This window comes from Lithobates pipiens, unplaced genomic scaffold, assembly GCF_037356315.1.
Source record: "Lithobates pipiens isolate NorthernLeopardFrog02 unplaced genomic scaffold, aLitPip1_a1.2 Scaffold_1, whole genome shotgun sequence".
In the NCBI taxonomy this organism is placed as follows: domain Eukaryota; kingdom Metazoa; phylum Chordata; class Amphibia; order Anura; family Ranidae; genus Lithobates; species Lithobates pipiens.
In genome coordinates this window covers 211,592,862-211,700,785 of record NW_027507685.1, presented here as the reverse complement: position 1 = coordinate 211,700,785, position 107,924 = coordinate 211,592,862, and the positions used below count along the sequence as shown (strand labels likewise).

The window sequence follows — 107,924 nt, the reverse complement described above, 5'->3', positions numbered from 1 at the left end:
TACATCAGCTTGTCCGGAAACATTAAGGAAAGTAGATAGATACTACTTACCAACTATGTTGGACTCACACAGTCGTATGACAGTTGAGTCAGTAAGGCTTGGGGTCTCAATCTGGGACCGAGGAGTGGATCAGGAAGGTCCGTCAACTTGGTGGGGAAACTCCAAAAGACTGTATGCCCAATGATGAATCTCACCGATGGAACTTCAGAATGGTTTGGAAATCCAGCTCAGATGCGGCCCATTAAACACCGATACTCCAAATACCCCAAGATGAAGGGGAAGGTATTTTGGGGGTTTTTAGACCAAAAAAGAAAAAAGGAAGAAAGAGCTCCACATGGTGTGGGTCAGGCGGTAAAAATGGTAATTTATTAAAAGTCAAAAGAATTAATAATGACTTAGTGATCACAAAGCGAATAGAATAAAAATGAAAATAAAAGCAATGTGGGGCCCCTGTCGAAGACATATGTGTCGAAACGCGTCGGGCTAGCTGTTGGCACCCCACATTGCTTTTATTTTCATTTTTATTCTATTCGCTTTGTGATCACTAAGTCATTATTAATTCTTTTGACTTTTAATAAATTACCATTTTTACCGCCTGACCCGCACCATGTGGAGCTCTTTCTTCCTTTTTTCTTTTTTGGTCTAAAAACCCCCAAAATACCTTCCCCTTCATCTTGGGGTATTTGGAGTATCGGTGTGTAATGGGCCTCATCTGAGCTGGATTTCCAAACCATTCTGAAGTTCCATCGGTGAGATTCATCATTGGGCATACAGTCTTTTGGAGTTTCCCCACCAAGTTGACGGACCTTCCTGATCCACTCCTCGGTCCCAGATTGAGACCCCAAGCCTTACTGACTCAACTGTCATACGACTGTGTGAGTCCAACATAGTTGGTAAGAAGTATCTATCTACTTTCCTTAATGTTTCCAGACAAGCTGATGTACATGGACATATTCGTTTAGTAGGATTTGCCTCTTACTTTGATACGGTCTGACCATCTTCGTGCCAGCTTTATCACGGAAGCTTATACCCATTTCTTGGACTTTATTTTGTTCATATATATTATTTATACGATCTTTGTTATATGATCATTCTCTTAACACATGTTGATTACATTTATCACTTAAGAAGCGCTACACTATTTTTTACCTTTTGCTTGTTCAACTTTGTTTGTTTAGGTGTTGGCTGCTTTTTGTGTATATTTGATTCTAGCGCAGTGTTTTTCCCCCTATTTAAACTAAACAGTAAGACTTTAGGCTGGGTTCACACCAGAGTACAGAGCGGCTCACAGCAGGGGTCCAGTGTGTCCCCATTCACTGTTTCAGGACTGATTTCAGCCCAATTTTTTGTCTGAATTCAGACCTGAAATAGGTCAGAAGACACACAGGACTCTGGAGATGTGCGAACTAGAGAGCCAGTCCCAATCTCCTGACATGTGAATTGGATGTGGGGAAACCCACATCCAATTTGCAATAGTGTGAACCCAGCTTTAATGAAAGATTTATCATACTTTATGTAAAGTCCTAAATTATTGCAAGTTCTCTCAGCTGAAGACATTTCAAGTAACACTGTACTTCTCAATGTAGTTCTCAAACAAGAGAAATATGCATGTCTGTCACTAGGGGGCACTGCAGGGGAAAGGTTTCAGTTTATTTTGCTCATGGACTCCATCTTGTACCTCCTATAGTTGGATGATTGTTGGGATACAATAGATAATAGTTTCTGTCCTCTCAGACCATAATTGACAAGAGGGTGCATTTGTGTGACAAATTAGTTCATCTTTTTAACTTTTAAATGATTTCTATTTATGTTCTCCACCATCACAGCACAATGGTTACCTATAGTCTAGTCAGTAAATTGTTTTTTTCTTTTCCTTCTCTTAGTAAAAAAGTGAGACCAACATTTAGAGTTTGGAAACATTTCCACAGTGCAATTTCTGCTGAGAGCAAAACTGTAATTTAAAGATATTTTGAGAAGAAACATTCTTTTCCAAATGCTACAAGGATGACAAAACACATCCTGGCATACCAAAGGTGCCCTAAAGACACTAAAGAATACTTTATGAAATTAAATGATGAGAACCATTATAAAAGTGCAAGTAGCTTTTCCCTCCAGAGTTCTCATTCCAGAAACACTGTTTTGCTGCTTCTGGATCATAACAAAGTGTTTATTCAGCAGAAGCATCTTCAGGTAAGGAAGTGTTAGATAAAATGATACCTGAAAATCAGGAGAAAATTGATTACTTTTCTTGCTTCTGGATCAGCATTGTCAATAACTGAAAATGCACAATGGCAGGAAGCCTATAAATTATTGTGAGTGCCCAAATTCATCGCTCATACTGAATTTGAACAGCTGTGCTCCCACCATGAATTGCCCAGACATTTACTGTTTACCCTCTACCAACTAATTCATGCATTAACACACAATGATTTGCCATGGTATACCAGGGTGTGGTCAGTGGAACTGGGAAAAGAGTTCTTGAGGGCAGATTGGCAGACCTCCTTCCACTTTACACACAAGTCTTCCATCTCATGCTACTCTCAGGAAAAAAATTCAACATCCTCTCCCGATGGTACAGAGACCCATCAACACTACATAAGATATTTCCTTCAATTTCTTGTTCACTTGCTGGCGATGTGGTTCGGCTGTAGGTATGTACTTACACATCTGGTGGGAATGTGAGGAGATACACCCACTCTTGGCCCAGGTTTTTCAAGTTTATAACAAAATCTATTATGAATCTTTGACACCTACACCAGAGATTGCTATCCTATCCATGCTCCCAGGCTCTATAACCTCTCAAAACCTGAGCCTATTACGTTTTTTCCTGTCCACAGCACGACAGATCATCCCATTATTTTGGAAATCAAAAGTCACTCCGCTATCTTTGTGGGGTTTCCACTGTGAATGATATTATGCGGATGGAGGAAATGCTAGCGCTTGATAATGACTCGTTTGACAAATTCAAGGTCTTGTGGTAGATTTGGATCCATTTCTCTTCCTCTATTACTGTCGCAGAAATGCTCTCAAACTCTGGGAGTACATCCCCCATCTCTCCCTAATGCAGGTCCACCGTGACATAGTCGTGGCCGGGGCATAATCTCCACACTCTTCCTCCTCCTTGCTTACTCTCTTACTGTATTTATAGCTGCTAATGTGATACCTCTCTCCTTCCCATGTGAAACTTCAGACCCTACATCCCCTTTTTCCCCTCTCTCTCTTTCTTTTTCCTTTCTATTCTTTCTTTCCTTTCTTTTTTCTGTCTCTTTCCCTACATACTCCTTTCCTGAACGCATTGTATACCAGATTATGTTTGGTTCACCCACCATTGTGGATCAGACAATGGATACTTATCATTTCCGATACGGATGTATATGTTTTTCTATTTATATTTTACCTGTACATTTTGTGCGGATGCAACGTCTATACATATCCTGTTTTTTTTGTTTTTGTTAGTTTTTTTATATAGGACACAGCCTTCAGTTTGGACTGTTTAGTATTGACTTTTATATGTCATGCTTTGGACGATAGCCATTGTTGCTGACTTGTAATTATATTGCTGTGTCCTATCTAAATTATTACAAGGGAAAAGGGGCGGGGGAAATGACCTGTTCTCATGAATACTTCAAATGCTATTAACATATACAATCCTCGTTATTCCATTTGTAATAAAAAATCTAATTTTAATCAGCAAGCTTAGTTTATATACTGGATAAGCTGCACTTTTATTTCAAACATATTACGTTTTTTAAACACTGCATTTCACCTTCCCAGTGTAACAAAACAATTTGAGTTTGTAAAACTACTCCACACTAATTTTTTATTTTTTTTCCCAAAATTTCCATTTTCCCATGGTTTCAACATTTCCAGAAATTGTACATCTCTAGACAGGACACTTGCCGAATGACGGGTAAACATGGGGCGAGGTCAACTGGTGATGTCACCCTGCTTTCATGTTTACCTGTCATTTAGCGACAGGACACTCACTGAATGACAGGTAAACAAGCCAAGGTCACCCAGTGACATCAGAGGCAAAATAATAAAAAAAAAATGTAAAAACAAAAATATAAATAAATTTACAAAAAAAATGGGCAGACTCGATGGACCACTTGGTCTTTTTTTTTGTTGTCACTTTTCTATGCTTCTAAACCAAACAAATTGGACTTTATATGGTGCTCAAGGATCTACTACACAACTTTATATTAAAACATATCATTTTCTTTATTTAAAAACATCAAAAAAAGAATGAGAATATAAAAAAGGCTTTTCTGTCTAGCTTGACCTATTTCACTTATTCTGTCTAAAGCTCAAACTCCTTGGAGCCAAAAGGTCAAAGTAGAAAACATGAAGGTAAGTATATACTGTAAACACTTTACACAACAAAAATTAGGGTATCTAAAGGGAAGAGCTTACGTCTCTCAATACATTTTGCGGGTATTAAACCACTGCATCAGGAGAGAGAGAGTGGCAAAATATATCTATACATTAAATATAGATTTGGAATCATACACAATTAAAACAAACAAAACAATATCCAATATTTAATTGAAATATTGTACTATACAGGCTGATCAGGAACGTTCTGTTCAAGGATGGAACTCCGCAACCATGTGAAAAACCATGTCCTATGATCCCCTGAAGGCAAGCATGAGGGAACATGGAAGGACAGGCTAGGAAGAAAACGCAAACACAAATCAGTGTAATCATTAAACTGGAACATTATGTCAAACTGAATGGTATTGCAAACCAACCTGGCAGCGTAAGGGTCCTCTTTGGTTACTGTTCTGACTATTTGCCATCTAAGGCCAAAAGTGGTAATGAGTAAAAAACATGACCTGTGCCAGAGGTAAGTCCATTAAAACATTTAGACCTATGTATCCACAAACTCTATATAAGCAAAATCTATGGCAATTCCTAGTAAAAAAAATGTATACCTAACTGTGAACAATTGAGTATGTACTGTATTTGATGAATCCAATGGCTCTTGTGATGAGCAAAGGGATATCAACCAATAAACATTGCCCCTGTTAGGTTTGCTTTTTACTAGGAATTGTTAAAATATAGACAGTGACCTCTGTCCTGTTCTGTACCAATTTTGGAGGCTGCATGAGCAGAGAGTACATTGTTGTGAAAAGAACCCTAAAGCAGATAATTGATGAACACTGGTATTGACCGGCCGGGTGGTATAGGCTCATTACCCCTGTGCAATAGAGATTAAAGTGATTGCAAAGCTTTGTTTTTTTGTTTTTTTTAAAACAAACATGTTATACTTACCTCCTTTTTGCAAGTGTTTTGCACAGAGTGGCCCCGATTCTCCTTTTCTGGGGTCCTCCGCCGGCACTCCAGGCTCCACCTCTTCTCAAGTGCCCCCATGGAGAGACACTTATCATGGGGGCACCTGTTGACACAGACAGCAGGACACCCCCTGGGTAACTGGATTTAATTGACAGCAGCGGGAGCCAATTGCTCCTGCTGCTATCAATATATCCAATGAGGACCCAAGACAGCGGCTGGAGCTGCTGTGCTCGTCCCCATCGCTGGAACAATTGGGTTCAGATAAAAAGTGCTTGTTTGTGAAAAAATGAGGCTAATAAATATGCCCCTCTATGTCATCTATGTCCGTGCTGGTTATTAAGATAGGATAATAATCCCAGAGAGGGGAAACAGATAAATAAAAACAAAAAAGAGAAAAGGAGCAGAACACACCTATATCTGTATGTATCGTACTTTCCTGAAAAATGGGCAAGAAAGATCCCTCGTACCCTGTTCCACTATGTTATATGTACAGGGAGGTTCCTGGCCTCCAAACGTAGTGTGTACAATCACACTCTTCCTGTCTCTGTGTTCTACTCAAAATAACAGGAATGATCCTATTCGCCTAACATCGCTTTGTTAAAAAGGAGTACCACCATCTGGGAGAAAAAAAGAATACCATCAAAGCACCAAGCTTACAGCTGGGAGGTGGAACCATCAGAGGCAAGGTGCACAGTGGTGGAGAGTTTATATGCCCATAACCCCTTAGGGGGGACACGGATCTGGTGAGTGGGGATCCAAAGGGGCACAGAAGTCACTGGATATATGCAATCACGAAAGTCACTTTTCTTTCTTTGTTTTACTCTGGGACTCTGAGTACCGTTGAATTTTACAAGACTTTTGAACCTTATAATATTGTACTGAGCACTTTTTTTGCAACAATGGTTTTTATTTTTTTTTATTTTTCTCACAATGTTTTTAACACCAATGGGAGAGGACTATTGAGCATATATATAACCTAATGTTTTAGTTTATAGTCTTTATGTACTGTATGGTTCTTGTATGGCACACTTTATCTTTTTATGTATGAGGATCTAGACTGACGATTGTGGAGTCTACTTGTACAATATTTCACAGTACCACTTTGCACTTTATAGTATCTATTGTAGCACCTATGCATTTTATGAGTTTACCATTCATAGATTTTCAATGCACTTATGCACTTTATTAGTTAATTTTTTCACATATATGGTAGAAGTAATATTAGTAGCACTACGTTTGGAGGCCAGAAACCTCCCTGTACATATAACATAGTGGAACAGGGTACGAGGGATCTTTCTTGCCCATTTTTCAGGAAAGTACGATACATACAGATATAGGTGTGTTCTGCTCCTTTTCTCTTTTTTGTTTTTATTTATCTGTTTCCCTTCTCTGGGATTATTATCCTACCTTAATAACCAGCACGGAAATAGATGACATAGAGGGGCATATTTATTAGCCTAATTTTTTTTCACAAACAAGCACTTGTCAAATAGGGTTGGGTCACCTGATAGAGTGAATAAGTAACGTAGTAGAGGTAGCGCCACTAGCCCAGTCTAAGATTACACACACACACACACACATATATATATATATATATATATATATATATATATATATATATATATATATATATATATATATATATTACACTAACTGCATTATATACTTTGAACCGTTTTATATATAAATATATATATATATATATATATATATATTACACTGACTGCACACTACACTACCTGATCTCCACGAACATGAAAAATCAAAAGTGCTTATTTTAAAGACTTATATACAAGTTATTGCCATAAAAAGTGTATGGAGACCCGGGTACTGCCCTAGGGAACATGTATCAATGCAAAAAAAAAAGTTTTAAATTACTGTTTTTTCAGGAGCAGTGATTTTAATAATGTTTAAAGTGAAACAATAAAAATGAAATATTCCTTTAAATATCATGATTGGGGGTCCCCTTAGTCTGCCTGTAGCACAGTGGCACATCTGTGCGATGTGTAGAACAGTGCCGCAGTAATCATGAGATTTCTATAGGAAAATATGTAATTTAAACTTGCTCTCGGCTGTAATGTATTGCCAGATCCCGGCAATATAGATAAAAAAATCAAGGAAAAAAACAGCATAGCCCCCCCCCCCCCCCCCAGTCCACACCAGGCCCTTCGAGTCTGGTATGGATATTAAGGGAAACTCCACGCCAAAATGTTAAAAAAAATTGTGTGGGTCCCCCCAAAATCCACACCCTATCCGAACAGGCAGCCTGGAGGTCAGGATGGGGGGGATGAGCGAGTGCCCCCCCTCTTGAACCATACCAGGCCACATGCCCTCAACATGGGGGGTTTGTGCTTTCAGGCGGGGGGGGGGGGGGTGCTCTGCGCCCCCTTCTGACGTCACCTGACGTCAGAAGGGGGTGGGGTCACTTGGTTACATCACCGGGTGGCCCTGCCCTTGCCTATATAACAGCTGTCAAAGTAAAAAGACAGCAGTCGTTGGGAGGCCTCTCATCGAGTCAAGGCTTTTTAAATTTTTTCTATTTTTCGGGTCTGTCGGGCAGTGTGATTGAAGATGGATTGGCATTGCGGGACACTTTTTTTTTCTTTTTTAATAAAGGAATTGACAAAAACTGTCTGTTGTGGTTTTCACTTTTTGACACTTTTTTGGTGAATGGGTACAATGAACCTGATATCCATTTACATGGGGGGGGGGCGGTTTATGGGGGGCCCCCTTGTTAAAGAGGGCTTCCAGATTCCGATAAGCCCCTGTCCACAAACCCCAACAACCATTGGTCAGTGTTGTCGGGAAGAGGCTTTTGTCCTCATCAACATGGGGACAAAGTGCTTTGGGGTGCCACCCCAAAACACCCTCCCCATGTTGAGGGAAAGTGGCCTGGTATGGTTCAGGAGGCAGGGGGAGCTCGCTTACCACCACCTCCTTTCCTGGTAAGGGGGGGTGAGCGAGTGCCCCCCCCTTGAACCATACCAGGCCACATGCCCTCAACATGGGGGGTGGGTGCTTTCGGGCGGGGGGGCTCTGTGCTCCCCTTCTGATGTCACATGAAGGGGGTGGGGTCACTTGGTTACATCACCGGGTGGCCCTGCCTGTGCCTATATAACAGAAGTCAAAGTAAAAAGACAGCAGTCATCGGGACGCACAATTATTGCTGTTCCCATTTGGTTATGTAACATTTTGTAATTCATATATTTATTTTATTGCATTTTCCTGTGAACGTGTGCCAAATCTCTCCCACCTCACTCAAAGTCCCAGGGCTTTTGTTCTCTCCTCTTTTTTTTTGTATTCATTAATAGAATACATCGCTCGCCATGATTGGCTCAGTGCAGTATACTGTAGGTATACTGGGAGACAGTATGTTATCTGTTACTGAAGCTACTGAACAAATGGCATTACCGCACATCCAGCAGGCTGACAGACTGGTCGGGAGGGGGTCATCTTATACGGCGAGTATAGCACAAAACCAATGTTTTAAATGGAAGATTAGGGGGTCGTCTTATACGCCCAGCCGCCTTATACGCTGGCAAATATGGTATGTACTCAACTCCACCAGCTTGTCTCAAATCTTTACTCTACACCTTTTTAATATGTTCCACCCTTGGGCACACAGGGAAGCAAACTATATTATATAATAACAAACTCTATTTTTCACCCCCATAATAAATCACATATAGTAGGTGCAAGAATGGGAATACTGTCCTCCAAGGCAAGTGCCATAGTGCACATTCCTTCTCTCTAGTCACAAGGCTTATATAATATGCTCCTACCCCATGGTTGCAGTTTATTAGTGGGCAGGAGCACTGTATCATTTCCGTCACTAGGGGCTTCCTGAAAATACTTGTACTTGCCTTGGAGGAGTAAAAGATTTTAGAGCAACTTAACTGCCTACCCTTGTGCAATGTAAAGTGTATTTGTAGGATGGTAGCATAATGGGGTACATGACATTTAGGAAATAGGGTAGCTTTCAAGACAGACAAAATATCTTCTTGTGTTGGGTTCCAGTGTGTAGACTGAGTAAGAATCAGTAATGTGTATCTGGAACTGAGGCAGAGTGATTCTCCAGAAAAATAAGCACAGACCCCATGGGCAAAGGGTTTAACACCTGGCAGAACAATGCATAAGGTGTAGTTTTTGGTGGACACGTGAGGAACCTGGCTGTAGCGACAAGCATAATCTACCTGTGAATAGGTATTTTGCAAGAAAAAGGTGCATTCAGGGCTCCCTGGAGGTTAGGAAGTTTAGGGATGTGGTCACTGAAGTTACAAGCATGAAGAGTCTCTGACACTTAGACCCCTTTCACACTGGGGTGTTTTTCAGGCGTTTTTCATGCGCTTTAGCGTTAAAAAAAGCGCCTGAAAGAAGCCGCAACTGCAATCCCAATGTAAAAGCCCGAGTGCTTTCACACCGAGATCCCTTTCACACTGTGGCGTTTTTCAGGCGCTTTAGCGTTAAAAAAAGCGCCTGAAAGAAGCTGCAACTGCAATCCCAATGTAAAAGCCCCGAGTGCTTTCACACTGAGGCGATGCGCTGGCAGGGTGTCAAAAAAAGTCCTGCAAGCAGCTTCTTTGCAGCGCTTTTGGAGCGGCGAATACAACGCTCCTAAAGCGCCCCTTCCCATTGAAATCAATGGGAAGCGCCTGTAAAACGCCTGAAAAACGCTATTGGCAGCAGCGTTTTGTGGGCACTTTTAACCCTTTATTTGGCCACTAGCAGGGGTTAAAAGCGCCCCAATAACGCTCGAAAAACGCTGGTAAAGCGCTGCTAGTTTAAGCTGCGCTTTACGAGTGGTTTTTGGGCGCTGACATTGTGAAAGGGCTCTTAAAGCACTTGGGCTTTCACATTGGGACTGCAGATGAGGCTTCTTTCAAGCGCTTTACAGGCGCTTTTTTTAATGCTAAAGCGCTTGAAAAACACCTGAAAAACGCCCCAGTGTGAAAGGGGTCTAACTGTATGTTATACTGTACTGTGTGCCCCATACTGCATGATTCTGCTCAAAGGTCAATGTGACGGTCTGCTGGGTCAGGACTACTGTGGACATTTGCTTTGTTGTAGTTGGGTATTGTACCATATAAAATAAACTTAAAGCCTTGTTCAAATCCACACCTTGTAAATGCTGGGTCAGTATTGAAAAATTCAATCTACTAAATAGAGACCTACCCTCCTTTTTAATTGCAGCTGCAACACATCAAAAAATATACATACCTAAGGCAGCAACAATCCAGGCATCCCTAGAGGCCTGGACCTCTATACTATCGTAGAGACCTCACAACGATTCCCCTATGGCTATTGCTATACCCTTAAAGGCATATGACTATTAAATACCTTCGCTTTCAATCAGTTCAGGGTCCCAATCAGGACTTCTAACTCTAGAAGAGATGCTAACATCAGAAGACACGAACACCTTACATAGAGCAGTGCAGATAAAACGAGACCATCCTTCCTCATCATACAAAAATGTAAATTACACCATTTGGTCATTCTATAATAATATAAAGCCTTCTATAAAAGGCATTACTTGGTTTTACAAATATTTAAACTATCAACACTCCGAAATAAAACCTCCACAGCTTATTAAATAGGAAAAAGAACTACAGATAGAATACTCACTGACAGACTGGAACAGGGCACTTTCCACAACCCTAAGCTCTGCCCACTGTACAATAGACTGGGAAAACACTATAAAGATGGTTTATAGATAGTACATGACACATACCAAACTTTAAAGCATGTCCCCGGATACCCCTTATGTTGGCACTAGTGTGGGCAAGTTTACGATATCTACCACTGTACAATAGACTGGGAAAACACTATAAAGATGGTTTATAGATAGTACATGACACATACCAAACTTTAAAGCATGTCCCCGGATACCCCTTATGTTGGCACTAGTGTGGGCAAGTTTACGATATCTACCACTGTACAATAGACTGGGAAAACACTATAAAGATGGTTTATAGATAGTACATGACACATACCAAACTTTAAAGCATGTCCCCGGATACCCCTTATGTTGGCACTAGTGTGGGCAAGTTTACGATATCTACCACACCCTATGGGCAGGCAAAGGCTTGAAGAGCTTTTGCAACTGGGTGTTCAACTTAATTTCACAAATAACCGGAAAATTCACTACTCCATGCCACTCCCTATCCCTTCTTAGAATCCATCTAGACCACTTCCTCAAACAATATTCACTGATAGTCTCATACTAATAGCAGCTAGATTGACAATAACAAGCAATTGGAAACAGACATACTCCTGGCTGAATGTCTCTGAAGTTATACATAGAGTTAATAGCCAATGTATATGCGAAAAACACATAGCGGGTCTCAATCATTCCATGGAAGCATTTGAGCAAAAATTGGTGGCATTGGTCACGTTCTACAATCTAGACCATATCTGATATTTTTACAAAAGGGAAACCTACCGTCCTCCAAGAGTCCAACTAATAAATCTGCTGATGGATCTCCTTCACCCCTAGAGGAAGTATTGCTCTGGAATATGTGGCACTAGTAATGATATTAGGTTAAAACTACCAGATACTGTATACCTGTTACCTAAACTTTCTGTTATATAACTTAATAATGAAATGTTAATCACCCTGCAGTAATTTGCAGTTACCTTCTACAGAAGAAAAGGATAAACAGAATATTACAGAGTGGAATCTTGCAGTTACATTCAACAGTCTAGCATGTTCTAAGTACCTTAAAACATGCTAGACCAGGGTAGGCAACCCCCCGGCCTGGGTGCCGCAAGCAGCACGCAAAGCCTCTTTTGCCAGCACTCGACTCTCTCCCCAACAGCAGAGCAGTGGAGGGAAGTGTCAGTGAGACACTAATGCATTCCAATTTCAGAATTCCCCACACCGCACCGCACTGAGGGGGAGGCACTGCGCCACCACACATTGTAAAAGATGGGAAACATTGTTTGGTTCTCTAACTTTTCTGTAGCTGCGATCGTCAGCTTTTGTGATGGGGTAGATATTGGGTGCAGTTCTGCTGGGGGGGGGGGGGGGCGGTCCCTGTTTCCAGGAGGAGGAGGACTGTCATTGGCCACTGCTAAAGCCAATCACAGTCCTGCTAGCCCCGTCCACTATCTGGAGAAAGATGACTCATTTGGTTGACACTACCAATCTCAGAAAGAAGGGATTTCACTGATTGAGAAAACCAATCAGGTGACAGTTTGTGGAATTACTGTTGAGCTTCTGCAAACTTTGTTGACAATATTCCTGAACCTTTGCCTCGCTTACTACTGAACCCCGGCACTCTGTGTCCCTTTAAGCCACAGCCAGTATTCAGCGCAATGAAAATCACACCCAACTTTTGCTGCGGCGCAAAGGGATGCACATTTTCTGAGCTGCGGGAGCCCAACTTATGATCCTACACACAGGCCCGCTGCTTTCAGAAAATACCTCTGACCTGAGTTCATTATTGCACATCCATTCCAGATGCTTGCATGTGACATCACATACATCACATACATCACATACAAGCATGTGGGCTGGATGCGAGAGGTGGATCAGCAGGATGAGTGTGCCAGGACAGGTAGATGTGTCTCATCTCTGCTTCCTTTCACCACTCTGCATCCTAGCTGAGAAGAGGGTACATCGGTGGAGCAGATGAGCAGGAGGGTACAGCAGTGGGGAAAATGAGCAGGAGGGGTTCAGAGGTGGGACAGAAGAGCAGGAGGGTACAGCGGTTGGGGCAGATGTGCAGGGAGGTAACGTGGTGGACAAGATAAGGGGTTTGGCAGTGGGAAAGAAGAGCAGAGGGGTACAGTGATGGGGCAGATGATAAGGGGGTTTAGTGTTGGGCCAGATGAGAAGGGGGTTTAGTGGTGGGACAGAAAAGCAGGTGGTAGAGCAGTGGGGCAGATGGGAAAGGAGATGTATTGGTGGGACAGAAGAGCAGAGGGTTACAGTGGTGGGTCAGGAGAGCAGGGTGAACAGAGGTGGGGCAGAAGAGCAGGGGAGTACAGAGGAGAGACAGATGTGCAGGAGGTACATTGGTGGGGCAGAAGAGCAGGGGGGTACAGAGGTGAGACTGATGTGCAGGAGGTACATTGATGGGGCAGATGAGAAAGTGGGTTACAAAGGTGGGGCAGATGATCAGATGGGTTCAGTGTTAGGAGAGATGAGAAGGTGATTCAGTAGTGAGACAGAAGAGCATTGGGATAGGGCTGTGGAATAAATGTGCAGTTAGGTACACTGGTGGGGCTGATGAGAAAAGGGGTACATTGATGGAGCAGATGAGCAGGGGGGTTACGGTGGTGGGACAGAAGAGCAAGGGGATACAGTGGTAGGGCCGATGTGCAGGAGGTACATTGGTGGGAGGGAGGAGAAGGAGGTTCAGCTGTGGGACAGAAAAGCAGGGGGGTACAGTGATGGGGCAGATGAGCACCGGGTTACAGTGGTGGGACAGATGACTGGGGGGGGGGTTCAGTGTTGGGCCAGATGAGAAGGGGGTTACAGTGGTGGGAATGATGAGCAGGGGAGGTTCAGTGTTTGGGCAGATGAGAAAGGGGTTCAGCAGGGGGACAGAAGAGCAGGGGGGGGGGGGGTAAAGCAATTGGGCAGATCTGAAAGGAGGTGCATTGGTAGGACAGATGATCAGGGGGTTACAGTGGTTAGGCAAAAGAGCAAGGGGTACAGAGGTGGGGCAGATGTACAGGGGGTACAGTAGCGGGGCAGAGGAGAAAGGGGGTACATTGGTGGGGCAGAGGAGCAGGGGGTACATAGGTGGGGCAGATGTGCAAAGGGGTGCAGAGGAGAAGGGAGGTACATCGGTGGAACACATGAGCAGGGGGTTACAGTGGTGGGGCAGAAGAGCAGGGGGAACAGAGGTGGGGCAGATGTGCAGGAGGTACAGTGGTGGGGCAGATGAGAAAGGAGGTTACAGTGGTGGGACATATGAGTAGATGGTTCAGTGGTGAGACTGAAGAGCATGGGGGTATGGTGGTGGAGTAGATGTGCAGAAAGGCACAGTGGTTGGGCAGATGAGAAAAGGGGAACATTGGTGGGGCAGATGAGCGGAGGGGGTTACAGTGGTGGGACAGAAGAGCAGGGGGTTACAGTCATGGGGCAGATGTACAGGGGGTTACAGTGGTGGGACAGATGAGCGGGGGTTACAGTGGTGGGACAGATGAGCAGGGGGTACAGAGGTGAGGCAGATGTGCAAGGGGGGCAGTAGTGGGGCAGATGAACAGGGGGGACAGTGATCTGAGGTGTGGAGTTGCAGGAATTAGGGCTCATTTGAGGCATGAGAGTGCAGGATGTTAATTTCTTTTGCTCTGAACCCCCTCCAACAACAGTACAAACAAATGGCAATCACTCCAACCCTGAACTGGCCTTTGTAGCAAGGAGTACATGGAAGGGGCGATGCAGGTCAAGAAACAATAAATTCCCAGACAGCCTGCAACAAGTGTGAAATGTACTAGCAGATTTAGATATACTAACAAACTCAAGCCAAACTCCACCTAATATGTTATAAGCAATTAAAGCAGCAGTTGTGTTTCCCTTTTGGGATAAAGGTTCTAAATAAATAAATAGGAGCTGACTATTGTGAGCACCTGTTAGTGGTATATAGATGATCTCATCCCTGTGACTGCCACATCTGCAAGAGAGGCTTGTTCTTTTGAAAAAACAATGGACTTACTGTCTGGATCACTGGATGAAAATAGAAGAAAGAAAACCTAAAAAAGAAAACAAATGCAGTCATCACATCTAAGAATCGGTAAGCTGCAATATAATACATTTTACTTTTGAGTTTAATACTGCTTGAAACCAATAAAACATCTTATCTGAGCTACACGCAGAAAATCGATTCACAGGACTGAGCTGACATTTGTACTGTATATATGTCATAGAAGTCAATCACAGGCAAACATTCTGAGCGCACATACCTTGTATCTTCCTCTCTCTCCTCACCTTGGCTGCTCGCTTTACCCAAAATAATCTTTCTGTGTCATTACATGACCGGACCTCCCCCGTTGCGTAAATGTCTTCACTCTTCAGCAAAGCATGCAGTATAAAAGGCTTCCTTTTATAATAGAGAAGTGCCATTGTGTGCCTGCAGCTCGCTCACTGGCATTAGGAGGGTTAACATGATACTAAACACGGATTTATAAAATATATATTTAATCAGGGGTCAAGTGCTGGGGAAAAAAGTGTGGGAACTCTCACCCAAGATCCACTCCCCCACCAAAAAAATAAATAAATAAATAAAGGTACGCTCATATGCATATATATTTCACAGAAAATACAGTACATATATAGTAAAGTGCCAGTTTACAAATACAAAATAAGTTAACTTGTCAAACAGAATAATCAACACAATGGGTGATGATCTTTCCCTCGCAGGGAATTTCTAACACAAATACACCCTGTTCCAAATTCAAATACAGCAAATTAGAAAATATCACACAAACTGGAATAACGTTGCCCTTGCCGTGCAAGATTATTGGCAACGGATCAAAAAACTCACGGATCGGATCATTCCTTGGATCTGAGTCACAGATCGGATCTTTTTTCGGATCAGCAAATAATAAATTTGCAAAAACCTGTGAAAAATGTCACCACCATATAGTCCCCACTGCAATATACATCTCCCCTACTGTAATATCCACGTCATCTCCCCCAATAATATTTTGGCTGAGCATGGATGGGTATGGCTGGGTATTAGCAGAATATGTATTGGCAGGGTAAGTATTGGCAGGGTATTGCAGAATATTGGCAGGATAAGTATTGGCAAGGTATTGCAGAGTATTGGCAGGGTATGGCAGATTATTGCTGGGTATTGCAGATTATTGGCAGGGCATTGCAGGGTAAGTATTGCAGAGTCTTGGCAGGGTAAGTATTGCAGAGTAAGTATCGGCAGGGTATGTATTGCAGAGTATTGGCAGGGTATAGCAGAGTATTGGTGGAGTAATGCAGAGTATTGGTGGAGTAATGCAGAGTATTGGTGGAGTAATGCAGAGTATTGGCGGAGTAATGCAGAGTATTGGCGGAGTATTGGTGGAGTAATGCAGAGTATTGTTGGAGTAATGCAGAGTATTGGCAGAGTAATGCAAAGTATTGGCGGGGTATTGCAGAGTATTGGGTAATGCAGAGTATTGGCGGGGTAATGCAGAGTATTGGCGGAGTATTGGTGGAGTAATGCAGAGTATTGGTGGAGTAATGCAGAGTATTGGCGGAGTATTGGTGGAGTAATGCAGAGTATTGGTAGAGTAATGCAGAGTATTGGTAGAGTAATGCAGAGTATTGGTGGAGTAATACAGAGTATTGGTGGAGTAATACAGAGTATTGGCGGAGTATTGGTGGAGTAATGCAGAGTATTGGTGGAGTAATGCAGAGTATTGGTAGAGTAATGCAGAGTATTGGTGGAGTAATGCAGAGTATTGGCGGAGTAATGCAGAGTATTGGCGGAGTAATGCAGAGTATTGGTGGAGTAATGCAGAGTATTGGCGGAGTAATGCAGAGTATTGGCGGAGTAATGCAGAGTATTGGCGGAGTAATGCAGAGTATTGGCGGAGTAATGCAGAGTATTGGTGGAGTAATGCAGAGTATTGGCGGAGTAATGCAGAGTATTGGCGGAGTAATGCAGAGTATTGGTGGAGTAATGCAGAGTATTGGCGGGGTAATGCAGAGTATTGGCGGAGTATTGGTGGAGTAATGCAGAGTATTGGTGGAGTAATGCAGAGTATTGGCGGAGTAATGCAGAGTATTGGCGGAGTATTGGTGGAGTAATGCAGAGTATTGGTAGAGTAATGCAGAGTATTGGTGGAGTAATGCAGAGTATTGGTAGAGTAATGCAGAGTATTGGCGGAGTAATGCAGAGTAATGCAGAGTATTGGCAGAGTAATTTAGAGTATTGGCGGAGGGGTAATGCAGAGTATTTGCAGGGTAATGCAGAGTATTGCAGAGTATTGAGTGACTAACCTGGTTTACTAGTCTTCGGGGAGAGAACTGGGTGGAGGGGAGGGAGGAGACAGTCCGTATGCCAGCGGCGTGTGTCTGCCGCTGGCTGCGCTGGAGGGCGCATGCGCACTGACTCCAGTGCGTGCCCACGTGTACGGCCGATGTCATGTGACCGGTTGCTAGACGCGGAGCGGCCCTAGCCTAGCAACCAGTCACTGACTCGGGCGGCAGAAGAGCGGCGGGCTACGCACGAGCAGCAGGCTACTCCGGCTGCTAATGGGAACGGCGTTCCCGTTGTGGAAATAGTACGGGAACGCCGTTCCCATGCGTTCCCGCAGGACTCGAGCCCTGTATTTAATTCAAGAAAGTATTCGTAACTCAGAAAAGTCCCTTCTATTGCTCTCTCACCATCGTCAAATTTCAAAATCTCCAAATTCGTTTTTTTTTTTTTTTGTTTTGTTTTTTTGCTACTGCTGTGATCTGACTTTGTAGACACATGCACTGCCGAAAAATGTGTTTTGTTTATCAGATCATTCGTTATGATCAACGTTCGTTATATTGATAATTCATAACTTCGGATGCATTCGAATTTGTTTCGTTCACTAATGCCGCGTAAACACGACCGGACTTTGCCACGGACTAGGTCCAACGGTCTTCCCGACGGACTTTCGGCGGAGGTCCGACGGACTTTCTGAACGAAGCGGACTAGGCCACACACAACTGGACTAAGTTCATTCGAAAGTCCGTTCGTTTTGAATGAGATGACGTAAGATGGGACGAAACAAGGAAGTTCAATAGCCAGTAGCCAATAGCTGCCCTTGCGTCGTATTTGGTCCGTCAGACTAGCACACAGATGAACGGTTTTCCCGATTTTTAGTCCGTCGGACTTGAGTCTGTCGGATAGATTTGAAACATGTTTTATTTCTAGGTCTGTCGGACTTTTGGGGAAAAAAAAGTCCGCTGGAGCCCACACATGATCGAATTGTCAGACGGATTCCAATCCCCTGGACTAAGTCTGCTGGAAAGTCCGATTGCGTGTTTATGCGACATTACAGCCAAATTTTAAAGGAAATTCCAATACCTATAATTTAATAGTTTATAACTATTATTATACATTTTATTATTATTGTTTATAAATAATAATAATGAAAATAATAATCATAAAAAAAAACTATAATAATGGTTAATAATTGAACTACCCGTATTTATCGGCATATAACACGCACAGGTGTATAACACGCACATTCATTTTAAGAGGGAAGTTTCAGGAAAAAAATTACATTTTAAATAAAAATTGAAGTATTGGCGTATAACACGCACACGCTATTTGCACCCGATTTTCATGGTGAAAAAGTGAGTGTTATACGCCAATAAATACAGTATTACAGTAAAATATAAAAATATGAAAAACAAAATTATCAAAATGTTTTTCGAATGTTCAGATTTTCGTTCTTATTTTCAGATTTTCGTTTATATTTTCAGATTTTTGTTCTTTCAGATTTTGGGATTTTTGTTCTTGTTTTTCAGATTTTCGTTCTTTCTGATTTATATTTTTTTTCGAAAATTTGTTTTTGAAAAAATTTGACAAAATTGCCAAATTTCCACGAAAAACGAATTTGGAACGAAACGGATTGCACATGTCTATGGTTTTCTGTTAGAGGGGGGGCTACCTTTGTTCTCCATGGTCAAACTATATGTAGGAACATAGCCACCTTCTTTTGCTCACTCCTGAGATGGACCGTGGCATATGTAGTGTGCATAGGGCACCGCCCTGATCATTTTAAACAAACAGAAGGGAGGGGAGGAAAGGAGAGGTTCAGGAACTCACCGAGGATGTTACAAGGAGGCAAAAAAAACACAGCAAGAAATGATTTGACGAAAAGAAAAAATAGATTACAGGACCATTAAGCATTGGATGTGTATGGATTCGTTTTAGAGATTAAGGCTATATTTTAGTGTCACTTTAACCCTTTTTTTTTGCCATTATCATAATTAATATGGCATTGGCTATGGGGGCTTTACACACTCCTGGTGGTTGTCAGATGGAAGTGGCTGTGTTGGAATCTCTGGAGAAGAAGAGGACAGAGGTGGTGATGAGGATCAACCTAAAGGAGCCACCCTGCACCCGAGCGAGCAATGGAGGAGGTCAGGATAGTGACAGCTTCAACCTCCAGCCAGGCCTCACAAATTCTGTGGGGGGGGCGGGGGTCACTAATATAAGGGGGTGTCAATACACTATAGTAAGGGGGGACACTGATATAAAGGTGCCACCTTATATCAGTACCCCCCCACCTTATTGTATATACTTTGTAGAAGGTGGTCTGTGGTCGCCCAACGCCCTCCCCCCATTCGTTTTTCCAATGTACCCTCTTAAGTCAGTGTCCCCAGAGCTCCCCTTTACATCACAGTCTGCAGGATTCCCCCCTGCAATGCAAGGGTAAACTCTGCAGACCTTCATTTGAAGGGGAACTCTGATAAAGGGGAGTTCTGCTGACTCTGATGTAAGGGGGGCTCTGGTGACCAGAGTTCTAATTTACACCAGAGTCTGCAGCATCCCCCCCACATCATGGTTTAAAGCATTGACAATTGCCGTACAACCAGAAATGAAAATGTAACAGGTTGCAGCTCACTTTTCTTTTTTTCCATGCTTGATAGGTCATATCCACAGATCTTTACAATTATAATTTTTTTTTTTTTATTTTACAATTATTATAATAATTATTATTATTAGTGGTAGTAGCAGTAATACAAATTACAATAAGAGTTGTTTTTCTGTATTGTATTTTTATTAATATTATTATTATTGGGCAAAGAACAGTTGGAACACTTCAGTAGCTTTTATCAATCAAATAGATTTCACTATTCACTATTCAAATAATTCAAGATTGTTGATTGGTTGATACTACATCACACACTTACGTCCCAGTTGCTACACAAAATCCAGTCAAATTTTACTTAACGTAAATCATTACATTGAGGCTACTTTTGGATGTTGTGGTGTGTTAATGTGCATTGCATTGCACATTAACAATGACCTGCATTGAGGTAACCCGTTCATTTTGTATGGGCTACCAACACACCCCAATACTTGCAAAAGGGCAAATGACCCTTTTTTACATTGTAGTGCACCACAATGTAGGCCGTCTGCATTGTAGTGTGCTTTTCTGCTGCATTACAGGTGTCATAAGTGTGCCCAGGGGGTGTGCCAGGTGTGCCTGGGCACACCCTAATCACTACGTGCAAATTCATTCCATGTTGCATCTTTTCCGCCTAGCAGTGTTGCTGGCTTTTCTCCTCCCCTCTCCTTCTGTGGGAAATGTTTCAGAATGGATAGAGGGGCTAATAAATATGTAGATTACTAGCCCCTTCCTTTTCTAAATGAACACACTGGACACACTCATTGTATTCATTCATAACTGAAGCAAAGTAAATTGGGTTGCTTTAATTTGCAAGCATAATAAACTGTGTTTCTTATGCTTCAGCTTATGAATAAGAAGCATCTCAGCACAGAGCACTTCACATTCATTCACTGTCCATTACAGCTGAGTCTGCAGAGAAAATCATGTGTGTTTGAGTTTTGGGGTGCATACCCTAATGCAATAGGCTGAGCACACCTATGGCAGGTGCATTTACCATTACCCTAAAAGTGTATTTGGGTGTTTTCAAAAATGTATGTAAAATACAACTTAATTTATAGAGGTCTGTGGTCAGGAGTATGTATTTTACAGCCTAGCACATACAGTGCAGGAGTGTCAGGAACCATGAAACAGACAGAAGCACAATCAAATCACACTTGTTTATTAATAAAAATAAAAGTTAAATAGAAAAAAAGCGTAGTCAAGCATAGCCAGAGTCCAGTAGCCAGATCGGGTAGTCAGTCAGTTGAAAGTTCATTAACCAGATCGGGTAATCAGCCAGGCCAGAAGTCAGGGATCCAAGGAGAGCAACTGCAAGCAGGATAAGAAGCCAGGAGGGATATCAGCAAGCCAGTCTTGAAACAAACAGCAGGAGATGGTTCCTTGTGATGTGACCAACGCAAAGGCAAATGATATAGTGAGCAGGAAGGCTTTAAATAGGCAGGTCAGACAAGCATCATCGGGAACAGCTGGTAACTGTGGAAAGAGAAGAGAGCTGGCAACTAGCCGACAGCTGAGTGGCCAGCCCAGAGGAGGAAGAGCTAAGCCAGCCCTGACAAGGAGTCAGAATAAGTAACATACTGTACATACTGTACAACATAGTGACCAGAATGCAATAGAGGAGTAAATTACATACTACTACTTAAAGTGCTGGTGCCTGGAGAAACAAATGCCATGGGGGGTTATTTACTAAAGGAAAATCCACTTTGCACTGAAAGTGCACTTGGAAGTGCAGTTGCTGTAGATCCAAGGGGGACATGCAAGGAAAATAAAAAACAGCATTTTAGTTTGCACATGATTGGATGATAAAATCAGAAGAGCTTCGACTCATTTCAGATCCGTGTACACACGACTTTCCGACGGTCTTCCCAACGGACTTTCAACTGACTTCCGAACGAAGGGACTTGCACACACACGAACGGACTAAAGTCTGTCCGAAAGTCCATCAGTTTTGAATGTGATGACGTAAGATGGGAATAGAAAAGGAAGTTCAATAGCCAGTAGCCAAAAGCTTCCCTTGCGTTGTATTTGGGCCATCGGAAAAGCATACAGACGAACGGTTTTCCCAATAGGAATTGAGTCCGTCGGACAGATTTGAAACATTCTATTTCTAGGTCCGTCTGAATTTTTCTAAGAAAAAAGATCGGATTATCCCTCACACGAACGGACCTGTTCTGCCGGAAAGTCTGGTCATGTGTACGCGGCATTAAATTTTGAGCGACTGCACTTCCAAGTGTACTTGCAGTGCAAAGTGGATTTGCCTTTTGTAAATAACCCCCATAGTGTTGGTGATCAGTAGGATGATATAATGCCCCAGCATCTGCGATTAGTGGGAGGAAAGAATGCCCCAAAATTGTTGGTTAGTGGGTGGGAAAAAAGCACCATTGATCAATAGGAAGAAAAAAAATACCCAAATATCCATGGTCGGTCAAAGAATTATTGCCCCAGCATTAGATTTCATTGGGAGGAAAAAATGCCTCAGTATTGGTGCTAAGAGGAAGCAATGCACCACAATGGTGGTGGTCAAAGGGAGTAATGCCCCGTACACACGATCGGACTTTCAGCCAACAAAACCGTGGATTTTTGTTCGAAGGTTGTTGGCTCCAACTTGTCTTGCATACACACGGTCACACAAATGTTGGCCAAAAATTTCAAACGTGAGAACACGGGGATGTACAACACGTACGATCAGTCGAGAAAGAGGAAGTTCAATAGTCAGTAGGTCTCCATCTGCTTGATTCCGAGCATGCGTGAACTTTTGTGCGACGGACTTGTGTACACACGATCAGACTTTCCGACAACAACGTTTTGTTGGCTGAAAATTTGAGAACATGCTATCAAACATTTGTTGGCAGAAAGTCCGCCAGCAAATGTTCGATGGAGCATACACACCACACACACCAACACACCACACAGTTCAGGGATAAAGTTGTGGAGAAGTTTAAATCAAGGTTAGGTTCTAAAAGAATATGCCAAGCTTTGAACATCTCATGGAGCACTGTTCAATCCATCATCCAAAAACGGAAAGATTATGGTACAAGTGCAAACCTACCAAGACATGGCCGTCCACCTAAACTGATGGGCCGGGCAAGGAGAGCATTCATCAGAGAAGCAACGAAGAGGCCCATGGTAATGCTGGAGGAGCTGCAGAGATCCACAGCTCAGGTAGGAGAATCTGTCCACAGGACAACTATTAGCCCCTGTACACACGGTTGGACATTCTGACGGAAAATGTCCGATCGGATCGTGTTGTCGGATAATCCAACCGTGTGTGGGCTCGATCTGACTTTTTCAGTGGGAATGTCCTAAAAAAGTTTGAGAGCTGGATATAAAATTTTCCGACAACATGATCCGATCGGACTTTGATCGTTTGTAGAGAATTTCGATCGGACAAAGTGCCACGCATGCTCAGATCAAAGTACAAGAGCAAAGCTATTGGCTACTAGCCTCTGCGTAATCCCGTCGTAATGAACGAATGTCATCACGTTCCGAACGATCAGATTTTCTGACAACTTTGTCCGACCGTGTGTATGCAACACCAGTTTCGGACAAAATCCGTTGGAAAAAATCCTTTGGATTTTGTGGTCGGAATGTCCGACCGTGTGTACAAGGGATCAGTCGTGCATTCCACAAATCTGGGCTTTATGGAAGAGTGGCAAGAAGATGAAGGAAAGCCATAAGAAGTCCTATTTGAAGTTTGTGGGAAGCCGTGTGGGGGACACAACAAACATATGGAAGAAGGTGTTCTGGTCAGATGAGACCAAAATTTAAATTTTTTGCCTAAAAGAAAAATCCTATGTGTGGCGGAAAACTAACACTGCACATCACCCTGAACACACCATCCCCTCCTTGAACCATGGAGTCAGCATCATGTTGTGGGGATGCTTTTCTTCAGCAGGGACAGGGAAGCTGATCAGAGTCGATGGGAAGATGGATGGAACCAAATACAGGGCAATACTAGAAGAAAACCTGTTATGTCGCGTACACACGACCGGACTTTCAGACGGACTAGATCCGACGGAAAGAATCTGCCAGAAAATTCGACCGTGTGTGGGCTTCATCTGACCTTTTCTGTCTAAAAATCAGACGGACTTTAGATTTAAAACATGTTTCAAATCTTTCCGACGGACTCAAGTCCAGTCAAAAAATCCATTCGTCTGTATGCTACCGACGATAGGGCAGATATTGGCTACTGGCTATGAACTTCCTTTTTCTAGTCCGGTCATACGTCATCACATTCAAATCCATCGGGCTTTGGTGTGCTTGTGTGTGGCCAAGTCCGTTCATTCGGAAAGTCCATCGGAACTCCGCCGAAAGTCCATCGGGAAGCCTGTCGGAGGTAGTCCGTTGAAACGTCCGGTCGTGTGTACACGGCATTAGTCTGCAAAAGACTTGAGACTGGGTCGGAGGTTCACCTTTCAGCAGGACAACGACCCTAAACATACAGCCAGAGCTACAATCGAATGGTTTAGATCAAAGCATATTCATGTGTTAGAATGGACCAGTCGAAGCCCAGACCTAAATCCAATTGAGAATCTGTGGCAAGACTTGAAAATTGCTTTTCACAGACGCTCTCCATCCAATCTGATAGAGCTTGAGTTATTTTGCAAAGAAGAATGGGCAAAAATGTCCCTCTCTAGATGTGCAAAGCCGGAAAAGACATACCCAGAAAGACTTGCAGCTGTAATTGTAATATTTTTTCAAGGCACTGTACGCGTTTAGGCACATTTACAGGAGTCAAGCAGTTATTCTGCTGCTCATAGATGCACTGTCAGCTGTTTTTTTTTTCCGCTTCTAAACTCCTCTAAAAGGCTATGTGTGCATTGAAACATAGTAACATGCAGGGGCATTTAGAAATGCCAGACACCCCTAGGAGCAGCTGAAATCTCCAGTGTGCATTCAAGTGACACTAAAGGTTTTTTTTTTTTTTTTGTTTTGTTTTTAAATAACAAACATATCATACTTACCTCCACTGTGTAGCTCGTTTTGCACAGAGTGGCCCCGTCCGTACCTGTTCTTCTGGGATCCCTCGGCGGCTCTCGCAGTTCCTGCCCACATCAGATAACCCCCTAGGAGAAGCGCTCTCCCGGGGGGGGGGGTTGGGGGGGGGGGGGGGGGGTTACCTTGCAGGCGCACTCCTGAGTCCAGCATTCGGCATCCATAGAGGCTGAATGCAGGACTCGGCCCTGCCCCGCTGCGCCCGCATCATTGGATTTGATTGACAGCAGCAGGAGCCAATGGCTGCGCTGCTATCAATCTATCCCATCAAGAGCCAAGAACCCCCGGGCAAGTTCGAGGGTTCAGGTAAGTAAAACAGGGGGCCGGTCACTGACGGGTGTTTTTTCACTTTAATGCATAGGATGTATTAAGATGAAAAAACATGAACCTTTACAACCCCTTTAAGCCTAATTGTCTGAAATTCCGATGGAAAAAGTCTGATCGGATCTTGTTGTCGGAAAATCCGATCGTGTGTGGGCTCTATCTGACTTTTTCTGTCGGATTTTCCGACGCACAGTGTTTGAGAGCAGGATCTAAAATTTCCGTCAACAAAATCCGATCGCATAAATTCCGATCATGTGTAGACAATTCCGATGGACAAAGTGCCACACATGCTCAGAATAAAGATGAAAGCTATTGGCTACTGGCCCGTTTATAGTCCCGACATACGTGTTTGACGTCACCTCGTTCTGAACGATAGGATTTTCCGCCAACTTTGCCCGACCGTGTGTATGCAACACAAGTTTCGGCAAAAATCCGTCTGAAAAAAGCAGATTTTGTGGTCGGAATGACGGACCGCGTGTACAAGGCATTAGGGTTGTCCTGCCTGCTCTCCCTTGTCTGTAACCTATGCCATAGAATAGGAGATGACAGCTAGTTGTATATTGTGGGTGAAGGATTTGATTTGGCTTCCAGGCACCTGTCTCTGTGTGTAATCTATGTGGATACTGTTGGGTTGATTTACTAAAGGCAAATAAACTTCTACATCCAATCATATGCAAGCAAAAATTCTTTTTTTTTTTCCTTGCACATCATTGGGTATTCTTTGCAAAGTGAATTCATTTACTCAAGTCCTGGAGCAATTTCCCTTGCAGAGTGACAATTTTTTTTGCCTTTAGTAATTCAACCCCTTCATTTCAATAAAATGTTACCGATTATACTTCTGAGCAGAGCGTTAAGTGGTTCCCTATCGCTCCCTAGTGGCCATGGATTGCTGAAGCATGCTGTGCCAATCTATCAAGGCTCTTGCTCTACTACATCATCAACTGGTGTATGGTATTTGTCAAATGTTCACGGGCACCCAGAGGGTCTATCCAGAGTGTTCAGCTACTTTTTTAGCGATTTATTCAAGAATTTGAAGAATGTGAAGTTTGCGCTTTTGTTTTTAGCATTTTTTTATATAGTTTACTTTAATCACTTGCTTACTGGGCACTTAAACCCCCCTCAGTCCCAGACCAATTTTCAGCTTTCAGCGCTGATGCACTTTGAATGACAATTGCGCGGCCATATAACACTGTACCCAAATTACATTTTTATCATTTTTTCCCACAAATATAGCTTTCTTTTAGTGGTATTTAATTACAGCTGGGAGTTTTATTTTTTGCTAAACAAACAAAAAAAATGCAAAAAAAAAAAAATCATGTTTAATAGTTAGTTATAATTATATTTTTCTCCTTCATTGAAATGCGCTGATGAGGGGGCACTGGTGGGCACTGATAGGCTGCACTGGTGGGCACTGATAGGCACAGTTAAGGTGGCACTGATAGGCACAGATAAGGCAGTACTGATGGGCACAGATAAGGCAGCACTGATGGGCAAAGATAAGATGGCACTGATGGGTGGCACTAATGGGCACTGATAGGTACCACTGATAGATGGGACTGATGGGCATTGATAGGTGGAACTGATAGGTGGCTCTGATAGGTGGCACTGCTGGGCACTGATGGACGGCACTGATGGGCATTGGTAGATGACACTGATGGGCACTGATATGTGGCACTGAGTTGCAGCACTGTTGTTGAGGCAGATTGTGGGCACTGATAGGTGGCACTGATAGGTGGCACTGTTGGCACTGATGGGTGGTACTGTGGGCACTGATGGGTGGCACTATGGGCACTAATGGGTGGCACTGATAGGTGGCACTGTTGCCTATTCTTAGGTGGCACTGGCAGGGGGCAGGTGGGCACTGATGAGCTGGCGCCAGCTCGCCGTGATCGGGACTGAGGTCCCTCTCACCGCCGCCGGTAATCGGCTGACAGCGCAAGGAGGAAAAATAGCCAATTACCGGCTCTGTTGTCATCACATGATCAGCTGTCATTGGCTGACAGCTGATCATGTGGTAAGGGGGTCGGGATTGACCCCTTACTCCGATCTGTGATCCAGCGAGCCTATGAGATCACAGAGCACGCCTGCTTTGTCGTAGTCCGGCAAAGCAGGTCCACGCTGTAGCCGTCATTCGGCTATAGCGCGGATCTCTACTGGTTAAGTAAACCAATACTGCTCCTATAGGGCACAGCATAGTCGTGAGTATACAAAGTTATAGACACTTTTTAATACAGTTTTAACTATGCAAGTACCATAATTGCTTTAATTATTTTTAGAAATTATCTTTCTTACCTTTTTTATCTGGTTATTTGAAAAAGATGAGAAAAGCCAAATGTGTAGATTAGTTATAATCCATGTCTATGAGTAGCAGAGAGTTCAAACACTGATATCCAGGCCCGGACTGGGACACAAAATAGGCTCGGGCATTTTAGACTGAGTAGCCCTTTTTTTTTCTTCTTTTTTAATCACTTACCGACCGGCCGCAGTACACATACTGCACTGTTGGTTGGTAAAGTATTAACCCCTTTCCATCATTATACTGCGGCCAGGTGGCTGAATCCCACGAATTGCAGTAGGTGTACTTCAGTACAGGATTTCACTTTTGTGGGGGCGTGCGCGCGCTCCCATTGGCCAGCAGGGGAGCCAATCAGTGGGTCTGGCGGACTCGATGTCCGCCAGCCAGCCGCGGTCGCTCCCTGCAGTGACAGAATGGGGATCTGCCTGTGTAAAGGGGGGGGGGGGGAATCACACAGATCCTGTCTTTTTGCTGTTTCTCCAGGCAGCCCATCCCCCATACAGTTAGGGAACACATTTAACCCCTTGATTGCCCCTGGTGTTAACTCCTTCCCTGCCAGTGTCATTAGCATAATAACAGAGCATATTTTTAGCACTGATTACTGTAATAATGTCACTGGATTCCAAAAAAGTGTCAAAAATGTCAGTTAGGTGTCCCATCGGTCCACATTTCTTTTCTTTTTTTAAGAATTGTTTTATAGCAGAAAGTAAAAATTTTTTTTCTTTTTTTCGAATTTGTCGCTCTTTTTGTTTACAACGCAAAAAACAAAACAACAAAAAAAAGCAGAGGTGATTAAATACCACCAAAAGAAAGCTCTATTTGTGGGGGAAAAAAATTTATCAATTTTGTTTGGGTACAGCATCGCATGATCGCAATTGTCAGTTAAAGTGACACAGTGCTGTAATGCAAAAAATGGCTTGGTCAGGAAGTGGGTAAATCCTTCTGAGGCGGAAGTCGTTAAAGAAGTCACAGTTAGAAATTTTTCTTCTAAATACAGAGAACAGGGTTACACCATTTGCCTTCCTAAAATGGCATACTCCTCCAAATATCTAGCAATTTTTTCTTGGGAGGACGTTGTCCTCTGATCAGAAAACAGACCCTCTGGTACCATTGTGCTGTTACACTAGTTGTGTGAAATGTAATGCTATTGATATTGGCAGTAATGCTATTGATATTGATGGCAGTATAATGATATTATACTGCCATCTTGTGGTTATTTTGCTTATAGCACCATCCTTTTATGTTTATTATCTGTGTCCCCTCCCACATTATGATGTACTCCCTTTTCCTGTTTCTTCACTCTGTCTTGTGAGAACAGTGATGGCCACATGCAATCTGCTCGCATCCTGGAACACATTACATAATTACACAGTAGGTGAGGTTGAAAAAAGACACAAGACCAACTTATGTGTGTGATTATGTGTCGGTATTACATTGTATATCCCTGTATGTTGTGGTCGTTCAGGTGCTTATCTAATTGTTTTATAATAGTATTGATGCTCCCCTGCTGAAACCACCGCCTGTGGAAGGGAATTCCACATCCTTGCTGCTCTTACAGTAAAGAACCCTCTACGCAGTCTAAGGTTAAACTTCTTTTCTTCTAATCTTAATGAGTGGCCACATGTCTTATGTCGTGTCTCTACCTTCCACGGAAATGTTTTATCCCTATTGTGGGGTCACTAGTATGGTATTTGTAAATGAATACCCTATCCCCTCTCAAGCGTCTCTTCTCCAGAAAGAATAAATTCAGTGCTCGCAACCTTTCTTGATAACTAATATCCTCTACTCCCTTTATTAGCTTTGTTGCCCTTCTTTGTAATCGCTCCATTTCCAGCACATCCTTCCTGAGGACTGGTGCCCAGAACTGGACAGCATATTCCAGGTGAGGCCAGACCAGAGTCCTGTAGAGTGAGAGAATTATCGTTTTATCGCTTAAGTTGATCCCCTTTTTAATGCATGCCAATATTCTGTTTGCTTTCTTAGCAGCATCTACTAGGTCCCCCAGGTCCTTATCCATCCTAGATTCCCCCAGAGGTTCTCCCCCCAGTGAGTAGATTGCATTCTTGTTTTTGCTACCCAAATGAATTATTTTACTTTTTTTCCACATTAAACCTCATTTGCCATGTAGTTGCCCACCCCATTCATTTGTTTAGATCTTCTCGCAAGGTTTTTACCTGCAGATAACATCTTTCAATCATCTGCCACATTTTGTTGTCTTCTATACCTGCTGCTTGCAATAAAACCCACGCTTATGGAAGAAACGGTGTCTGGTGAGTTCAAGCTATCTGATAAAGACTGTCCACTGTGCAAATATGTGCTTATACAAGGCAGGAATAAAGATCTCAGCAAGGGATAAGTCACTATTTCAACAGTTGGAGTCAGAATAACTATACTAATGCAAGGATTATGGCCAAACTATGTAATCACGCCTTAAAAATGTAAGATACAGAAATCATGATAATGATATGGATAGCAGTGAGCCAGCTGTAAAAATAATTCCGTGGTGACATGGGACAAATGGAACCAAAAATATCCTATAAAATACGGTAATGTCAGAATTCCTTTCCTAAAATGCCAACAATCCCACTAATCCCACAACCCTTTGGGCACAAAGAGACCCACTAAGAAAGCAAAGCTTTCCCTGTTCACAAACAGATAGAATGTTCAGTCTGTGCTGACTGGGTCACTCCTGAAAGGATTGTTGCACCCTCAAAGATTTTTTGTGAACTGTCATTTCTGTCCTATACAAACATTTCAATGTACCCACTAAATATTTTCTATTTTTAAAGGATTCTGTGGACAGAACGTGTGAAATGCTGTGCTTTCTATACCCTGGCAGGCCCAGCCCTGCGACCAGCATTTACTGCTATTTCAGTCAGTCAAACCACAGTTAACTGGACCAGGCAGGAAGCATTTAACACGACCCTGTCTTTCAAGCTCCTGCAGTTGCAGAGCAATTATAACAATGTTCATCTGCTATTCTTTTCCGTGTAAGTGCCCAAGAACACATAATAAGACAAATATTCAGAATGACTCTTATCTCTGTTCATATGTGCAGGATTCCCTGAATAAAAGCCTAGTATGTACCTTTTTGAAAAAGATGCCTGTTTGGTTATGTACTTTACCAATTAATGTAGGAATGGTCATGGGACTTTAAATGAGGCAAGTGACTGTACAATTACATGGAGTACATAAAGTAATCAATTTATTAAAGGATCATATTGAAACATTCCATAATCATAAAAGGTACACAATAACAATTTCCATTATAGTAAAAACATATTTAAAAAAAATGGAATTACGCACCGGTAATGTCCTTTTCCAGGAGTCTTTCAGGACAGCCACCTTAGAGAGACACTGGCTCCTCCCCTCTTAGGAAACACCGCCTTCATTTTCAAGATTTAAGCCTCCTCCTCCCTTCATTCCTCAGTTCTTCCAGAGTACCTCCGGCCAACTGGGGAGACACAAGAACACGTCAAACAAACAAACTTTTAGTCTTACCTGACGGTCTCATGTGATGAGTTCCCGATGGTCTGCAAAAAACTTGGGTGGGAACCGGTGCTGTCCTGAAAGACTCCTGGAAAAGGACATTACCGGTACGTAATTCCATTTTTCCCCAATCGTCTTTCAGGACAGCCACCTTAGAGAGGATAAGCGAGTACATTACCTTAGGGTGGGACCACTGCCTGCAGTACTTTACGGCCAAAGGCTTGGTCTTTGGCTGACAGAAGATCCAGTCTATAATGTTTCACAAACGTAGAAACACTGGACCACGTTGCAGCACTACAGATCTGTTCAGGAGATGCCCCAGCCCACTCTGCCTGAGAAGTTACCACTGCCCCGGCTGAGTGTGCTCTAACCCCAACTGGGGGATCTAACCCCCCTGTCACGTAAGCCTGTCCAATGGCTAACCTTAACCATCTAGCTATCATACGTTTAGAGGCTTTGGAACCCTTCCTAGCCCCAGAAAACAACACAAAAAGTGAATCAGATTTCCTGAACTGACTTTGTGCAATCCAAATAATGAAGAACACATCTTTTAACATCTAATCTGTGAAACATGTGTTCCTGTTTTCTTACTGGATTCGAACAGAAGGTAGGTAGCACAATCTCCAGTATTCTATGGAAACTAGAGGCTACCTTAGGTAAAAAAGGGCGGATCTATCTTAAAAACCAAATGATCCGGAAAAAACCTGAAAAAAAGGTGCCCTAATAGAAAGGGCTTCGAGTTCACTTACTCTCCTTGCTGTAGTGATTGCCACCAAAAATACAGTTTTGAGAGTGATCAATTTTAACGAGCAAGGTTCTAACGGCTCAAAAGGTTCCCCTGTGAGAACCTGTAAAACTAAAGCAAGATCCCGACTGGGAAGGGGGCGACCAAAGGCTTGGTCTTACTTAAGGCTCTGAAGAACCTTACTATCCCAAGGTCTGACATTAGATGTCTATCCAGAAATACGCTTGAAACGGATACCTGACTCTCCAATGTTTCAGGGCTAACCCTTTATCTGCCCCTGACTGCAGGACCTCTAGAACGGCCCCCGAGCTGCGCTCATTGAAGGAGTTCTCTGAGCCCCAGCTATTGAACCGCCTCTATACCTTCAGGAAAATGGTCTGAGCTTCCATTTACCTGCAATTCAAAAGAGTGGCTACTAAACAGTCTGAGACCCCTTTGCCCTTCGGTAATTCCTCAGTAGCCAAGCTGCAAGGTTCCACCTGGGGACAGCAGATTGGACCCTGGGAAAGGAGACACTCCTAGACCGGGAAAAAACCCAGGGGAGTTCCACCGACAGGCCCTTCAGAATGGAGAACCACGGCCTCCTGGGCCAATGAGGTGCGATTAGAAAGAGATGGTAATCTCCACCTGGAACTTCCTTAACCCTGCAGGAATCAGGACGGGAATCAGGACGCGAAGGGGGAAAGCATAGCACCTAGAGAAACCCTAAGTCTGTGCTTAGTGCGTCTGCTCCCGACATCCCATCTCCCCTGCTCATAGAACGGGAGATGGCTTCTTTCGCGTTTTCCCTTGGGAAAAAGAAGTCTATCGAAGGAATCCCCCTCCTTTCCACCGGATCACTGGAAGGACAGGAATTTAACATTTGGTCCATCTGAGGGTGGCTTTCGCTAAGGCCCCTAAGGCTCTGCTCCAGAAGCCCCCGTCTTATTGACGTAAGCCACTGCCAAGGGATTGCCTCCATGACTCCTACCTAATGTCCCCAGAGCACTCTCTGAGGGGTCCTGAGAACCAGATCTACTGCTCTCAACTCCCTCCAATTTTGAGGGTCTCTTTGACTCCTTCCTCCTTGGATATTGGCCAAATCCACTCTAGGCCTTGTGACAAACATGTTCCCCTTTTCCACCAAAGGGACTTTAAAATACGGGCTGTGTAGTATTATCTCAATGCTCTAAGTCGGCCATTCACTGCCACCTTGCCAGCACAGGACTGTCAGCTGTGACCTTTGCCATTCAGTGATCAGTCGTGAGCCACCGTGCTAAAGCTAGCAACGGACACCCTCGTGATTTGGCACAGGGTGGACTAGAACTCATAGACATACGCAACCCAACAGCAACCTGCGCCTTTGGGAGACGGCGCGCATTGTCACACGCCACCGCTCCTGGCTTCTTTACCTGAGTTAGAACCGAAACCAAAGAGTCCTAAGACCCCCTACTGTGGTCCCAAACCTTCAAGATGAATAGTTTGCAGAGGACGGTAACGTAACCCCGTCCACTGAACAGCTAGGAGCGTGGATGTCAGTAAGCTCAACCTGACCTTCCTCACTGAGTTCTGACGGTTGCTCTGGAGAAACCACAGTGCTTTGTTTACCTTCCGGATTTTCTCCAAGGAGGGAAGCCCCCTTTTTTTTTTTTTTTGAGCCCAGCACCTACCCCAGGAAGGTGACCCCTTGGGAAGGAGTTTAAGTTGAGTTTCCCTAGGTTCAGAGGCCAACCCAAGCTCACTAATAGGTCCTTTGTAAGCTGTGGATCCCCGTTCAACTGCGCCAGAGAAGGGACAAACAGGAGAAGATCGTCAAGATACATGATCACAGAGACTACCCTGAGACGCAGGAAGGATAGAACCTCTACCATCGCTTTGGTGAAGATACGAGGGAGAAGGGGATAGCCCAAAGGGGAGTGCTTTGAACTGAAGGTGTAGCACCCCTACAGAGGTTATCACTGCCAGCCTGCGGAAATGCTGGTGGCTCTCTGCGATGGAAATATGCAGGTATGCATCCTTACTATCGATGCCCTGAAACAGTTTTGGTGGAAGAGGTGCCCTCACCCCGTGACTAAAACCAACCAAAAACTTCTGTAGGTGACCAAGACACCCAGACGATTCAGGATCAGGATGAGCCTGAACTTTTCCGAAGGCTTGCAAACCACAAATGAGAGAATAGAAGCCTTGCCTGTTTAACCTGCTGGGACCTTTATTACCACTTCCTATTCCTCTAACTCCTGAAGAGGAAAGAAGGGCACATTTTGTCAGCTCAGTGACAAGGAGTCTCAAAGGGGGAAGCTCTGAAAACTCCACACGGTAACCTCTTCTGATGATCCCCAACACAAACTGGTTGGAGGTGATCATCTCCCACTGGGGGAGGAAGGACCCTTTTTAACTGCTCCCCCTATTTTTTCTTAAGGGGAAAGGCCTCTTTCTTATAAGCCGTGCGATAGCACTGCTTCAAGACCTGGCCCAAACAGCAGGTCTCCTCTAAAGAAGAATTCCACAGAGCTTTGATCTGGACGCCCTGTCCCTCTGCCATGTCTACAGCCTTAAGGCCCTCCAGGCTGAGTTGGTCAGAGCCGAGGACCTTGCATACAATCGAATGGATTGAGCCGAAGCATCCGCAGTGTATGCCAACTCCTTAAGCAGCACGGGAAAAGGAGGATAGAAAAGACTCCTCTGCCGTCATTGCTTCATCTGGATAAGCCAATACTTTGTACTACGAGCCACCACTGTGGCTGCTATGGCAGGCTTAGAGATTTCCTTATGGTAACACCCAGGCATTTTCAAACCATAGGGTCTGAAAATACCCCCATGTCCCCAAGGACAGGTCAGTATGCCTGGACATCTGAGAAAAGGCCGCATCTAACCTGGGGGATTTTATTCCAGATGAGAGCCTCCTCTTCCGCCCAAGGAAACCTTTGCTTTAATGCACCAGGTTTTCTTTCGGGATCATGCCATCCCTGATGGCATTGATCAAGACGTCATGACCCGGGAACACCCGCTTCCCCTAGGCCCTAGTACATCTGATCGTGGGGTGACAGTGCCTCCTAAGTGATTGAACAGCTCTCAAGAGCCTATCCACCTCATCCAGGGGAAGTTTATACCGTGAGGTTCTTTTGGGTTCCCCATCCAAGTCCTCACCTCAGTTTCCCCTTGGGAGTCTGAGACGGCTCTGTCAACTTCTTCCTCAACTTCCCTCTGGAACCCTCTGGATTCTCCCTAAACTGTGGGAGGAACAACCATTGGGTTAGGTGGAACACTCTGCTGTGCTGGTGAAAAGAGCGCTCTGGAGCTGAGGCCATTGGAACCTTCACCGAAGCCGCCAGATCTGCACCCTGTTCTGCTGCCTGCTCTCTAATGGCACCCAAACAGAGCTATGGACTGAGCTATCCAGGCCTTTAATACACTCCTTACAAAGTGCCTTGAACCAGGAATTCCCCAAAGAGGCTCTACATGAAGGACACTTCCTCCAAGAACCAAGGGGGGACCTGCTTAAGTCTTTCTGAGATACCGAAGTAAAAGAGAGAGAGCAGCATAAACTTTAAAAGAAAAAGAAAGGAAACACCAGCACTACTTAAGAGGACCACCGGGAGTGCCCCCTCCTAGGATCAATCTCCACCTGGATCCCAGACGCACTGCCCTTCCCCCCGACCACCTAGGGGGAAAACACACCAGTGGAGCTACTGGTTATAAGGTAAGGGAACCCCTCTCCAGGGCTATTACCTTTGGGTGGCTGGTGCCGTTAATTCCAGGAGCACTTGAAGCCACTGCTTCAGACATTCTCCTGTTGAGGAAGAGTGGTACGAACGTGCCTCCGACAGCTACCTGTGCAACTGTAGAAAGAGAGGCCGCACCAGCCGAACCGGAACCGGAAGACGCGGATCCAACGAAGAGGTCCGCCCCCACCGGAATTGACGTCGCCCGCCCACCGGTCCGGCCTCTAGCTCCCAGCCGACTGAATACACAGGGGGACCTTGGACGTCCTCGTTGCAGCGCCCCACTGGGCGAAACGAAGGGATGAACCTCCCCAAAACTTCCTGCTTTCCCCAAGCGAAGATTGGAGTGCGTATAGAGAAAAAGGTCAGTCAAAAGTTCAGCTTCCCCAGCCGACCGGACTGCCTGTTCCGTTAAAACACCCGCGGGTGAACGAACGGACGACCCTGTAAAACTTCCTGCTTTCCCCAAGCGAAGTTTAGGGTGTATAGACAGTACGAACACTTCAGCTCCCCGCTGATCCGACTGTCAAAGGGCGACCGATAGACGGTCGGATAGCCGAGTGGGGCCGGAGCTCCGCTCGGATAGCTTCAGTCTCACCAACCGAATTCAGCTAAGGTTCCTTAGCGGTGTCTCCCCACCGGAGGAAACACCATAACTGAGGAATGAAGGGAGGAGGAGGCTTAAATCTTGAAAATGAAGGCGGTGTTTCCTAAGAGGGGAGGAGCCAGTGTCTCTCTAAGGTGGCTGTCCTGAAAGACGATTGGGGAAAAAAAAGCTGACATCAAATTCATGATGAAAATGAATATTGTTCTAGTACATGGTAGTACAGTAAAACCTTGGTTTGAGAGTAATTTGGTTTGAGAGCGTATTGCAGGACAAGCAAAATGTTTAAATACATTTTGACTTGATATACAAGCGATGTCTTGATATACAAGTAGCTTCATGTCACAGCTGAGTATAAAAGGAGAGGCAGCTCTCTATTGCTACACTTAGAGGCGCCTCTCTTCTCTTTTATACTTTGTAGCTCCTGCTTGATTTTGCTTCTAATCCCCTTGTGGAGGCTTCCATTTGAGGATGGACATTTTCTGGTTACACAACCTGGTCACATTGCTATAATCTTTTTATATGGACTATGTAATGGAAATTTGTAAGTTCTGTATATAATTGTATTCTATTTTATATGTATTGCACACTGCCATCACTGTGCACACAGCACTAATAATGTTTTCAGTACATGTCTTGCATTATTTCAAGTCCTGATTAGAATTAGCCTGCCTATGTAACGCCCCTTGTTACCATAAACGTACAATTGTAATATTAATGTGATACCTACGTAATCATGTGTATAAAAACCTTCAAATGTGTCATAATAAAGAAGAACGGTTATTTGGAAAGATGCTGAGCGTATCTTTTGTGTCTGTTCCCTACTGCAGAAGTTATTATTAATTTGGAACCACTAATCAATATGAGGATAGGAGTTGCCTATCTATAAAATATCCATTTCAACTATAAACTGAAGGACCTATGAATAAATGGTTGTGGATTGAATCATTTGAGTTTCCATCATTTCTTATGGGGGAATTTGCTTTGATATACAAGTGCTTTGGATTACAAGCAAGTCTCTGGAAAGAATTATGCTCACAATCCAAGGTTTTACTGTATATACATTAAAAAATATGATTGACACAAGTTGTAGTGAAATCTTGGCATCCTAAGACTTCAGTATCATGTTCAATAATTTCCCTTTGGCATTAATAGAGTATTCTTATGCCCATATTGATGATGTCCGCAGTCTCTGATCAACTTCTGAGGTAGAGCTCTAACAGGAACAGGTGGAGCCTAAAGAGGAAGGGGTGGATTTTAAACAGGAAGGTGTGGGACACATTTAGATGAGGAGGGGCAATTTTAGTCTTGAATAGGGCAGCACAAAACCAAACTACACCACTGCAGCCAAGCCATGTAACTACTTGGCAGGTTATCCCTGTCCTAGGTAAACCCAGGGTGGGGGCCATGTTCCCTTCCATGGGGTTTCTTGTATCTCAAAATTCTTAAAGAGAATCTTGTAAAGAGATCTGCTGGATAGCACAAGATGCCTAAACGTTAAGGAGCATCACTGACATTAAAGTGAGTGCTTGACATGCTGAGCAAGATCTGTTATTCTGTGCTTGAGAAGTCTATGTATCATTCGTTACATTGGGTTATGCCCTCATTGTACCAACATTCCTACTAGTTTCAACATCTAGTTATAAACACATGGGACTTTAAGAGTACATGGCTTTCAATCCAATAAAATTAAATTCAATATTTTATTTTTTAGCATCAATAAAAAAATCATACCCCTGGAATATTTGTCACACTGAGGTTTATTGCATAGGATTCACCGTGTATGATATTATACATGTTGATGGCACGTTTAACATTGTACATAACTCTTTCCTACAAAGCAGCTTTCTAGGCGGTTTGTGAACAACATTTACTTCTTCAGGAGAGCATCGGTTTGTGGTAAATACTTACCACAAATGGTCTTTTATGAGATATGAATTACTATTATTGGTAAAAAATAAATAACCATTTGAGAAGTTTTCCGCAAAAAAATAGCAATATACAGTTTTTGTAGTTTTGGATGAAATAGGAAAACATAACCTCTGTTGGGTTTTCCTGCTATCCAGAGCTCTGTTAGCCCTTGTACACACGGTTGGACATTCCGACGGAAAATGTCCGATCGGACCGTGTTGTCGGATAATCCGACCGTGTGTGGGCTCCATGGGACTGTTTCCGTTGGAATATCCGATCGACAAAGTTTTAGAGCTGGGCTATAAAATTTTCGGACAACATGGTCCCATCGGACTTTGTCCGATCGTTTGTAGAGAATTCCGATCGGACAAAGTGCCAAGCATGCTCAGATCAAATTCCTAGACCAAAGCTATTGGCTACTAGCCTGAACGTAGTCCCATCGTAACGAAATGACATCATCACGTTACGAACGATCGGATTTTCCGACAACTTTGTCCGACCGTGTGTATGCAACATCAGTTTGGGACAAAATCCTTCGGACAAAATCCTTCGGACAAAATCCGACGGATTTGGTTGTCGGAATGTCCGACTGTGTGTACAAGGGCTTAGAGAGTTCCCCTAACATTTTCCATCCAGGAAGTGAGGGAAAATCTGCACTGGGGAAACAGACAGCAAGGACAAAATTAAAGTTCTAACATTACCGTTAATTTAAAAAAATAATAATAAAATCATTACTTCTGTCTGTGTTGCTGTTTCCCCTCACTTTCTGTTCTGTTCTGTTTTTAATGACAGGATGAATGAATGAATGAAGGAAGCTCTTCAACAGAGCCTCTGACTAAGGATAACCTGGGGTTCTATCATCCCCAATTCGTCCAAAACTAAGAAAAAAGTTTTGGCTATAGATTCACTTTAGGTGAGGTGTCTCCTCCTTATCTCCAGTGGTTCTAGCTAATTGGTACTGTGCAAAGCAAAGTGAGGGATGGTTGCAGGATGGAGGTTAACCATAAGTAAGGCATGCAGCAGCCATACAAAAGTGTTTACATTAAAACATAAAACAGAGGAGTCAAAATTAGGTGAACTCTTGGAGCATGAAATACAAGCTGTCTTGGGATGACCAGTGGTACCAATGGGCAAAAGATCATCTGCAGATCATTAGATGCCGCTGCTTCTGGTAGTGTGAGAGAGGCTCAGAAGACACAGCAAGTGTAATGTGTCAACGCTTCCTTCATATATGGCCCTCCGTCTCCACCTTTAATGTCACCCACTCTCCGAAAGTAGAGTCTTAGCCCTTGTACACACGGTCAGAGATTCCAACAACCAAATCCGTCGGATTTTGGCCGACGGATTTTGTCCGAAACTGTTGCATACACACGGCCGGACAAAGTTGTCCGAAAATCTGAAGTGATGGCGTTATTTCGTTACGATGGGACTACGTTCTACTACAGGAATTTGATCGGAGCATGCGTGGCACGTTGTCCGATCGGAATTCTCTACACATGATCAGTGTATGTCCGATCGGAGCATTTTGTCTGAAAATTTTTCCAACAAGTTGGAAAACTTGGTCCGTCGGATACTCCGACGGAAACAGTCCGATGTAGACCACACACAGTCGGAATATCCGACAAAACGGTCCAATCGGACACCTTGTACGTGTGTACAAGGGCTTACACAATAATGAGAATGAACAAGCCCAAAATAAGTACTGTATATGCAAGATGGATGGAAACCTTAAACCATTAGACTTTAACTGTACGAAATCCAATGGTTTTGAGTTGTCCAAAAGAACATAAAGCACATTTATACGACTACCAAATTCAAAGAAAATCTCAGTTACAAATAGGATGAATAATAATATATTGTAATTTGTCCTATAACATACAGATAGTTTAAAACTAGTTATTCTTATTGCAGCTACTAAATGTTTTTTCCATAACTTTTCCGCCATCTGCCCAGACTTCATGAAAAAAGTATCAAAGGATCTCTTCTCTTTTGTAATGGAGAAGGTCAAGGAGAATCAAGAAACCCTGGACCAGAACTGTCCCAGAGATTTTATTGATGGTCTTCTTATAAAGATGAAAGAGCAAAGATTTGCTCAGTTACAAATCACATGCCATCTGGCTTTTATACAGAAATGGAGATGATCACGTTTCTCTGTTTCCCATAGATATTTATCAGCTTATTTCAGGAAAATACAATGTCCAAAAAAAGCTGGCTTGGCTGCTGAGGCTCAATTTCACACAGCCAGATGTCCCGACAAAGCTATTGCCAGAGGAGAGTACACATGTAAAGAATGGAGCTGTAATACACAGAGAGAAAAGTGGAGTTAGTAAAGGTAAGTAAAAAAAAAATCCAAACTGGAATTCTACTTACAGCTGACCTTGCACTTGATCCATTTGGTTACGAAAAGTTAGTCATGTAAAAGTTTTTCAATATTGCTTCTTCTCTACTTTATGTTTGCTATCAAAAATGTACCTGTCCTACAAAACATTTGCCAACGGCTCCAGGCTAAGGGCTCCAGACTCCAGGATTGCAGCTAAAAAAATAATGGTAGCCCTTTGCATAAACATAGAATATTGTTGGTTTAGTCAAGGGGTTTGACAAAAAAGAATACTTTAGCTGACCATAGACGGTTCAAATCTCAGATGGTTCAGCATTGTCCGGCTGAGATTCAAATCATGTATGGGCAGGCTGATTTTACCCAAGTTGATCGATCGATCAACTTGGGTACAACCAGCCTATGATTGTTGCCAGCGGCTATAGGCGCTGGCAATAATCACTTTGTGTTCTTCTGGCCAGGACAGCTCCCCGCACCCCTCCCAGGAGAACAAAATAGCTCCACGGGAGCAAAAAATGAATGGAGAACGCACCACTCCAAAATCTGGTTTGTAAAATCCTATTCTGCCATGGACTTCCTGAGTGCCTGCCTGGGTCCACAGACACATATAAACAAGTGAATAAACTTCCAGAGAATGAAAACAGCTCCTTTATAGAAAAATATTAAAAACAAAGGACATGCCACACACACTCAGCCCCACAGAGGGTCAGCAGACACGTTTCACACTTCTGTGTTTAATCATTGCTAATTTCCCAGAGTGTGAGTGCTTGCTTACAGCTCCCAGGTCACAGGTGGGACCAATCAGGTATGGAAAACCAAAACCCAATGGTCCCACAACCGTATCCTCAGGAAGGATGTGCTGGAATTGTCCCCCAAAGGAGCTGCTGAATTTTGTAGGGGCTTACCGTTACCTGACCTGCTCACTCTGTCCGTCTTAGGGGTCCCATTGTAGAGTGGATTAAAGAATGTTAGCTCCGACACTTAGTCCTTTTTTTCCAAAGATTTATTTGAAAGAACATGAAGTTTTGCAATACAGGGATAGAGGGTTAAGGGGAGTTCAGGTACCTTGTAATTGCGGGTTAGAGGTATTTCCTTGATCCAGAGGACAGACAGCTTCCACAGGCTGGATCTAGCAATCACCGGATAGGCCTCTCTCACTGACAGCCGGTGAGATGCTCGAACAAAGTCTTTGCCACAGACTTGTCAATTCAACAAAATCGCACTCCTCTGCCACGGGAAAGCACATCCATCAACTTGTTGAGAAATTAAGAGGTTGTCACACAATACCAGTTTCTTTCAGCTGATCCGGCGATATTGTGTGATAGGTGACCCAGGATGCATCCTCCAACTGAGTCTCCAGGCTCTTCCAGAGATACCAGCCTTGTTGCTCAGTCCTCTCCGGAAAAAGTCCTCCCCTGGATCCTCCAGTCACTTGGCTTCTCCCCGCAGGCAAGACAGCACAGGACCACCCCTGAATCGGTAAGCCCCAAGACTTTTGGGCCCACCCTTTCTGTTACAAAGCCTCGGGCCAGCCGACTCCGAGACATAGAGACAGGCAGAACACACCTCAGGCCAGGAGGGCCATGAGGTCGGGATAACGAACTCCAAAAATATGGCACCTGTACCTTAAGTACCCTTACCCAGAATGCACAGCAGTTGAACCACTCCCACTGGGCTATTTCTGAGTAAAAGGGGTACCCAATGCATTCAGCCTGTTGCATTTCCAACACTTACCGGTGGTGACAGCGACAGCCACAGCCAAGTGGAAATTAGCACAACCCAGTTGAACTGGTACAGAAACCAGAACTTTGACATAATTAGTCTGAGCCAAACTGCAGCTTCAGGCAAACTTAAATTTACAAAAACAATAGCGCCTGCTCATTAGGAGCAGGGCGCTACACTAATAAAGGGTCTGGAGGACATTAGTTATGAGGAAAGGTTGCGAGGACTGAACTTATTCTTTCTGGAGATGAGATGCTTGATAGGGAATATGATTTTAATGTACAAATACCGTACTGGTGACCCCACAATAGAGATAAAACTTTTCTGTGTAAGGGAATTTAATAAGACACGTGGCCATTCACTAAAATTAGAAGAACTGTGTAGAGGGTTTTTTTTTACTGTAAGAGCGGCAAGAATGGGGAATTCCCTTCCACAGGCAGTGGTTTCAGCGGGGAGCATCGGTAATTTAAAAAAACTATTAGATAAGCACCCGAACGACCACAACATACAGGGATATACAATGTAATACTGACATATAATCACACACATGGGTTGGACTTGTGTCTTTTTTCAACCTCGCCTACTATGTAACTATGTATCTACAAAGCCAAGCCAAAGCACAGAAACACTATACCATGTCATATACATTCACAAAAAACAAAACAAAAAAACAAGTGTACATATGCAGTATTACAAATAATAAACAAATAATCACCATAAAAATGCATGAACATGAATCAGCAAATCAGAGAACAATATTATAAAACATAAACAAACATTTTTTGTAAAAGGACATAGAGGGATGAGTTTCTGATATGACTTCCGCACATTTTTGCCACTCGCTACATGCTTATTGCATTAAGGCTCGGTTCACACAGGGGCGACTTGTCCAGGCGACTTAGCCGCCTGACAAGTCGGGCTCAGTTCTGTACTATGGAACCGTTCTAATAGGAGCGAATTCAAGTCGCTCCGACTTAGAAAAAAGGTTCCTGTACTACTTTTGGGGCGACTTCAGGCGACTTGCATTGACTTCTATACAGAAGTCGTTTTGCAAGTCGCCGCTGAAGTTGTGTGCAGGTCGCGTCTGTGAGTTGCGCTGCAAGTCGTGCCGCCCTTGTGTGAACCGAGCCTAAAGCCCCAAACACACAATCATTCAGTATAATAAGAATAAAATATTGATAAGTGTGTGGAGCACTGTCAAAGCATGTGAAATGACATGGAATCGGTCAAAATGTAATTAAACACAAATAAATATATACACAACAGGTAACATATCAAATGTCTCTGGGGTGGCTACAGTGCTAACCACTTAGCCATTATGCTTACCTAGTTATCAACCCATAAAATACCTATCAGTATAATGGATAGCGCAACATTTTTTTATACTGTCGCTTTCGCCTTATTTTCATTTAGGGCACAAAAATGAACACACAGAGCTGGCTCGGGAGCAAGCTCGCATGAATGCCCCCACAGCAAGCATCTTGTTATGGTGGGCACTTGGTGGGGTGGAGGAGCCAGGAGCAGGGGACCCAAGAAAAAAGGATTGGGGCTGCTCTGTGCAAGACTGTTAACCACTTTAGCCCCAGAAGGATTTGCTCCCTAAGGCCGCGTACACACGCGCGGACTGTTGGCCCAACTTTGTCCGTCCAACAGTTTGAGCGAACAGTCCGCTCAAACTTAGCATGGACGGACATGGCCACACACGACGGACGAACAGTTTGCTGAAACCGTGCGCGATGACGTGAACGGCACGTACGACGGGACGAAAAATACGACGTCCTATACACTGCAATGCAACCTTCCGACGTGGAAATCCTTTCTGAGCATGCGCGAGACTTAGTTGGCCGAACAAGCCTACACACGAGCGAACAGTCCGCTGAAACCTTGTTTCAGCGGACAGTTTTTCGGAATTTCCGTAAGACCTTGTTCGGCCAACTGTCCGCTGAAACTGTCCGCTGAAGCCCCACACACGAGCGGACTGTCCGCCCAAACACTGTTCAGCGGACAAGGTTGGGCGAACAGTCCGTGCGTGTGTACGCGGCTTTAATGACCAGGCCATTTTTTGCGATACAGCACTGCGTCGCTTTAACCACTTCCCGACCGGCGCACGCCGATGTACATCGGCAGAATGGCATGGGCAGGCAAATGGTCATACCTGTACGTCCCTTTAAATTTGCCGCCCTGCCATCGCATCATTGATGCACACAGTGTAGGAAGTCACAACTAGTCCCTTCATGCAAGGGTGACTCCATAGGATGCTGTAAGTGAAAGGAGCCACCCTGAAACAGGAAATCTGGGGCAGCGATCATGGCAGCATCTAAAGATGATTACAAAGGATCACATTTTATATTTTAAATATAACAAACACACAGCCCTATAGCCTAGGATAGGGTGACCAGATGTCCCCAGTTTCCGGAGACAGTCCCCAAACTGATGATACTGTCCCCGGAGCATGACTGCCCCCGGTTTTGTCTCCAGATTCAGTGGCATCGCTATGAGGGTGGGGTGGGGTGGGCCACATCCGGGTGAATGGCTCTGCCAGTACTGTGTTCCTCCCATCTCCCTCCTTGTGCTTAGAGTCCACCCCCTCTCCGACAATCTTCTCAGACTCGCTGTTATACTGGCCACAGTAGATCCCACCCCCTTTCCCTGCCCACCTTGTCCTCATAGCTGGGCGCACACTGCCCAGGTCGTACCATGCTGCTGGGCTAGGAGGATGTCCTTGGATAAGAATCAGGGAGAGGACAGGCTTTACTCCTGCTGGAGAGTCTCCTCTGCCCCACCCACTTCCGTTTTGCACGTTCTTCTGTCTGTATAGGAAACTATACTAACCACAGTGCTGGAGGGGGACACATGACTTTCCTTGAACTACAGCAGGAGGGGGGTTTTACTACAGAGGGGTCTGCACTGGGAGAAGGGGAGGGGGGTTCTACTACAGAGGGGTCTGCACTGGGAGAAGGGGAGGGGGGTTCTACTACAGAGGGGTCTGCACTGGGGAAAGGGAGAGTTCTACTACTGAGTAGACATATGTGATTAGTTTGGTACGAATCGAAAATTCATACGAATTTCCGAAAATTCGTACATTTGTACGAATCCGAAATAAAAAAATTTCTGCATACAAATCCTGTACGAAATACGCAATTTCGTTTGCGAATTTCGGATCCAAATTCATAACGAAAATTGGTAATTGTTACGAAAAGTTAACAAACCTAAAAGTTAAAACCCCAGGAAGTCAGCACAGGGATGGTGGGAATCCAAATGAACAGAAACATGACTGGTGTTTTGTTCACCAATCAGAGGAAGTACAGCACAGCACAGGGATGGTGGCCACAGCAGGTGTATACTCAGACCCGGGAACTCAGTACAGGGATGGTGGGAACCCCTCATAATTGACACAAAGCAGGTGTACAGACCTGGGAACTCAGCACAGGGCCGGTGGGAACCCCTCACAATGGCCACAGCGGGTGTACAGACCCGGGAACTCAGCACATGGATGGTGGGAACCCTATGGGAATTTCTATGCTTACAAATGTTATGCGGAATCCGAAATTTCATTAACGAATTTCAGAATTTTGGATCCAAATTCCGTTACAATAGAAGCGAGACTGGTGTTTTGTTCACCAATCAGAGGAAGTCAGCACAGCACAGGGATGGTGGGAACCTTTCAGAATGATAAATTCATCATAACGAACTTTTGTTATTTTACGAAAAGTTCGTATTTCGTATCCAAATCCGAATAGAATTTCAGACACGAATTACGAAATACAAATTCATTTTCATACGAAACAAAACAAATTTATTGATGGCGCACATGTCTACTGCTGAGGGGTCTGCATATTGGGGGGTTTTACTACTGAGGGATCTGCACTGGGAAAAAAGTGGGATTCTATTACTGAGGGGTCTGCACTGGGGAAGGGGGGGTTCTATTTCTGAGGGGTCTGCAATGGGGAAAGGGGGGATTCTCAACTGAGGGGTCGGCACTGGGAGAAAGGTGGGATTCTACTACTGAGGGGTCTGCACTGGGGAAATGGGGGGTTCTCAACTGAGGGGTCTGCACTGGGAGAAAGGAGGGATTCTACTATTGAGGAGTCTGCACTGGGATAAAGGGTGGATTCTGGGGGGGAGGGTTCTACTACTGAGGGCATACCTCCCAACTTTTTGAAATGGAAATGGGGGACACCTATCAGCAAAAGCATTCAGGCATAAGGATACACCCCCGCCACACACCCTTAAAGGAGAATTGTACAAAGATAACAACAAGATTGGTTAAACCCACAAGTGCTTTTTTACTACTGCTATTCCTTTATATTGGCTTTTGGAATTTACAAATTCAATGAAAGGTTTAGCACTGGGAAACACTTTTTGATAGATAAAAAGTGCATTTTATATACATCTATATAGAACAGACCAAAATGAGGGACAAATGAGGAGGAAAGAGGGACAGTCCCGCAAAATCATGGACAGTTGGGAGCTATGACTGAGGGGTCTGCACTGGGGAAGGGGGAGGTTCTGCTACTGAGGGGTCATCACATGGGGGGGTTCTACTACTGAGGGATCTGCACTGGGAAAGGGGGGGGTTCTACTTCTGAGGGGTCTGCACTGGGAGAAAGGAGGGATTCTAATTCTGAATGCCGATCTTGGCGTTAGCCACCCTAGACATGTCTCTTTGCGATATAAACAAATAGTCTATACGTAATGGTTGTGGGGTATGGAGTGGAAGGTGAAGTCCCTACCATCCGGGGTGCAGAAATCGCCAGGTGTCAGTTGTACAGAGTGTAGGAGAGTTTTAATCCTCTTCAAAATCGTGTATGCGATATAGGTCTTCCCTGGGGAGGTATCCGCTAAGGGGTTAAGAAGTATATTAAAATCCCCTCCCAACATGAGGCAGCCCTTCGTGAACCCCTGGAGGGCCCGTATCATTTTCTGGAAAAAGGTCACGTGTGTCGTACCAGGGAAGCATACATTAGCTAGGGCAATAGGTGTGCCTCCATAAGTACCCTTAATAAACATGTATCTGCCTTCTGGGTCTGCTAGGCGGTCCGTCATAATAAAGGGGGCCACTTTGCGGCTCTTTTGTAAGTCAGGGGAGGTTAGTCTACTTGTATCCCCTACCTCCATCCTCCGCTGCCGATTGCGAATCATCGCTGTATTCGTCCTCCTCTCCCTGTGCCTGCGCCATCTTGGTTCGCACCACCGCTGCCACGTGATGCCGTCTGCCATTTGAACAGATCGAGTATGTTCCTGGCTGGAATGTCAGCCATGTTGCACCTGGAGCGTGTCTGCGATGTCTGTGCTATCTGTCTGTCCATTTCCAGAACGAGCTGTGCCGGCTATTGGGCTGCAGGCCGGTTCTCTTCATGGAGCTCTGGTAGTGAGCGCACATCTCCGCTGCATGCCAAGCCATGCCCCCTACACCTCACTTTTTATACTAATAAATATATTTCTATTTTTCTGATATTGTGTTACTGTCTAGTCACCCTTAAAGTCCCATAGTACCGTATTTATCAGCATATAACACACACTTTTTTCCCCTTAAAATCAGGGAAAAATCGCGGGTGCGTGTTATACGCAGATCCGCCGTGATTCCCTTACTATTTTTGGGCTCCGGGCGGCTTTAAGCCGCCTTTGGCCCTTCTTGCGGCTTTCGGCCGCCTTCGTCCCTTCTCAGCATTTTTTGAGAGTGGCCGAAAGCCTCCGAGTATGGCCGAGGCGGCCGAAAGGCTCCGAGTACGGCCGAGGTGGCCGAAAACCGTTGAGAAGCAGCAAGAGCGGCCGAAAGCCTCGGAAGTACGGCCGAGGCGGCCGATAGACTTCGAGCGCAGCTGAGGCGGCCGAAAGCCGCCGAGAACTTCCAGGCGCCGCCGAGATATGAAGGATATCTCGGCGGCGCCATTTTTAAAAACAAAAGCTGAGGGGACAACGATGCACAAGGCTGCAATGACGGACAAACTGCATGACGGACAGGCTGCAATGACAAGGCTGCAATGATAGACAGGCTGCAATGACAAGGCTGCAATGATGGACAGGCTGCATGACAAGGCTGCAATGATGGACAGGCTGCAAATGACACTGACGAGGCTTCAGATGGACACTGATAAGGCTGCATTGATGGGCATTTAAATGTAAGTTTTTTTTCCTTGAATTTCCCTCCTAAAAGTTTTTTACCTTAAAATTCCCTCCTAAACTTGGGGTGCGTGTTATACGCCGATAAATACAGTATATTTTTTGGGGGATACTTTCCTTATATGATCCTAATATCGGGATTTTGGCAACCCTTGGGTCTACTTAGGTGGATTTCTACAATTATTCTTCTACTGGGGGGTCTGCACTGGGAGAAAGGAGGAATTCTACTACTGAAGGGTCTTCACTGGGGAAAGGGGGGATTCTACTACTACTAGGGGGGAGTCTGCTGGCAGATCGATGCTGGAACACAGACATTGGGGTTAAACCTTTGAGAAACATAATATGCATTGAAACATTTTTTTCACTATCTTATCTTATCCCCAAAAATTCTGAGAAGTATTTTTATTTTATTTTTCTTATCTCATGGACAAAATCATTCCACAAACACATACCATATACACTGCATATATAATTTGAGGAAACTATGCTTATAAAATAGTACCATTTGCCAATAAAAAAAAAGAAAAAAAAGAAAAATATGTCCCCGAATTTAATTTTAAAAATCTGGTCACCTAAGCCTAGGATGGCAAGACCTGCTCCTCCCTCCTCCTTCCTTCTAGAAGCTGATTGGAGAACAGACTGATTGGTCGCTAATGATCATCAATTGCGTATGTATGATTAAACACAGTCATTAACTTAAACAGAATCATCTGTGTAGGAGGCTTAAAACCAGGAGAAGAACAGTCAAACTCTGGTACTAAGGTGAGTTGTTGGAAGACAGTTTCATGTCACAGGTCATAGACCATGGTAAAGTTGAGCACAGCAACAAGACACGAGGACTCGCATCAGCAAGGTCTCTCCCAGGCATAGGTGTGAGCAGCCTATTGCATTAGGATGTGCACCCCAAAGCTCAATCACACACACCTTTCTCTACAGCCTCAACTGCACAGGACAGGGACTGAATGGGAAGTGAGCTGCGCTGAGCAGCTTCCTGTTTATTCACAAACTGAAGCATAGTAAACACCCTTTCCCCCGCTTCCCATCCTGAAACATCCCGTGCAGCAGCTGAGGGGAGAGAAGAGGAGGGAAGCCATCAGCACTGCGGGGGGACACTCTGATGTATGTTGGTGCTAATGGGGCACTCAAAATGTAAGTGGGCCGGTCTGGATGAATTCCAGGGCTAAATTTCTGTCCCAGTCCAGCCCTGAGGGGGAGTCGGCACTGCCCAGAATGATTACCGCGTGCCCAAGCACACCTGGCACACACCTATGCTCCCAGGCAATGATTTAAAAGCAGACTAGGGTTTCAAGATGTGCTGTTCAATCTCTTTTGAAGATGTACAAATAAACAGGCAACATTGAGACTGTAGACTGTAGACGCAGTGCTCGTCCAAGGAAACTCAATGCAGCAGATGATAGACGCATCATGCTTACTTCCCTTTGACACTGAATGATGTCCAGCAGTGTCATCAGCACAGGACTGGTAGAAACCAGTGTGGCCAGTCTGACCAGAAGTGGTCTTCGTGGAAGAATTGGGGCCAAAAGGCCATATCTTCGACATGGAAACAAGCAGGAAATGCATGAAAACATAGGAACTGGGGTGCAGAAAAATGGCAGCGGGTGCTCTGGACTGATGAGTCAAAATGTGAAATATTTGGTGGTAGCAGGAGGCAGTTTGTTCTCCAAAGGTCTGGAGAGCGGTACAATAATGAGTGTCTGCAAGTAACATTGAAGCATGGTGGAGGCTCCTTGCAAGTTCTGGCCTGCATGTCTACAAATTAAGTTGGAGATTTGGCCAGGATCAATGGTGTCCTCAATGCTGAGAAATGCAGGCAGATACTCATCCACCATGTCATACCATCAGGGAGGCGTGTGATTGGCCCCAAATATATTCTGCAGCAGGACAACGGCCCCAAACATAGAGCCAATGTCATTAGGATCTATCCTCACAAGGATTCCTGGAAGCGATATCTTGGCTCCCACAGAGCCCTGATCTCAACATCATCGAGTCTGTCTGGCATTACATGTAGAGACAGAAGGATTTGAGGCAATCTACATCCACAGAGCTGTGGTTAGTGCTCCAAAGCGTTTGGAACAACCTACCTGCTAAGTTCCTTCAAAAATTGTGTGCAAGTGTACCTAGAAGAATTGATGCTGATTTGAAGGCAAAGGGCGGTCACACCAAATATTGATTTGATTAAAATTTCTCTTCCATTGATTTACTTTCCATTTTGATCAACTATAAACTATTAACACTTTTTTTTTTCTGAAAGCATTCTTAATGTATAGAATTTTTTCTCACCTGCCTAAACCTTTTGCACAGTAGTGCAGTGCACTGGGAAATGTTTATTTATTGTTCTCAATGTATTAAACTAAAAAATACTAAGGGATTTATTCAACTTCAATTGTGTCTGCCACCAACTGTGCAGCAATCTTATGTTTGTCTGCCTCCTAATAGCTCAACTCCACTTAACAGATCTGCAGATCAGTGACCACATACACCTCTACTGCATTTACTGTATAATTAACCATGTTACCAATTAACCATGTCACTAATGCCAGTGACTTGAACGGCAGGCATAAAATGTCAGTATTAGGCCTCATGTACACTGCTGCTGGTAAACAGACGTTTAGAGGCAGTTGGATGTTTTTTTCAGCTGCCCCCGAACTCACCCAATGTTATCTTATGTGTACATGTAAACAGGTTCGTTTAACCACTTGACATCTATAACAGAATGACGGCTACAGCGCGGACCTGAATTTCTGGGAGGCCTTCATTGGACATCCTCCCCTTTGTGCGCTGCCCGCGCAACCCCTGCAGGGCGTGTACTGTGATCACTGAGTCACCGAGACTCGGGTGATCACCGATCTGAGTAAGGGGCCGCTCACGGTCCCTTACCACGTGATCAGCTGTCAGCCAATAAAAGCTGATCACGTGTGTAAACAAAAGCTCGGTAATCAGGGTTTTTTTCTCCTCATGCTGACAGCATGAGGAGAAAAAAAAAAACGATCACCGGCTTATGTTCAAGGGAAATCGGTCCCGAAGAGGAAGGAGACAAATCTGCCTCCTCCTCTGCGCGAATAAGTACCCCTGTCAGTGCCACCTGCCATTGCCAACTGCCAGTGCCCACCAATGGCACTTATCAATGCCCATGAGTGCCTTCTTTCAATGCCCACAAGTGTCACCTATAAATGCCAGCCAGTGGTGCCAATTAGTGCCACCTAGCAGTCCTGCCTTTCAGTGTAACCTACCAGTGCTGATCAGTGCCCATCACTGCCAGCTATCAATGCCACTTATTAGTGCCACATCTCATTGCCCACAAATGCCACCTATCAATGCCCTTCAGTGCCACCCATCAATGCCACCTCTCAATGCCGCCTATCAGTGCACACCAGTTCCACCTATCAGTGCCCACCAGTTCCGCCTATTAGTGCCCACCAGTGCCGCCCTATCGGTGCCTATCAGTGCAGCCCATCAGTGCAGCCTATTGGTGCCCATCAGTGTAGCCATATCAGCGTACATCAATGAAGGAGAAAAATTACCTGTTTGCAAAATTTTATAAAAAATATAATTATTTTTTTCTTTTTACATTTTTTTAACAAAAAATAAAAACCACAGAGGTGATCAAATAGCTCTATTTGTGGGAAAAAAAATATTCAAATTTCATTTGGGTACAGTGTAGCAGGAATGCGTAATTGTCATTCAAAGTGCGACAGCCCTGAAAGCTAAAAATTGGTCTGGACAGGAGGGGGGTTTAAGTGCCCAGTAAGCAAGTGGTTAATGCCGTTTTTAGGCAGTTGCGTTTAGAGGCTTTTCTTTGAAGGAAAAGATATGAGTTCAGATGCCAATGTTTCAGACACTAAATGTGGCTAAATGTGGTACCGGCGTTTAGCCACGTTTCGTTTACAGGCGTTTTTCATTTTTGGCTATTTAAAAAAAAAAATATATATATATATATATTTTTCAAACAATTCTAAACGCAAATGCAGCAAAACGCCGCTAAAGGTGGCATGTAATCGTGGTAAAACAGACGTTAAATCATTCATTAGAGGTTGTATAAACGTCCCGTGTACATTAAGCCTTAGGGGAGGGAAAGGGAGCAGATTAGAAGTATTCTGCTTGTCTGGCTGAAGACCTTTATACAGAGGGGGAGGTCCAGTCGCACAAAGAGGTATTCCTGAAAAACAGGTTATTTTGGTCAAAGCCAGCAGACGGACAGAGCAGATTTGAGAGGACAATACCAGGTATGTGCAGTGAAAAATCTGATTTTGGTGAATGTCTGCCTGTCCTTAACTTGTATGAGAGATGCCAGTTCTGTCCTGTGAATCGTTTTCCTAGGTGCAGCTCAGATAAGTTGTAGATGGGCTTCAAATGTAACACTATATGCCATATAGAAGCATGCCTCAGATAGAAGCCTTTGCTCCTTAACCCCTTCATGTCCGGGGTCAAAACAAATATCCCATCTTGCTTTAACATGTTTCTCCAGATCATTTGCACCTGAATTGGACCCAAAAAAACTCACAGGACCCTTTTAAAAACCGTCCCGTACGTGTGTGAGCCGGCTCCATTGAAAGCCGGTCACATTCACATGTTATTCCAACTGCAATCTGTTTAAGGCTGGCTTCACATTATGTGCGGCCGTGGGACACAGCAGGGGGTCCGGTGTGTCCCTGCTCACCATTTCAGGTCAGAATTTTTGGCCAAAGATGCACAGGACCCTTTTTCAGTGCGCTTGGCAGCCATCCAGACATGTGTGAACCAGCTCCATAGAGAGCGAGTCAGTCTCCTGTCATGCGAATTGAATGAGGGGAAACCCGCAATAGTGTTAACCAATGGAGGCTGGTGGTATATTTTTTTGGGGGGGGGGGGGGCAGAAAACAATGTGCCCTTGAGCCCACCCTTTTTTTGAAGCCAACTAGAACCTCAGGCTCTAATCATGTGCTTCTTAAAAAAAACAAAAAAACAGGAATCCAAGTGTCTACTGTCCTGCATACCGGGCGCCTGGATTAGGGGGGCGGCCCACTGATATCTTTTACATTTTCAAAATAAAATAATTTTTTTGTGACCCTCTACTACCATTTGCCGAGTCACATTATTATCACCCTACATTTCCATGAAGCTATTACTTTCTGGCTGTTATCTCTTGTGTCTGGGAAACATGGGGTGCTAGTGTTTTTCCTTGATCTTGCATTTCTCTTCCATCTTGCGATCTTCCTATGCTCCATTTCCACTCTGAATGATCTCTGGCATCACCAATCAATTTGCAGTGTGTATAAGTTATCAGCTATAGAATCCTCCATTGTGCTATCCGAAGACAAAACCCTGAAGAAGACCACACTGGTCAAAATGCGGCGGTCCGCTTGGCAAAACACATAATACAATATCTATTTGGATTTACTGTATTGTATAACTTTGTACATGTTCAATGCTATTTGTATTTTTAAGGCTCAGTGATTGCCTCTACTCTGATAGAGGTGACATTCTAGCTTTTTCAATAAATGTTTGTTTTAGTGTAGCACCCTCTAGGTGCTAGAGTAGGATTTTTGCAGGGTAGGCAAATTTAGGCTGGCCTGGCTGGCAGCCAGGCCTGTTTGTTTTGATGTGATATGGGATGGGAGTGGCTCAGGGTAGCAGCTGGTGACTCACAAGCAGCATCACTGAGACCTCCCTCTTCATTCTAGAAGGTTCTGGAAAGAGAAGAGGAGAGGTGGAGCTGCCTGGGGTGTTTTAGGGAGCCCTGACCAATCCTCACCCTGGATTGGCAAGGGGCAGGCCTCCTTAAATACCCAGGGTCAGCCCATCTGGGGAGGAGTTGGAGTTGTTCAGAGCTTGGAGATGGAATGCTAGGCTGTCGATGCCTTTGAGGGAGACCCACAGTCTGTGAGGGGGGTGACCTTGGGTCCGAGGCTTGGGTACAGATGGGGCCCTTCAAGAAATCGTGGAGGCATCCTGGACAGGAGGCAGAGGAGGAGCAAGAGAGGACAGCAGGATAGAGCATTGCTGGGTAAGTCTCCAGGGAGAGGAACAACTATTCGCAGTGTTAAGGCTACGTTTGCCTACCTCACTTATATGCTTACCTATACATAAAATAAGTGCCTAAAAACCTTTTATCTATATGAATCAAACCATGAAATTAATAACAAATGATACCTGTGTGAAAAGGATACCAATCTAATTTATTTAAACATACTATTTTATAGAAAAGAAACTTGTTGTATTAATCTGAGGTTAGCAACTATAACGTAAATGATACAACCTTAAACCAAGATGTTACCAATGATACAAAATATTGCTATGATGGTTATACACATGCTATCAATAGATTAGATTAATAATATATTAAGGTAAAACCCTACAGTAGAACAAGTTACAGAAAAGAAAAGAAACATAATGATAATACAGATACATTACCTAGACTGCCCTTAAAGCGGAGCTCCACCCGATTTTAATATAATAAATCAAGCTGATTATATACATGTCATCATTCAAAAACTGAACTTTTTTTTTTCTACAGTACCTTATTTTTTTCTTGTCATGTTGTGTACTTCCTGTATGTGGTGATTGCGGATATGGGCGGGGATATTGCGGATACTTCGTAATATCTTGTCATAGTTCCCAGGAGTCAGTGCGGTGACCTGGCGTGAGTTATCGAGTGATTTAGAAACACAGCACAGCTCCGTTGCCATTACACAGGGGCGGGACTTCCTACGACGCCGCCCATTGTGATGGCAACCTGAGCTGTTGACGGCGCTCAAAATTGTCGTTACTGCGCATGCGCGAGATCGGGGATCAAACGGGCCATGCATGCTGGTCCATCAGCAGCACAGTGTCCCGGAAGAGGATGCCTGTGGGCTTCGCATGCCCACAGGCAAGATGACAACCGTCATACTAAAAAAATCAAACTTCTTTTGTGTTGGGAAAAAGGACAGCAGACTTCACTTGAAAGGAACACGTGAGTTATATATTTAAATAGATAAATCTTTCTTGCAAGGGGGGGGACACACCGAGATCAAGAGACTGAGATATGATCTCTGTACTATCTTTTATACCCCTCCTTATGCCCCTATTCTCACGAATCCAGGTTCCCAGGACCTTGTCATTGGTCTAGAATTGCTCACATAAGCATTGACAAAGTATATATATATAGAGCAGGGCTGATGGTCAGGCTTATCAAAATCATAAAAAGGTGCCACATCCCAGTTAAAGACTAGTCAAAGAAAAAGGGGAAATCGAGAAAGGGGGACTGGAGGGTAACCAACCCCCGGGACTTTTGCAACGGCACCGGATTGAATATATTTGGTGCCGTTGCAAAAGTCCCGGGGGTTGGTTACCCTCCAGTCCCCCTTTCTCAATTTCCCCTTTTTCTTTGAATAATCACATAAGCATCGGCTATCTCTGAAGCCTCCTAAATGTTCATTGGTTCATTTGCCTCAAATTATGATTGGCTGTACCTCAAGCCTGTTTTCTTACCATGCCCAGGTCTAAAAATTTCCAGTGCCTTTCTGCCTATATATGTTAAGCAACTTCCTTTGATCCCCAACCCTGCCAGATCCGGCATATCAAAAGATCCCCAACCAAATGGTGACACCGAGTCTGATATGAGAATGAAAGAATAACTTAATTATCACTGGCCTAAAACATTCAACAGCTTTTGAGAACCAGAAAAACAAGGAGTGTTTTTAAAATCTAAGCTGGGAAAAACATATACATACACATACACATATATGTGTATCTAATGGGGCATGGTAATCTAACTAGAAAGTCCTCACAATGGTTCCTTTGAAGCTCCTTGAGATAAAACACTATGGATTTCAAAATCTCTACCACAGCAGCCAGGAGGGCTGGTGGATGAGCTGCTTAGTCAGGAGGACTGGGGAAGTACACCTGAGAGGACTTGGAGTATGCAGTCTGGGATGGGTGCAGAGCCATCGGAGTGGACTGTGGTGTCATGGACAGTGGAGAAGGGTAGCTGCAGCCAGGAGACCTGGCAGGGCCTGAAGATGGGTTTCGGGGCTTAGTAACCGAAGTTAGGTCAGCTAGCACCAGGAACTTTCTATTACTACACTAAAGTGGCCCGCGGTCCGTGCCTGCAAAAGGCAGTTGATAAAGCTTGGTTAAGCCAGTGTCAGGCCTAACCACACGGTTCTAGCTGTGCTGGAGGAGCTAAGGAGTAATAGTCTGCAGCAAGAGTGCTGGAGGAAGAGAAGCGCATATATACCGAAGTGTATATAAGTTGTCCCGATTATTTATGCTAATTTCACTGGGCATCCCATGCTTCCTAAACCCCATCCAAGTTCAATCCCCTTAATAAAATACAAAAAAAAACAAAGCTTATGGACTATTCATTGCTTGGGAGTGTCTGAGAGGTGAATGCCGAGCTGGGCAGGGTGACAGGCGGGCCACATCACTTAGCAGTCCCTACGGGGGTACTGCTACATATACTTTCATTACGTGTATGACTATTTAAAATATCTGGGTTTCAAAAAGCCCCGGTGCTCCTCACCATTTCCCCTTTCTTTTGTGGAACATGCTGTACACTAATTGGGGCTGACACCCACTATTGGTTATTGTTGGCTGTATATGGGCTATTGAGTATAGACGTGTTTGTTTTTTTTTGGTTTGTTTTTTAAAGCCAAACCTTTAATATCACTTTAAGGAAACAATATTGGGGCAGTATTTCATTTAATTTTTTACAAAGTAATAGTATCAGTTTGTGAAAGCAATGACTGACCGTTGCATGATCCTGTAGAGAAGCTGCACAGGAAAACAATAGGCATTTGTTCTGCTTAAAAAGCCTTTGCTGTCACCAGCCCACAATACTTCTAGAAGCTTGGCTTGGTGGTACACTGTTTACAATGCTGCTTAAAGTTACATAATCTGGTTGTTTTCATTTTATGTATTCCTAACTCAGAAATGTTTCTTCTATTGCTCTCAACCTCGTCCAAATACTTTTTTTAAACATCTACAACAAATAAGTGCGCAATCCTAAGGCCTCTTTCACACGGGGCGGATCAGTAATGATCCGCCCCGTGAAGATCCGCTCGCTCAGCGGGGATTGCTCCGTTGTCCCCGCTGAGCCGGCTGCGGACAGGGCGGTCTCCGCACACTGTGCAGGGACCGCCCTGTCATCTCTCCGCTCTCCTCTATGGGGATCGGACGAGCACGGACCGTGTGTCCGTGTTCGTCCGATCCGCTCTGCAGACGGATAGAAAAATAGGATTTTCCTCCGTCTGCAGAATCGGACTGTTGCGGAGGCGGACAATAGCGGGTGTCTGCGGATGCTCATCCGCAGACACCCGCTATCCCATAGGGATGAATGGATGTCCCTAATTCATCCGCAAACGGATGGATGAAATACGGACATACCATCAGCATGTGTGAAAGGGGCCTAACAATAGTAAAGAATTTGCTTAAAAGTGAAGTGTCCAAATTCGTAATAGCAAGAAAACAAATTAATTTGTTGTCCATGGGTGCTCCTTATATAGAGTCATGGATATCCATGCTTTTCTGTGATGTTATCTCTTAGACAAAAGGAATCATAAGCCTCTTACCTGAAGGGATGGATCCCAGATGATAGGGATCAGACTCGCCTAGTTGTAGTTGAAACCAACTGCGATGTTCCACTTCTCCAGCTTCAGCAAGAAGGCTCCCAGTATTCACTTCGTCTGGGTATGGAAATGTTTATCTTATACTTCCATCCCCACTGGTAATTCTGCTATAAATCCTCTCCAGCATATGAAGATATCAGGGAAGGAGAAACTTCATAGTGCAGTATGAAAAAGATGGGCATTTATTGAAACAGTCTCTTGGCACTAACAGAAATTAAAACAATAGAAGATACTCAAACAAACACAGCCGTGGACCTGGTCCTGCTGGCTCTTGCATGGTGATGTCAGAGAATGCAGCTCGGGAGAATTTTTCAATAAAGAAATCCATCCCTTCTGATAAGGGGTTTATGATTTATTTTGTCTAATGCCCCGTACACGCGATCCGAAATTCGGACGACTGTGTTTTTTTTTCTTTTTCCATGCTAGTCGTATATCCAACTTGAAGAGTTTACTAAAGTAACAAAAATTCTCGTACGACAGAATAAAAAAATCGGAAGTGATATCATGTGTTGTAGTGTATTTTCGGACGACGACTGTACTGATTACATGAAAATTGTACGATCTGGTATAGTACCAGAAAGATTTTCTTGTTTGTGTGATCCGATAATATCAGATGAATTGCCATGATCGGCTCTTGAAAGCTCTGTACTAACGATCCGATTATCGTGCGATCGTGTGGAAAGCAGTATTTTTCATCGAATTTTTGGATCGCGCGTACGGGTCATAATTAATAACATCACAGAAAAGCATGGCTATTCATGGATCGATATAAGGAGTACCTATGGACAACAAATGTATTGTTTTTTTTTTTTTTTTGCTAATACAAATTTGGACACTTGTAAGCATATTCTTTAATATTGTTAGGATTGCGCACTTATTTGTTGTATATATTTGAAATTGAGTATTTCGATTTTTATAAGTAGCAGCACCTATTTTTATTATCAACTGGTAAGCGCAAGATATCATTTTTTGATAGTGTATAAAAAGTGAAGTAGCGCTAGTTAAACCAATCTAGTAAAGGTGAATAAATATCTGACCAATTATCATATATACAGTGCCTTTCGAAAGAATTCGGCCCCCTTGAACTTTTCAACCTTTTGCCACATTTCAGGCTTCAAACATAAAGATATAACATTTTTATTTTTTGTGAAGAATCACCAACAAGTGGGAAACAATTGTGAAGTGAAACGAAATCTATTGGATTTTTAAAACTTTTTTAACTAATAAAAAAATGAAAAGTGGGGCGTGCAAAATTATTCAGCCTTCTTGCATTAATACTTTGTAGAGCCACCTTTTGCTGCGATTACAGCTGCAAGTCGCTTGGGGTATGTCTCTATCAGTTTTGCACATCGAGAGACTGAAATTCTTGCCCATTCTTCCTTGCAAAACAGCTCGAGCTCAGTGAGGTTGGATGGAGAGCATTTGTGAACAGCAGTTTTCAGCTCTTTCCACAGATTCTCGATTGGATTCAGGTCTGGACTTTGACTTGGCCATTCTAACACCTGGATATGTTTATTTGTGAACCATTTCTTTGTAGATTTTGCTGTATGTTTGGGATCATTGTCTTGTTGGAAGATAAATCTCCGTCCCTGTTTCAGGTCTTTTGCAGACTCCAACAGGTTTTCATCCAGAATGGTCCTGTATTTGGCTGCATCCATCTTCCCCTCAATTTTAACCATCTTCCCTGTCCCTGCTGAAGAAAAGCAGGCCCAAACCATGATGCTGCCACCACCATGTTTGACAGTGGGGATGGTGTGTTGAGGGTGATGAGCTGTGTTGCTTTTACGCCTATCATATATTTGCATTGTGGGTAAAAAGTTTGATTTTGGTTTCATCTGACGCACTCGGGCCAACCGAACGTATGTACATACTCACGCACGCACTGCCAGTTCCACCAATCCTGGCACATCTCACCATATATAAACAGGATCCTGGCCTGATACCAGTGCTGGATCATCTTCAGCTATTCCTGAGACACCTGATCGTTGTTTGTTCCTGTGACCTTGTTCCTGATCACCCGGCGCGTTCGCCTATTCTTTTGGATACTCCTTGTTACTATTTTCTGGACTATTACTGACCTCGGCTTGGACTTACTACTTCGGCTTGCCTCCTAATTTTGTACCTCACTGCCAGCACGTTACCAGACCCTTGCTCGTCCTTGACTACACACCTGCCTTTCGTTCCTGTACCTCGTTGCCAGCCAGTTGCCGACCTTGCTTGTTCTAGACGTGCAGTGTTACCTTTACACCTGCTTGGCTTCCGCTGTATTCCTCCAGTGATTGACCTACACCTCTTCCTCCGTGAGGACCCAGCATCTTCAGGCCTTCAACTCCAATCTGCAGGCACCTGCACCCTTTCGCTGTCTTCACACTCCCTGTTCCCACCTCCAGGGGTGTGGAGACCGGAACCGTGCAAGAGGCCACCCTCAACAGTCTGACTCCGCTGTAAGGTATGTGACACCACCCACCGCAGATATACTGCGGCAGGGCCGCTCTATTGCAGGAGACAACGTATCTGTAACTCAGTTCATGCAGTAGATATTGGGGGCACACACACTGATTGGCCAGAGGGGGAGCCAATCAACACCCGCCGATTGTTCCCCAGCGAAGCAGAATGGCGATCTGCCTATTTAAACAAGGCACATCGCCGTTCTGATAGGGAAGAACACAATGATCTTGTGTCTATTTCTAGTCTATTCCCCACACAGTTAGAAAGCATCCCCTAGGCCAAGGGTGCCCAACCAGTGGCCCGGGGGCCACATGTGGCCCACGGAGCCCTCTGATGAGGCCCTTGACCTCCTGCTCTAAGATGGCATGTTGGCAAGCCAAGATCACGGGTTGCCAACCCTCCATCCCAGAGCAGCAGTTTTGTGAATGAAGGCGCTGGTAGTGGAAGCAAGGGGCTGTGGAGCAGAGCCACATAAGCCAATGCTTCCCGTATAGTGCCCGCTTCTATCACAGGGGGAGTGATACTAAATGCACTCCGCCTAGGACAGCAACAGCCAGCGGTACCAGAATGGAAGACAGTTATTAAAGGTAAGTTTACTACTAAATTCACAGTATATATGGATATATCTGTTTTGCAGTGGTTACTGGGCTGCTTTCAAACTGATCCGCAGGTGCAGTGCAGCTGTGGGTTACCTGCATTGAGCCATAGACTTCTGTTATTACCTGTGGTTTTGTTGCACCTTCAGAAAGTGCGCCACACCTTCTGAATATAATAGAAGTTTACGGCAAAGTGCGGCTAACTTGCAGAAAATTCACAGGTTCACTGCGCTGCACCCGCGGTTTGGGCAAATCGCAGCGCATATGTGTGAAAGCAGCCTTAGGCTCCTTTCACATGATTGGTCCGACCCAATCGGACTTGCTATTCACCTCTATGGAGCATCAAATGTAAACGAACTAGAAAGGGATCTGCCCCTTCCATATGGGCGAATCGGATTGGATAAGAGGGCCCATAGAGTAGAGTGGGCTGTATCCGTGGACATTAACCTATCATCCTCCCACTCCGCTCATTGTGGCCCGCGACCAGTTACCAATTCGCTTAAGTGGTCCTCGCTCTTCAAAAGGTTGGGCACCCCTGCCCTAGGCAGACAGTTAACGCTTTGAGGGTAATCTAATTCGGCAAAGCTGTGTAAGGTAGTTGTGCCACATCCAATAATGGAACTATATCAAGAAGACCCCTAATGGTGGACTTTACTGGCACGTACAATCAATAATTACAAATCAAAAACAATTAACTTTCTTTATTGAATGTGTATAAAATCAGATAAATATATAGAGTTGATACATATCATAAGAGTTTATAGGCGTAGCAATAACAGAACGCATTACTATACACAGTCAACTATAGAGGCGATCACCCTACACGTTTTGGAGCTGAAAATAGTCTCCTTATTCAGGGGTGTGAGTGCAACATAGGATATAATTATAACCAGGTATAGTAACAGTTGAATGTATCTCACAGTATAGATTAAAAGCGATGAACAATGCTGAATGGACTACATGTCGTGCCAGTATCCAAGGCTTCCCAAGGGGAAAAGGGGAAATAATAAAGCAGTAGCGTGTCGTTTGTAGTTCGAGTTCCTTAGTCTCTTATCATTGCAGAAGGCAAAAAAATCCCACATAAACCTCCCCGGAGAGAACCCTGAAATGCAGCGAGTAGTAGAAGGACAGAGAGCACCGGATCGTCCGACTGGCGTCCCACATGTGAGATCCGTGGGACATGTGGGACGCCAGTCGGCAAAAATGTGTGTCCAAAAACGCGGCAAGCACCGCAAAAAGCACTGCAGAAAAGCTCAAAAGAAACATGCATAGATGCCTAAGGCCTGATTCTCACCTATGCATTTTTAGTGCTATTTGCATTTTGCAGATTTGCACAACAGAACGTGTTCCATAGGAAACCATTTTAAATGGACTGTAGTGCAAATCTGCAAAATGCAAAAAGCACTAAAAATGCATAGGTGTGAATTCAGTCTAAGCCCTTGTACACACGGTCAGACATTCCGACGGAAAATGTCCGATCGGACTGTGTTGTCGGATAATCCGACCGTGTGTGGGCTCCATCAGACTGTTTCCGTTGGAATATCCAACCGACATTCCTATAACATTTTCTGACAACATGATCCGATTGGACTTTGTCCGATCGTTTGTAGAGAATTCCGATTGGACAAAGTGCCATGCATGCTCAGGTTAAATTCCTAGACCAAAGCTATTGGCTACCGGCCTGAGCGTAGTCCCGCCGTAACGAAATTACGTCATCACGTTACTAACGATCGGATTTTCCGACAACTTTGTCCGACCATGTGTATGCAACACCAGTTTCGGACTAAATCCATCAGACAAAATCCAACGGATTTTGTTTTCGGAATGTCCGACCGTGTGTACAAGGGCTAAGAAGGTTGAAAAAGGCTGTCCATGGTTATCAGGATCAATCCTGTCTGAGGCCTGATTCACACTTGTGCAGGTTCCAGCTTGCATATTGCAGGTGCATTTTGCATTTTTCAATACACATCTTGAAACCATTGAAGCCTATGGAACCAAAAGCCAGAAAAAAACCTTGGTCCTGAAAATGCACAGATGTGAACTACATCCATAGGAAACCATGTGAAATACACTGTATTGTGTTTCTGCAAAACTGAAAATGCACAGAAAGATGCATAGGTGTGAACCAGGCCTTAGCGTCCATTCACATGGGCTTGCTCCCTACTCAGCGATACCCTGCTCAGAGCAGTGGGGGATGGAAGTCATCTTTGTAACATCCATGCCTGTTCCGTTTTTGTTTGCATTTTGACAGTGGACTGTGGAGGACCCATGTTGGATCTCTGGGCTGTCCGTTTACATCAGGCTACCTCCATTCTGTCACGGTTAGGACCAGAACAATAAAAATGGATGCAATCCTTTTCTCTTTTTATTTTCGGACCTGGACAGATTCAGCTGTAGCCCTTTTTCATACTGAACACGGCTTTGAAATCGTGTGAGTTCATCTGAACTTGCACGATTTTAAAGCTGCATTTCAGTCCAACTTCGGAGGCAAATTGAAAGACATCTTTGCGTGTTTCCTGCACAGATGTCTATTGAAATCGCCCCCAAAGTTGGCGCTGTACCGATTGGGACTCTCCTATTGCCGGCAATAGGCTCCGATTTGATATGTAATTTGACCTGTCAAATCGTGCCAATGTGAACGAGGGCTTAGGTGGATCTACCTGCCTGTAGACCTGCATAGAGCTTTGATCTAGGTGGACCTAGTCGGAAACCCTGTGTGAAAGGACCCTAGTAGCAGTATAGTTGCAGAACATTGAGAACCCTCCATGATTTGCTCTGCTGAAAAGCTAACTGAACCAGTGTCCTCAATACAATTATGAAAATACTATGTTGGGTCCAGCAGGCCTGCAGTCACCATGTACAAACTGTTATGCCCCATACACGCGGTCAGACATTCTGACCACAAAATCCATCTGATTTTTTCAGACGGATTTTGGGCCAAACTTGTCATGCATACACACGGCCGCACAAAGTTGTCAGAAAATCCGATAGTTCGAAACGAGGTGACGTCAAACACGTACGTCGGGAGTATAAATGGGCCAGTAGCTAATAGCTTTTGTCTCTTAGTTTATTCTGAGCATGCGTGGCACTTTGTCCGTCGGAATTGTCTACACATGATCGGAATTTAAACGATCGTATTTTGTTGTTGGAAAATTTTAGATCCTGCTCTCAAACTTTGTGCGTTGGAAAATCCGACGGAGTCCGATAGAGCCCACACACGATCAGATTTTCTGACAACATAATCCGATCTGACTTTTTCCATCTGAATTTCCGACCATGTGTATGGGGCATAAGATCCGACAAATATGCAGAAAGACCGTGTCACTCCCACATGAAGAATGTGGATTTCCAGACATAAACAGTTTAATCTCTGCCCTCTGAACCTTGCATCTGATTGAGTCAGACTGCTAAAACAGTGTTGCATGAGGTCCATCATTAATATAGTTTGTTATGTTTTTTTACATTGTAGGGTTATTGGCAGCAAATTCCAAGATCACTGGATTTAATGGATTCTAGCACGCTGATCCTGGCTTTCTGTGTCACCTGTCTTATATTATTCTTTATGAGGAATAGAAATAAAAAGGATTGGCACCTTCCCCCAGGGCCCACCCCTCTTCCTTTTTTGGGAAATGTACTGCAGCTGAACATGAAAGATCTGATCAAGTCCTTCAAAAAGGTGAGAGTGTGCGGGAGCAACTACGGGGGGGGGGGGGGGGGGTGCAGAAGGTACATGACCACTGAGATAAGAGGGACCAAATGCAGCTGTTCACATTGGAGGCAATTCAGAAAGTGCAATGAGTTAAAGTGTTTGTTACTCTTTTTTTTTAAACTGCCGGTCGCTCTATTAGAGGCTGGTATAGCACATTATGTAAACATAGTCCCCAACTGTCCCTGATTTCGAGGGACTGTCCCTGATTTGGAGCTAAGTCCCTCTGTCCCTCATATGTCCCTCATTTTGGTCTGATCTATATAGTTGTATAAAAAATGCACCTTTTTATATTTCAAAAAGTGTTAATTGTCTAAATTTCTGCATTTGTAAATTCTAAAAGCCAATATAAAGGAATAGTAGTAATAGTAAAAAGCACTTGTGGGTTTAAAGCGGTTCTCCACCCTAAAGTGGAAGTTCCGCTAATCTGATCCCTCCCCCCCTCCGGTGCCACAATCGGCACCTTTCAGGGGGGAGGGGGGTGCAGTTACCTGGATGTTCCAGGTATCTGCACCCACTTCCGGGACAGACCGCCGCAGACCCCCGCAGATGCCCTGGCCCCCCCTGTTGTGTTCTGGGAAACACACAGTTCCCAGGACACAGCAGGGACCAGAAGAGACGCGCAGCGCGACTCGCGCATGCGCAGTAGGGAACCGGGCAGTGAAGCCGCAACGCTTCACTTCCCGATTCCCTGACAGAGGATGGTGGCGGGGGCAGCAGAGAGACGAGTGATCGCTCGTCATCTGCTGCCGACATCGCTGGACCCTGGGACAGGTAAGTGTCAATTTATTAAGTAAGCAGCTGCAATATTAGTAGCTGCTGGCTTTTAATAATTTTTTTTTTAGGTGCAGAACCGCTTTAATCAATCTTGTGTTTTTGTACAATTCTCCTTTAAGGGGGGCGTGCTCTGACGTCAGACGGGGAGATCACATGGCCGCTCGGCTCCTCCCACAGAAGCCCTGTCTCAGAGCTGTAAAGCGTCCGTGAGTCACGTGACCGGCCTGAAGACAGCTCTAAATAGCTATTTAGAATGCTCATTTTTAGAAAGGATTTACACAGTGTTGTATGCCAGTCTCTAATAGAGAAGCTGGCAGTGACAATTTTAGGTTTTTTATTTTCAATAATAGCGGCCGGGGGTGGGGGGTGGGGCAGAGACAGAGAGGGTGCTGATAGGCAGGAAGGAGGGGGGTGAGGGGGGAGAGAGGAAAGCAGAACAGGGCAGCGTATGATGGAGGAACGCACTTTGACCACAGTGATCAGGGCAAAGTGGCCATGGTTACCGTGGTCAGTTTAGAGAAAGCATACAGGAAGTGGAATTTTTTTTTTTTTTACAGTTTCGAGGGGGGCAGATTACACAGCACAAGCACTGTGCTGTTTAATCTGCTTTAAAGGACCAGGATCTATATTTATTTTTATTTTTTTGGGTTAAAAAAAACACTTTAAGTATTTTCATCACTGTGTGTTTTTTTATCAAAAATGGAGCCAGCACCATTGGAAATAAAATACCTAAAGCGGTTTTAACCACTTGCTGACCACCATGCGCCGATGTACATCGACAGATGGGCGTACCTGTATGTCTCTCAGTCATCGTAGGCTAGTGGGCATGCACACGCACTCGATGTCCGCGATCATGACACGGAGAGGCAGAAAGAGGAGATGCCTATGTAAACAAGGCATTTTCCTGTTCTGCCTAGCAACATGACAGGCATCCACTGCTCCCAGTGATCGGGATCAGTGATCTCTGTCATGTTTTAATGAGTCCATCCCTCCTACAGTTAGAACACACCTAGGGAACACATTTAACCCTTTGATTGTCCCCTAGTGTTTGACCCCTTCCCTGCCAATGACATTTACACAGTAATCAGTGCATTTTTATAGCACTGATCGCTGTATAAATGTCATTGGTCCCAAGATAATGTCAAAAGTGTCTGATCTGTCCTCTGCAATGTTGCAGTCACAATAAAAATCACATATCGCCGACAGTACTATTAAAAAAAAAAAAAAATAATAAAAATGCCATAAATCTATCCCCTATTTTGTAGACGCTATAACTTTTGCGCAAAAGTTAATCAATATACGCTTATTTTTTTAACCATGAATATATAGAAGTATAAATATCAGCCTAAACTGAGGAAGAAATTCGTTTTTAATATATTTTTGGGGGATATTTATTATAGCTACCTGTCAATCGTGAGTAGGTGATGGATAGCTCTCCTCCCCGCAGTGCTGACCCGCTGTCAGAATTTCTCCCTACAGAAGATCCACGCTGCATGGCTACACATGTACACCGGCTCCTGCGATCCTCCCCTCACATCCATCCCACCCATTTTCTAAGTCTCATACAGACTTTCAGGGTAGATGTGATGGGTAGATTACAGAGAAAGCAGAGCACCAGATCAGGAAGGTAAGCTACCACAAGAGCTACTTAAAGGAAAGGGCAAAACGATAATTTAAAAAAATGCATTCTACTGCAGGAGCAGATGAAAGGGGGCAAAAAGATTATTTTCCAATACATATATTTTATACACAACACATACACAGATCCATATGTGGTCTGTTTCACATAGTTTCCTCACATAGATATTTGCATCTATTTCATAGGCATTGCATCTACCCTCCCTGGAAGTGCCTATGGTGGTGGCTACCTTTCCCGCAGGCTGCCTCGGTGCCTGGTGGCTATGCACTACGGCTCTTTTTGCAAACCCTGATGCTGTTTTACTGGCCCGCTGATGCAGACGTGAGTTGGACGCCCAGCCTTCAAATTTACTATAATAATTAGATTACTTTGCCAATTTTTATCTAATAATTTAAATCATTTTTCTTTCTATATAATTTTTAGAATTATTCCATGATGTATGCTCCTGGTGAGCGGTTGGAATACCGCGAAACGCGTAGAGCCTTTAGCCATTATCTTTTATCTCAATCATGGAATATCAAGATTCATATGATCCTCTCCGATTTATAATTTATTATTTAGGCATTTTTGATCGATTTTTTAATCTATTATTTAGTTACCATGGTTATCTTGGCCATTTTGGGTTCAACCACAGCAAGAAACGTATATACATGCACTTACTGTTCTTTGTATTTTATGTGAATGTTTTTTGGATTGTAAACTATTATGAAATATTAGTCCTTGATTTATTGTGTGGAGGCTGTATGCCCAGAGCATTTTAGAGGTTGATGCCCAAAATGTTTGTATAACATATCATGGACTATACAAAATAAATATTATAGTCACTTGATTTATTCTCTTACTAATGTGTGCTTCATTCAAAGTTCCAATTCTGTTCTCTCCTTTTACAACTTTGTTTTCTAAAATGTAACACTTTGATGAAAACATTGCAATGATTTAAGAGTCCTTTCACAATATGGTGTAGCAGTAATGTGCTAATAATTCTGAAATTGCTGCACTTCTCTCTTCTGTCACTAGGTGGCCTGGTATCTGGTGACATTGGATAAGACAAGGCATAGCAAGGACAGATTATGAATGAATGGAGTGTCTGAGCCAATAGGTAGGGTTTTTTTTGGGTCCCTTGGCCTGCTGGGAGAGCCTATTTATTTGGATGGAGTCAGGTGATCGTGGTTCTGTGCCACCGGGATGGCTGTCTGGGTGGACATGTGTCATGTTGCCCTGGGCTGTTAGGCCATAAGTCTTAGGCTTATCCCGGGGACATCTGGCTGCTAGGCTGTCTGAGAGCAGGAGAGCAGTGTAGGATTGGGATTGTGGGCTTGTAGTACAACCAGAAGTAACGGTTCCACTTTCCGGGGAACCAGTTGCGGTCAGAGGTAAATGGGAAGCTGTCGCCACTAAGGGACCATCCACCTTGTTACCGGAGACCACTGTAAGTAAGCTGAGGCCAGTACCAGAGCAGACTTCTCACCATGGACAGTGAAGTAGTGGGAAGACTTTAGCAAATGCCAAGTCAGGGACCCAGCGGGACAGCAGAGGTGACACTTGTGGAGCATCAGTGAGTTCCAAGCCAGGGACCTAATGTGTCCGGGGTGAAGCTTGAGGAGTATCTGTGAGTGCCAAGCAAGGGACCCAGCAAGGAAGCGGGCATGACACTTGAGGAAGATGCTGAGTGCTAAAGTGGAAGAAACCAGTGGCTATTGGATCGGAAGTCTAGTGAGAGAGACTGGGAGCTCATTGAGTGATGACCCACAGTGAGTTAGTGTGGGGTAAGGAGAACTGTTTGTGTTGCAAATAGTTGAATACCATTACCGTTACTAACAACTACAAGATTGTTGCCATAGGAGACAGTGATCCTACCTATACAGAAGTTGTGTCTGACTGGAGGCCTTCACTTGTATAGCTGTTTGCCTATAGAAGTCTTGGAGTCTGCTAAATAACAATGCATCTATCTAAGGGTGTCCTGGCCCTAACCCTCTCTCCCCCAGTTCTGTTTAAGAGACAAATCTCTTTTGCTTTCAAAAAGTGTCCGGCGCCCACCTGTTCATCTTGCATTACACCCACCATGCCTTGTAACCCACTCTACACTGAAGTATGTCAGCTCTCCCTGACTCTGGAGGTCACTATTAGGCCTAAAGGCCTAAAGAGGCCTGGGACTTTGCTACGCATACAGTATGTGAATAGGTAAGTAGGCCTATCTAATATTGAAACACAATGAAAAACACATCCAATAATGATCAGACCAAACATGTGTGTTAGCACACAAATACATAAAGATGTAGCCAGTATCAATTAAATCAGAGGCCATCTTCCCTTTAAAGGCTTCTCTACATTTTGCAGACAGCAGGTGTGAAGTTCAGAGTAGGTATATCAATTACAAATAGAAAATGCATTTCCTGGAGAAAATGTGTGGTAATGCTGAATAGCCCCATCATATTGCCCCCATCAAAACTGCCCCATCATATTGCCGCCATCAAAACTGCCCCATCATATTGCCCCATCATATTGACACCATCAAAACTGCCCCATCATATTGCCAGCATCAAAACTGCCCCATCAAAACGACCCCATCAAAACTGCCCCATCATATTCCACTATTAGAAATCAGTACATGGTGTGTCTGTGCTCTCCCCCGGGCTCTGTAATCTGAGATGCTCCAGCCGCCTCCCCCCACTGCCCATCACTGTGTATAAGAAGCTTTGGTAACCATGGGAACAAAACAGACAACAAAAGCCTGGATGCCCTAAATTAATGAAATTTTCTTAAATGATCACTAAACTTAAACAGCTTTTTCACAAAAACTGTAAAAGATATCAAACTGAAAAGATATTGCCAGATAGCTAAATATTTTGTGAACATTTTAAAGTTTGTTTGGCATCTGTAGGTGAAAGTATGAAGGAGCTGAAACTTTTGGTAGCGGAAGATGATTTTAAGGATTTTAAGTATGCTCTCATTGACTTCAATGTTAAAAAAGTGTTAAAAAGCTTAATATTTTAAAAAGTATAAATAGTGGAAAAAAAGTTGAAGTCCCATCATCAGCTGAAAGAGCTGAACATTTTAAAAGTTCCTAAAAGCAGTCCCACTAATAAATAAAAACGAATAACAATAGTGGGACCGCTGAAGCATTGCCACTAAATAGTGTTTTCTTTTTTTGGCCACAGCTTGCGAAGATCCATGGAGATGTGTTTACTGTCCACTTGGGGAGCAGGACAATAGTGGTCCTACATGGATATGATGCTGTGAAGGAGGCTCTAGTTGACAATGCAGATGTTTTTGGTGACAGAGCAAAGGTACCGGGAGCACAGCTTGTGTTTAAAGACTATGGTATGTGACACCTTTAATCATATTTAAACCTTTCCTAAGAAAACAATGGGATCTATTAAAAAAGCTAACCCCCTTCTGAAAATGCCAGTTCACTGGCTGTTATGCTGATCCACTTTAATAATTTGTAATTCACTGACATGAAACAGGTATTGAGCAACTTAAAGCATTGAAGTAATAGCCTGGCAACTATCATTCACTGAAAAGACAACAGTGGCAGTCTCTGTTTCTCACAAAAATGTTCTGATATTTCATGATATGTGTAAAGGTAGGTCCTTGCTCTGTTAGGTGCTCGATTTCCCTCTTCCTATCTTGCCTAGGCCGTGGTCTGGATGAACCTGGGAGTCCCGTTCACCGGTGAGATAACCAAGACTCATACACGAGATGTATGTGAATAATGATTACCTTTAATGTTTTGAAAACAACAGGTTATATGCTGAGACAGTTGGGGTGGCACCCTGTGGAGTAGCCAATCAGGGATCCCCCTTGTAGTTATACACCAAACTTTTCCTAGTAACAGGTTTATTGACAGAACAAGCAGAATAAGCAGAAATCGTCTTCATGGCAAAGCACATCATTAACCTTCACACGAGATAAGAATAAGACTACAATATTCATCAACATTCTGCAATATTCAACAATATTCATCAACATTCTGTTGGTAGCCTGTGACCCAGACGTTATATGTCACAGACGCAGTTATAGGAATGTGTGATAACTGCATATCTGGCTTTCTCTGTACAAACTCTCACGGCCAAGGGCATTCTAAGAAAACAGCATATTTTCCAAATAGCGAGCATCTATGTCTTAGTAGTTAGAATTCTAGCTTGGTCATACAAAGTTTAAAATGGAAGACAGTATAACAAAATGGAATACAGTATAACAAAATGGAGACTCGATAATCCTTATAATCCCTCCTGTGATCATAACTTTGGCACGAGGTTATGATCATCCTTTATACCAGATATCCTTAGAGAAAGCCATAAGTGCTTTCTCTTCGTCATTGGGCTTGGTTGCTATTTTTAGATGGGAAACCTTGGAGGCTGCTATGCAGCAGCACTTGGCGATCACATAGATCATTACTATTAACAACACTATCATCACTAATACGAGAAATATTTTCTTGAAAAATCCCAGTATGCCCCCCCAAATACCTCCAAACCACCCTCCCATACCCGATAAAAGGTTCCAATCATCTCCCAAGTTTTTTGCTTCCTGTAAGAGGGTCTGTCTTTGGGCTGAATGACTTCAGTCCGAGCTGGTGGGAGGAGGAGGAAAGTCCAGGGAGATTCTGCCGAACTGTTCCTGGAGGGTCTGTAGGTTCGTCTCCGGGGTCCCTTCGGTGGTGGCGTCCTCCTGTTGGTCTTGGGCAAGTGTCCTCTGGGGGTGTTCTGGAGTCGGTGGAGGTTCGGGGCATTTTTTTAGTCTGCTGGCATGGATCCACTGAGGGGTGTAGTCTGTGAGGACAGCAGTCCTGGAAACCTTCTCCACCTTCCATGGACCGGAGTAGATGGGCCCCACGTGCTTCCGTTGGGCAAGCTGCTTGATCAACACTTTATCCCCCGGGATGAAGGGGTGAGTAGGTTCTGTTGGAAGAGGAGAAAAGGTGACAGCAACTTGTTCATTATGTTCTTCTATTGTACTTACCAGATGTTTCACGTACTCTTCCTGTAAAGAATATAGGTTAATGTCAGTCTGTGCATCTAATGCTTTTAGTTGTGTTTGTGCTGGGACACCCATTAGGATTTCGAATGGTGACAAACGTGTCCTAGAGTGGGGGGTGGTTCTGATTTGGAACAATATTCCTGGAAGGAAATCTATCCAGTTTTTTAACGTTCCTCCTGTGGCCTTTTTTAGTTTGTCCTTTATATTCCTGTTCATTCTTTCTACCACTCCTGCACTTTGGGGATGATAGGGAATGTGAAGTTTCCACTGTATTCCCAGGCACCTTGCCAATTCCCGTGTCATATCTGAAGTAAAAGCCGGGCCCTGGTCTGACCAAATGGTGGCTGGTATGCCAAACCTACATACCCAATGATTAAGGAGAGCCCTTGCCGCTATTTTAGCTGTTTCCCCAGTGCAGGGGACCGCCTCCACCCATCCTGACCATTTGTCAACGATAACGCACAGGCATTTGATGCTTCCCTTTTGTTTGGGCATGTGGGTGAAGTCTATTTGTAGGTCCTGTAGTGGGCCTAGGGGTGGGGGCAACTGGCCGTGTATACCATGTCGCTTACCCTGCGTGTTGTTTTGAGCGCATGTGAGGCATGACTTTGTTAGGGTCTTTGCATGGTTCTTTAGATTAACTGTGCAGAAGGTTTTTTCATACAGCTGTTGCAAGGGTTGGGACCCTATATGTCCGGGACCATGCAGGTAGGAAAGGATGAGGGCCGAGCTGGCTTCGGGGATCCCAATGACCCCTCCATTTGTCCAAAGGCCTCTTTGGTCTTTGGACAATCCTTGTTGGACCCAGAAAAGGACATCAGCGTCTGTGGCCATGGATTGGATTTGGGCTGCAACTGAGGGGAAATCTGGCGCTGAAAAATCTTGTTGGAGAAATATCGTGGTGGGGGGGTGGATGTGTGGAGGAATTTGCCGCCGCTCGAGCGCATCTATCCGCAAGGGCGTTGCCTCGGGCAATGTAGCTACCAGTGGTGGTGTGAGCCTTGACTTTAATAATCGCCAAATGTTTGGGCAGTAGTATAGCCTGGAGAAGGGCCAGGATATGCTCCTTGTTGGCTATAATTTTGTTGTCAGCCGTTCTAAACCCCTGTTAGCCCAGATCACCCCGAAATCGTGAACCACGCCGAAGGCGTATCGACTATCAGTGTAAATATTAACATCCCTATTTGTGAACAGGATGCATGCTCTGGTGAGGGCTACCAGTTCCGCGACCTGTGCCGAGGAAGGCGGAAGTGGCTTAGCCTCCAGAACCAGATCTGGGAGTTGTACTACCGCGTATCCTGTCAGAAAAGTGGAATCCGAAGGGCGCGAGCAACTGCCGTCCACAAAAACTTCCTCTGCACCGGCCAGAGGTACGTCTGTTAAGTCCTTTCGTGGGGAGGTGACTTGGTCCAATACCTTTGTGCAGTCATGCATTTTGGATGGTTCACCATAATTCCTGAGTTTGAGCAGAGAATGTAATAGCCTGAGGATGGGGGAGGTGTCAGAGGTGTGTTTGATGGTCAGATTGGAGGTGTTTAGAAGAATGATTTCATACCCGCTGGCTCTTTGGGTGGTCATATGTTGTGTATTGAGGTTTTGTATAAGGTGAGTGACTGAGTGGGTGGTGTAAACAGTTAGGGGGTGTCCCAGAACTAACTTGTTGGCTTCTTGGATGGCCATGGCACATGCGGCCATGTTCTGGAGGCAAGCAGGCATGCCCTGGACCTGGAGTGGGAGTTTCTTGGAAAGGAAAGCCACCGGTCGGTAAGAATTACCGTGCTCTTGGGCAAGAACTGCTGCAAAGGCAGATCCATTAACTACACAATATAGATGAAAAGTTTTCCTGTAGTCCACTAGTCCTAAGGCCGGGGCGGAGGCAAGGGAGGAGAGGAGGGTGTTAAATGAGTGTAACATTTCCTCCGTCCATTCCACCACTTTTGGCGCAGTGGAGAGCGCGGCCCTCCTCAGAATGGAGTCATGAAATGAGCAGTCAGGGATCCATTGCCGGCAATAGACGATTGCTCCCAGGAAAGACAAGAGGGCGGCCTTGTCCCTGGGTGGCTGCAGAGCGTTAAGGGCTGCGGCTCGGTGGGGGGAAACACTTCTCTCTCCCTTATTGAGTATGCACCCCAAGTACTCTACAGTAGGGGTCACCCACTGTATCTTTTTCCGTGAGGCCAAGTGACCTGCCTTGGCTAGGTGATCCAGCAAGTTTTTTGAGTCTTCTTCGCAAGCTTCTGGGGAAGGGCTGCAGAGAAGGAGGTCATCCACATATTGGATGAGTACCGACCCGGCGCTCGATTGCCAGGATTTGACTGTCTCATTCAATACCATAGAGAAGGCTGCCGGGCTATCCACATAGCCCTGCGGTAGGCGGGTCCAGGTCAGTTGCCCCCTCCCCCCCCAAGAAAAAGCAAACATGGGCTGGGCCAGTGGATCCACAGGGATGCTAAAGAAAGCGTTAGCTAAGTCAATTACCGTGTAGGCCATAGAGTTTGCCGGTATGCAAGAAAAAATAAAGGCGATGTCTGAGACCAGAGGGGGGAGGGGAACCACCATTTTGTTGACTGCCCTGAGGTCCTGTACCAAGCGCCATTCCCCGCTTGCCTTTCTCACTGGGTATATGGGGGTGTTCCATGAGCTGATGACGGGTGTCAGGATGCCCATGGCTACATACCTATTGATGAGGGGTGTAATCCCCTGAATTTTGTCAGAATGTAGTGCATATTGTTTTTGAAAGACAGGTACTGAGTCTGGGCGCATTTGGGGGGTGTAAGGGGTACATGGGATGAAACCTACACTCGCGTTATTCTCTGCCCAAATAGCATGGGTTTCCAGGGAGGCAGGTAAGAGTACAAAATACCCTTTTTTGGATTGTCTCTTTGGGCCTTGTAAGTCGCAGAGTACGGAGCTGGCAGTTACTGCTCCCTGTGGATCAAATTTGATCACCACTCCCAGTTTGGACATTAAGTCCCTTCCCATCAGGGAGACTGGGCATTGGGGCAGGATGGCAAACCGTTGTTGGCAAAGTAGCACCCCCTCCGGGGTGGTTACTGATAAGGGTGGGGTGATAGGGTGGGTAACAGGAGTCCCATTAATACCTATGGAGCTTCCCTCAGAACATTGTGGCGTGTCAAAGGTCACATCATTGATGGAGCTAGAGGTGGCACCAGTGTCAATGAGAAAACAAATGCGTTTTCCATCTACACCCAGGATCACCTGGGGTAGGCTCCTCCAGGACACATTGTAACATACCAGGCTGAGGGAAGGGACATACTCCAGGCAGCCCTATGTCCTGCTTGAGGGTTGGATGGCAGGCCATTACATGGGAATAGGGGCTGGTGGGGGTGGTGGAACACGAAGGGCGGCATTGTTAGGTGGAGGGGGTCCTCGGGGTCCTTGATAGGGCTGGTGATATCTGGGGCCTGACACTGGTCCTTGGTAAGTTGGGGGACGTTGATGTTGTGGAGTTGAAGGAAAGGTGTTAGGGTAACGCATTCGTCCCTTTCCCTTCCCCCAAGGTCCCGTTTGGCCCCTACGGTAGGGACAATTGGACTTCCAATGTCCCATTTGACCACAGTTGAAACAGCCTTGGTCTGGTGGTTGGGGGGCATATTCTGGTCTTCGAGTGGGGGCATATGGTTGGAGTGCCATTAAAGGGGTTGGGGGTTCAAATGTGTTATAAAATAACCCCCCTTTTTGTTCAAAAACCCCAGAGGTTTCCCTGGAGCGGGTGTCTGACATGAAATCTTCCGGGGGTTGGGTAGCCCATTTGGGGTTAATTAATTTTAGCAGCTGTACTACTTTTGGCTCCCCTCCGGCCATTACAGTAGTGGTAAAAAGGGACCCATCCGCCCCATCTACCGCTTTCCAGAGGTTGTATACTCGGGTGCAAAAATCATAGAATTTTTCCTTCGGGGCTTGTTTTGTTTGGACCAGATCTTGCAGTGCTGTGACCCCTTTGTAAAGGGTGCTCCAATGTTGTCCTAGGGTTTTCCAGAAAACTGGCCAGCCCCCTTTTCCCTGGACATGGGCATTAAATAGGTCTTTTACCTTTGGGGGGTCGGGGCAGTCGGGGTCTAGAATATGTATTATACTCTCAAGATCAATCGGGTCCAGATTTGACCCGGCGCACTGGCGCAACAGGAAGGTGGCAGCTTCCCTAGGATGTTTTCTGGGGGGTGGACAGAGTTCTTTGAGTTTTGTCAGTGTGCCTAGGGGCAGGGGTAGGTGAATTTCTGTGTTACCTATGGTCATAAGGGGAGCCTTAATATCGGGGGTGTCCTCATCATCCTCGTCAGTAACTACGGGGGTGGCCATAGATGAGATAATGGGTCCTGGCGCTGGTATGGGTACGGGTAGTGGTTTCTCTGTAGCCAACTTGATTTTGACCTTACTCCTGGTGACCACTCCCATCTTAGAGATTTTTTTCCATGGCCCGATTGTCTTCGGGACTCAGGACTACAGCCTCTCCCTCAGTGGGATCACTGCTTTGGGAGGTTCCCGGGCTCTGGTCCGGGTCTCCCTCTGTTTCTCGTTTTGTTTGTGCTAGGGCGGCTCGGGCTTCCCTCAAAATGTTATGTCCCTGTTCTATTTTAGCTCTGGCTGCCTCTACTTCAAGGGCAAACCGTTCCTTCTCTTCCCTAAAGTCTTTTTGCTCAGGGGTCTCCCTCGCCCTCCCATCGGCTTCTACTCGGTCCTGGTACTCCTGGCCCTCCCTGTCTCTTTTGGCTTGGGATTCCCTGTCCCATTGTTGTCTTTGGTGCGGGATGGAGGCGTTGTACAGTGCAGCGGATATGGCAGCCATGTCTACCCCAAGGCTGGGGTAGATGGCCAAGGCCTGGGCAACCTCGCCCTCGTCAGTTTTGACAAGGACATAAGGAGGGGGTATTTCTGGGGCATTCAGGGGTGTAGTTATAGGTGCCGAGGGTATTGGTTTTCCTTTTGTGAGGGCATGATTTTTGGCATGCTTTTTTTTATAAATTTTTAGAGGGGCTTCCCATATCCTGCAAGATTTCTTCATGTAATCTACATCCCACTTCCCGGGGGGTATGAGTGCTTATGTAACTGACAAATCTTTTTTACTACATGCCAATCTTCTGTGTTGCAGGGGCCCGCGGGATCTATATCATGGATCCCTAATTGCTGGCACCTTTCCCTAACCTGACTCCAAAATGGTTCTACATAGGGACCGGCACTATAGTCTGCACATACTGATAGGGAGTAGGCTGTTCATAAGGGGTCCCGTCTTTGCCTACAGTATTCCCCATTATGGGGGGTGTTATGAGATGCTTGGTAAGGGGGCAGAGGTGATAGCAGCCAGTGGCACAAATCACCTGTTTTTGAACTTCTTCCAGGGAAGATTCGGCAAGGAGGTGGGATTCACTGACTGGGCTATGCAGGTTTATTCTGACTAGCGTGACAACGGGAGATGTTTCGTCCTGGGGTACACAGGGCGTTCTCCTAGTCTAGTGGAATATCCCCCTGGGCGAGTGGCTATCAATATCAGGATATCAATTTGTTTAAGAAACAATAAACCAACAGTACAGCGAGGGCAAGGGTTAACAATTTCACAGCAATCTGGATCCCAAGGTAAAGACATTGAAAGAACAGCAAAATACAAAAAAAAACAATTGAAAAGGCAAGTTTGAAATACTTACGTAACCTGGAAAGAAAAATATGAACAACTAAATCACATACAATCGTTTTACATGACTAGATGAAAAGAAAAATATGAACAACTAAATCACATACAATCATTTTACATGACTAGATAAAATGTGCACTGTGTTTGATTTTAGCAAATTACCCTTCGGGCGTCCCTTGAACATCCGACCTTATTTGGGGAGGGCGCAATCTATTGCTTCCCTTCCCTGTAGTGTTCCTCTTTAATCTATTTTACTTAATAGTTTTAAGTCAGGCCAACCTAGCCGGATTCTCTTTTAATCTATTTTACTTAATAGTTTTAAGTCAGGCCAACCTAGCCGGACTCTCTTTTTAGGTACGAGCCCTCTACTTCTCCCGATGGGCCAGCCTAGCCCACCGTGGAGGCACAGCAGCAATAAAGGTCCCGCACGTGGCGGTCACCGCGGCAGTATGAGTGACACCAAAAGATCCTCACCAATAAGGTAAATAAATCAGTAGTCACTCACCTGCCGATCGATGACCCCACTTCCTGGTACCAGCTGTAAAGGTAGGTCCTTGCTCTGTTAGGTGCTCGATTTCCCTCTTCCTATCTTGCCTAGGCCGTGGTCTGGATGAACCTGGGAGTCCCGTTCACCGGTGAGATAACCAAGACTCATACACGAGATGTATGTGAATAATGATTACCTTTAATGTTTTGAATACAACAGGTTATATGCTGAGACAGTTGGGGTGGCACCCTGTGGAGTAGCCAATCAGGGATCCCCCTTGTAGTTATACACCAAACTTTTCCTAGTAACAGGTTTATTGACAGAACAAGCAGAATAAGCAGAAATCGTCTTCATGGCAAAGCACATCATTAACCTTCACACGAGATAAGAATAAGACTACAATATTCATCAACATTCTGCAATATTCAACAATATTCATCAACATTCTGTTGGTAGCCTGTGACCCAGACGTTATATGTTACAGACGCAGTTATAGGAATGTGTGATAACTGCATATCTGGCTTTCTCTGTACAAACTCTCGCGGCCAAGGGCATTCTAAGAAAACAGCATATTTTCCAAATAGCGAGCATCTATGTCTTAGTAGTTAGAATTCTAGCTTGGTCATACAAAGTTTAAAATGGAAGACAGTATAACAAAATGGAATACAGTATAACAAAATGGAGACTCGATAATCCTTATAATATGCATGGATGCCTTTGGAACTAACATAAAGCTGGACTTCAGGTAAAAATTTAATTATTGGACTCGTAACAGTACAATTTAAAAAAACAAAAAAACAAGCTTTGCTTTAACCCAGAGAAGCTTTCTGCAATCATTTCTTTTAACTACTAGATGTACCCAGTCATTTAACCCACTTTCTCTGACTTTAGATTGTCATGGACCCACCCCTGCAGTAACATTATCACATCAGCACTGTTCAATGCAGCAGTAAGGACCATACCCCACTGCTGCTGGAGGACAGGCAGAGAGTTTTGGGAAAAAAATATACACTATATTGTCAAAAGTATTGGGGCACCTGCCGTTACTTGCACATAAACTTTAATGACATCCCAGTCTTAGTAGGGTTCAATATTGTGTTGACCCACCCTTTGCAGCTATAACAGCTTCAACTCTCCTTGGAGGGCTGTCCATAAAGTTTAGGAGTGTGTCTATAGGAATGTTTGACCATTCTTCCAGAAGTGCATTTGTGAGGTCAGGCACTGAGTTTGGAGTATGAAATTGTCCAAAATGTCTTTGTATGCTTGGTATTCCCTTCACTAGAACTAAGGGGCCAAGCCCAACCCTTGAAAAACAACCCCACACCATAATCCCCCCTCCACCAAATGATTTGGACTAGTGTATAGGGATGAGCTGAAAACCCCTCAGTTCGGTTTGCATCAGAACATGCGAACAGGCAATAAATTTGTTTGAACATCCGAACACCATTAAAATCTATGGGACTCGAACGTGAAAAATCTAAAGTGCTAATTTTAAAGGCTTATATGCAAGTTATTGTCATAAAAAGTGTTTGGGGACCCGGGTCCTGCCCCAGGGGACATGAATCAATGCAAAAAAAAGTTTTAAAAACTAAAATAAAAACTGCCTGTTCACCCATTCGCCGAAAAATGAACAATTCGAGGTGTTTGTGGCAAATTCAAAAAGCCACGGAACAATGTGTAAAGGTCAATGGGAGAAATCTAAAGTGCTAATTTTACAGTCTTATATGCAAGTTATTGTCATAAAAAGTGTTTGGGGACCTGGGTCCTGCCCCAGGGGACATGAATCAGTGCAATTTTTTTTTTTAAAACAGATGTTTTTTCGGGAGCAGTGATATTTAATAATGCTTCAAGTGAAACAATAAAAGTGTAATATTCCTTTAAATTTCATACCTAGGGGGTGTGTATAGTATGCCTGTAAAGGGGCGCATGTTTCCCGTGCTTAGAACTGTCCCTGCACAAAGTGTAATTTCTGAAGGAAAAAAAGTCATTTAAAAGCACTTGTGGCTATAATGAATTGTCGGCTCCCGGTAATACAGAGAAAAGTAATTGAAAGTCATTGATAGGAAAAAAAAAATATGCCTGGGTGTTCCCCCAAATTCAATTACCAGGCCCTTCACGTCTGGTATGGATATTAAGGGGAACCCTGCGTAAATTTAAAAAAAAAAAGGCATGGAGTTCCCCCCCAAAAATCCATACCAGACCCTTTATCTGAGCACGCAACTTGGCAGCCCGTAGGAAAAGAGGGGGGAACAAGAGAGCGCCCCCCCCCTCCTAAACTGTACCAGGCCACATGCCCTCAACATTGGGAGGTTGCTTTGGGGGTAGCCCCCCAAAGCACCTTTTCCCCATGTTGATGGGGACGAGGGTCTCATCCCCACAACCCTTGCCCGGTGGCTGTGGGGGTCTGCGGGCGGGGGGGCTTATGGGAATCTGGAAGCCCCCCTTAACAAGGAGACCCCCAGATCCCGCCCCCTGTTTGAAATGGTAATGGGTACATTTTACCCATACCATTTCACAAAGAAAGGGTAAAAATTTAAAGAAAACACACAGACACCGTTGGCATAAGTCCTTTATTAAAAAAAAAAAAAAAAGGTTCCAGCGGTGGTAATCCACTCTTGGTATCCTGCGATGGGTGATCATCTCTCTGGGATCCAGCAGTGGATGATCTCTCCTCTCCAGGTCCAGGGGTTCAACAATGATGTCCAGCGCAGCGCATCCTTTCTCCACCGGAGAAACCACGGGAATCGCAGCAGCCTGGCAGGTCTCTTAGCTGAGGACGGGGCCCCCCTCTGTACATAAGACCCCGCCCCCCTCTGATGTAACGCAGGTTTCCATTAAATCAGAGGGGGTGGGGATAACCCGCACATCACTGGGGAAGCCCAGATTTCACCTTGCGTCAGAGGGGGGACAGGGTTACGTGACGGGTGGTCCTGTCCTCCTCAACTAAGAGACCTGTCAGGCTGCCGGGATTCTCACGTTGTCTCCGGTGGAGACAGGATGCGCTGCGCTGGACATCATTGTTGGACCCTGCACCTGGAGAGGAGAGATCATCCATCGCTGGACCCCGGAGAGGAGATCACCCATCGCAGGATACCGAGAGTGGATTACCACCACTGGAATCTTTTTTAATTTTTTTTATTTTTAATAAAGGACTTATCCCAACGGTGTCTGGGTTTTTTACAATTTTTTACACTTTCTTTGTGAAATGGTAGGGGTACAATGTACCCGTTACCATTTCAAACAGGGGGGCCCGGGATCTGGGGGTCCCCTTGTTAAAGGGGGCGTCCAGATTCCGATAAGCCCCCCGCCCGAAGACCCCCACAACCACCGGGCAAGGGTTGTGGGGGTGAGGCCCCTGTCCCCATCAACATGGGGACAAGGTGCTTTGGGGGCTACCCCCAAAGCACCCTCCCAATGTTTAGGGCATGTGGCCTGGTACAGTTCAGGAGGGGGGGCACTCTCTCGTCTCCCCCCTCTTTTCCTGCAGCCTGCCAGGTTGCGTGCTCGGATAAAGGGTCTGGTATGGATTTTTGGGGGGAACTCCATGCCATTTATTTTTTTAAATTTGGCGTGGAGTTCCCCTTAAAATTGGTATGGATATTTGGGGGGAACCCCACGTAACTTTTTTTTTTTTATTTGATGCAGGGTTCCCCTTAATATCCATACCAGACCTGAAGGGCCTAGTAATTGAATGTGGGGGGACCCCCACGCCTCCTTTTTTTTTTTTTTCAATTACTTTCAATGACTTTTTCCTGTATTACCAGGAGCCGACAATTCATTATAGCTGTGAGTGCTTTTAAATGACTTTTTTTCCTTCAGAAATGACATTTTGTGCAGGGACAGTTCTAAGTATGGGAAACAAGGGCTACTTTACAGGCAAACTATAGACACCCCCCAGGTACTAAATTTAAAGGAATATTTCATTGTTTCACTTTAAGCATTATTAAAATCACTGCTCCTGAAAAAACATGTTTTTAAAAAAAAAAATGCATTGATTCATGTCCCCTGGGCAGGACCCAGGTCCCCAAACACTTTTTATGACAATAACTTGCATATAAGACTTTAAAATTAGCACTTTAGATTTCTCCCATAGACCTTTACACAGTGTTCCGCGGCTTTTTGAATTTGCCGCAAACACCTCAAATTGTTCATTTTTCAGTGAACGGGCGAACAGGCAATTTTCGAGTCGAACAGGAGTTTGACTCGAACTCGAAGCTCATCCCTACTAGTGTACAAAGCAAGGTCCATAAAGTCATGGATGAGCAAGTTTGGGGTAGAGTAACTTGAATGGCCTGCACAGAGTCCTGACCTCAACCCTATAGAACACCTTTGGGGTGAATTAGAGCGGAGACTGTGAGCCAGATCTTCTTGTCCAACATCCATCTCTGACCTCACAAATGCGCTTCTGGAAGAATGGTCAAACATTCCCATAGACACATTGGTGTTTATTTATGATGTGACAGAAGACAAAGCAGTCGGATAAATTCTGCAGTGTTTAGAGATATACTGTCAGCGCAGATTCAGCCAAATGCAGATTGGATGATTGGATGGCGCTTCACGGTACAGCTGGACAATGATCCAAAACACATTGCAAAAGAAACCCAGGAACAATTACATTTGAGCCCCTGAAAATGGGGGGGATTGTGTCTAAAAATGGTTGCAGTTCCTAAAATGTGTACTTGATATTTACAGTGCCTTGAAATTTTCCACATTTTATCATGTTACTAAAAACTTGCATGTATTTTATTGGGACACAAAGTGGAAAGAAAAGAAAAGAGAATATGCAACTACTGCAATAACTTTTAAGGCAGAAATTGGAGTAATGAAGTATGTAAAAGGAAACCAATTGACACTTTTAATCAGTACATGAAATTAATTGTATCGTCTAAAAACAGTCACATTAAAATACACAAGATACACCAATGAATTAGTTATACATGAATATATATATATATATCAAACCCAAAAGCTAATAATGTAGGCACTGCCAGAGTCAAGCTGAGGTCAGTCCATGAAGATTTGTAGCATACATCCCAAAATGTTTCAGAAATTTTTAATGGTACATATTTTCCTTCACCAGGGTAGATTTATTTTTGGGTGACTTTATCTTTATCTGCAACATAAATATAGCCCATAGTATCTGTGTCATAGTATCTGTACAATGGTGCACAAAAACAGATCATTTTATATAATAAATTGTACAATATGTGTACAATGAAGAAACAAAACCAGATAAACACAAAAATGAAATAAAAAACCATAACAGAAAAACAAAAGAAATACAAAATAAATAAAATACACATACATGGCGGTTAAATATCTCATAGACATGATTGACAATAAGGCAGGTCATCCGTAGTGCAAGTATGCAGTTTATGAAAATGATCATATACTTGTAAAGCTATGCTATGAAAAATCAATACAATAAAAAAAAAAATGAAAGAAAATGATAAATTGTTTTCAATTTTTTTTTTTTTACAAATAAATATCTGAAAAAGTGTGGTGGGCATTTGTATTCAGCCCCCTTTACTCTGATACCCCTATCTAAAATCTAGTGGCGCCAATTACCTTCAGAAGTCACCTAATTAGTAAATAGAGTCCACCTGTGTGTAATTTAATCTCAGTATAAATACAGCTGTTCTGTGAAGCCCTCTGAGGTTTGTTAGAGAACCTTTAGTGAACAAACAACATCATGAAAGCCAAGGAACACACCAGACAGGTCAGGGATAAAGTTGTGGAGAAGTTTAAAGCAAGGTTATACAGAAAATATGCCAAGCTTTGAACACCTCACAGAGTGCTGTTCAATCCATCATCCGAAAATGGAAAGAGTATGGCACAACTGCAAACCTACCAATGCATGGCCGTCCACCTAAACTGACAGGTTGGGCAAGGAGAGCATTAATCAGAGAAGCAGCCAAGAGACCCATGGTAACTCTGGAGGAGCTGCAGAGATCCACGGCTCAGGTGGGAGAGTCTGTCCACAGGACAACTATTAGTCTTGCATTTCATATATCTGGCCTGGAAGAGTGGCAAGAAGAAAGCCATTTGAGAAAGAAAGCCATGAGAAGTCCCGTTTTCAGTATGTGAGAAGCCATGTGGGGGACACACCAAACATGTGGAAGAAGGTGCTCTGGTCAGATGAAACCAAAATGTAACTTTTTGGCCTGAAAGCAAAACACTGTGTGGCAGAAAACCACCCTCAACACACGGTCGGACAAAATCCAATGGATTTGGTTGGCAGAATGTCCGACCGTGTGTACAAGGGCTTACAATGTGGGTTTGGACGCATTGCAAGGCTACAGTGCCTTGAAAAAGTATTCATACCCCTTGAAATTTCCCACATTTTGTCATTTTACCATCAAAAATTTAAATGTATTTTATTGGGATTTTATGTGACAGACCAACACAAAGTGCTACATAATTGTGAAGTGGAAGGAAAATGATAAATGGTTTTCAATATTTTTTACAAATAAATATAAAAAAAAGTGGCATGCATTTTTATTCAGCCCCCTATACTCTGATACCCCTAACTAAAATCTAGTGGAACCAATTGCTTTCAGAAGTCACCTAATTAGTAGAGTCCACCTGTGTGTAATTGTATCTCAGCATAAATACAGCTGTTCTGTGAAGCCCTCAGAGGTTTGTTAGAGAACCTTAGTGAACAAACAGCATCATGAAGGCCAAGGAACACATCAGACAGGTCAGGGATAAAGTTGTAGAGAAGTTTAAAGCAAAGTTAGGTTATAAAAAAAATATCCCACGCTTTGAAAATCTCATGGAGCACTGTTCAATCCATGCATTAGATTTAGAGCGACTGCACTTCCAAGTGTACTTGCAGTACAAAGTGGATTTGCCTTTTGTAAATAACCCCCATAGTGTTGGTGATCAGTAGAATGATATAATGCCCCAGCATCTGCGATTAGTGGGAGGAAAGAATGCCCCAAAATTGTTGGTTAGTGGGTGGGAAAAAAAGCACCATTGATCAATAGGAAGAAATTAAATATCCCAATATCCTTGGTCAGTCAAAGAACTTTTGCCCCGTCATTAGATTTCATTGGGAGGAAAAAAATGCCTCAGTATTGGTGCTAAGAGGAAGCAATGCACCAGTGGTGGTGGTCAAAGGGAGTAATGACCGTACACATGATCGGACTTTCCGCCAACCAATCCGTGGATTTTTGTTCGAAGGTTGTTGGCTCCAACTTGTCTTGCATACACACGGTCACACAAATGTTGGCCAAAAATTCCGAACGTGAGAACACGATGACGTACAACATGTACGGCGAGTCGAGAAAGAGGGAGTTCAATAGCCAGTAGGTCTCCATCTGCTTGATTCCGAGCATACGTGAACTTTTGTGCGAGGGACTTGTGTACACACGATCGGACTTTCCGACAACAAAGTTGTGTTGGCTGAAAATTTGAGAACCTGCTATCAAACATTTGTTGGCAGAAAGTCTGACAGAAAATGTTCGATAGAGCATACACACCACACACACCAACACACCAGACAGGTCAGGGATAAAGTTGTGGAGAAGTTTAAAGCAGGATTAGGTTCTAAAAAAATATCCCAAGCTTTGAACATCTCACGGAGCACTGTTCAATCCATCATCCAAAAATGGAAAGAGTATGGCGCAACTGCAAACCTACAAAGACATGGCCGTCCACCTAAAGTGACAGACTGGGCAAGGAGAGCATTAATCAGAGACGTAGCCAAGATGCCCATGGTAATTCTGGAGGAGCGGCAGAGATCCACAGCCCAGGTGGGAGAATCTGTCCACTAGAGAACTATTAGTTGTGCACTCCACAGATCTGGCCTTTATGGAAGAGTCTCAAGAAGAAAGCCATTGTTGAAAGAAAGCGATAAGAATTCCCGTTTGCAGTTTGCTAGAAGCCATGTGGCGGACACAGCAAACATGTGGAAGAATGTGCTCTGGTCAGGTCAAAATTGAACTTTTTGGCCTAAAAGCAAAATGCTATGTGTGGCGGAAAACTAACGCTGCACATCACCTTGAATACACCATCCCCACTGTGAAACATGGTGGTGGCAGCATCATGTTTTGGGGACGCTTTTCTTCAGCAGGGACATGGAAGCTGGTCAGACAGAGTTGATGAGGAGATGGATGGAGCCAAATACAGGGCAATCCTGGAAGAAGATCTGTAAAGCCCCATACACACTATCAGATTTGTATGCAATCAGGCAGGCCCTTGCACTACATGGTTTTGTTAAATCGGAAGGAAAAAATCAGCAGCAAATCTTGAGGCTGGAGCGGAGGCTTCATTTCCAACAGGACAACGACCCTAAACATTCCGCTATAGCTACAGTCAAAGTCCAGACCTAAATCCAATTGAGAATCTGTGGCAAGACTTGAAAATTGCGTTTCACAGACATTCTCCATACAATCTGACAGAGCTTGAGCTATTTTGCAAAGAAGAATGGGCAAAAATGTCACTCTCTAGATGTGCAAAGCTGGTAGAGACATCCCCAAAAAGACTTGCAGCTGTAATTGCAGCAAAAGTTGGTTCTTCAATGTACTGATTCAGGGGGGCTGAATACAAATGCATGCCCTACTTTTCACATATTTATTTATAAACATCTTTGAGAAATATTCTTTCCACTTCACAATTATCTGCCACTTTGTGTTGATCTATCACATACAATCCCAATAAAATACATTTATGTTTTTGGTTGTAACATGACAAAATGTGGAAAATGTCAAGGGGTATGAATACTTTTTCAAAGTACTGGTTGTTCAACCCCTTAAATTAAAGCTGAAAGTCTGCACTTCAAATTCATTTGGATTGTTTTTTTAATTTTATTCTGGTGGCATACGGAGACAGAAGTATGAAAATTGTGCCTTTGTCCAAATATATATGGACCTAACTGTATTTTCTTTTTAGTGGTTGGGTGACTTTTCCCTAGACTGCAGCTTTAAAGCATATGTACCGTATGTATTCTGTCAGGTTTTTGTTAGCTTTTATGTGCCTTTGAGACAGAAATTGAAGGGAAATTCTCCCAATTAATGAGACACAAACAGAAAAAAAGAAGGTTTTAATTCTGACCTACTTTATCTAAAATGGAAAAAAAAAGTTTTAGCTTTGCATACAGTACTGTACAGGTATACTTCGATTTAATAATTCTTTAAAAATGCTAGTTTTTGTCAACAGGGGTGATGCTTAGTAATGGGGAGCGCTGGAAACAGCTCCGGCGCTTCTCCCTCGCTACAATGAGGAACTTCGGGATGGGGAAGAGAAGTGTTGAAGAGCGAATCCAGGAGGAGTCTCGTTGTCTTATAGAGGAGTTTAGAAGAAAAGCAGGTGTGTTTGAAATGTATAAAACCTGTTTAGCTTGAGGCTTTAGAGCGATTATCTGAAAGATCTGATTTGAGCCAAGCATGCAATAATATTGACAAGATGGTTGTTAAAATATGGCCAATCTTGTTCCTCTTATTGGTCACACTATGTACAACAAGTTAATTTCTTTTCTCTAGTTTTGAACAGATCATCCCCATTAATGGTTCACTTGATTCAAGGAAGGAATTTTATTTCATTTTCCTCTAGGTTCACCTTTCGACCCTACATACCTGGTGACTTTGGCTGTGTCAAACGTGATCTGTTCCATCGTCTTTGGTCAACGTTTTGATTATGAGGACAAGAAATTTCTTGGTCTTCTTGCAATGTTGAAAGATGCATTCAGAATAAGAAACTCAATTGCTGGACAGGTAAAACAACTACTCTGTGGTCACTAACTATATTCTTGTCTGCCTAAAGGATAGATTATTCATGTTCAGCTATCAGGCAAGGTTGGATTGTTATCCAAGCAGCCCAATTTTTTATGCTTTTTCACATTTGGGAAAATAATTAGCTCTTATGGCTAGCGAGAGTTCAAAAGTATAGTGAAGATTAATCGGGGCAATGAGTTCTGTCATGTTGGATGGTGGGGGAGCGTTCAATGCTTAAGTTAAGCAGTGCTAGGGTAGGGTCAGTGGAGTTAGCATGCCTGTTAAGTTAACGAATAAATGGAACATTTGTCGCCAAAAGCTAGTAAGGGTCTTACATTACCATAAAATATGAAGAAGGTTGCCTTGTTGCCTGCAACCTCTCCAATAGGGGAGAACTTTCGAACACTACGAAAGTTCGGACCCGAATAATGAACCCCATTAAAGTCAATGGGACCCGAATGTCAAAAATCCAAAATGCCCATTTTGAAGTCTTATATGCAAGTAATTGGGCATACAATGGTTATACGGGTCTGGGTCCTGCCTTGGGGGACATGTATCAATAAAACAAAATTTTGCCTACTGATCACCTGTTTTAACCCCTTAAATGCATCATCACTATGCTGCAACTGCATGCAGTGCACACAGTTGCAGGGTGGTTGCTGTGCAGCTCCATTCACCTAGGGGTGTACTTCAAGGGTGCCCTGACTGGAAAAAGATTGAGAAATACCGACATAGAGGAACTGATCTCTCCATTTTCCTCCTGCAGCCGCTGAATGCCTGTGGGAGGGAGAGGAGGAGAAGCCGGGGGAAATGGAGAAATTGATTCCTTTATATGCAGCCACCCACTTGTGACCGGACCCTGGTGTTCCGCCATCGGGCTCGGAGAAAAGAGCCCTGTCTGGGGGTCCGGGGGGTCCGTTCAAATCACACCTGTGAGGTATTGCCGTGATTGTCAGAGCAAGAGCAATAATTCTAGCACTAGACCTCCTCTGTAACTCTAACCTGATAATCGTAATTTTGTTTTTAAAACGCTGCCTATGGAGGTTTTTAGGTAACGTAGTTTGTCGCCATTCCACGTGTGTGTGCAATTTCAAAGCATGACATCTTGGGTATCTATTTACTCAGTGTAACATCATCTTTCACATTATACAACAAAATTAGGCTAACGTTAATGTTTGTTTTTGTTTTTTATTCATGAAAGTGTCTTTTTTCCCAAAAAAGTGCATTTGAAGGACCACTGCACAAATACAGTGTGACATAAAATATTGCAATGATCGTAATTTTATTCTCTAGAATCTCTGATAAAAAAATATATATAACGTTTGGAGGTTCTAAGTAATTTTTCCAGCAAAAAATACAGATTTTAACTTGTAAGCAACAAATGTCAGAAATATGCTTAGGCATGAAAGGGATATACAAGTGCTTTGGATTACAAGCATGTTTTCCGGAACGAATTATGCTCATAAATCCAAAGTTTTACTGTACTTCTATCTCATCTTTTGCTTGTCATTGGATCAACATGTTCGGCACTTTTGCTGCAATTATATTTTGGGGACTGTGTGTTGCAACATTCACTTGGGAGTATATAAACCTATTCTATGAACACTTACTGTGAATTAATATTGAATGGGTGTGAATAAAAAATAATGATGTTCTACTTCTGAACTCTACTTGCTGCTTTATATTTAATGCAATGGAATGTTACTCTATTTGCAGCGTTTAAGATCTTATTTTTACTGGAGATTCTCATTTTTACTGGAGATTCTCACAACTTTCAACCAAGATTCATGCATTTTCATATAAGGCTCATTTAGGAAAAATGTTTGACTCTTGGTTGAAAGCCATATATATTATTACCATTATTCGTTGTTCGTATATCCTCCCCCTTCTTTAAAGCCTATTACATTTCTAAATGATATAAGGAATACTTTATGAATTTATTTGTTTTATTCGTTTTCTTGAAAATCAAGCTTGGCCTCACAATTTGCCACAAGCTTTCCTATTGGTCCACATAATGCATTATTATGCCTCACTGGCCAACAGGGAAGCTCAGCATTTCCACTGGCCGTGATTGGATTAGTTTAATGAACATAGTTTAACTGGGCTAAGGTTAAATTCTGTACATGTGCTCTGGCTAATACTGGGTGGAAACCAAGTAACCTATCAATATTCCTTCTACAATCCAACAAAAACACATACCTTTTTTTTTCTGACTCTTTTTTGTTTTATTTGTAGTTAAATACAAGAAGAGTAAGTGTGATTTGATTAATACTTTTTACTAAATTCACTAATTTCTGTCCTATGTACACTTGGGGAACTCATTTTTAAAGCACTGGTATGGCCTTACTGCAGCATTTCGATATAGAACAATAACAATCTTCATCAGGGGGTCAGTGATATCTTACGGCTCAGGGAAGATAAATAGAAACCAGATTGCTCTGATTTATGTTTATGTTTATCTTCACATTATCTTAACATTAAAAAAATATCTTTAAATATCACATATATAAAATTTTAGAAGCTATTAGTAAGCAATTAGTATTAGTATTAGGATTAGGACTAACTTCTGGAGGGGGCACTAGACATAACCCAGGTATTTCTTAACTCTTCAGAGCCTGCCAGGCCCAGGTACCAATTCCAGAGCATACAGTCAAAATTCAGGCTCGGTCTAGGGGCGTCTTTTTGAAGATTTATTGCAGTACTTGAACACAGGTGGGTAGAGGGATGAGGGTGCAGGATACTCCAAAAAACACAGGACAGATGTTCAAGCAAAATCCTTCAGTAGCAACATTAAATAATGCTGGAGGTAGAAGGGACAGCCATCTAGTCTGAGACCCTGTAAGAGCAGTCGCAGTCTTTGTAGCAACCTCTGGCATCTAACCCTCAAAGCACAAGCACATCTGGAGCTCTAGGAAAAACTCACAATGTCCAGAAATAGCTCACCAACCAGTTCCCCTGCAACACTCTTCAGTGAAAATGGGCCTTTTCCAGACCAGCTTTCTAAGGTTGTATTCAGTGTTAATTTTGTCTATGAAAATATTTATCCGATGAAATTAACACTACTTTAGTCAACTAAAATATGAATAAAACTAAAACAATTCAGATGACTAAACTAAAAAGGCATTTTAGTCAAAAGACTATGACAAAAACTAAATAAAAAATGGACATCACAATTAACACCACACTACCATATAAGAATAAGTAGGGGGCATTGACTATGCTGTTTAAAGAAAGAAAAAGTTAAGAAAAAGGCTTTTATGTTTTTTTTCTTAAAATTTCATGTTGGTAATATATTCAGGTAATATATGTGCAATGGCATTACAGCCAACAGAGTTTACAATTTTTCGATATTTTAAAGTCACACTTTTGTTTGTCAAAATATTTGTTTATTAAACTTGATTTTTTTTAATTAAGACGTGTAGCATTGACCCCCGAAGGAGCTACTGGTTTTATTTGGCTTACCGTTACTTTCTTGACTGTTTCTCCGTCTAGGGTTTCCCGTGGTAAATGGCCCAAAGAAATGTGGAAACTGACACTGAATCTTCTTTTGGCTTATTTATTTGAAATATAAACAGAGTCTCTCAGTTTAGGGTAGAGGGTTAGGATTAAGTTCAGGTACTTTGGACTGCAAAAATTGTCATAAGTCTCGTATAGAAGAAATCCAGAGAATAACTGTTTCACAGCTGGATTTCACAACCCCCAGATAGACCTCCTCTCACTAGGCCTAGCAGCCGACAGGGTGCTAAGTAAAGTCTCTGCCACAGACTTGAATGTAGAATAGATAAAAAAAGGGAAAAAAACTGCGCTAAGGTGCAAAAAATGTGAATTGTATATACTCCCGTGTGATACTTATGAAAGTGAACGTTTAGCTGCAGCTTCACTGTGTCACATAATACAGAGCCAAAAATGAAAAAATACTAAGCTGCGCTTAACCTATATAGACAAGTGATTATACGTAAATTTTTTTTTTTTTAAATATAACAACCATATATGAATAGTATTACTTACAACATCTATGATATAAAACACACATAGAAATGACCAAAATATAAAACTCAAGTATTGCAATGTAAGTTCCCAAAATATAAGGCTCTTATCAACAAACAAGATAAAACAAAAACACCCAGTGTTTAAATAGTGAGTCCATGTGCATGAAAACTGGTTATGAAATAACTAAAAATAAAGTCCTCCGAAATTAGACCACAGTATTCATAGGTATCCACCTCTCGATTCAACAGAAAAACAAAAAGGGATATTCGATCCACCACCACCATACGATAAAATTTGCCGCTTACCAGAACGACATGACCCCCCACTACAGAGGGTCACACGAGACTTGTAAGGATAGATGTCACTCCCGGCCACAAGAAAGGGGGATCCTCCGTGTCCTCCTAGTTCTGCCACTCCAATAGGGGTAGGGAAGGGGACCTGTTCCCGGGCGTCCTCCTCACAGGTCCACAGGCGGGTTCAAATACAGGAATATAGGAACCATAAAGGGAAAAAGACTCCAAATAGTGTAAAACCCTTTATTGCTCACGATAAAAAAAGTAAAAATACACTTACAAATGTGTAGAAGAAAAAAAGCCTTAAGTCTGCGGCGCCGGCCGGACGCACACAGACAGACCCGTTCTCTTGGAAGCCGTCACAAACACGAGGTGATGTATAGCGTACCACTCAGCCCAAAACTGAGTGGTACGCTATACATCACCTCGTGTTTGTGATGGCTTCCAGGAGAACGGGTCTGTCTGTGTGCGTCCGGCCAGCGCCGCAGACTTAAGGCTTTTTTTCTTCTACACATTTGTAAGTGTATTTTTACTTTTTTTATCGTGAGCAATAAAGGTTATAGGTTAAGCAATAGGTTATAGGCAATATAGGTTAAGCGCAGCTTAGTATTTTTTCATTTTTGAATGTAGAATACTTGAGAGAAGTCTCTGCCACAGACTGGAGTGTAACTGAGGGACATAGACAAATTTAAAGAGCTATCATACGGTACCAGTATCTCTCAGCCGGTCCGGCGATACCGTATGAGTGTAGATCCAAGTCTCCTTCAACTGAGCCTCCAGGCTACTTCAGAGAAGCCAGCCTTGTGCACGGCCTTCTCCTGAAGAGTCCTCCCCTGGGTGCTTCTCCAGTTGCTGGGCCTCTCCTTTAGACGAGATGGCACCGGACCACCTTTGAATCAATAGGACCCCGATATCCATTCAGGCCTGTCCCTGCAGTTGCTTTGCCTTGGGCCAGCCAGCCCAGAGACTTGGAAATGCATGATTCCGCACTCCAGGCCAGGAGGGCCATGGGGGCTGGTCAGGAGGACCAGAACCAAACAGACAGAAAACCTCTCTGGACCGGAACCCCGGACCACGTGATGTCAGTACCTTAAATACCATATCCCAGAATGCACAGCAGAAAAGAAAACATGGCATTCAATACGCCCAGCTAGACTGCGTTCTCACACTTGCCGGCGGTGACAGCGACATCTGCGGTCAAGGAGAACCCAGTGCTACCCAGCTAGTCTGGTACTTAAACCACAGACTGTTTCTTCAATACAAATATTACCATTGTTGCATTCATATGATATACTTTTTATTTTTCTTTCCAAAAATAGCTGCTCAATTCTTTTCCAAAAATTATGCTTCATGTGCCGGGACCACATCATCAAGTGATTAGGAATTTCTTCACTCTGAATGAGTTTGTGATGGAAAAAGTGAAAGAGCATCTGAAGACACTGGACCAAAATTGTCCTCGGGACTTCATAGATTGCTTCCTTATAAAAATGGAAGAGGCAAGTAAGAGTTTAGTCACAATTTTTGGGTTTGTAGAGGGCTTGCCCCTTTATAGAGTACATTTAGGCTATGAAGCATATGTTGGAGCAAAAACACAAAAAGGCAGTACATTTCTGCAATACATGTATATCCCTCTACATTGTTTCCCTTTAAAGAGCTTACAAGTACAGAAAAATATCTGTTGAAATGCACTCAGCTTGTTGGGGGCTGACAACACACAGCGTAAGGCTCCATGCACACTGAAGCACATAAACGGGCATTTTTGGGAGTTTGGGCATTCTTTTTAACAGCCCATAAACTCCCCTCTATGTTATCTTATGTGTCCACATGGATGTTTTTGGACATTTATCAGCAGTGGAGTTTATGGGCTGTTGTCTGAATGCCCTAAAATCACGTTCAGGAGCTGTTTTTCTGACCACAAAAAATGCTTAAAAACATTAAACGCACATAAACGCTGATAAACGTCAATAAACACTCAAAAACGTGGCTCACCAATGTTTAACGTTTTTGATCCATTGAAAAAATAAACACTGACGCGGAAAACCGCTAATTAATGCTATTGCAAAATGTAAAAAAAAATTGAAAGACCCACTGCAAAGTTACTGGTATTTTTATAACATTATTTTAATGACTAGTGCGTATGGAGCCTAATTGTGAACAGAGTGCTGTCAGCCCTACCCAGTTGTCTTTTGCTAAATTGCTTTTCCCTAAACTCAACTACAACACTTATTATTCTGTAGTTCAAGATAAGAACTGGGAGGGCTAGGCTCCTTGACATAACAAAGTAAGTGTGCAAAGGATAGCTCTGAATTTCTGACATTAACAGTATATTTTTTTTGCATTTTTCAAACAGATAACAAAACATGTTCAATGACACATATAACAAACGAATGCCCTGTACACACGGTTGGACTTTCCGACGGAAAATGTGTGATCGGACTGTGTTGTCGGAAATTCCAATTGTGTGTGGGCTCCATCTGACTTTTTCCGTCTGAATTTCTGACACACAAAGTTTGAGGTCTGGATCTAAAATTTTTATGTTTATGTCACATCGTTCTGAACGATCGGATTTTCCGACAACTTTGTGTGACTGTGTGTATGCAAGACAAGTTTGGGCCAAAATCCGTCTGAAAAAAATCTGACGGATTTTGTTGTCGGAATGTCTGACCATGTGTACAGGGCATTAGAGGTAGCAAATAAATAAGTTGATTGTTAGGGTATCATACACATTACCGACATGGACAATTTTAAGCTAATTCTGCTAATCTGTTTAGTTACTAATCAGCAGTAATCTTTTGAGGTGTACATCAGTGTTTAAATCCAGTGTATTGTAAATGAGATTTAAAACAGCAACAAGAAGTAGGGCTATGTCAGTTCCCCTATGGTAGCCAAATGGGGCAGCAGTTTCACTTTAAAAAGGAAGTTCTGTATTTTTAATTTTTTTTTTGTAGTGAAAGACGTAGTGATTTTTCTATTTTTTTTTTTTTGATAGGATGGGAGAAGGTTGGAACTTCGATCAGGTTTTTATTGCTGTCTTTTAAACTAGTTGGATCTGTTTTGTAAATCTGAAGACATTTTGCTTGCTTATTAACCCCTTACCACACATCCCCTGGATTCCTTTTAACAAGGTCTTTGTGCTGGAGGGGGGGGGGAGGGGGGCATGAAGAACTGGCCGATTACGTCACAACTGTGATTGGCTGTCTCAGTGGTCAGATGATCAAGAGCTGGTCCTGCCGGTTCCCAATCATTGTGACTAATTGTTACTAATGTCCAACCAATCCAAGGTGGACATGTAGATTTGTTGCCATTGCGAAGAAAGTTCACACACTTTACACAATTTATTTTGTGCCCTTAGGAGAAGGATAACCCTAACACTGAGTTCCACTTTCAAAACTTGTTTGTCACCGTGATAAATCTTTTCTTAGCTGGGACAGAAACAACAAGTACGACAATAAGAATGAGCTTAAGAATTTTGCTAAAGTACCCAGATGTTTTAGGTAAGTGTGCCCAAAGACTTTTTTTTTCTTAAAATATCCTTTATTTTTTTATTTTTAGTTGTGAAAGAATAGATCTTGTCTTATAATTGCTTTAATGCAAATTATGAGATTTTTTTTAACTTTTTGGTGCATTTGACAAAATGGGCAATATTGTGGATTTCAGTTAAGCCATAGGGATACAAACAAATGAATTAAAAAGGGTTTGGTTATTTAAAGTGGATGTAAACCCTCTCCTATACCCAGTGAAGTGAACAGCCTCAGATGATACACAGAGATTAAACAAATCTCTCTAGATAAGTTTTACATGTATATCTACTGTCTTCAGCTTTATATATTCTTTAGAATTCATCCCTCCTGTTACAGATTTTCTCTTCCTGTTCAGGACTGGTAGTGGAATCTGGGCATACAGCTTATTGGTGGAGGAAAGGCACACATCCCCACTCCACATAGGAAAAGACTCTCAGAGCTGTTGTGTGAATCAAGCAGCTCTGTGTTAATCTACTTAAAGCAACTCCCAGGATACAAATTTCAGGCTGCTTTTATCTCCTGTGTCCGAGAACTAGTCAGACATTATCATACTGATAGTAGAGCTATGGAGCAGGAGAAAGCCACAGTACACAGTGCTTTGGAGAGAGATAAGAAAACATTACAGCTCAAATTTCATTTGTCATGGTTATGCAGTAATCTTCCTCTGTTTGCCTACCTCTCCTCATGTGTTCAGACTAAGAGGCCAGTCACTTCCACCTGGTGGTTTTTATAGCCTCTCCTCTAAGCATGGCTCCACCCCAGGCCCTATCAGGGAACCCTATATTAACCTGTGCACTGCAAGCCAGTGGTGCTGATCAACCATTGTGTAGCCAATGGTAACAGCTGGCTCTTCACTAATAGTACAGAGCCTGCCAGTCACCCAATTCATACACTCCAGCTTCAATTAAACAGTCTAGGGAAGACCCACATAAAAGCCATTCAAACTGTTGCAGGGGACACAATAAATGACTAGACCTGTATACCTGAGGTTTTCTCAGACTTTTACTGGGACCTGTACATGTCCAAGGTGCACCCTACACAGGAGGAACTGGACAACTTTCTAGACCAGTGCTCCCTTCCCAATACATCACAACAGGGTGTTGCTCTACTTAATGCACCAATAACACTAGAGGAGCTTTCTTTCGTGGTGAAACAGATGGCTAATAATAAATCACCGGGAGCAGATGGCCTACCCACTGAAATGTACGGGAGATATGAGGCTGCTCTGCCGCCTGCCTTGCTACAAACCCTGAATGATTCCCTTCAAGATGGCGGTCTACCCGCATCTATGAATGAGGCTATCATAGTAGCCACCCCAAAGCCAGGCAAGGATCCACTACAACCTGACTCATATAGGCCTATCTCACTGCTTAATGTGGATATCAATTTGCTAGCATGGGTGTTGACCACTAGACTGTCGGGGGTTGTGGCTGAACTGGTACACTTCGACTAGTCTGGCTTCATTCCTATTCGGTCTACTGCGTTAAATATACGTCAGCTTTTCCTGAACACCCAAATCCCAGTGGATAACCAGGCACCAGGGCTATATTTTCTCTTGAACCTGCCAAAGCTTTTGATAGCGTGGAGTGGAAATGTTTGTGGGCAATTCTGCGTCGATTCGAGTTGGGTGACAAATTAATATCTTGGGTGCAACTTTTGTACTCTGCCCCTACAGCGAAAATAAGGATAAATGATTCCCTGTCGGAGACTTTCCCTTTGTTCCGGGGTATATGTCAGGGGTGCCCATTGTCACCCTTGTTGTTTGCCCTTGCCTTAACCCCTGGCAGCCATGGTGCGAGCATCCCCCAACATAACGGGTTTCCGTAGGGGACAAAGGGAGGACAAGATTTCCCTGTGCGGAGATGATACTCTGCTGTACCTGGGAGACACCGGACACTCCTTGGGGATGGTGATGCACCTGATTGATCGGTTCAGGCACATGTTGGGCTTTGCGATTAACTGGCATAAATCGCCCCTCCTACCGTTGGATCCTCTGCCGGCACCTTTGCCAGATGACGTGTCCCATATACAGGTAGTCATCTCATTTAGATATAGGCATAGTGGTTACCAGAGACCCAAAGGACTATATAACTTTGAATCTGAAACCAATCCTTCAAAAGTTCCAACATAAACATACCAGCTGGTGTAAGTTATCGCTGTCAGTGACCACATGCGTTAATGTCATAAAGATGATTTGGGCCCCACGATTACTGTACATTATACATAATGTCCCTCTCTGGATACCACACTATTGGTTCAGACGTATAGATTTGCAGTTTAGTGCCCTCATCTGGAGAGATGGAGTGGCACGCATTAAGCTTGCCACCCTGCAGCTCCATAAGGATCAAGGTGCTTTTCCATGTCCACTAATGTAGTATTATGCAGCCCAACCACAACATTTCACAGGTTGAGATCTTTAGACAGTTGAAGATTCTTCCAAGGGTTTACTTCTAGGCCCGGATACAACTTACACTGGCCTATCTCATATAGAAATGGGGTTTCCTAGGGTCCCAGCTAAATGCCCCACAGTGCAGCTACTAATGAAAATCTGGAAAGAGGTCAGGTCCATGCTGGGGATAACTGGGTATTTCTGGCAAACACCCATTTGACAGAACCACTTTTATACTGATCTAGCCAATGTGGCTAAACATCCGGTCTGGGTGAGAGCGGAGATTAGATTTCTTACCCAAATACTTAATGGCTCTGTCCTAAAGCCATATCCTCAACTTATGTGGGAATTCCCTGGGCTGAAGGGTCGTCGTTTCCAAAACATACAGCTACACCATGCTATGCGCTCCCAAAGTAGACAATAATTTGCAGTTGTTCAATTGTTTACAATCTCCTTCTAAAAAAAAGCTGGGTACTCAGGGTAGTTTGCAATGCTTGACTGACCTGTGCTGACGAGTTGGCTATACAGTCACCACCATGTATGCGATGATGTGAGGATTAACACCACTGCTGTGTGAAGCAAATCTCTGTGCAGTCTAAAGCCTGGTTTACACGGCCCAAAGGTCCGGAGACCTAGGCCAGTTCAAAAAGAAAAATGGCCAACATTCGGCCCCTGTTCAGCCAACAGCTCAGCATGGGAGATTGCCTTGGTAATGCAGCTACCCTACACAGGGCCTCTTATCCAATGTAGCATTTTCTCCAAAGCACAGATTTACCGTGAGACAGACAAGTACATAGAACAACTGCAGAAAGTGAGCTAAAACAATAAAGAATCTAAAGATATATTTGATTCACAGTTTATATAAAATTTCACTACAAAAACCTACTAAGTTAAAGTATAACTATAGGTAACATGTGTTTTTTTCTTTGGATAGAGCAATGGAAACTTATAACCCCTATCAGATTTTTTTCTGCCATCTGTGTTCCATTGCAGAGTTTTCTCTTCACTTCCTGTCCCATAACCAAACAGGAAGTGAGAGGAAAAGCCTGCAAATTAGGAGAAGTCCTTGAGGACCCCCAGGTAACCAGAACTAGTGTCCCATTGGAAGTTTTCCCCTTTATTATATTTCTGGGGAAAACCCAACATTTTTTTACACTGTAGGAAGACACTACACCAACAGTACAATTCAAAACAAGAGGTTTAGAGAGGCCCTGCTCCTGCAAGCTTACAGTCACATCTGTCAATTTACTGTAAAAATGCCCAAGGTAGTGTCAAAAATTTGCATGGGGAACACATAACAATACAAAAAAAATGAAAAAATCCAGGAGCATTGATATTTTTATTTGCTTAACCACATGCCGACCAGCACACAACGATATACATTGGCACATTGACAAGGATGGGCAAATGAGCGTACAGGTACATCCTCTTTATGATGCAGCATTGTGAGCGCACACACCCGTGGCGGGTCCCACGGACTTGATGTCCGCCGGTCTCTCGGCGCTCGTGTCATTTCCCCCATTCTGCCTAGCGATATGACAGAGATCACTGCTCTCTGTCATCGGAAGCAGTGATCGCTGTCATGTGAGTGGTAGCCCACCCCCCCCCCCACAGTTAGAATCATCACTCTCTAGGACACACTTAACCCCTTTATCGCCCCCTAGTGTTTAACCCCTTCCCTGTCAGTGGCATTTATACAGCAATCAGTGCATTCTTATAGCACTGATCGCTGTATAAATGACAATGGTCTCAAAAAAGTGTCAAAAGTGTCCGATGTGTCCGCCATAATGTCGCAGTCATGATAAAAATTGCAGATCACCACCATTACTAATATAAAAAAAAATAATAATAATAAAAATGCCATAAAACTATCCCCCCTTTTTGTAGACGCTATAACTATTGCGCGAATCAATCAGTATATGCTTATTGCATTTTTTTTGTTTTTTTTTCACCAGAAATGTGTAGAAGAATACATATCGACCTAAATTGAGGAAAAGATTTGTTTTTTTTATATTTTTGGGGGATGTTTATTATAGCAAAAAGTAAAAAATGTTGCTGTTTTTTCAAAATTGTCGCTCTTTTTTTGTTTAAACCGCAAACAATAAAAGCCACAGAGGTGATCAAATACCACCAAAAGAAAGCTCTATTTGTGTGGAAAAAATTACATCAATTCAGTTTTGGGTGCAATATCGCACGATTGCGCATTTGTCAGGTAAAGTGACGTAGTGCCAAATCGCAAAAAGTGCTCTGGTCAGGAAGGGGGTAAATCCTTCTGGGACTGAAGTGGTTAAAGTGAAAGAATAAAAATGTCCAATTCCTTTAAATAACATGCTTGGGAGGAGGCAAAGCCAAGGTGCAGCTAATCCGAAAAGCTGCCAAGAGAGCAATGGTAGCTGCTTATCTCTGAGACAAAAAGACATCCCACCTCCTAGGCTACTGTCATAAAACTGAAGCATGGTGGGGGTAAGAGGGGTTATTGGCTCAGCTATTTTATTTGTTGCCAGTGTCCAATTCTCCTGAAGGTGGCAGTGTAACCCAGTGTCTCTGAATTCCTTTTGATTCTGTGTCCCTTAGTGAACTATTAAGATGTTATACTTTCTCTTCAAAACAGTTGAGAGGTATTTGCCTATTATGCAGAATAACATTTATATTTAATTCACCAGAAAACTGATTAAAACCAGCTTATTGCTGCATGTTGTGGGCTAGGAACTTAGCCAGCAAGTTTCTTTCAAAAAAAAAAAAAAAGCTTTCAATAAACGGTGAACCTTCTTTGCTCAGCTAAAGTTCAGGAAGAAATTGACCGTGTGATTGGTCAGAACCGATGTCCCTACGTGGAGGATCGAAGCAAGATGCCATATACAGATGCCGTGATCCATGAAACACAAAGGATTACAGATGTCTTGCCCATGAGTGTACCCCATGCAACTGCTGAGACTATCGTGTTCCGAGGCTATACCATCCCCAAGGTTAATTTTATTTTTTAATATCTTTATACTTCAAGCTGCACTGTGTGTAACCATGTGGGGTCGGGTTTTGTGATAACCAAAGATCTGGTATCTGTATTGTGATATCTTGTAAACACCTAAAGCTGAACTCCAGGAAAACCGCTAAATACACAGGTGAAATACATATAAGGGAATTGTTTTACCTGTCAAAGGATTTTTTATTTAGTTCTGCCAGTTCTGAGATTTACACAGCATTGCCATGTGGCACAGCCCTCTCGGGCAGAGGAGGAGCCCAGAGTTTTCTCTGCTACAGCTTAGTAACACTTACAGGTCCCCTCTCCACCCCTATCCTGTGACTGGACAGTAAATGTAGAAGTAGTAGACTGCAGTGGTAATTTTGTCAACGAAAATATTTTCGTCTTTAAAATTAACACTATTTTCGTAATCTAAAATACGACTACAACTATAGCAATACAGATGACTATATGAATGTAGCGCACTACTCCCTTGGGAGCTGCTGGGTGTGTTCATATCTTTCGGCCAACTTGCTCCACTGTTTCCCCGCTTGAATTCCATAAACAGCAGACAGCCCATAATAACTCTAGAAAACTTTTATTACTTGCTTGAAGGGTGTTACATAGCGGTTAGAGAATATGAGTTGCCTCTAATGCCATGTACGCACAATCGGACTTTCCAGCGGACCAGAGTCCGTCGGACAATTCGATCGTGTGTGGACTCCAGTGGACTTTTTCTTCCCAAAAGTCCGGCGGACCTAGAAATAAGACTGGGTTCAAATTTGTCTGCCGGACTCGGCTTTTAGCGGACAATCCATTCGTTTGTGTGTTAGTCCGACTGACTAAAACTGACGCTAGAGCAGCTATTGGCTACTGGCTATGAACTTCCTTATTCAACATCATCACGTTCGAATCTTTCAGACTTTTGGAGGGATCGTGTGTGGCCAAGTCCGTTCATTTGAAAGTCCGGTGGACCTCAGCTGCAAAGTCCGTCGGATTGTCCACCGGACCAAGTCCGTTGAAAAGTCTGGTCGTGTGTACACGGCATAACACTCTGGTTCCTATTTCTGTCCCCATGTCCTTTCCTGTAATGAACTGACCAATGCCCCTCTAAAAGACATTCTGGTATGTGGATGTTAGAAGCCCCAGGCCTCACCTGCCTATCTTGACTCCTGCAATCCTCCCGGCATCAGTTCAGGAAAGTGTTCTTGATGGATAAGCAAAATGTCCAAATTGGACCCAAAGTGTTAATATTTTGTGTGGCCGCCATTATTTTCCAGCACTGTCTTATCCCTCTTGGGAATGGAGTTCACCAGAGTGTCACAGGTTGCCACTGGCGTCCTCTTCCACTCCTCCGTGACGACATCATGGAGCTGGTGGAGGTTAGAGACCTTTTGCTCCTCCACCTTCCATTTGAGGATGCCCCACAGATGTTCAATAGGGTTTAGGTCTGGAGACTTACTTGGACAGTCCATTACTTTTACCCTCAGCTTCTTTAGCAAGGCAATGGCCGTCTTGTAGGTGTGTTTGGGGTCGTTATCATGTTGGAATACTGCCCTGCAGCCCAGTCTCCAAAGGGAGGGGATCATGCATTGCTTCAGTATGTCACAGTAAATGTTGGCATTCATGGTTCCCTCAATGAAATGTAGCTCCCCAGTGCCAGCAGCACTCATGCAGCCTCAGACCATGACAATCCCACCACTATGCTTGAGTGTAGACAAGACACACTTGTCTTTGTACTCCTCACCTGGTTTCCGCCACACACGCTTGACACATCTGAACCAAATAAGTTTATCTTGGTCTCATCAGACCACAGGACATGGTTCCAGTAATCCATGTCCTTAGCTTGCTGGTCTTTAGCAAACTGTCTGCGGGCTTTCTTGTGCCTCATCTTTAGAAGAGGCTTTCTTCTGGGACAACAGCCATGCAGACCAATTTTATCCAGTGGTCAGCATATGGTCTAAGCACTGACAGGCTGAACCCCACACCCCTTCAACCTCATGCAATGCTGGCAGCACTCATACGTCTATTTCCCAAAGACAACCTCAACTTCTTTGGTCGACCATGGCAAGGCCTGTTCTGAGTGAAACCTTTCCTGTTAAACCGCTGTATGGTCTTGGCCACCGTGCTACAGCTCAGTTTCAGGGACTTGGCAATCATATATCATAGGCCCTCTTTATGTAGAGCAACAATTCTTTTTTGTCAGATACTCAGAGTTCTTTGCCATGAGGTACCATGTTGAACTTTCAGTGACCAGTATGAGAGCATGAGAGAGATAACACCATATTTAGCACATCTGCTCCCCATTCACACGAGACCTTGTAACATGGAGTCACATGACACCGGGGATGGAAAATGGATAATTGGTTCAAATTTGGACATTTTCACTTAGGGGTGTACTCACTTTTCTTGTCAGTGGTTTAGACATTATTTACACTGTTATACAAGCTGTATACTCACTAGTACTCACTACATTGTAGCAAAGTGTAATTTATTCAGTGTTGTCACATGAAAAGATATAATAAAATATTTACAAAAATGTGAGGGGTGTACTCACTTTTGTGAGATACTGTAGCTCTCATCAATACCATGTCAATGATATTGATTTAAAGCAGCTGTGCAAAGTAAAGGAAAACCGTAAAACATGGCCCGTTGGGGGTACTTGAGGACTGAGGGTCAGAACCACTGGACTAAAATACGAATACAACTAAAACAATTCAGATGACTAAAATATGACTAAAACTAAAATGGCACTTTAGTAAAAGACTATGACTTAAAACTAAATCAAAATTTTAAGTTAAAATTAGCACTGGTTATATATCACAATGGCTAAATCTGGGTCTGTAGTGCATATTCAAACCTTAATACCATAAATAATAACATAATATTACATTTTTACTCCAGGAATATATGAGTTTGGAAATTCTAGAGAAATCCTTGAATAATTGCTTACAATTTAACTAAACCCATTAGATTTTAGTTGACTAAAGTGCACTGGAGATTTTAGTCAACTAAAACAAATTCAGATTACTAAAATATGACTACAACTAAAACAAGTCAGATATGACCAAGAAGGTATCCCAAATGGAGACTCAGTGGATATACAGACTCCAATCACTTCAACCAATGGGACTCAGCATAGATATTGTTTTGATGTTTCATAACTGATTATTGATTTATATATATTTTCTTCTGTGTGATTGGCTTCACTACATATGGGGAATATCTAATTTTACTATTCATTTATCCCTTTTATTTATTCAGCTACAGTGGTATTGTTAACACATGTATTGGTTTTCTATACATATATATATATATATATATATATATATATATATATATATATATATATATATATATATATATAATATATATATATTATTTTATTTTTTTATATATAAATATTTTTCTATAATAAAATTACTTTTTTAATATAAATATTTTTTTATAATGAAATGATTTTCATTCACATTAGGACTTTCATTTCCATATGATTAGCATTCACAAGATGGCGCTAATCAGAGAACTTTCCCTTGGTGGCATGTCAAATAAGATCATTCACATTTTTATGTGACGGTTTTATTGTTTTATTAATTATTGAGTTATGCAGGTTTTTTTTTACACTTGTGTAAATTTTAAATGGTTATCTAATATAGAATGGTTGAACAATCTTTTATATTATTGTATTAATATTTCCCAAATAGCTTTAATCATTTTTCATCTCCTTGAAGGGCACCACCATTTTTCCACTTCTGACCTCTGTCCTGAAGGATTCAAAACACTTTCAGAACCCGCACAATTTCAACCCAAATAATTTTCTAGATGAAAAAGGCGGATTACGGAAGAATGAAGCATTCATGCCATTTTCTACAGGTAAATGGGAGAGTACATTTTTCTTGAATATGACTTACAGTCAGCATTATGATTGCCTTATCTTTCTGTTGCCAACAGGGAAGAGGATCTGCCTTGGAGAAGGAATGGCAAGAATGGAGCTCTTCCTATTTATTACTGCTGTCCTGCAAAACTTTAATCTGAAATCTGATGAGGATCCTTCAGATATTGACATCTCTCCTCTGCCCAAAAGCAACAGTACCATTCATCGGCCTTTTGATATTTGTTTGGTCCCCAGATAATCTTGTCCTCTGTCTGATTGGCAATGTCCAAGACTGAGAAGTTCATTATTCGTGAGGCTTTTATTCCACAACAATGCCGCTCAACCTGCAACTTAAACATTCAGAACCCGGATTGTAGTTGGCTAAGTGCACTGGGTGAATATTCTGTTTCCAGATACACGTGGACTGTGGAAGGAAGCACCCTCTGTTCTTACTACATGGAAACTTATCATTCAATCTAATTTTTAGCAGCCAGGAATTATAAATATCACCAGCTTGAAAATTAAAGTAGATCATCCAAAATGTTTCAAGTTTTTTTTAATAATATAACACAAAGTTCAAAACTTTTGCATTAAATAAACTAGGGAAGGATTAAGAACCATTGTCATTTTTATAACCTACGAAACCCAACACTTAATACTTATGTAGGGCTACCACCACAGGAGACTCTTGGTTCTTTACTCTGCCTCCTCAACCCCGAGAACAGACTCAACCCCACTGGCACACCTGGTAGTAGTGTAGTGTAAATACCACAGTAAAAGACACAGGTTATGATGAAATTAGAAAGTAACTTTTACTGTGTGCTTGCTTAAAAGTGAACGAAACAAACACAGTAATATAAAGCAGTAAGCAGATATAACGAGGTATAACAAGACAAAAGTTGCAGGACAAAAACAAAAAGGTCAACTTCGTCTGCTCTTAGAGGACTTCCTTAAGTGAAATGGCCACAAGAGCAGAGGTAAACACATGAAAATAGCAGGTTAAGAAATGTACTGTTAACTTCAAAAGAGCATCTGACAACTCCAAACAAATTGGGCTATTTGAATCCAGGCAGAAGGAGAGTAAAAGAATGACCTTATCTTTGTCGGTCTGTCCTCTCCCTTCGTCACCCCAGGATTACAGTCCCAGCAGGCCTGCTTAACTTCAATATCTGATCCAGTGCACTGAATCAACCCCTAATGTGGATCCACCTAAAATGGACTAATGTCCTGAACTCCGATAGGGCCCTTAAGAACTTGACTTACTTTACGGTGGTGCACTTGTTGGTCTCCTGTAAGGAGGTGAACATAGTACATCCAAAGGGCTTGACAAGCAACTGGTTTTGTAATCCTATGGGGTAGTAGACAAGTGTTTTCTATGCCAGGCAGAGTGTAACAGCATCACGGTTCCATGTAACTAAGGGAGGCAGGGCAACAGGGATAAATCAGAGTTCGGGCTTATGAAGGATTGGGTGAAAGCACGCTCACCAACTCCTGTGTCTGAGGGCCGCAGGTGAAAATACTGTGGTACCTAGTCCTTGCAAGTGCCTGATTGACACCTCTTCACAGGGGTATCGCATGCTGGTCGGGATGTCTGCGGATGCACTCAGAGACATCTTTTGCTCCCAGATGTCGACTTTCTGGCTGTGGCAGACCCGATCCCCCAGGTCTAAACCCACAGCCACCTGTCCACACGTCCAGACTCTTCCCTGCCTCGTGGTAGTGCTTCCCTTCTACCAGAAAGCCTTTAGAGTAAAACTTCTCCCATACAGCAGTGCTTCTTGGAATGTGTAGTTCTCTGCAGGTTTATTTCAGTCAGTCAGTGCTGGGAACTCCATCTCCCAAGTTCTTTGCATCTCCTCCAGTTCTCCCTTGATTGGCCCACTCGACTCTGCCTATGGAGGACTAAGTGACAGGGCAGAGTGGGCTGTCTTGCCTGTGAACAAGTCTGTGAGAAGAAAGAGGGAGGGGGGAAGTCCCTCATGCAAAGCTGACAAGCTATGTCTCTGTCCATTAAGAATCCTGGCCAGCTTGGCAATGTAATACACTTACTAGAATTTTTAAGGAGAGTCTATCAACATGTATACATAATTCAATAGAAATATCTGAAAATAGAGCAAAAATGTTAATGAAACTTTAGGGTGATCATATACATTTATGACACCAAAAGAATATACAGTATCTCACCCCTCACATTTTAGTAAATATTTTATTATATCTTTTCATGTGACAACACTGACGAAATGACCCTTTGCTACAATGTAATGAGTGTACAGCTTGTAAAACCATGTAAATTTGCTGTCCCCTCAAAATAACTCAACAAACAGCCATTGATGTCTCAGCCGCTGGCAACAAATGTGAGTATACCCCTAGGTTAAAATGTCCAAATTGGTCCAAAAGTATCAATATTTTGTGTGGCCACCATTAGTTTCCAGCACTGCCTTAACCCTCTTGGGCATGGAGTTCACCAGAGCTTCAAAGGTTCCCACTGGAGTCCTCTTCCACTCCTCCATGACGAAATCAAGGAGCTGGTGGATGTTAGAGGCCTTGTGCTCCTCCACCATCTGTTTGAGGATGCCCCACGGATGCTCAATAGGGCTTAGGTCTAGAGACATGCTTGGCCAGTGCATCACCTTTACCCTCAGCTTCTTTAGCAAGGCAGTGGTCACCTTGGAGGTGTGTTTGGGGTCGTCATCATATTGGAATACTCTGCTTCAGTATGTCACAGTACATGTTGGCATTCATGGTTCCCTCAATGAACTGTAGCTCCCCAATGCTGGCAGCACTCATGCAGCCCCAGATCATGACACTTCCACCACCATACTTGACTGTAGTAAAAACACACTTGTCTTTGTACTCCTTACCTGGTTGCTACCACACAAGCTTAATACCATCTAGACCAAATAAGTTTATCTTGATCTCATCAGACCACAGGACATGGTTTCAGTAATCCATGTCCTTGGTCTGCTTGTCTTCAGCAAACTGTCTGTAGGCTTTCTTATGCATCATCTTTAGAAGATGCTACCTTCTGGTATGAAAGCCAGGCAGACCAATTTGATGTAGTGTGCGGCATATGGTCTGAGCACTGATAGGCTGACCCCCCACCCCTTCAACCTCTGCAGCAATGCTGGCAGCACTCATATGTCTATTTCCCAAAGACAAGCTCTGGATATGATGCTGAGCATGTGC

At 43.6% G+C, this 107,924-nt stretch overlaps 1 protein-coding gene across 8 annotated transcripts; it reads left to right on the top strand.

The window, feature by feature from the left end:
• The first annotated feature begins 52,206 nt into the window (after positions 1-52,206).
• Positions 52,207-105,279, top strand: LOC143982725 (cytochrome P450 2C8-like). 8 transcript variants are annotated; one of them, XM_077481688.1, is made up of 10 exons: positions 52,207-52,349; positions 64,227-64,433; positions 70,038-70,200; positions 87,159-87,308; positions 87,552-87,712; positions 93,315-93,491; positions 95,348-95,489; positions 100,684-100,871; positions 104,596-104,737; positions 104,816-105,279. In XM_077481688.1, exons 2-10 carry the CDS (start codon positions 64,263-64,265, stop codon positions 104,995-104,997), a joined length of 1,476 nt encoding a protein of 491 aa, XP_077337814.1. In that variant the 5' UTR covers positions 52,207-52,349; positions 64,227-64,262; the 3' UTR covers positions 104,998-105,279. The 8 variants fall into 8 exon arrangements, with proteins under 8 accessions (XP_077337814.1, XP_077337841.1, XP_077337866.1 ...); XM_077481706.1 differs by lacking the exon at positions 52,207-52,349 and adding an exon at positions 67,065-67,200 and having other exon boundaries at positions 64,296-64,433; XM_077481715.1 differs by lacking the exon at positions 70,038-70,200 and having other exon boundaries at positions 87,146-87,308.
• The last annotated feature ends 2,645 nt before the right edge of the window (positions 105,280-107,924 follow it).

Bases quoted from the DNA above. Each gene is read 5' to 3' on its own strand.
- LOC143982725 (XM_077481688.1), top strand. From the start codon at position 64,263: ATGGATTCTAGCACGCTGATCCTGGCTTTCTGTGTCACCTGTCTTATA. The intron at 95,490-100,683 runs GTAAGTGTGCCC...TTCTTTGCTCAG, and splicing joins AAAGTACCCAGATGTTTTAG to CTAAAGTTCAGGAAGAAATT. The intron at 100,872-104,595 runs GTTAATTTTATT...ATCTCCTTGAAG, and splicing joins GAGGCTATACCATCCCCAAG to GGCACCACCATTTTTCCACT.